The sequence below is a fragment of the Myzus persicae genome, unplaced genomic scaffold (assembly GCF_001856785.1).
Source record: "Myzus persicae strain clone G006 unplaced genomic scaffold, MPER_G0061.0, whole genome shotgun sequence".
Taxonomy (NCBI): domain Eukaryota; kingdom Metazoa; phylum Arthropoda; class Insecta; order Hemiptera; family Aphididae; genus Myzus; species Myzus persicae.
This window is the reverse complement of record NW_019102619.1, coordinates 848,178-992,356: the sequence shown is the minus strand read 5'-3', so window position 1 is coordinate 992,356 and position 144,179 is coordinate 848,178. Positions and strand designations below refer to the sequence as shown.

Below are 144,179 nucleotides of genomic sequence, written 5' to 3'. Positions count from 1 at the left end.
AGTTTTTTTTCTATAAATGTCAATAAAATGTTATTCGTTGGGTCAAAAAGCTTAACAATTTAATACCACACTTCTGATATATTGTTACAATAGCGTTTGAAAAATATTAAAAATACATATATACGATGATTTAATTTTATAATATAATATAACATAATAATGTCTATAAGGAAATATAACCGATAAAAAATTGACAACAACTCATAATCGATACACAAAAAATGTAAACAGCGGACGATAGTGGTAAATTGGTTGCCTATCCTCCTGGCCGTGAAGGCAACTTCCCTCACTACAAGAGAATACCGAAAGTGAGCCAATGGACTGATTATGTGAACAATTCAAACCGGAAGAGAGTTGAAAGAGAATTAAAATTCTTTCTGCTTGGGGAGGGGGGCTAAGAATGGGGTTCCCATTTTCAGCACTAGCGCTTGATTTATTCATATTTTTTTAGGTTAAAGTTTGGAGGTTTAATACAAAAATATATGTTGGTTTACCCGAAGTTAATAGACTCAAGAACTACTGCACTGTTTTCAATAAAAGTTACTTATACAAATAGATTAATTAAATAAATTAAGATTTATATCATAAAAATTAATATTAATCACTGAGATGTTGAAATCGCTATAGCTGGCATAATGGCCCTCACATCTCACAAAATCCAATATCATGGACCTATTATCCTTTTAATAAGGAATCCAAAGATTATCCGTACGAATTTTGATTCTGATGCATCAGCATTTTCTTTTATTCACTAAATAATTTGCTGTAGAAAAGGGGAGGGGGGTTCTCATTTCAAAACCAAATGATTGTATCTCTACAGTACATTCGATAAGTAGGTAGTACAAAAAAACTCAATAATTTGAAAATATGGCGTAAAGTATTTTTAAAAATTCCAAAAATCAGATTTTGAATAACTTCATAATTGAAGAAAAAAGGATGAGCATGGTCGGTGAATTAGTAAATTACCTTGTATATAGTGTAAGTAATAAGTATACTGTAAGGGGAATAATATAGTCATAACTAAGTCATATGTAAATATTATTGTTTTATTTTTTTTTAATAAATGTAAGGCTTCAACATCTATATCGGTTGAAGGTAAGGCAAGATTTACATTATTTACAGTTTTTTCTTAAGTTTAAATGATTTAAAAATCAATAAATAGCTTCAGGGTTTTCTTCGTCCAGAACTGTTGGATTGAGGTTGAGTTGTTGAAGATTCTTCATACTTAGGCGTGATAAGGGCATATTTTAGTTACAAAGTAAATATTATAATCATAATTAAATTTGGAATCATAATTCACGGTTGTATAAATATATATTAATTATTAGGTAAACATAAAATCATGGAAGTATATTAATTCCTCTTTGCATAAAAATGTATTAATTCAATCGAACAATCATATGTGCCATTAAATCATGTTTAAGGCCTAAGGCCTTAAGGGACATGGCATTAGTAACATTATTTGAATATGCGAAATATAATTATTGCACGGATATTTAAATATTTTCTAAATTCTCGTGAGCACTTGGCTATAAAATACGATTTTAAAATAAAAAAATAATGGACAATGGTTTACTATTTTCACAGTTAAAAGATAAAACTGATAGAAACTTCCAACTTACGAGTTTACGACTTCTGATATCATTTTTAACCGCCTAAAACTTATACGTATACCTACTTTCTTAGTATAAACAAAGAATAAATTAAAACTGTTAATATTTTTAATAATTATTATTTTTGTAGATTACACAATAAGAAGGCCTGGGATTTAAATTCTCTAAAAAAACCCCGAAAATACCCCAAGTAAAATGCCCTATAAATTCTGAATAATGCACTAAAAAAATTACTTTTTTAATTTTTAATAATTTCGTTTTGGCCTTCTTTAATCTGGAAAAACAATTATTTCTATAAGTAATTATTTTTTATATATATACACGTTTGGATCATATATTTATTTATTTGTACATAGTTATAGTTTGTTCAATTTATATAAAAATCTTAAAGTAGGTACAATTTCAAATTCAAATTTTGAATTCCAATTTTTTTTTAAATGCTCTCATAGATTAAAAAAATAACTTTAAAATCGAAAATTGTTAAAAAATGCAAATTAAAACTTCTTATTTTGATTCAAAAATACATGAAACGTTAATGTTATACAACGAATATCGCGTGGCTAGATTCGGAAAAAAAAATCAAAGTGTATTATACGAGGGTACTGATTTCAATACTGCAACAGATGCAGTAGATGCTATATGCACATCCAATCCCCCTCCCTCAAATCGATCCTTTATAATAATAGTACCTACCTATATTGGCTATATTCGTTTGTGTATACATATAGGTACCTAAATACTTAGTACCTATGTATAGTTAATAGTTTTTAGACTTAATTGGACAGGCACAATGTATTCGTACCTACACATCTATTAAACATATACAAATTTAAAATGGTTACGGTTTTTGTAGAATAAATTGTTTACTTGTATAACCTACTGATTTATAATTTATATTAAAATCTATAAATATTATTTAAATTTTGATTTTAAATTTTATTTAAAAAATTAAAATGTATAGAGAACTACAGAATATTATACCTATGTGTAGATGATATAGCCCCGTATAATAATTGTTAAATCTATTAAATTTTATGTTTGTGTATTATTCAATTATAAAATAAATACTTATTTCCACATTTCCAACACACATTATAATAATTTACATATATTTTTTAATATCAACCTAATAGGTAATCAATATAGTGGTATTCGAAAAAAAGTGAGGAAAAAGCCCCTGAAAAGATTATCTTTAATTAGATAAATTTGATTAGAATCATTATGTGCATAATATTATTAACCGCATGTAGGAAAAAAAGCTACTTAAAATAAATCTAAGAAAAAAAGGCAAATAACATTTAATAAATATTTAAAAAAATTAAATTGAAGTATTAAATTATTATTTTTAATTTTGAACACAGTTGGTCAAATATTATAGTTTAAGAAAAAAAATCACCATGTACTAAGTATAAACTATAAACATTATACATATTATCTAGATCTAAGACACAAATTAATTGATTTCAAGATAATATTATCATGTAAGTAGTTTATCCACAAAATACCATGTTATTTTTGTTCAATTATTTATATTATTTGTTTGCATTTTACTGAAGGAAATTCCCTTTCTTTAGTAAAGACAGAACTGTTTTATCAACTTTCAATCGCACACATTTATCTCCTGAGTTAAGTAAGATTTGTCTTCTTTTTCAAATTGTTTCATAGGTACTCATTTTAAGATTTGTTTTCTTTACCATAACGCAAAAACTTTTTTTCTTGGCTTTTATTTCCGTGGCGTTTTTCTGCATACCTATATAATAGTCCATACCTATACAGTCTGCCCCAAAACTCCAATATCACCTTTGTTATAACCATAGCAAACCATGCAGTTTTTTTCTACAGTAATTTGTAAGTCAATTCTAATTGAATGTATTTAATTATACTTTTTGACCACATTGCAGAGTGGATTATTTCCAATGCAACAATAGTAATTGACATTGTACTTTATCCTGAAAATGTTGGAGGTATTATATTTTATTGACGACTTCATCTGTAAAATTAGCTATCTATATTAAGTGGTTTTCATAGTATACACTATATAGGTCCCTACTTAACCTAACGTATAATATTATATTCTCTTGATTACGGTTTTTTCGTTCATGTTGTTTGATTTATGTTACCTATGTAGGTATCGAGTAATTATAGGAATGTAATTACACATTAAAAACAAGTTTTTAAGTAAGATGCGATTTTATTCAATACGTTAGCTATGTAAATATTAAAACATGTATGTGTTATTATTATTCTGATTCAAATAAATAAATATGAGTTAAAGTGCAACAGTCAAAAATATAATTGTATTTAACTTACTTAAAGCTGCCAATACATTATGTTAAAATAAATAATACCAATAATTAGAGCATAATATTATAATCATTGAATGTTTAGTGTTTCTTGGTTAGGGGCTTTTTTTCTAGATTCCAATATTGTATATAGTACGAGTATACAGTGTAGTATATACAATAAAGTATAATATACTACTATACTAGTACAATATAGTATATTGATTGTGCGGTGTGAGATGTTTAATATTCTGTACATTTTAAGGAGAAGTTCTTCCAAGATCAAAAATAGTTTATGAATGTACTAGACCGATAGTCCTTAAAATAGCCGGATAGTTTATAGATACTTATTGTAACTAAACTACTACAGTATAGTATAATATGTACAATGTGTCAATGTATATAACATAATCACTCGGTCATAAAATTGTCGAGAACGTCGGGCCATCTGGAAATATTCGGATATCCATAGGAGCCACTTCGCTCAATCGAGTATTCGAGTGTACTAAATTATTTCTATTTAAGGTTAGGTACATTGTACATACCTTAACTCTAACTACACTACTACAGTAACGACTAACGATTGACGAGTATAGTGTCTATATTATAGTTATTTTTCCATGTGCGTGTAGACTACATACGGATTGACTAGTTTTGAATTAAAAATAAATTTTATTAATTCTAGAGTAGGAACTTTAATTCTCTGTTATTATTTTTTTTTCGTTAGAAATATCCTTGGAAAGATAATGTATATTGAAGTTATATATCTACCGAGTGGGTACATTTCCCATTACATTTTTAAAGGGAGCTCAATCGCATATATAATTGAGAGAGGGGAGTCTGCTGTTGCTTGTTTCATTTAGTCATCTAGTATTACTTGAAGTTGCTACCCCTCACCTGCGCGCACGCTTGTGAAATAACGAAACGCTTGTAAAAATCGTCTTGTGATTTTTCGTTGTTCTGTTTTTTTAACCCTCGTTTTCCTTACAATTATTGTATACAACTCTCCGTCAACATTATTATTTGTTGTTATTATATTAGAGACCGACCTCTGTGCCAGTGGCGGTGACGGGGAAACGCCAAAGAATACGGGGAAGAAAGGAAAAAATTAATAAATAAATACCTCCTACTTCCGGTTGTATTCCCGAGCCCTCCGTAACGCACGGTGGTGTTTATATATATGCCATACCGGATGCTGGTCGTTGGCATTTTATCGTGACGTTCTTGTCGCCCATTCAACCGGTCTAAAAATACTATGCGTACACGTATATAGGTATATAACGAGTACAATAAACCTTTTTTTTTCTCTCAACTGCGCCGCAACCACCCACCACCACTAACATCACCACCACTACCACTGCCATCCGTGCGTGAGTGTACGGTCTATTTGACGCGCGAAGGGTCTCCGGGCTCCGACCCTCGACCGTTCCTTCTCCACGCTACAGCTTCGTCCGTCTCTCTTTCTTATTACCGCGCAGACCGCACACACACACACACACACACACACACACGCACGCACACACATCGGACCGTCGTAATATAATAGGTTAAGTATGACGACGACGACAATGCGGAGGTAGAAGAAGAAGAAGAGGACCTCCGCGCGATGCAGTAATAACTATTTCGTCTGTATTTTTATACATCTTTCGCACCGCACTCTGGCATGCACGACAATACCCGTACACACACACGCACACCCATTATATTATTATTATTATACTATATCACCCTGCTGCAGTGTTATCGTGCCGACAATTTACACTTTTTCCATTATGTTATATTATATTTGTCCTCGGACGACCCGCGCATTCCACCGTGTGTTTACCTTCTTTCTCACCTCCCCCAAAACCCTTACGATTTATGTGCACATTAAGCCACGAAATCCCTGCCACGGCGTACGCTTTTTTGTCGAAGACCGACGGCAATGACGACGCATTTTAGTCCCATTCACAAAAATTGTGTACGTCGACAACGTCCACCGCCGCCGCGGGGGCTGCAAATAGTTTTCGAGTCCGAGAGGGCGACGGAATACCATATTACATATTATATATTTATCGTTTCACCCTTACACTGATTTATATAAACGCGTTTTCGTGTTATATAATAATAATATATTCTCAGACACGAAATCGTATTATATATTATTATATTATATTGGTATTGTGCGTGTGTATGGAATCGTTAAACGTGATCTCCACACGTTTGACATACCTCGTTGTCCACGATCATTTCAACTCGAATAATCGAATATAACATGTATATAATGTTATTGTTGTATACCACGTAAATTATACACAATATGGTAAAATATTAAATACCTACCCACATAGGTACCTACCTAACATATAATTATTCTGTCGTTTATCCTACATACAAGACGGGCCCATCCGGTACAGACGTGCCGGCACGACGGTAAACCGTCTTATTAACGTCGTCGCCTCATCGATTGACATTTTTCTAAACGATTCTTGCGAATTATTATCGTTTTTCTTTAACCACACGCGTTCCTCTATATTATCGTCAACCGAATTACTTGCAGCCCTGTTCCGCCGTCAATAAATACAACCACAGATTCTTTACCTGCGTCGATTACGTTAGAGTCTATTGTACATAAGAAGCATTCTTTAATATTTATTTGTTTAGCCAACGGCTGCGTCGGGCACTTAGTAAACAGCCCTTTACCTTCGACGTTCGACAGTACGACAAAACTATATAGGCATTTATTTATATTTTATTAGCTGTCACGTAATCTAACGACAACGAGGGTTGTATATTTAATGTGGGTCGCGACTGTTTTATTTTAATTAAAACGAGAGTGTATTTGAATTGGAATTCACATATTGTGTTTTCAAATAAAATTACAGAACGAATGACTTGAGTGGTAAATATTGAAGGGTAAAAACACGATAATTAGATTAGATTTGGTAAATACTTGAAAATCCCATTTGCTGCGCTTTCGTTTTCTGTTTAAAAAAAAAATCCCTAATTTTTTAATAACACTTTTTACAGTGACGCACGACCACACTAAGTATCCTTATGTGGGGTGGATATTTTTAGGTATCTTGAGACTTGAATTTTGATCAACCGAATAATGCAAACTATACTGACTGCAGCCATAAAATATTTTAACATATTATATTATTATAATGCCATTATATTGTTTCTTTTTGTTTGGTATCCAGAAGAATAGCGAAAACATTTCATCGTTTCAGTTTGTCCATCAAATATTGGCTTCTTAACCGGCAGTATAATGTCCCAAGGCCAATTAATTGGAAGGGGCCTCCCTCGAGCTCGATAAAATGTATTAATAATATTGCTGGAGACAAAAAACCGAACACTTGCAAAATGCAAATTTTCAATATTGTTGCATATTATGATACCTCTGATTTGGTGGCTATATTCTGAACACGATAATGGACAAATTAGGACAATGTCGGTGAAGTTCTAAAACCGTGAAAATTATTGTAAGTGTGGTCGTGGGATGAACTCGGTAAATTTGATAACCACATTCGGGAACGGGTAACCACGATATTTTCCGTTGTATTTTATCTTATAGAAAAATAGTCACCTGGCAGGCAATATTTGAGAATAGAGATCTACTTCCACCGTGCTACTAAATATTTGCGATCAAACAATTTTCGTATGGTAATCCACTACCTCTAATAAATAATAAGTAGTATTATTATAATTTATAGCATGTTACGACGACATTCCGGCGAAACGATATAGTTAGTTTATACGTGTATTTATTTTTTATAAAGTCTCGTATGGAGTCTCGTCACCAGCTCCGGTTCCCGACAGTCTACGAAACATGACTATATTGTTTTCCAAGAATCATGCAACTGCTTATGGCACATCAAATGAAATCACTTTATGTCATATTATATGTGTGTACAATATATTATATATAAGTACATTACTCATATACACTTATACATATTATTAATATTATTCACTGATTCTTTGTGGTAATATACTGCAACTTAATACGCCACCTCAACAACTGTATTTGTATATTTTAATTATAACGTGTGTGGCGTACTGGTGGGTAATAGGTATGTTTGTGTTGTGGTCGTAAAATTCGAGTAATGTCATAGTATAGAATCGTATACGTATCGCGCGTGCTGCAGTATGATAATTGACGATGAAACGGTTCTAAATACGTATATTTGTAGCTATAACTACTGCATGCTATAGGGTGTAAAATTTGTGGAGAAAAAACAAAATCACCTTTGCTCCCCTTTTAAATTTACCCATGAATTCAATTAACGTCACAAAGTGAAATTAAATATGCTACAAACAATCAACATATAAAATACAGAGCGGGTCACAGGAGCGGAGATAAAAACAGATAGACATAGATCGGGATATTTTAAACGAACTCTTCATAGTTATCATTTTATTTATATTTTCGGGTGATGAAATAATACAATTTTAAGTTTTATGTATGACATCGAGCATTAATATGATATTCATGCTTAAACGTGAAGCTGGCACTATAAAGTTAAGGTCCAAAAAGTTTAAGTGAATGCGCTGAAGCAAGACACGAAATTAATGTAGTTTCTGCTCTAATTACATTTTGTATGCAAACACACTGTGTACGACATTCCACCGCTCTATATAGGCCATTGTGGTGATTAAACAGTAAACATCATTATTATTTATTTGACGAATCGACCTAGGTTCTTCCAGACCTCCCAACTCCCATCCTTCGAAAAACTCGTCTATTTTTGTCCCTATTTCTGTGACCCACCCAGTATTTCACAACATTCATATAAGTCTATGGGTGGGTCCATTTTCTTCCAAAAATAAGGTACAGTTTTAATAACATGGTAACTTGTTCATTTTCCTAAACAAAAAATAGTTAGTTTTCATTTACCTCAAACACATTTTTTTGGACTAAAGTTATGTTTATAGTATTCCAAATATTAAACTATCTATAGCTCTTTTAGCCATTTATTTTACTCGTATTAAATGTAATTTGACAAAAAGTTAATATAATTATAAAAAATATAATTGTTAATAATTAATAGGTCATTTTTTTTGTAAAGTCATAGCTTAGAAATATATTTGTTATACTCTTAATTCCTTATTGGAGGAAAATGGAGGGAAATATTCATGATTAATTAATTAATATTTTGGAGGAAATGTGGTATACGTTACAGCCTAGTATAGGTATACAGTATACTATGTACTTAAATGAATCATGATTGTAATATTATTAAGTTACATCTGTATTTTAGTAAAATTAACAATCAATTATAAATGAAGTATAAATAAAATAACTATATTATTACTAATTACTAATCATATTAAATTATAAGTAAAGAATGTTAGCATGTTAATTGTTAATACGTTATGCAAATAAGCATTTATTAACTGTTGCCTATTTTCCAGGAGGAGGGCGACCTCATTACAATATACATTATGTGTATACCTACTATAAGACAGTAAAAGTACCTATAAGAATAGGTTGAAAAATCGAGGAAGGGGTTCAATTGTCTTCCCCTTGAGGACACCCTTGGTTAACGCAATTCCATACATCTAAAATTATGCAAAGTTATAATTCACTATATATTTTATAAACATTCTATTTTGTATGGTTTCTTCATCTTTATACTACTATACAGTATACAGTATACCAACCTACCTGTATGACATAGGTATATAAATACCTAACTATCATATATATTTGGTATCCGAAGAACACGTCATATCCGTAACATATCATTTTCTTTATTTTATTAGTTCATTGTGTTCATATAGTTGATATAGTTATTATAATACGTAGTTCATATCTAAGTAATAATAATAATTACATGATTTAAATGTTTTCAAACTTTGTAGTCATTGCTCGTTATACTGTTATAGTATACAGTTTATATGTAATATTTTATATTTAATACTATCATTATTCAAAAACAATCATGTTTTCTTCCTATGTTGTAATGAATTGTTTTCCAGTTGGGATTTTGCCAGCATCTAGAATAATTCACCTAACTATTAGTTGTAAGTACACTTGTAACTATGTTTAATTTCTAGTTTGGTATTAACAATTAATCTATTGTTATATAATTTTAATTGTAAATATCAGTAATTAAATAAATGTTTTAATTCTCGCTTTTAGTCCTCTCAAATATCTGCGGCTTGGGTGGATGCAAAAGCTGAAAGTATCAAACAGAAGTGTTAATACACTTGAAACATTTGATGTGTTTTCTATATAATGATAACACTGATAAGGAAATAAGGGTTATTTCACAATGTGTGAAACTAATAATTAATTTATTAATGGCTATTCGATAGAAATTATTTGTTGTATTTATAATGTGATTTAGTGTAAATTTGTGCATGTGCTATCGTATGTCGTGTGTGATACGGCACATATTAATATATTATGAAAAGATTTTATTTCAATTATAAATCATTTAAATGTACAATTTTAATACTCCGTCATAGAAATATAGTTGCTAAACTGCACACAAATATTAAAATGCTTGTAGTACTGAAACTCGAGTTGGTAGTTTAATATAATAATGAAATGTTAAGCGTTGTTACAATAATATAAAGTTTTTTTTATTAAAGTATCTTTAAGCCAATAACAGTTTCATTGATATACTGCTTTCACAACAGATTATTATTTTACAAAAGAATGATTATTCGTCACTTATTATTAAACTCTTCACTATTTAATACGTTTTAGCCTGAAATACTATAACGATGTGTCATAACTTGTGACTATTATATGAGCCAATAGCATTATAATAACACTAGTATTTAGATGTTCATAAAAATGATGCAAAAATTTTATAAATTAAAAAAAAAATAAGATCATCTTAGAGATCCGTATTTTAGAAATAAATGAAAATATTCTTTTTTGGAAATTCCTTGCTATAAAATAAAACATTTAAAAATAATTTTGATTCATGAAAAAACATTCATCACTTTTGTAAAAAATGAATTAAATGATATAAAAGTAAGTAATAACTTGTGTTTATTTTGTTAGTATAATAAATATTTTAAATAATAGGTAGGTAATGATAAATTACCTACATGGAAAGTAAATTAAACGTAATAATAATATGATTGTTTATACTACCGACTTTTATAGTAGGTATAATTTATATCTTATAATATTATACTTCGTTATTCAGAATTTAAAACTAGTTTTTAAATACACGAAACATGTATAAAGAATACATATTATACGATAAAATACTATTTCTTGAAAAATAAATTATACAGCTCAGCATATATATATATTTATATATATCAGTACATTTGTCGGTGGATTAGAGTATAAAAAATACTTTATAACGTGTTATGGCCTTATGGGTGCGTACAAGATCGCTTGAATATTTCAAAGTTTGTAGTTTGAGTATTCATAGATATTAGGTACTTATTTTAAGTGTTGATTCTAGTGAGTACTATTGTCTATTGTATAATATATAATATATATTTTAAATAATATTCCTATTATGTTATATACATTGACACATTGTAATATTAAACACGTAGTAGCATAAATATTATAGACAAAAAAAAAAAATTATTTTCAAAATGTTTGATCTTTTACAAAATAAATGCTAACATAAAAAATTCCAATATATTTTTTAGATCTTATACACAACTGATACACGCATCAAAGTGAAATTATCATCGAAATTGTAGGTATTAGTATTCATACCTATTATAATTTATATTTATATGCACAATATGCACTAGATAAAATATAAATGGCAAAAACATATTATTACTAACCATTATTATACCTAGTTCGTGAATTAACGACTCTGTTCGTTTACCTACTGCTCATTTCTTTGAACCGAACTATCATTTAATACCTATACTAAATAGCATATAATATGTTATTATATAACAGACGCATGTTATTTTCAATTTTAATTATTTTCTGTGACAATACTGTAAGATGAAAAATGCATTTGTGTGATTTTTCATAAAGGTACATACTATTATAATAAAGCTTATAGTGGTTTTTTTCTTCATTTATTCTTATGTGTAAGTAATAACTTGGCAATTTAACGACTTATTGAATATGATTAATGTACGTATAATCGTATTTATGACGAGGCATAGTTTAATAGTAAGTAAAAGAAAAATAACCTCACATAATCATATCTTATACCCGTGACGCGTTTTTTGTAAATATTATTAGTCAGTTAGAAGTCACATAAAATATAAATATGTTTTACGACCAATTCTATTTTTCTCTCACTCTGCCATCCTCGGCATGTCTCTCAATTCTTTAAAGAATTACCGAATTCTTTATTAAAATATTATTAAATACAATATGCCCATAAATGGCACCTTTGCCATTAGCATAATAAATTCGTAAGCGTTCTTATATACATTTATTCGAACTGCTGCAGTTATTTATAATTACCTACCTATCCATCTATCTTGTAAGCCTTCATTGTATCTAAAAATGTGATGATGTTTAACCAGACTGCAGACATCATAATATTAGTTTAATGTAATTCAATTAACGTCAGTTCTAATTCATACATTATGATATATATATATATATATCTAGTAAAAAAGTCAATTACCCGTAATCATAAATCGTATTAAGGTTTGTGTTTGTTAATCTTTGCCCATTGGGTGTCATAATGTCATATATTATATAACATTCTTATGATGCATGTATATATCTTAACAAAAATAACAAGTGGGCAATATGATAATAAATTATGAATTGAAAAATTATAATAACAAAATTATGTTCTAATATTACTTCTATAATACTATATAAATTTTAATAATTTCAAAATCAAATAATTTTAAAAACATTTTAAAACTATTAATTTGAGAAAATATGTTTACATACTATTTAAACATAACAAATAAATATAATAAACCTTTTCATAAAAATAAATCAACAATTAATTTTGTTATATTGTATAGTCTATTAGTCTAATATGTATTATTTAATGTACATATTTTATTTATACAACCAAATGCATTATATAACTATTTCGTTTAAAAAAATATTAATTTGGTACCTTGGTAGTTTTATGTGGGTCTTACATTTTTTTGATAATTTTTAGGTCATATTTTCATATTTTTTTAGATGATTTCTTATTGTTTGCTCCGCTTTGATGCTCTACAGAATGCATAAAACGTTACAGTAAAGTCGGGAAAAATAATTATTTCTACATAGCTTTAATAGAGTATGATTACTGATTAGTAATTTGTAAATTCTCTCACACTTAGCATTAACTTGTAAAACCTAGACCTAACGGTAATATTATATCCTTAATCTATATTATTGCATAAAAGCAATGTATGTCCGTCAGAGTTTTAGTTTTATTCAACAACTTGTATTTGCCCATAGACCTTAGTCCACTATTTATTTTCATGCTTCGTGCTCTTTGACGAATATTTTTTCCATACTTGTATTTTGTAAATCACAAACATTTTAGTACCTACTTTACGTCCTTACATATTATATATATTAAAAGTAAGGGTCCTTTTACTGCCATATTTTGATTTCCGGTGTATACATAGTAAACTACCTATAGTAACTATATAATACAACTATACAAGTGTCAGGATACCTGCAGTGCAAAATACATAAGAGTTTTTTGTGGAACGAAAATCCCCGGCTTACAAGTCTAACGAAAAAATCATAAAGGTCACTTTTTTACTGTGAGGTATAAAAACAACATGTTGTAATGTTCATGCATTGTTCAGTGCGAGGAATGCCGATGAATGGGATTACAGGCCACAGGGATATGTGACTGTACATGATATATTACTAGTATACCTACTGTATACACTCAGAGTTGTTAAATTTGTGACTGTGTATAGCGAGTATAAAAAATTCTCTAGATTCCTTTTGTTATGCCTGCCTTGTCACCCAACATCTCATAATGCCGTTCGGACCTAGTTGATACATGTACTTCGTATTTTCGTAAGACTTATTGTCATCAATTTAATAACGAATTTCGAATTTAAATTAGAAATCCATATAAGTACTCATTAATCGTATTATATTATTACCTTTCTAAGTTTATTGTTTAACCTTTCATGGGCTATTATACTAATATTTAATACCTAATTAATAACTTATAAGCTATATGTAAAATGACTAGAACATTTCCAATATTCACTATAACATTTTTTTATATATTTATTGTTTTTTTCTGAAAGCATCTTTCCAGGAGTGGTTTTAATTCATAGTAAAAAATAAAACTCAAAATAATGCTCAAGTATTATCGTATCTTGAATGATCGAATGAGAAATTTTTTCAATGTGAAATAAGACATTTATATGATATATCTTAAGGAGTTACTTCGGACTGAAGATTAACTTCAATTTTGGGAGATATTATCAATTTGCCAAATTAGGGAAGCAAAGTCAAAATGAGATCGAACTAACAAGAAATATATAACTATAATACCTGATCCTTTGTTCAAATCCTTACACATTACCAGCATTTTTTCACCTATTTACTAGCATTTTAGTACTCATACTTGCTGAGTTAATTGGTACCAATTTTATTGTCTTAAAAAACAATTTTTTAGCGATAAGTTTCTTTCAACTACACCTATTACAACTATAGCTTAAGTACGTTAAATAAACATAAATGTAGTCTTAAATATGATTGATATGATTTACTATAGATAAAAGTAAAATATACTTATTGAAAAAAAATAGTTGCATACAAGATTTTAAACCAAGTACAAAGCGCTGGCGCACTAACCAGCCAACTAACATGCGCGCACACGCCTAAGATAATAAATAAAAATGATGATTTGCTCAAACACTGACCTTAAAATACCGTTCAGTTTCTATATGAACTGCAATACACGGTGGGTATAATATTGTATAGCCACTTAAACGTGTACATAGTATCGATTACAATAAAAATCGGTAATTGTGTGGGTTACGCATTGTTAAATAGAAATAATTGTAGGTATAAACATTACACACTACACGCACTGCTGCAGAGTATCTAATAATGAGTACAATAAACGTGTGTGTTTGTGTAATTATAGCCCACTAGGATATGGTTGCAAGATGTAACTCCTGCGAACATAATATAATATTCTAATGTATACTAAGGTTGTGTATAAGAAATCGAGTAGATTGTGCACCTAAAACCTATGTATATATGAGACATAATATTACTTATAAACTAGCAACAAGCCTGTATGTGCCATATGGCAGTAAGAGGATACCGTAATATTCCTACATATATATTTATATGTTTGAGCGGGCGTGCGTAAATATAAACAAGGGGTGACACCATACGTGTTTCGACAACACTATAATATATATTATAACCTTTAGACCACCAAAATAAATTAGCCGACCGACTGACGTGCGTGGTTTACTATGTCAAAGTTGAAACATATCGTGTACACTCACTGACGCACCGCACACGAACATCAGCTATTCTTTTAAATTAATAACAACCAAACCTATATAACTGGACTGCTGATACTGTAGATTTCTGTTGATTTCTTCCGAAGCATTCAAACATGCCTTTTTAAGTACTTTAACATTATTTTATAACTCGTACGTGTACGTGGTGCGTACCTACCTATGGCTACATGACATAAGCGCCAAAGATATAATAATGACCTATTGACCTATCATTTGCGCCAAAATTAATATTTTATTTCACATAATATATTACATTAAAAAAATTGTCAATAATAAATTGTTAAAATATAATATGAGTATAGGTATGTATACTTGCAATAAAAATAAATTTAATAAATTGGTTGAGTTTTTGTAAAATAATACATTTATCGATTAAGATTAAACTTTGGAGTTTTTGATCGATATAGTTCTAATTATAATATTATCTGTTATTTAATATCTATTAACCGTAGCACCAGTGGCGGCTCGTGGTGTTCAAAGTAGGTGGTGTGCAATCACTGCAAAAGTTTATTTTAAAAAAATTAGTCTGTTTTAAGTATAAATGTAATTAGTAAAATATTTATTAGCATTTTTAATTTTTAGATTATACAGTTTTAGAAAATAATATCAAGTACTTTAAAAAATATTAATTAGGAGTTTAATAATAATTGTCGTTTGTTTGTTTTTAAAATTTAATTTTTTTATATAATAAATACAGTTAAACAGATATTTGTTAAAATGAATTTATTAGTATACATAAATGCATTATTATTATACATTTTCACTATTATATCTAATTAATATATGTGGTGAGCTCACACTTGCACACCTAGGCACGAGCCGACACTGCGTAGCACACAGGTACCTAGAATTTTGGCGCTTATATACGATACGATTTTGGCGCTTTTGTAAGGTACGATTTTTTTTCTTATCACATTTTGGCGCTTATGTCTTTCACCGCTACCTATAAACTTAAAAACTTAGAGCGTCAATGATTTTTTGATATTGGCCAGTGTACACTAAAGGTGAATTAAATAGTATATCAATTGAAAATTGTTCATTTGTACTCGTTCTTGTTGGTCGAAATTAGTATATCCTGAACCAGATGAACTCAATCAGTAGTCTCAGTATCACGTTCTGTATACCTATCCAGCCATCCAGGCTACTACGTGTATTCCAATTGTCGAGTATTATTTGAATTAAATATTATAATCACTACTATTCATAATGTAAGGTTATAAAAGACTCCATTTTCATTCTTCTTTACAAATGTATTATATTATCATATATTAATAATTACCTACTTATTACGCATTTAATTTAATTTTAATTTTATCATATTTTAATATAAATAGAATACAGAAAAATTGGGGAAAAATACAATAAATATACCAATAATATTTATTGATATATAAAACTAGGTACCAATTTTGTAAGTTTTATAAAAAAAGAAATAAGTGAAAAAAATTTGAAGTGTTTTAAAGTTTTAACCAAACATATTTGGTACCAACGTTTATTTCTGCAGCCTAGTTGTAAATTACAAAATATACCTTAAACAGGTATTCGTTATACAGTGGCGACCCTAGAGCAAGACAACTGGGACATTTTTCCTACTTCTAGTCTTAAAAAATTAAGATTTAAAAATATTTCAGTGCAAGTGTCTATCATTAGATACGTTAAAATTCATAAAAGCGATACTTTTACACTTATTAATAACAAGTACTAATCGATAATCAGTTTTAAATTTTACAAGTACTTATATACGTTTTAAAATGTCAATATGTCTATATTTTGTTTTTATGAAAAATTGGTTAAAAGATATTAGGTATGACTAGACTACATATTAGAATAAATCAGTTATTATTAATAAATTAACATTATTATCATTAGCATAGTATATTAAATCTTATATGAATGTAATATAGCTTATATATAATCTATAAGTATATAGATACTAGTTAGTGGCAGATTAAGATTGTAATCATGACTAAATAATATTTATTTAGTCATGACTCGTGATTGTAATGATAGTTGGCTAAGACATAAGAGTAGCCAAGTGTAAAACTATATAATCAGTTTATTCCATCAGTCGTGACATTCCTATATTACCTACTTTTTACAAAACCTTTTTGAAGTAATTCAGCCAATTTAGGTGGGCTGCAGAACAAAATAAAGGTTCAGAAAATATGGCCCATCGGCATATTATGTAGAATTGTAGACTAAATGACAGTTAAACCCCCCGTAACCAATACTGTATAATATACAATAAAAAATAAAATTACTTATGCTGAGTTGCATAAATATTCACTAAACATTTAATAAATCCTTAGTGAACTATTGGTCCCTTAAATAAAATTTAGTTGCCCAGTTGTACATCGAATATTAGTGAATCATTAAATTTATTATTTTCCAATCAGCCCTGCATAAGTATCACTACTCACTGTATAATTAGTTTGGTTGACATAAACTGCATCATAATATAATGTATTTAAATATTATTTTAAAAAGAGAATCCAGGGAAATTATTATGTTCTGGAATATTCGAAAAACACGCCCCTGCTTACATACCAATATACCATCAGCTATTATCTAGCTTTTTTTTTGTTATTTTTTTACCGTCATCGTAAAAACGAGATCCTGTTTTGCGATGCGTGTCCGTGTGTACTCCGTAAGTACGTATTCCGTTTTCGTGTGATTTCGAATAATGCACGTTCTTGTCAAGTAATGAAAAACTATAAAGTAAGTATATATTAACTGTGGGCCATTATCGTAATTTTTTCTTTATAATTTCATTATACCTCACGCACTGCCACATTATGATACATTTATACCTAGGTAGTAAAAAGAGGTTTCGTTGTTCGTTTAATTCAGATTTTGCAATGTATATTTTTTCTAAATGTAAATGTATCATATACTATTACATTAAAACTTATTCCGGACGAAGTCGGGTTATCCAGCTATAAAGGTAAACATTTTTGATATTTTTGGTCTTGTATAATGTCATACCAATACGTATTATATATTTATATGCATAGCTATATATTTATAACATAGCCATATATATACCATGAGGGAATACATAACAATATATTTACCGCACAAGTGTATGTATTACAATTTGACAAGGATCAATAAACTAATACTATATTAATTATTTTGTCTTCGTATATTATGTGAGACATATTTATAAATATATAAATTATACATTTATACATATACAATATACATGACTCTGACCATCGCTCTTACCATGTCGCACTCAAGTACTCAACTCACAAGTGACCCCTTATAAAGAAGTTCGTGTCCGTTAATTATTGTAGTACCAAAACAAAAAAAAACAAAAACGAAAAATATATACCTATATGTAAATTGAAATATCAGCGGAAATAAAACATTTACAGGGAGCTCACAGAATTTTCAATCATACTGTGTGAACCAATTGGTTGGAATGGAATTACAATACAATATGTAATATGTACTGTAGATATATTTATCGGTTATTGGACGTGTCATGTGTATGATATATTTTCAGACCAAATGATAATTAAAAACGAATTCATAGTGGTTTCTAAAATCTAAATTATTTACTGATAGTTATACATGGATTATACCTTTTTACACACGATATAAGATATACAGGTTGATCAACTGAGTACCTATATAATATTTTGATGCCCTGTGTATATATTCGCGCCCAAGGGGGAGTTAATGTAGTGAAATAATGTATATTTTCATACTATTTTTATTTTTACATATATGATTATATACACTGAGAGCACCGAGAGCGCTAGTTGTGATTCTTCCTGTGTGATACTATATGAACAGCTGATTTTTGGCGATAAATTGTGCTCATCATTCTGAAGACCAAATTCTACACAGCATTGACTGTAAAGTAACCTGTTTATCTTGAATTATGGTTTTACAAAAGTCAGCAGACTATATATAATATACATAAATGTATTAACATAATATGAATCCAATAATAAGTTCACATTAGCATGTTCGTGCACGTCTGGGAGAGTTACGACGTAACATATCGCTATTTATTATTACCACAATACCACCCACCTAAATCTTTCGAGATTCTGACGTACTGGATCGGAACTCTGCAAATATTTAACTATATTAGTATTTAGTATTACATTTGGTTTTAATTGGTAATGAACATTTCATTTTTTTTCAGTAAAATGAAATTTACATTATTATAATGATTTTAGTCTAACATATTTAAAACAATTTATGTAACATAGTAAGAAATTACGAACCTGTATAATATATACACCATATTCCATCATCATGGCACCATAGCTATTATAGAATCCAGCTTTTTTATGTTATTTTTTAATTATCGTAAAAACGAAACTGTGTTTTGCGATGCGTGTCCATATGTATGTACCTACCTATGTGAATATAATATATTTGTGTGATTTCGAATAATACACGTTTTTGTCGCGTAATGAACAACTGCTATTAAGGGTCATTATCGTTATTCTTTCTTTATAATTTCATTATGCCGGGCTCGCTAGTCGCTACAATACTGCGACAGCAGTTGTGTACGTATTATCTATGTATATATTATATATATATACCTAACTTTATAGTAAAGAAAAGTACATATTATAATATATATTAATATATGACATAACGCCGTCACCGAAGCATTGTGTTCTTTTTTTCCGGACCTAGAGAGGGACGGAGACGAAGAGCGAGAGAGATCGAGGAGAACGCACTTTATGGATTGTCGAATTCAAACGCGCGGGACGGAATATTCTACTTGAGGTTTTTTCCTTCTCGTTTTTCCGTCGGTCGTTTTACGTTTTTTTCGTCCGTTTTACGTGGGCAGTGGGATTTTATAGTCGGGTTTAAGCTATGTGTACATATATATGCGTGTACAAAATATAAATGTATTATTATATATTATTTTTATTTCATTCACAACGTTACGATGGATAGCCGCCGACGATGCGACGAAAAGACTACAGGAGTGGAAACAAAAAAAAAACTTTATATATATATACATTATGTACCGCCTATAGTGCCTATATATAGTGCCTACCTATATATTATTAAATAGTAATAATGATAATAATAGATGTATACACGGTTCAGCGTCATCTCTCTTTGGTCCGTGGTATCCGGACCGTGAAGCATAACGGACTCCCCCAAACGCGAGTTGCACGTTGGTAATATAGGTAGGGTATTATAGCTATGTAACGCGCGGCGGCACGTCGACTATAGCTTCTCGCTCGTCACCGTTGCCACTAACTTGATGTTATATTGGTACATATTATTATAATATAAATATCGTATATATACAAATCTATATTTTTTAAATGGTCCTAACATTGCGTATACTTACTTATATAGCTATATATATTCTGATATGTTATATTATTATATAGCCATCGCACGACTCCTCGCGTCCATGATATACCTTGGTCGGCGGCAGCGAATACGAACATTTCGTTTACAGAATATTATAATATATTTAATATAATATATGTACAGGGTGTCTCGCCGTATTGTAATACCTTTTACTAATAAATAATTATATTTTAGAAAATTAAAGAGCATTTAAGAGATTATGGTGGTTTCAATTTATTTTTCGGTATATTTATACAAAACATAAAATACAATAGTTAGTATAATATTATAACTTATTTAATTGGTAATTTTTTTAAGAGTGAGCCGAAGGTGGGTGTGTAGTAACGAAGCTAGTGGGACAAGTACATGGTACTTACCAGAAACACACTGTATAGTATAGTGTAATATAGTTCTGCAATTTAGAGCTGGCTGATACAGAGATTCTGTATCGCTACTGCCGATGCATATACTTTATAGTTTATACGTATTATTATTTACTAATGTAAAACATAATAATATGAATGCACGGCGACGATGTCAATGCCTTTTATTTATTACAATATTATTGCATATTATATTTATAGGTTAAGTTAATATATATATATATATATAGACATTAGACATGTCACGTACATAGTACAACGGCAGGGTATTGTTTTTTACGTTCCCTAGCTACCTTCTGTTTATGTAATATATAGGTTCTTCACTTTACATTCAATATTATGACTTTATGGGTCCTAAATTATTACTGTTGTAGACTATAACCTTTATAGTTTTTAGTCTATTATAATTTATAGTCTATTACTCGCATAATATTATTTTCCTATTTTCACAACTTTTAATAATTTTCTTTTGTTGTATACAAGTGGCGATTTCCATGACCATTATATATTTTACTAATATTTATATACAAATGAAAAAAGTAATAATATTTGAAATAAAATTTGAAACTCCGACATAGTGACCTCTAATTTGATGTCCCGCGATGTATTGATATCATTATTGTTAAATGCCAAACCATTCAGACGCATTTAACTATACTCTTAAAACATTAAAGCTTATATTATTATGTAAAAGGTACAGAAACAAATTAAGCAAATACTTACTTAATTTATAAAAAATACTGAACTGTATTTTAATCTTTTCAAGCTTAAAAAACTATTTCCTGGTGTGGCTGTTGTGACGGGTAAAATAATAAAAATTTACTAAAAATTTGGGACAATTTCTTTAATATTTTTAATAATAATATCTACATTGCTTAGATAAGTTTTTGACATTTGAAATTAACATAACCAATGTGACTCTGTACTACAGTTAACTGAGAAGACATGAAATATGTCCACGGCGACCGTCCATTTTACACTATCATAGATTATAATAATAATAAAATAATAGTCAAAAATTATCAATTGATACGTGCGTTTTAATGTTACATTATAATTTAATAATATTATTTTTTTATATATGAACAAAAGTCATAGGGAACAGTTATAGTTATCGTAATATCTATAGGTACCATAGCCTATAAGGCATAGGCCATAAAATATACCTACGCCACTGCATAGAATCTATAGAACTATATCCTGCATATTATTATGTGTCATTCTACATTTAGTTATCGCAAGGTATTTCGAAATCGATGTAATGTAGATGTTTCCGGAATCGTGTATATGATTCAAATATATGCAGTACATTTACATTACTCATCGCCGAGGCATAACATAATATAATTAATACTATTTATACTTTCGCTGTACCAATGCGTTCGAATATATGCGATATTCTACAACGCGTTTTATGAATGAAACGAAACGTGTGTATCTCACGATGTACCTACTACGATAATATAATAACTGCTTATATAATAATATTATGCGTGTGCACACATTCTACAAATATGGGAACTCTGAAACGACCATGTAATATAGTATACTCGTATATCTATAGGTACACTACTCAAAATCAATGGGTGTCCGTTTTTATGTGTTGCGTCGTTTTGACGATAATATAATAATATTATTATGCGTATAAGGTACGTGAGCGTGTACCTATAATATGTTCGTGTATGAATGGAAAACCTGCAGGCGGACACGCATGTGGATTATTGAATGTGTAATAATATGTAGGTTAGAATGTACAATATTACAATGTATAATATATATATTATATATAATATGTAGTAAGTATGTACAATGTACATATATATGAGCATATATATTAATATTTTATCTTAAGTATGTATTGTAATCTATATGAAATCTAGAGCTTGTCTAGATAATTGAATTAATTGAAAATAAAAATTATGATTTTGAGGATGTAAATACTTACTGAAATTTAACTGATACCTAACTAATAGTTGTTTTTACTATAATAAGACAAATATTTTATAATTTATAATTGATTAACTTTTAGTCAAATATAAGTTAAAACAGCCACATTAAGTAAAGTGAGAAAAAATATTTTACCTGTATTTTTATTGATTACATTAACATTTTATAAAAATGTCGAACTATATTATTATGTCAGAATAATATTTGTGCTGAATATTGAAAACACTAATCTTGTGCACGATTTCAAAACATGTATTTCATAAAATCTTGTATTAAACATTATTTTTTTATAATATTTTTCGTTTGGAAAAACTAGAATGATTTATAATAATGTATACTGAAGTAGTGGAGTTCAATACCACTTTTCACTTATTTAATAATACAGTTGAGTCATTCTATTACTCATTCTGCGTTATTTCACTTATACTCTGTCATGCACACAGAAAACATAATAAAAGAATTGATATTTTTTAACATGCGTTTTGACTTTAAGACGTTTAAGCAAAATAATCTAGATTTTAGAGGACTTAATCTGCGTTGTTCCCTAAATACACTTTGGGGACTGCGATTTGGTGAATTCAATCTATATCTATTATCTAAGCATATACCTGAATTTATTCAATCCTACTCATCTCCAAAAATACTTAATTATATAATATTGTGGCCTGTAGGTACCCTGGTACCTATATATATGTATCATACATGTGTATGATATCGACAATAACGTCTTATTTACTTACGCCACGGGGCACTATATATAGTCTTTGAAAGTAAATCTAATTTCATCACGGGAGCATGTTATATATAATATGACAAATTATCATATAGGTGGCAGACGTGACGTCAGACATACCTATGGCAAGCACTTTGAAGGAGGTATTCAAAACTTCCGCTACATGTGTTTAAGTATACAAATCACATTAAAATAATATTCGCACGTTGTTATCGCACGATGTGATTCGTTTTATTGTCACACGGACAGTAGACGAAGACGATGTTGAAATGTTAATCTACGAGACTGCAGTGTACAATATAAATATATGTGCATCGTACGTATACGTGCATACCATGTGTGAGCTAAATTTTTTTCCTCCGTCTAATATTAATACGTAAACGCCAACAGCCAAACAGAGGATCGTTGACTGCACTATATGCCGCACACGATAAAATAAATATAATAATACGAGTATATGCGACACACGACCTACAATATAATATAATACAAACATGTGTACCTACAATGCACACGATGACGTGGAAAACCGTTGTTGTCGTTATAATTTTTTTTTGTTAGTACATAGAAAAATTATCGCGAGTACGTGCAGTTTTTTTTATTGCCGTCCGGTCCCCTCGCTTTATTATTATACTCGCCGTATAGTCGTATAGAATATACATCTTACCTATAATGTATACCTGTGTCTTGTATATAGTATAATATTGTAATCGGTCGGCGCGCGGCGTCACACAGGAAAAACGAAAAAAAAGGAAATTTCGAGGACGGTGAAAGGAACGGAAAAAAAGGTAAAACGTAGTACACACGCGATTTATTACTCTGTCGTCTCCGAATCACTGCAGGTAAATAATATGCGCATGCGCACGCTCACAGAACGCCCAAATACATACACAGTCCACACACATACATGTATATATATATCATGTATGGTATAATAAACCTACCTGGTTACCTATATGACACACACGAATAGAAGTATTATTATTTATTATTTTTTATCAGTGCGTTATATTATATTATTGTTTACCGCCCTCGTTTCTAATAAACATTACATACAGGATGTCTCATATCTGAAGTCGCCTGCAGGTAACGTATAGTACTATAGTACACATATTTCAGCGTTCAGCCTCCTGCAGTGCGAACCAAATAAAACGAAGACCACTCAATTCGAATTTAATATTATTATTTATTTCGTGTAGTGAGTACTCGCGTATGTTGTCTCATTGAATTTATATAAATATATAATAATCTTATATCGATAAATACATTAGAACAGAATACCGCAGACTGCAGTCGGAAAACAATTAAATACGATTATCGTTTTTGTCAAGAGTAGCGGATTTGTGTGGTCAAAAAATCAAGCCAAGAGTTTATAGCGATGATGTAATATTGTAATATTGATACTATGTAATATTTTTTGCAATGTGAAGACTGCAGAATATATAATCCCTTAAACGGCTTAAAACATTTACCTCGCATCAGCGAAACCGTCGTGTATGCAGATGAGATGTTTTCGGTTCTTTCGATCGCACATAAGGCACAACATACCGGTTTTATATTATAATAATTAATAATAGATATCCGGAAATATATGTATAGCAGCGTTACTAAACACCCTGTATAAGTGCCTAGCTCACGTCTAGACGATCGGTAATGGGGGGTGGGTTAGGGACATCGAAGCGAAAATCCCTACGGATTGTCGTACCTGCATTATATATATATTATAGGCGGATATCATACCTGTACACAATCTTGAACCTATACATAGTATTTTATATGTACCATCACCTATGTCTGCTTAATCAGCTTATTTGGATTCGATGCCGCGCGCGAGTTTAGCACCGGTACGTACCCCCCTCCCCCACCATTCACGTCCACGTGGAGGGTCACGATCCGCCGGAGCCTAATGATCGGTTTCGGATTCTCTGCGCACCGATGAAATCGGATAGGACCGCCGCCACCGACACAGTCATTGAGTCATCCGCACGTAATTTCTTTTCTTCTTTTTTTTTAATAAGTTTTTTTTTCTTCTCTTTCGCCGTACACAAAACCGTAGTGAGCCTATACATAAATAGGTGGTGGCAGAGTGACGAGGGGGGATGAGGCTGCTGCTGCTGCTGCTGCTGCTGATGCCGCCGCCGCGTGTTGCCAGGACACAAAAGAACATCCGGTGGACACCACAGGAAATCGGGTAGCGTGTTATGACTACTATATGTGCCGAGGGCGGCGTTCGCACAGAGTCGCCACCGTTGCTGGTGGTATACGGAACGGCGCGGCGGCGTTTATTTCGTTTGTTTTGTTTGTCGAGCCATTTAACGCACACACGGACGATTTCGTGTTGAAGTTTTTTCCCCTGGTAAAGTTGCATGGTTTAATTTTAATGTATTACGCATAATATAGTATATCACGCTCGAGTACATTTTCCATTTTTTTTGCACGTGCAATGGGTAGAGGTGTAATATGGGATGACTTAAACACCAAATTTATAATAAATCGATAATTACGGTAATATTATTTAAATATATATTTTCAATCGTTGACGCAACCCAACTATTCCAACTTCAAAGTGTGAACGCGTTTTAGTGGTTCTAAAGTGTTTTATAAAGCACGAGTTTCCATGTACTGAAATACAATGAAATATTATTATATACGTGCCGACCGGTGGATTCGGCGAGATCCGCCGTGCAGGCTCTGTTCGGGAGGAAGACCTCCCTGTTCCGCTCATAACTCCTCCCTAATCGCGTGTGCCCGGTAATTGAACTGCCGTCGTGGGGTAACAGCTGATGGCGCAGGGCGTAGGTATAATAGGCAAACAAATTCTTCATAAACCCCATTAAACCGTATGTTATAGATGTAATAAATACCGTCTATACCAATAAAAAATAATTACGTCAGCTACGTTCGTTCGATTAAAGGGCACTATAAATATTAAAGAGCGATATTTTTCAAAATCTTTACCAGTTTGTTCAAAAACATTGTTTTTGGAACATCGTTGTTTCTGTATGAATGTACACTGATAACTGATTTAATAAAAAAAAAAAAAAAACCATTACCTGAAGGCTAAAGTTTTGTTTGTACTCTAGCATAGCTGAAAAAAGTACCTGGTGTGTTACATAACAGAACGCCCACGCACAATATATGTATACCTGCGTGGCTAGATACGACCAGTTTGTTTTTGTTCGTTCATCTGCTGGTCTACCGTGCGCGTGCGAACGGTGCCTAAGTCCGAACGAAAAGGTATATTGTCATCGTCGGTGACGAATGAGGGGGAAGATGTGTGTGGCCGTGGAATGATGGGGGGTTGGTAGGGGGGTACCAGGTGGTGTGCTGTATATACACAGGTGTTTTGTCGTATTTAGGAACGCATTAATAACATTCTACGAAGGAGCCAACCGCTGTGTCGTGGCAGGGGCGTGAGTGGCGGTGCGGTGGCGGCGGCGGTAGTTCCATCCGGTGCATGGCCGGTTCGGTTCAGTTGGTTATTTCACTCACGACCCACAACATCGCAACACGTCGTCGTCGACATACCTATATTATAATATACACTGTATACGCACGCCGCGCGCCGCGCGCCGACCGACCTATTGTGATTATCAATTTTTTTTTTAAATTAAAGTTTTTCCCTAAAACGAATTGCGGGAGTTTAGCTTGATATCAACTGTTCTAACGTCAGTCGTCATATTCGATCCGCACAGTGATTTTTTCTCAGTTTATAATCCATCAGTAACCATGGGAGAGGATCCACAAGCGATAATTTCGTAGTCGCAAACGCCAACTTTGGCCACACTCGCACCCAGTTGCCACCACTACGTGGGGTAAGTTATAATATATAATTTAATGTATAAATTCATAAACCATAATAGTATTATGCAATTTTACTTTGATTCGTTAGTCCGCAAAAAAAAAATTCGCAATCAGTAACAACATAAAATGGTTATAACTTATAATATTCCGATGTATTTTTTTTTTGTAAGTATATTTTTAAACATCCAGTTATCGAGTGTAATAAATTTAACTGCTTGTTAAATTACCTAAAAAATAGACTGGGTAAATTGTGTTTAGATTTATATATAACCACTAAAACGAAAATCATAAATAAAACATAGGTTATAGGTATTATTTGCATTAGGTTTAATACCAAAAATCCTATACATCTCATGAGAATATTTTTTTTGCGGGTCTAGAGTCAGATGTATAGACAGTTGGACGTATAAAAATATTATGTAAATATTTAAACACAAGCAGGTTCCGACATGTACGGTTCGCGGAATGTCTGAAACATTTTTGATTGTCCACGCTGCATTTCGAATCTATTTTTTTCCTTACCATTTTGTAATTTGAGTGTATTAATTTATTGATGCATTATATATTATACATATCGTTTGTTTAATACAATAATGTACATGAACTAAATGTTATTAAGTATTAAATTCGACATTTGACTTACTTTATCTCGCTTATAGTATAATATACTATATTCCTATATAATAATTGTTTAATTTGATAAAGTTAAATTAAAATGTGATAACTATTATCAAAATTATAGTAGGATTTTAGAAAGAAAAAGAGTTATATCTCGAATTTTATGAGAAATTAAAAGGGATAGAGGCTTGCACTGTTTATTTTTGAAATAAGCCATCAAAAAGTTAGTCTCTTAAAATTCTGGTTCCAAGTTGTCTGTACGATGTAGTGTATACCTATAAATATTTAAATGTATATTACTTAATATTGATGTATAATTATTATAATATGTTGTGCACATGACATAACATACTATTTTAAAATCCAAACTAAACCTTACCTACCTTCCTATGTAGGTATTGCTATGATTTTTCACATTAAAACTAATACTATAGGTACGTCTATAGATATCTATAAATCAGTTTGTATGAGATAAAAAATAATTAGTTGCAATCGTAATTAAGAATATAAAAATAATATCTGTAAATATGATACATAATAATATTTTAATGTTCAAAGATTACAAGGAAAGTCAACTCCTAGTTATTACTTATTTAGCCATTAGTCACAATCAAGGTACAATATACATTATACATATACGCAGAAACTAACGAATATGATACATTTACAATATACATTTTCGTATTGATTTCATAGAGTATAATATAATAACAAAAATCCATTGACTAAAATATTTTATGCGTAGGAATATATTAAAAATGTTAAGTGAAGGTGGTTTAATAATAAATATAGCAAATAGCAATACTACATCACTTTATACATAACATGGCACTTATATTATGTAAGACTTAAGGTACAATTGTTACTAACACATATGTATTTAATATAAAATTATATTAATTTTATAATATCTGCAATTATAATTTGTTAAAATTACTCATAAACCTTCATTAAAAACCCGAGTTATGTATTTCAATTGTTTCCTATAACAATTAATAAGTGGTTAACTTAATAAAAATAAATTTGGATAATTAACTACATATTTTTCCTCAGTAAATATGCATATACATAATGATATCAATCATTGTGACTAAAGTCTATGAAGTCATAATTGCTGTAGTTAAAATGTTTACTTCGTTCGTATCTAATATATACCATTTCAAAACCAATAACTTTAATTCTAATTAGTTCTAATTAATTTTTTTTTATAACTTTCATAAATAATGTTAATGATTTTGATAGGCCATCCTATCAATTATACTTATCACTAATTTCTAAGTAGGTCTTAACGTGAGTTCTGTTTTATTTATTTCTGATTTTTAAATCAAGAAAATGATTATATTATTATATAGTTTTTGTTATCCTTTTTTCGTTGCTAATGGTTACATAGTTGAATTAATGACGTCATATCTATGTTGGTAAATTTATAATTGTGATTAATATATAGGTACTAGGTAGTATTGATTATAATTTATAACTTATAACAGGTTACAACCATTGTGTATAAGCTAGCAAAAATAAAAATAAAAAAGTTATTATTTTTTAAATTATGTAGGATTGATGCCTTATTATATCATAACCATAATGATAAAAGATTTAAAAGGAGCAAATCGATTTGCCACATCAACTCCCACTGCAGATTAGAAACAATTATTTAAAAACCTAACTTGTTAAGAATTGTTATTTTTAATTACATACTATAATACTGAAATAATAATAGAGCCACTTCAAAATTTACTTAGAACGCCTTAAATGAAAACAATTTTTTTAAATAAATACGTAGTAAATGTAGGTATATAGGACATGAGTAATTAATAATATAATTATTAGTATAAACTACTGATACATCTCCGAACTTTAATATCAATTATTTAACTAGTAACTACATTATCTAACATGCCTAAACAGCGTAAACAGTTTTATTGAATTATCTTATTTTATAAAAATTTCATTATTTTTTTTTTTTTAATAAATATTCAATATTCATAATTTATGTGAGGTGACATATACTTAACTTCATTAGTGTCAAAAATTGTACAGCATATTTCTGCATACAATAGAAAAAATGAATACGTGTACATTTTTAAATCTATTAATACTTAATATTACTAACATTATTTTATTTTTGTACATTGGATTATGCATGTAGTTAATTTATTTCTATATTGTTTAAAGTATACGTAGGCAAACCTACTTATTTTTTTTAAACGAATCATATTTTTAAAAACATTATTGATACGTTTCACGGAGTCAATTGAAAATGTTCTCACTGCTCTATTGTTAGTTATACAATGATTAGTAGATAATTACATCTTCTATGTTTCATTGTCTTAAAAATAATAACATTCTAACTGTAACCGACAAACCCTAATTGTTAAGTATTTAATTATCGATTACTGTATGTAATACAATGCAATTTTATACTCATTCTTAAAAAAAAAATATGTTGGAAGTTAACATGCAAATACATTGTCTAAAAATATAAGATATAGGTATATTACATGTAACATGTATGATGTATATTAAAGTATACTATGTGAAAATGTATTAGGAAGATGAACTAAAGGAATGAACTACTAATTTTAGATATTAAAAAGTGATTAATTATTCTCAAATAGTTATACAGCTTGTTTGTACGTATAATTTGACATGTTCGTGATTAAAACAAAACTATGGACAGTAGTTTATAGCTTGCTATGGACATTTATTCATTATTAATTTTCTTTTTTTTTATTAATCTTATTAATCTAAATAATTTAAATACATTTAAGTACTGAATTTTATATTATTTAAACATAAATAGACACTTTGTATATTAATATTTGAACAGCTGTAATATTATAATTTAATAATATAATCTTATTAATTGGATACCTGATACATTTTTAAAAGTATTTACCTACCTACTTTTTTGTTTATTCCATGCTGTTTAAAATTTAGTTTCTGAGCATAAAAATACCATGACTAATAAAAAAACTAGCAATCAGACTTTATATTTATTTATATTCAACTAATATTAACTACATTTATTGACAATAGTATCATGTTAATATTTTTAATTTTATTGCCTGGTGTACTTATGCTTTTATTGTGTTATAAATTATGTAGATTCAATTAAAATATAATTTGTATTGAGATTGTTTAACAAATCCGCTTGGTACTTATTAGAAGTTTGAAATAATTTGTAATCTGCTGATTTTCAAGAAATATTATGCATAAACTATTAATATAATACAATACCTATTCTATACTTGTATCATTGGATCCCGGCTCTCAGATATTAAATTATTTGAACTCTATTGAATTTATTCACATAATTGGAGAGACCAATAAGTTTGTCATAATATAATGTTCATTTTATACAATTTTATGTAAATAGTATGTTCATACAATTATAGTAATTAAACTCAACAAACAGATTTCCATATAATAAAATGGCTAGAATTGATTACGATGATGTACAGAGTAAATATGAAGTTTGGTCCCAAGGAAAAATATTACAAACAATTATTAATAATAATGATAATAATAGTAATAATATGTATTGCGATGATATTAAATTCGTTTCTACAATTGAGTGCATGTGGTGCCTCAAACGTATACTTAAATGACATTACCGACAAAGTAGGAAGTTAACAGTTATTATTGTCAGTCTCTAACGATTCATGACTTATGATCCCAGGTATGGCGTGTGAAATCTAAAGAACAATGGTTGAAGGATCTTGACCTACCTGGAAGTTAGAGACCATCTTTACAATTTTTTTTGCACTGATTTATTTTGTAAAAGGAACAAAAAAATTGCTACCTTTTTTCACATTTCAAAATACAATTCCGGAAATTCTTAAAAAGAATTGATGCAATATTATTTTATTTTGCAAGGAGCCATTATATTATATTATATTTGTATTGTATAATATAGATACGTGTTTATTTTTACTTCAAATGTGACAATAAGCTATTCAATTTAAAATAAATGTTTATTTTTTTAGAATCAAACCAAATACTTATAAAAGATTTAAAGAAATACAAAAGCATTTTGAGTTTGTCGTTTAAAAAGAATGATTTTTATTTTTCTCGTGGTATTGAACATCTTGAAAGAGAATCATTTATTGGGTCCTTGTAACCTTTTTTTGCCAAAATGATCCAAAGTATTTCCGCAATTTCTTCACGGGAAGTTCTTTTAAATAACAATTTATTTACATTGTACATTATTATGATAAATACTGATTATTTTTAAGTGTTATAAATCCCTATTATATTCTAATTGTTAGGTTTTTAAATTCTACAGCATCAAATTCAATTAAATATTTATGTAAAAAAATAATAATTCAATAAATAGAAATAACTTGGTGTACAAAGTATATGTATATTATGTATTATAATGTAATCAAAACTCCTATGATAAAAATGATCCTGTTTTTTGTACGATTAAATGGTCAATTTTTACATGCATCGTATTAATTTTATCGCATTCAAACATAATACGTATTATATAGGTATGCATAATATATGCTGGTCGCTAATTTCATAGTTATTTTCAAAGTAGTTATAATGACTAGATTAATTTTTGGGCTGTATAATTATGTGGTGCCGTTAATTAATTTTCTAGGATTGAAATCACAAAATAAGTAATAGTTTCATTATTTCGATTCGTTGAAACTGGTGTAATTTATCCAAGATATATAGCTGGATAAGTATAATGGGATATATTATGTGATGTTTAAAATTGTTATTAAAAAAATCTAGGTATATTTTTCTATAATTTATATACGTATGAATGAAACCACATACTTTGAACTCAACATATTAGTACTTAATATTATATAACTGCATAATATACTCAATATTAAATTTGAAATTAATAACGTTATTACAGTATTAATAAACTATTGGTCATCTTTAAGAACGTTCGAATATTATGTGTAATTATATTATCTCCAGATTTTCTATTTTTATAATAAATTAATGAATAGTAAATACATTTATTCTGTTTAATTGTAATTTATTATATTTGTTATACTTCTTAAAGGTCCCGCGATTTTACTCAAAAATAATAATTAATTGGTATCCTGCATAATATAATAATGAATGGTAATAAAACAACGACAATAAATCAATGAACTTTTACTGTTTTAATGCTTATGAAATAGACTTTCTCACGAACGTCATCATTAGTCATTCGTTATTTTATTTCCCGCAGACGCCTGAAGATGTTTTTTCGGTCCGTGGCGAAGACGTTCGAGGTACATTGGTCACTACCTACCTATAAACCTATACGTCTGCCGAGAAATTTTATTCGTACAATTTTTTATATGTCATTAAAAATACAAGGGATAGTCAGTTGTCCACGTTAAATAACCGGCCGATTAAACGTTTAAACGGCCCCGGCACTTAATAAAACATCTCTGTTTTTTCTTCAGATTCTTTTTATTTAATTTGCGGACTCACTCACGGTTAAGAGTTAAAACGTGTTCGGCGCTTAATGAATATCCTAAACAACAATTTAAATAAATAAATAAAAAAAATAATAAAAAACAACAACAGCTATGAACCGTACAATATATATATTCCATATATACGTATTATTGTACATGGGTATATATATTGACTCGTAAATGTGTTATTTATGCAAATCGAGCGACGTCTCTTGGACATTGCCCATGAACACGCCATAAGACCGGCATTATGATGGTGCGGTCGTGGGCATATAATATATATATATATTTATATAGAAGGTATATTATAATGTATATATTATTGTGATGTTTTCGTTCAGACGATCACACACCCACGTGAAAAATTCCATATTTACTCGCAGTCATTATTCTGGTCGACACATGTACTTTACGACTATATGGCTGGGCAACGATTTAATGACCCATTGAAATGAAAAATAATAAACTCGACAATAGGATTTTTGACGTTTCATTCATGTACCTACAATATAGTCGATCACAATGCGAGTGTGATGTCCGCGGTTATCGGAACGAAAATTTCCACCGGAGGCGCCGCGTTACCGTTTTAATGCACGCGAGACGATGGTTTTCCATTTTCCCCTTGGTAGTGTTCTATATTATATATATGTATATTGTATATATATATAAATAGGGGAATATATATTATAACTATTATTATTTGTGTTATTATGTCGTCTATAGGCGCGTGTGCGTATAAAATGAGAGTCGCTGAACCCGATAGAACCGAACGCGTATAAAAATATAGTGAATAACATATTAAGAGTTGTAAACGTCACGTGTGACTATATTATAATAGATTGATTGTGATATTATTATGTTGTACACCTACAAGCACTGTTGAACAAAAAAAGGTAGTGGGGCTATGTTTGAAATCTGAAATCTCCTCCCCATAGATAGATACTGTTTTAAAAGATGCATTTCTCGTTTATTAGTTAATTTACAAAAAGGTGTAATACTTCATATTTTGGTCTCATAATTGTACTTATAATGTCCAATGCGATCTCAACCCTCCACCCCAGCCCATAATTTATTTTCTATGTTTGACCATCTGTACATAGGTACAGAGTTCGTCCTATCTTTATACCAATATATAAATGTTACGGTTAACAATAATCTAAAATCTGTGCTCGTCACTGTTTCAGGCGATCGCGGTCCGGTACGCAGGTGTGTCCTTCGAGTGGACTACTACGCGAGGCGCGACGGCGGGACGTGATCACCACCGTCGAAAAAACAACGTAATGGAAAACCCGGCTTACAACCCGGAGGAGGGCCAGCGGATGGCCAACGAGTGTTTGGCCGCGAGGTTATTGTCCGGTAAGGACAACACGGGCGGCCGTGGCGGGCCCGGCACCGCGGTGTCCACGATCTACGACCCACGCGCTTACGGAACGACCGCCGCCGCCGCAGCCACCAACGCCGCCGCGGTAGTGACGATGCCCACGCCAGCCGCATTCCAACCGACGACCCGGCAACAGCCCGGCAAGCGGTGTACCTGCTGGCAGCCGCCCTCGGACATACCGCATTTGCATAAGTGCAATTCGCCGCCCAGGACCATGTGCCACACCAACATGTTCGTCCTTTACACGTTTCTGTTCTTCACGGCGCTCATATGCCTGACCACCAGCGTGCTGTTGTACATCACTAGAATACAAGGTACCTATAAATAGAAAATAATGAACGCCAACGAGCTAGTGTACGCATATGTTATTATTATGTGATGATGATATTGTATCATAAAAGAGTCCGTTAAATGAATTATTAAGTATAGTAACTTTGATCGTAGGCACATACGTTTTCGAAAATCCTTTTGAAGTCCATGTTTGGGTCATCAGCGATCATCTGGACATTCGTTCATAGTTAAGTAATCAAATTGTTGTGATTCGCGAGCTGCAGATCATTTTAAAGCACTGCAGTTAAATAACTGTACAAGTCCTAAATTATATTATAATAATAACAGTCATTATATCGATAATACTTTTAAAGGCAAGTCTCATAATAAAAGATGTGAACGCCCATGCGGTGGTTACGCACAAAAAAGGTAGAACTCTTGGCTCTTAGGTTGTACAATGAATATGTAAACATAAAAGCAATTATTATTTAAAGTCCATCATAATATTACAAAAGTAAACTATCAAACATTTTAAACACATTTATGATTTATAGACATAGTAAATGTATTAATCCATAAGCTACATATTTTATAATATTATAATATAACAATGATGGTGATAATGAAAATAGGAATTTATGTATTTTATACGTGAGGTATAAATGTATAATACTTTACCATTGAAAAATTTAAAACGACTCTCTTGTAAAATTCTGACGTGTACCGCGTACAATACAATAAGGACGTGTGCGTGACGTACAAACGTGGGGCGTGCTATTTATAAAATATAGTAAATTACGAGTTCCATGTGTGTAGGGTGGAGCAGCTGAGTCTGGAGCTGCAGCGTTCATGGGTTATAAAATTGTGTGTAATTGCCGGGGTTCAGATTTCAAACCAAATCCAAAGCATTATTACTAAAAAAAGTAGATACCGTTCTGATATACAGTAGGTTACAAGAAAGTCACTGCAGGATGGTGTTAACTTTGAATTCAATGATGTCATCTATATTTAAACGTCAATAATCGCATTGTATGTTATTCATACCTATTTATATTTTATAAACAGTTTCAGACGCTATTAGCTATTGATTCTACATACTCGCAGACCTTAGCTATCAGTTAATTTTCCTTATTTCTCTTTCAGAATCAAACGATATTTTTGCCCCTATTTTTCAACCATGAAAAGTGAACTCAATTTTAAAATTTGAGTGACAAAGCATTTATTCATAAAGTACAAAACAAATAAAAACGAACTAGGATTGTGATTAGGACCTGATAGATTCCCTAGAAAATTAAAATGATTATACAGATAATCCAATATAATGAATATACGATATCATATTATAGTAATGCCTACCACGTTTAATTTCAAAAGGCTTAATCAACACAAATATGCATATTTTGATTCTGTGAAATCCCCGAATTATGGAGAGGGGAAGTGATGTTGTCCACTCCCTCCCATGACCACCCGTATGGCGCCCCATATTTAGGAACATAATATAAATTATATAATATATACGTTTGCCCACAACGCAGTATACCTACCTATATATTATGCGAGTATTACTATATTATTATTATTGTGTACATCAAACGAAGACATGAACGCGCGATCCGCTACAATATGCCATATAATAATAAATACGTATATAATTCGATTTAGACAACACAATGGGTAGAACTCACATAATGCACCACGCATCGTACTATAGACGTACCTACAACCTACCTATAGATCAATCAGATTACGTACCGAGATCGATTGATACCGAAATATCGATAGTGCGCATATAATACATTTTGTGTAGGATGCGCGTGTGTTGTGTATTATATTCATTATTTCATTATATACATACGTATAAATAAGTATTGACTGAATAGTGAATAGGAACTGATGAATAATATAATGCGCAATGCCGATTTAGACCGCCGTGTTTCAATTGAAAAATAACGCTATTGATGAAAACAAATTACCCGTAAAAACTAGGTTCTCCGGACACCGGGTGTTTTTATATTTTTTAAACCACTCACGAAATATACGATATTGCAGGTTCTGTATATAGAGGTATACTATACATTATTCTTAATATAATACAAGCATCTTTTAATTCATCGCCCGAGGGCGATCGTATAAAGATATTAATTTTCAACAAGCACGTACGCGCGCCTGACCAAAAACCAATAGTAATATAATCGTATGTTTTATGTGTATAGGCATACTATGTATATACTTCGTCGTCCATCGATATTAATAATTAATAGGGAGATCATCATCGTACCATGAGTTTTTCTAAACCTATTTATTTGTCTCATCGTAAACCGTCCGTCGCTGTTGATTACAATTTAAAAAAAATAATTATCATATTTTATAACTCACCCGGGTTAGTATAGAAATAAATAATTTATTATGAAGTAGCATTTTTCCTCTGTATAAATAAACAAGAAAATCTTGTGTTCAAAGAAAGCTAATAGTACTTTATGAAATATTTTTATTTTTTTTGCAGTTCCACACAAAGAGAAATATCCATTAGTGGTAGAAGGAGAATTTCAAATCACAAATATTCCTTACACGATAGGCTTTGTGGATAGAAACTCTACCGAATTTTTAGCTCTGAGTGCCAATATTACGACGCAGGTAACTATAAAATATTACCTCCATATTATAGTAGTAATAACTAGTATACATAGTACCTACACATAGGTACCATTGTATTTCATCCTATTATTGTTCGTATATGTAAGTAGATTGGAAAATGTAACCAACTGTTTTTATTATAGTTGGATGACACGTTCAGAAATAGTGAACTATCGCCGTGGTATGATGGCTGTGAGGTGATCGATCTAAGTCCCGGTCAAGCAAAAGGCGTTCAAATACAGTGCGAAATCAAGTTTTCTCAAGAACCCGAGTCTGCGATCGGCATTGGGCAGATTGGCATTGCTTTCCTCAAAACTCTTCGCATACAGCACGGACATACTTGGTTAGGCAACTACAGCGTGAACGTTCAATCCATTGGATTCCAAAGTAAATAAATACTTTCTTATAAATTGACAAATTGCACAATATGAAATTGCTAAAAAAAATTTAAGTAAAATGGTTGGAAGTTGCTACAAAATAAAAAAATAACGCTATGGGTACCCACCTGCTCTTATGTAAATTTAGGATGCTAGGTAATATTTAATTAATTTTTTCGGTTAGCCAAATAAAATCAGTTGGTGGTCCCTGTTAAAAAGTTAGTATAGCTGTTAAATCTGCTTATGTCCACAAAAATGTGGATACCAATTTTTAGAAACATGTATAGGTCACAGTTTTATTACAACACGAGAAGTGACACGCTGTTCGGTGAATTGATTTTATCTTTTATAGATAATAATACCTGACTATTGATATCGATACCTATTGATAATGTGATAACACATGAATCGTGCATGTGGAAATTACGTCATATCAGTATTATGTTAGAATATATTTACATTTTGCAGTTTAACATTTGGTATGAAACTTATTTATTTTATTTGTCAGAAGCTGTAAATACTTGGAAAAATTATAGCAAAATGTACTCTATTTACAAAGAACAATATAATAGTATCACTCTTAAACGCTGGATTTTTACCTTGGGAAAAAAATCAATACAACATACCTACATGGTTATATATAGCTCCAAAAAAATATATAGTGCACTATACCTACTGTACTAACCGTTCTTCAATAAATAGCGTGGCACTTCCAACTATACTTAATACAATCAATAACCATCTACAATATTATTATAAAACTATAACTTTGTACTCTACGAAATAGTGAGTGGCGAGTTGGGCGTGTGGACTGATTGGTCAGAATGGAGCGGTTGTGAAGATCCCGGAGACTATGTTGCGACCAGAACTAGGAAATGTTTGACTCGGGACACGCGAGAACCGACAAGCGTGGACCGGTGTCTGCTCATACCAGGCAACAAGAGTGATCTGGACCTGATGCCCTGTCGGATATATCTGTCACAAAACTCGGACCTCGATGAATATTTCACAGTCCCTCCACCGATTTCGACATCAACCAGCAAGGAAGTAATCGAACAGGCGCCGACAAATAAAGTCACCGAGAATGGTAACTATAAAAATATCAAGTCACTTTCCAAGCAGAGAACGACACTACGCGTATTTAGATATATTAGAAATTGGAATTGATTTAAATTATATAATATAGATAGGTTCAACGGCTTTATATTACCTATACTCATTTGCGTGCCGTAGATACCTATATATCGATTAATATATTTGTATTTCATCGAATTCATCACTAGATAACATATTATAAAACTGGGTAATAACGTAATAATAGGGCGGGTCTCGTCTGCTTCGACATTTTTAAATTTCAAGTATTATAAAAAATACTATTATATTTTATTCACCCATCATAATCAAAAAAGTTTTAAAAAACGTTGAATATCAACAATAATAATAATTTATACAACCACAATAATTGTATTTATTTAAATTTAAAATCTCATCTGTTCAGGCTTTAGGCTATTTCTCGTATAATATCTATTTTGATTAAATTTTAAAAAGAATGTAAATATATTTTGATTCGGCATTGGCCATACTATAACATTAATGAAAATGTATATAGTAAATTACAATAATAATTTTATATGAATAAAATTATTTGGTACTTACAATTTCATTCTGAAAAACATTGGTGCTATACTATAAGGCTATAACTGATTAAATTTATCAACTATTTCAGTTGAAGATAATTGGATTTGTGACGAATGCAAAGAAGACGAAGTCTGTTTGGCCGATCGTGATGAAGGGATTCTGCAATGTTTACCAAGTTTGGATATAAAGGATTTAACTGGATGTGGTGGACGATGTGGTATAAACACCCAGTACTGTCAAAATATTCATAGAAATGCGTATACGTAAGTCATCATTATTTTACAATTATAATTATATATGTTGAGACCATCGAGTAGTACCTACACAATATACATGATGAGACTAAAAGACGAAATATTTTTTAAATTTCGACATTCCTTTGAAATTCCACTAAAATTGGCCATTCAGTAGTTACTACTTAATTACTGTTATTAAGTTAAATTAATTGGAATATAAAATACCATATTAAACTGGTTTGGAGTACGCTGTACGAGACTGAATTCGTTCAAATTCATATAGTAATCGTTTTTTCAAACAGGTTTTTCAAATTTAAAAGAATATAAAAGTTCTTATTTTGATATTTTTACGAAATATCAAACAATAGTTTGTACGTTTTCTTAAAATTAATTTTTAAATTATTCTTAAAACAATCATAAATAATTATTTTTATTATTAGCTTTCACCTTAATAAGTATGTATTATTAAAGTCTATAACTCAACATTTAAAATTGTTCATATAGACATTAAATAAAGCATCATTTAATAAGGCGATCAAATAACAATGTGATATTTGCATATAATAACAATTATTATAATTAATATAACTATATAGACAATTATAATATTGTATCTATTATAGAAATGGAAATAATTCGTTCTTTAGTTAATGGTAGAAACAATTAAAACTGATGTAAAGAGAAAGATACGAAGATTAATAGTAACTAAAACGTCGACAAGGAAATGTTTATAAGATTTTGTTATTTTTTCGAAAAACTTTACTAACGGCAGAGAAAGGAGTGATGCTTCTAATATTTAGTTGCAATCTTTTAATGCATACACAATATGCGTGTACTTATAGATATTAGATTCTATGTTCCTTTATGTTTCCCAAGTCATATATGAAACCAATTTTCTTCTTATTTTACTTGTACACTTCATTAATTTGTGTCTACAATTCTAAAAATGTCTTACCGCTTTTCTATAATTTTCGCTGGTTCGGTGTTAAAATTATTTAAATATATTATTTGTCATCTTATCATCAACCGAAGGAGCAGAGATCATATCTAAACTACCTTTTGTATGATAATGTAGGTTTTAAATGCAATCTAATCTTGTGATACAATATTCTGAACATATCAACATATTATTAAATATGATTATATTACATTGTGAAAAACATATTCAAAGCTTTATAGCTATCTTCGTCATGTCTGGTTTCATATAATACGTCTACTTCAATTTGAATACGTATTTGATTTAAGATTCTATTTTCAAACAATGTCCGCTTGATCTTTCCCTACAACCCACCCATACATTATTTATTTCTGTACACAATATCCGTTTTAAACCCACATATCTCGTTTCACTACAGATCCCGTAATTACCTTAACATATATTATATTATACACCCACATTGCCATTTACTGATAAAAAACAACATTTTATCGTAAATAAATAATTGTTTTGATTTATGAAATTAAGATTTTGACACATTAACGTATTAACGTAATTGGTTAATAAATGAGAGTGACATCAAATTTCTTATAATTTGGTACGTTGTACTTACCTAAAAATAATGACAATTTTTAATTATGATTCAAATTCATATCTCTTTTTTTATGTTGTATTTATCATGGCTATATAGTAACTATTATATACTTGGTATTTATAAAATTGATAATTCGATTTAAAGCACTATGTATATTTGCATGGTTAATCTGACCAGGCTCAACTATATGGTACGGGTAATAAGCCAGGAAAACTAAATTATTAATGTGTAAATATAATTATATATAGCTCGCCTCTCAATGAATTTGAAATAATTATCAAATAACAGTAAATTAATAAAATAAATAAAATATAAAGTATAATTTGATTACTGTTTTTATTTTAGTTGTGTGGATACTTCGCCCTGCTCTAAAAACGAGTTTGAGTGTGGAAACCGCATGTGCGTATCGGATAAGGGGAAGTGTAATGGTATTTACGATTGTTTAGACCAGACAGACGAAAAAGATTGTCGTAAGTATTGCTCCCCACATGAATATTTATTAAAATATTATATCATAAGATTAATGTACACAAAAAGAAACGTAATACATTTACACGTTTTCGATTTTAGCATGTGATCTCGAGACACACTTCCGATGTGGCATTCAATGTTTGTTAAAGACGAAAATGTGCGACGGAGTGTCGGACTGTTGGAATGGCCACGACGAGCTTAATTGTACCCGTAAGTATATACTTTCGCAACTTTTGTTTGTGACAAACTAATTTAGTGATAATAATAAATAATATTATTCAGATAAATAATACATTATAATATTATAATACTCGCACAAAAAAAATTTAGATTGCGAAGATGGTAAATTTGCTTGTAATTCAAACGATGAGTGTGTGAGCTACGATCATTTTTGCGATGCATACGCAGACTGTACAGACAAGTCTGACGAACCGTTAGGATGTGAAGGGCCCTGCAGGAGTAATGAGAAAGTTTGCAGGTAGATATTGCATCGAACGAATATGCTCCTTCACACGAATGTCATCGATTGTCTTGAGCACCATATATCTTTTAGAATTTTCGGGCGAACTCAGCTGTTTTATACTTAGCATTATAATGAAACATAACACTTGTTGCGAATGAAAATCAAGTTCTTCAACCCGCTATTGATTTATATTATCAAAATGTTTGGCTTTTAATGGTAGTTTTGAAATGCGAGATCACAATAAAACCTAAATGCAGAGATTATTTCTTAAAAGATTCACGAAATAGTCATAATAATTCGATATATTTTGTACTACAATAATAATTGCATTAGGTATTTATTTAGGTACAAATTATTATTATAATTATCGAATCCCACTATAACACCTTGCACAATTCACACGCATGTCTGTAGAGCGTGGCTTATCCATTAATACCTATTACTGTACTATTATGTAGAAAATAGAATGTGACTTATATTTTAACATAATATATATATTTTTAATATAACGTGTGTTTGAACTTACAAAATAATTATGAATGTTTTTTACATGAGTTATTAACAATTTTAAAAATCATAATTCATATTAATTTTAGAAATGAAGTGTTTTGAATATTACATTGTACAAAATGAATATAATATTATATCATAAACAAATTATGTATTTACATATACATTTTTTTTCAGAAATGGCCGGTGTGTAAAAAACCTTATGCTTTGTGATGAAATAGAAGACTGTGGAAATGAATTTAACAATAAAACTAATTGTTAATTTGTAAAATTTTAAAAAAATATGTAAATTGAAACATTTATTTAAGTACCTATATATTTTGTATTTGTTGTATGTTGTAAATTGCTTAGTATTTATTAATAAAATATAATATTTAAACATAAAATCGGTGCAATTTTATAATTAATAGAAGTATTTTGTGTGAAAAGTAGAATTTATAGAATGTAATGTGTAACACGTCCAATAGGTTAAAATAACAAAAATATCATAATTATTAGGTAATTCATAATCAATTGGATACCTAGGTACATAACAATGTATCCTAATTATATATGTTATTAATCAATACATAATACAAAATTATAATACCATTTACACTTTCTTAAAATGTCCAAAACTTAATTTAGTGTTGTATGGTATGCACTTATGATGTCTGATAAAATAATATGAATTCAATAATAATGTATATAAATTAAAAAACACAGTATACTGAAGAGTACAGTATACTGATGTGTAACATAAGTACATATTATGATATATCCATAGGTAAACCGTGCATTTACACCCCCTGTGTAAAGTATAAGCCCTTGTTCACCAAATAAACCTAATCATACCTAATTACTAAATACTAATTATTTATTATAATATATTGTAAATGTCTTGAGCCAGTATAATATGTCGGGATGGCTAAATGTATTGAATTTTAAAGAAATAGCTACTATTCAAATAATAATAATAATAATAATAAGAAAGAGAAGGATGGTTTCAGTTTAGCTTTTCTATACTTTATCATACAATTTTATAGAATCCATCTGAAAACAATATTTTTTAGGGGTTTGATATCGTCAATTTTAATAACAATTTAGGAATATTAAAATATTTTAGTGTATGTATATTGTATCTAAATCCTATTTCAATTTACAATACATCACATGTCTGAACTATTATTCGTTGTTACTAATTATAAAATAATATCAAAAAAAAATAACGGTTAACTTCTCATTCTCTAGGATTTAATACATATTACTATATTAGTATTTTATAGTATTGAAAATATTTTGGATCTTTTTGTGGTATTTTTAAACTTTTAAAATTGTTTTTTTTTCGTTATTTTTACAATTTATGTACGATACATTTTTGTTTTTAATTAAAAAAACTAGACAATTTAATACAAAATCCTCATTATGCACATTTTCATCCACATGTTTTTTTTTTTATAAGCGTTTCAAGTTAACATTTTTTAAAATCATGAAAATAGATTAGGTACCAGTATCGTTTTTAAATTCAAACAGATAATTTTTCGAATACCTATCACACTACCATCAACATTAATTTTTGAAGACACGATTTTTCGAAGTCATGTGTGTACTTTTTAACAGAATAATATGTATTTCGAACACATGGCCATCGAATACCAACTTGATACTGGACACCTAATTATGGTTACTATAAAGCACGTAACTATTAAAATAATTAAAATAACTAAAAAAAAAATCGGGGAAGTCGCTCAACTGTGTAGTAGGTTTTGGATAATATACCTTTTCATTGGGTAGGTCAGTAGGCCACTGTAATAGATGTGTCAAATTTAAATTCAATGATAAATACGTATCATTACATACTAAATCTCTTACTTATATCTACAAAAACGGTAGGAACCTTTTAAGTTTTTTTGTTACGGACAATTATAAATCTATATCAGTACGTGGCAACTGCGTGACTGTAAGGGATTCAGTCATGGACAATTAGACAAATAATATAATAGTCTAAGAATAATACAAAATATGTGAGGCTGGACATTTCCGGCAAATTTATTAAAGAAATTATAACTTAGCATTGTCATGCAATAGCCTTATATTGTTTATCTCTCTCGCACACACGTTGGCTTCAATAAATTACACGTAAGACACCAGCCATTCGTGGTCTATTCTGTTATATCTATGGGTTTATATCCATCCTTAGAAATCGGTAGAATTGTTGACGTTAATCTCATATAAATATATTATATACAAATAAAGAATAAAAATGCTGTATTAAATATGCCGATACAATGTATGCTTAATACTGGGCGCAATAGATTTCGTTAATTGACTGATATATAGTCTTATAGTAATTGTTTGACTATTGCATGTATAAATAAAAACAATAATAGAAGTTTTGTAACTTGAAATATTTTTATTCTAAGAAAAAAATTAGCATTCAATATTATACATTACAAGTATTTCATTTTTTTTTTTTTTGTTGCCAGTATTATATTATAATGTATAATATTAAATGTGTTCAAAATAATACAAGCTACTAAGCTAGATTCAACTTGTTATCGGAAATCACCCTCAAAGTTGATGATTGAATCATTTTTACTACTCCAAAAAGTGGTGAGTAGTGACGAATACGATAAAAAAAACATAATTATATTAACCCAATCATTCACTTCGAATTTAAAATAATCGTACTTACTTTTTGATTTGAACATTCAGTCTTTTGGCTGCAATCTATATGAAATTGACGACTTTTTCACTCCTGAGTAGATTATATGTTACTAGTTCATATGGTGACATGATTCGTTATTTATAACGATAAATATATCGTTAATTATTATAGTTTATTATAACGATTATATATTTACAATTTATAATGTTGAATTAAACACTTTTGATTAATAATATTTGGTTATTATTAGTAATAATAATACAATTGATTTAAAATAAAGAAAACTAAGTTAATAATTACATTTAATTTTTAGTAAGAACTAACTCAATAATAATTCACAATATTACACAAAGACGGTGTAATGAATAGGCAATTTCAATACATCAGTTAAAGAATATTCCTATATAATTGCCGTCGAGTGCATGCCGGCGCTACAACTATAGTTTTTGGTATATTTTGTACATTGTACTGATTGCTAGTATTATAATTGAATTAATTTTTATGAATAGTAGAATAATAATATTCAGATATTTATTTATTTTATATCTTTTAATATTATGATAATATGATATAAATCAGTGGTGTGGGATGCCCATGCGCATAAACAGTAAAACTCTGTAAGAGTAAGTTATATTAAGTGTTGTACAAACATAACCAAACTTTAAACAAATATTAAACACTCTATTTATTTAGATATTAGTTTTTTTTATAAATTCATAACCTTTTCAACAGTTTATTTCTTTAACTAGGGGTTTGCAGTTTTAGGTGTTAGAATAGACTAAATCTGTACACGAAAATCTAAAATATGCAAAAATATTTATTAAATAATATGCAACCTTTTTCTCTCAAATTCCCTGAAAAATATATAAATGTATAAATAATTATTATTTTTAACATTATCATATTATTAGTACCTATATTTTGAATAGATTAGAACTTACTTTATAAATACAAATGTCTAGCTTGGTCTGCTCGAGATATATTTAATCATAAAAATTGATTATATAAATCGACTGCATATATAACAAATTATTTTTATATGCTACCTGGCTGCAGCTTCTGAGTCAACAAGTTCTAGTACCTACTTAATAACTACATACACATAAAAGTATAAAACCCCATATAATATTATTCACATATTATATAATTATTAAAATAATTTTTATTAGAATAGTATTATTGATAATAACAAAAAGAACAATGTTGGATTCAACAGGATCTTTTTTTATATACATTTTACTTTTTTTTATTGTGTACTACAAATTATTCGTATTTATACAAATTAAAGTATACTAATTAGTAATTTACAGTAAAAAAACTGTACAAAACCACAAGAAAGCCAAAATTACTGCTGAAAAAAGTAGGCTTGGTGAATTATCCATTATTGGTACCTATCCGTCACATCAAAACGCCTTGTACAGATTTTCATAAAAGAAAGTAAGCTCGGTAAATAGGTATTAATGTATTATAATAATATAATATAATATTATATTTTATTTACTATAGTAAAATTTTAAGAAGATATTATTTGGTGTTTCAGTAACACTATAAATTACAATATTTTGTATACTAGTACATAATTATTACTGTAAATTATAATATAGGATTAAAAATCCTTTGAAGAGGGGATCAAATATAATGACATGCGTTATATACTAGTATACTCGTATGTAACGAATTAGAAATTAATAACCTATTTATAAAATTATCTAATGATAATTTTAATGTTTATAATTGTTTGTTTGATAGGAGGCTAAACATTAATTTTTTTTATATGCCTATCGTATGAAAAAAATATTAAGAACCTTTTTTGTTTCAATAATTGATACAATTTTGTGATTTGGAATATTAAAAAATAATTAACCAATTGCAGCCTAATTTAAAACTGGAAACATAACAGATATAAATATTATTATACTTGTATTTTACTCGTCGATTTCTATCATATTTGTATTCATTTAATGAAACCCTCAGCATCAAGAGTGTGATATTATGATTTACAAAATGTAGTGACATTTATATAAGTTACGTGTTAAATTATAAGCAACACAATCAATGATATAGTTAGTTTATAGTTTATATACACAACTCAGCTTTTTAATATTTTCATTACAATAAAGTATAAAATGAAATGCATGTATTTTGAAAAATCCTGATTGCAGTGAGCATAATTTGTGTAATCTGAGGGGGATGGGATTAGGATGGCAAGAGGGTAGTTGCTTCTTGCCATTTTTATTATGAGAGCAAACAATTTTTTTTTGATTTTTAAATCATCGAATTTTACAACAATATTATTTTATAGCATCCATTATTTTAAGCTTGAATATTATGTATGTTGTATTATTATGTTGTCGTTAAAATATTTACATTAATAAGTATAGGCACAAAAGTATTGCTCATTATACATTATGGATAGTAGGTTATAAATAATATATTAACTTGGTATATTTTCACTACCTAATTTTCCAATCCCACAAAACTTCAAGGTCTTCTATTACATATATTTTGTACATGCATAGATTTATTATTGGTCAATTATTTGACGGGTATAGAATGGTGTTATCTCCTTCCCCACCATATTTTCTATTTAGTACTACATATTTAATAGTTAACAATCTGCAGTTAGTATAGACTATAGTGGCGTTGGAGACAACTACGCCATTAAAATACTATTAAGATAATACTTTACTACCTACTATACAATATAGATTTTATTATACACGTACACTGTATAGAAGTCCAATTATTCCGATAACAACTGATTTATGACGCATTGGAGACGTTTTTTTAAATTGTACGAAATTTCATCAGAAATCTATTTATTTTTTTACAGCCATAATACATATTATGTCTTAAAAGAATAAACCTAATTTTAATGCGTGTGTTCCAATTAATAGCCAATAGGTATAATAATATTGTTCTTTTATTAGGTAGTTCTATTGCATTCCGTAAACATTATTTTCCTTTTTTTGATTACAAATCGTAATAACGAAGTCATTTTGTAACTAAGTTATTAAATTATGATAACTTCATGTTGTGTAGAAACATACAAAATCAATCAAATTCAAGTTTTACAGAGAATTTGAGTACTTAAAACATTTCCACTTCATAGTCAGATATGAAACTAGGCACTATAGGTACCTACGATGATGATAAGTAATACCATGTCAATTGTCAATATATAGATCCAATAATATAGCTATAATATAATAGCTATATTACATAATATACATTTTAAATTTTGATACACATATCTATAATATGTAATATGTATGTATTTTGATATTTATTAAAGCATCAAATATTTCGGCGGAGACTTGTTTGCGCACATATTAAAATATTTTTAAAATTTACGACAACTCGTTTATAAGAAAAAAGGTTTCTATTGTTCGTAAATTGTGCGCAAATGAGTTGTAAAAAAGATAAATGTACGCAAATAAGTTGTGTCCAACATTTCCATATCCCCCCCCCCTCATTGCCCTTACCCTAAATACAAAAAAAAGGAATTCCGTGTTCTCCGCAACTACTTGGTGCTTCCAAATTATAACCTACAGTATACATTGAGGTGTTAATACGCCAATACACACAATGCCAATAATAACTAATAAGCAACTAATACAAAATAATAAATCACTTTATCTATTCAAGATTGAGTTGATGGTAAGGAAAATACATTTTATAAATGTACCGATATGACAATATTGTCTACAATACAGAAGCGGCTCCAAGGGGTCACGTTCCCAAGCCTGTATTTCTAAAAAAAATTGTATATTGTTGATAACAAAATTGCAAAAAAAACATGTTATAATATCGACATATTTCTGAAAATTATTACTCCCCCCAACCATGTCAATGAAGCCTCCCCTGATATATTGATCGATTGTAGGTAAGGGGTAATAATTAATATAGATAATTAGGTATTTTATTTCATTCACGGAGATAAAATGAAACACTCTGGATAGTAAGTCGCAAGTGTACCTACATATTATACTCATCAAAAAACCCATTTTTGACAAATTTGTGCCGATAGATTGGATTTTTAACACACGATAAGCCATAAGTTCCGCTCCCATAACCTAAGAAAGAATCAGTTAAGTCTTATAATTTGGTTTTTGGTTGGTGTGTACGGTGTACCTATAATTAATTAAGTACTTTATTAATTTAACTGTTATCTCTATCATATTGTAATAATATGTAATAAATAATAATAATACATTAGCAACTTTGTCTTAGATCCATCTACGAAACATTAATTATTTTCTCCAGCTTTACTATATAACTTACTTATTACTCAGTTATTAATAATATTTAAAGCTTATTTTAGATTCTGAGAGAAGCGATAATAATGTATTGATTTTACAATAATGTGTATTTTTATATATATTTTTTTTTGTGTCTATCATCAAGGTTTCTTGCAGTAAAAGTGCTTCGATTTTTTTCAACAACAACTTTTTTGGTAGGAAAGTAAATCTAATTACAGCATTTGGGAGATCAAAATTAAAAATTCTCAATAGTTTTCAAAGGCAATAGGAAAAACAAACGAACAATTATGGAAAACGGGAATTATTAGGCAAAACCATTTTTCGAAAAAATCGATTTTGTTTTTTAGTGTAACTGTAACAAAAATAACCATAGATACATGAAATTTTTATTGAAGATTTGTGTAAGCATTTTTTATACACCATACAATTTTCAAAATATTTTGATTTGCGTTGAACTATTTATAGGCAAATGAAATTTTTGATTATTCTTTATTTTTTTTTTAAGCCAAAGTCAATAAAAAAAATTTCCCTCTGTCAAAAAACTTGAAAATGTAATACAAGACTCCTTTTAAGCTGTTATTGTTAATGGAAATTAAAAAAAAATGTTAGCGTAAATCTACAATAATTTTTTATGAGCGTTTAAACTTAAACTTTTGACAAAATTCGTAAAAACCGTGAAAATTATCAAATTATATTTAGTTAGAAATTCATAAAAAATTTTCTATTTATATCTAAGATTAACTTAAGATACCTTTATCAAAAAATAAATAAATTTCTACCTGAAAGTCAAATTAAATTTTTATGAGCGTTTGAAGTTGAAATTTTTTATAACATTGGATACTCACTCGATATCTCTTGTAGTGATTTTCTTATTTTGTTGTAATTCAAAAACGAATTACTGTAGACATTTGAAAACCAAATGTTTATTTCATCAATTTATATACTTGATATAATTTTCAAAAAAGTCTGACTCGGATTAGGCTGTTGATGGAAATTTCCATTTTTTTTTTCTATAAATGTCAATACAATTTTAATAGTTGGTCAAAAGCATGAAAATGTAATACAAGACTTTAGATAACTTGTTAAAATATCAGTTAAAAAATATTAAAAATAAATAAGCACAATTTTTTTTTATAAGTATTTAAAGTTCAAATTTTAACAATATTTATCAAATTGAAAATGATTTTGTAGTTAAAAATTTATAAAATGTTCAATTTTTATAGCTAAGGATTGAAAATTTAAAACAAGGTTACACTTAAGCAGTTTTTTCCATAACTAAGAAATTTAAAAAATATATGAATACTGTATTTTTTACAGACATTTTAAGTTCAAATTTGGACAAAATTGCATAATAACACAAATAATAACGGTTATCATATTGTTGTAATTCGGTCCCAAAACAATCCAATTTTACATAATTTTATTTAATATTTTTCCAGCATCACTGATAATTTAAGATTTTAATTCAACTTGTCGGCTACAATATTAATAATAATAGTAATAACAATATAAAATATCCTAAACTGACATACCGTACTCTAATCGTTTTTCGTATCCAATGATTTGATATCATTGATTTCAAATTTAATACCATTCATTACAGCCACCACTTATACACCAATATACAGCAGTGTAACATCCACTTACCCGCTTTTTTTTTATGTGTGAATGGCATCTTGCATATTTACAGTCTACAGAGGAGGATTGGAGGTGATATGGAGGATGGATCCTCCATGAATTTTTTTTATATATAATATTATTGCGGGGGCGCTACCTCATGATTTATCTAAAAAAATTATGATTATATCGCCTTCTCTCCGAATGAAAAGTTTTGTCTACTCCACTGTGGTACTGAGTATAATATTATATACATTTATACTTAATAACTGTACATATTATATAGAAGCCTACTTTTATACGAAACATTTTCTAAGACATTGTTCCAAAAACTAATCGCTATTTTACTGAAAACACCAATAACAATAGGACTTAATACACGGATAATTTACGTCACGGTTTCGCGAACCGCTTGTTTATGGCAATATATTATACTCTCTCTTCACAGTTCCCTTTCTACCAACATTTTCGACATTCATATTTGAGTATGGGTATACACACCAATTTTAACACCTGGCTACATGGTATCCATTATAATAGTGTCTACTTTCTAGAAATACAAATTAATTATTTTATTTTAATGTAAAAAATCATAGAATATAATTTTAATTTACAATATTAACAAAATTTTAATTTATTTTCATAATAAGCTTCAGAGGCCATAAATTGATAATCTAACATACATCTTATGGCCCTAGGTACTACATCACAAATAAACCAAGTACTTAATGGAGGCTGTTTAAAATCATAAAAATTGAGGTAGGTGCATTATATATAAATATTAAATTTATTAGAGCAATTAACTAATGCTAAAAATGTATTGTTTTGGGTGAAGTTTAAGGTAAGGCTTGAAATCGAAAAATGTTTTTTGAATTTTAATTTTGATATCGGTATTTATTTTTTCGGATTTCGTTTTTGGTTTTGAATATCAGTATTTATTTCGGGCTTTAACGGTTTTAACCAGTATCCAAAATCGGTATTTAAAATCGGTTTCAAGCCCTGGTTCCTGGTACCTAGTAATTAGTTGGGGCTTGGAAATATATCGTTGGTCGGTCACATATTATGCATTCTGTACGTTCTTAAATATAATATACCATTAGGCATTGAACACACTAGATACTTTTTTTTACATAATATGTATAGGGACAAGTCAAAACATTATTTCAATAAAAAATCTTTAAAATGTAAATTATATGTTCAGATATAATACTGTAACACGTACTAAAAAATAATTAAAAATTAATATTATTATATACAATGTGTATAGGTATATGATAGGTATGTTAATTTAAAATTAAAACTAAACACTAGACCTATAAGTAGTTACTACCTATATAATTTTTTAATTTGAAACGATTTACATTTAATTATTTTATACCATGAATTATGTTAGAATCCTGTTGATCGAAAATTTATCAAGCCCAATTTTGGGTTGCAAATATAAACATGAAAACTAAGAAAATCTTAAATTAGGGCCCTTTCATTAAAACTGAGATTGAAGCCCCCAGTTCGACTAGAATTACGCCACTAGTTTACCCACGTGCTAACAAGGGATGTCAGAGCCAAGTGCTAGATGTGAATTTTAGGTATCAAGTATATATTATTAACACACAAATGAATAAATTAAAATTAACATATCAAGTTTAATATTATATTAACAACGAGTGAATAAATTCAATAAAAATTGAAAATACGTACCTACAAAATATTCGCGAAGAGGATGTTATTTTCGATGTAAAGAGGTATTCACTAGCCGAACCGATGTCAAACAAATTCTGAGTAGGGGATCTCCAGGACAGGGGCTATCAAATTAAAAAAAAATAGGTACTAAATATTTGCAACAAAAAATTTGCTCGAATAATTGTTGGTGGGGCTGAGAGTAATATGTACTCGCTTTTCGGTACATGTCAAGTCAACAGGTAATCACGGACGTGTTATGCGTTATGACGGACTAGGTCGAACAGTTATTTTATGTTTTTATTGACAAAATACAGAATACTGTAGTTAGACTAGGTTGGGTGTATGTATAATCAATATGGATTTGAACTACATCACAGTCCCACATTCTAATTATACATTAAAAATATTAATAACATGAAACATGTACAAGGACTAAACTGTCACCAAAGGAGATTTCTATAATTTTAATTTAATTGACAAAGTAAATTGAACATTGAAAACAAACACATTTTATTCATCTTAATATAACTCAATAAATGAAAATATTTTTCATTCATAACACTGTTTTTTTGTCGTTTAGAAGTATGTTTAATCTTCTGGTATCTTATCGTTCGTGGTTACTTATCATATTAATCACCTTATACTCAACTATTGTCTATTAAACATATAAGTATATAATTATTACATATTCATTATCATGCATCAGCATTCAGCTATCAATACATTGAGTAAAAATCTACTGTAATTTTGAAAAACAAATCCTAAATACTACAATCCTAATATATTATGTCCAAATTCGAAAAAAGTATTGGTATACTAAAATATTTAAACATTTTGTTGGAGAACTCAATACTGCATCCATTCCTGAGTCATGAACTGTATTGGATGCTTTATAGTGCTAATTATAATGTGCATTAACTTATAGCCTTATAAGTTATAACTTATAGTTCTATGATGGATACTGTGTTGTACTTTAGTTGGATGCTGTGGGTCCCACCAGCAATTGACTTACAAAGGGCCTCAGTGAAAGCCATAATTAACAAATAATAACTATTCACTTTAATTCGGTTATTTATTAGTTTTCACCAAAAATGGGCTTAACTAAATACACTTAACTATAATACTCAAGGTAATAAATTATGTGGATTACAGAAAAAAAAGGTAGACATGTGGGAGTGGTATCCTTAACCTGGAATAATAAGATATAATTTTAATTATTTTAATATTATTAACCAACAACTATTATGAATTCGTAATAATGACGATTTATATTTTCAATTATGAAGGGAAATACGTATTCATTGTGTGCAGATTGCAAGTTTTTAGTAGATTATGGTGAATTGGTTGTAGAGTTCTAAAAATGAATGCTCCTAAAAACCAACTGATAAATAATAAAATTATGATTTTTCTATTTATAAAATGAGGGACATTAATATGCACATAAGCAAAGGGGCTTCAGTGGTAATTGTTTGCAGTAGTATATAATACGTATAGGCCAGTAGACAGTCCGCGACTCGACATTTCACACAGATTGTGATACTTTTTTTTTATGTAATTTTCTCAATTGCCGTTTGTCATTCAATATTTAAATAAATAAATATAATTTATATACGGGATCGATTCGATGATTGAGAACAAAAATCGAGTAGTGATAAATTATAACTGAATAGTAGACAAGCCGCGGTATTGTATGGCAATTATTATCAGAGTACACGCATTAAATAATAATATGCACATGTAAATACTAATAGTACCGGTCGTAGAGGCCAACGCGATAAGTGGCAAACTGGCGAGTGGCGACGACAACGTCAATACCTACCTAATTATTATTTTATTATACTACATTATCGATTAAGTGTAAATATAAGACCATTACGTAGGCAGGTACGTATATAAATATTATCGATGTTATTGGTATCCAGTAACAATAAGTGGAGTGAGAAAAAGAAACGAATGTTTAGCAACCATGTATAATCGTGTACAGCAGAAAATACAACTCTTTTTCAAAGGCTCCGTTCATAGTTTAATGTAGGTGCAAGATGCATACACCGTGTTCGCCTTATCTTGCCTTTCCTTAGCTTCGACCGTTTGGCGGGATGACGTCAGACCTGCAACAGAGACGTGTCTCCCGCACCGCGACGGCAATAACAACGTCGTCGGTGGAGTATTTGAGGGGGAAGAGGCGTTTGCACCCCCCAACCGACACCGATCAAGTCCCTATAACACACGAGTTTTAATTTAGCACTTTCGTGCACTGCATATAAATACACAGCATAACTCCTTTAAATTTATTACAAGTGAAACATTTAAATTTGTCCTTACAATGGGACCTGGAGTGTTGCTGTTATACTATAAATCAATAATTGGTATTAAAAATGTAAATTAAATAAGTAACATTTTAAAATAAGCATTGTCCTCTTTGAAAATTGTATTAAAATAGTTAATAAGCCACTTGAAGACTGCAGGCGAGCGTGCTTGTGTGAACGCGTCGTTTAGGAGGCCTGTACGGTTCGACGTGCGCCTACTGCCTACCACACGCATTCTCGACGCCGCCGCCACAGCTGCAGATGCCGGCAGGTATCCGAGCAATTCGCAGACAATTTGGCTTCCCAAAAGACAAAAAAAATTACCCGAAACCCGATACTGTTTTGCGCGATAGAATTCGATTAACGTTTTTTAAACCAATCCAACCGAAGGATTTTTTCCTCAGTAAATCTATATCATATCATTATACATTTCATTTCAGCCGCCGCCAGCCAACCCTCTGCGCGTCATAACACGTCGTCCCCTCGAGGCTTCGGCGGCCGACCCTGACAAAGACCGTCAGAGTGGTACGCGCGGTCGCTTATCGATTATCATCCCCACCCGACGGCCTCGCCGCCGTTCTTTTGACGGTCATTCCAAGGGATGGTTGCGCGAAAAGCGGTGGCGGCGTCGCCGTTAGCGCGGCAGCGGTGACTGCGGAGGACTGGAGGAGCGATGCTGCTGCTGGCGGCGGTGGAGACGGTGGCGGTGCAACTACGTCGGCCTGACGCGGTGGCGGTGGATACATGCACAGACAGTGCTGCGCGGGCGCGCGCGTGTTGTTGTTGTTGTTATTATTATTATTATTATTATTATTGTCGTCGTCGTCGTCGTCGTCGAAGCCTCCGCGCCGTTGCCCGTTGTACTCGTTGCAGTAGCCGTCGAACAGTACCAGCGGGTTGTTTGTGTTCGTGGTCCGTTCGATCGTGTTCGCGTCGAGTGAATCCGTTTCGACGGTCCGATCATCGCGTTCTTTTTTTGTTCAGTTGTAGGTGTACATTAATAAGCGTTCTGTGCGCCGTGTATCAAACTAGGTATACCTTTATACGTAACGATAATAATAATAATGATAAAATACAACGTCCACTGTCACTTGTCAAATGTAACGCCACAATGGGACCGACTGGACGGATGAAAAAAATCATAACAATAACAATATTATATCGTACGCCGCCGACGAAAACGTTGCGCACGCGAGACCTTGACCTTGAGACTTCGGTTCAGTAGACCAGTGTCGCCGCCGTCCGGTGTGCGTGCGTAGAGGTAGTTGCGCCTCTACGTTCTTGTTCAGCTGCACGGCGCCCGGTGTACCATCGAAAGAGGAGAAAAAGGTAGGTAGGAGGGAATAATAAGAGAGTGAGAGAGAGAGTGAGTCAGAGACAGAGTACCTAACCCCGTTGAAAACAACACCCCCGGTTGAAGGATCAGATGTTGATAGACGACTGAAGGCACTTAGGCAGTCTTGACTGTGTCTTTGTCACGAACGTAACGCGGCGTAGGCGAGTGGATTTTTGAGCATTATTATTATCATGATAATTTTCTAGTCGCGTTTCGTCCGAGAATCGTATTTTCAATGATCGCAATGTAAACACAACGATTAAGTTCAATGGTATTTGTAGACTGTTAGTGTCTCATTGTGAGTAAAACTGGAAAGAAAGCAGCATTGAACGGTCCGTCGCTGTCTAATTTGATGGGTAATACGGGTTTGTTTTCGCATCCCGTCTTCAGTGTCTGCTTTTTTAACACAACCTTAGACGTCGGAACAGCCATCCGGCTGAAATACCATGTAACATATTATTATTATTAGTAGTAGTAGTATTATGCCATGCGTTGAAGCTGCTCGTCATCGACGATGGTATAAAAAAAAAATATCGTCCTACGATAATAATTTCGGTGTTGGCAATGATGCGGCCAGTTCCTCCGGTTCCTCGCTCACTGTTCAGTAGTCAGTGTGCAACGCGCCGCCGTTCCGATGTGGCGATGTAATTTCCGACAAGTGTTACATAAACTATTTATCGTCATTCGTCGACGTCGTCGTTCTTGTTATTTGTTCACCTGAGTTATACGAATATCATAGAACAGTTGTTACTTGTTGTGTATTATACGTACTTATTGAATACCCCAGTCCAAAACTCCAAAGTGAAAATAATCATGAAAACGTCTAATATTGGCCATTTTTAGAGCGACAAACCGCTCTGCGTATAAAATTGTGAGCGTAATTTACCGAAAACAGAAGGTATTTCTATTTTTTACAGTGCAATTCGATGATCTAATTCCAATAGCCCACGTACGACAAATGATTTTATTTTTTATTATGATCGATTTATCAATTAAAGTATAGGTACTTATACAATTTTTTTTCATGGTGAACATTAATTTCCTCAATTATCCACTTAAAGCTAGTGAAAATATTTGAATCCGATTGGCCAATCATCATTAACACAATAATACCAACCAACATGGTCATAATATTATCATACAAGGAGTGCACGGTGATAATTAAAATATGTAGGTACCTCGAAAAGAATATTCCATAATACGGCACTTTACCTAGAGACTCTGGAGGCTTACAGTATTCATTTTAAAATCATCTAGTTCCTCGATCACCCAATAAATGACCTAGTACTATTGAGTCTTGCATTTTACATGAAATTTGTATAGATTCAAAATGTATGTACCCATCATTTTAGTGTTTATTTTTTAAGTTCTAGGTCAGTTTTACTACCAGCACTCTAATTAATGAATTTTTCATCCCACTAATTAAAATATCTTTTTCATTTGGCATTGAACCTTTTTTCAAACATGTTCGTTGATAAAGTAAATCAAATTGACTTATAGTTAATACAATATTGTAAACCAACATATTTTTTGAAGAAACATTTTGAATGTACAAATTGAATAACATACTACGGTGCTAGTTATTTTGATTTGTATTCAATTTATATTAATTTCACAAATATTCTGTAATCTTTAGTCATGATCATACGAGGTATTATCTATTTTTATTTAAATTCTCACTTTGGCTCAAGATATAAAAGCATTATATTTTAAATACTAAGGCAAAAACTATACAATAATAAACAGTGGTTAAAGATAGAAAAATGTTGAAGGGAGACTATACTCACCAAAAATGTAAGAGTGTTCCTGAGTTTTTACCAAAGTTTATACTTAACTAAACTGTTTTAAAAGGCCCATGAGGTCTAAAATTTATCATTTTTTTTTCACACACCAATTAATTCATAAGAAGTTAATGTTAATAGGATGTAAAACAAATTTACTTCTGTAATAGGTATTTGAATAACATTGTTAAGAAGTTGTCAGAAAACTACAATTTTGTTTGTTGCAATTTTCTAACCAACTGGAATACTATAAACACAACTATTTTAACAAATTCATTCGCAAGTCAAAACAAATGTTCTAAAAAGTAATAACTTGACGACTTTTGCTCAAATGCTAATGCTTGAAATTGTGATTTAAATCTTAAATATTAATTTACATACTCTTACAATTATGTTGATACAAGTATTTAATTTTATTTCAATAAACTTTAAGTTAAGGGTCCATATAGTATGATATACTACAAATGTTATTGTAATAAACAAATAATATAATATTAGAAAATAAATTTTTTTCACAAGATTACAAAGTGTCAATTAAGAACGTAATGATTGCTATCCTAATTTATAAAATAATATAGCAAACTTCAGCTATGCATATAAAAATAATTAAATGTTAAAAAATTACGTAATGAGAATTTATATTTTATTAATTTATAAATATTGAAATCAATAGTAAAATATATGAGTATTAAATTATGAAATTGTTTGTTGTATATAGTAGTCTTGTAAGATTTTCATAAAGTATCAAATTTCACTAATATAAGTTGTTTAAAGTATTGTAAATACATTTTACATAATTTGTAAATGCTAGTAACAATTTTTGAGATTTTGAAATTTACAAATAAGATTGCACAAATGTATACAAAAATTGTTAATAATTTAAGGTTTTTGATTAGTAAATAAGCATTTTGGTCAGGGTTCAAGTTTATAAATTTAAATGAATACATTTAAAAAGCAATTCTATATTAAGTTGAACAAAAAAATTACTTATAATATTTAGTTTTAAAATTCATTCATTCTTTATTTAAAAATATTATAAATTACAAGATTTTTACATAATGAAATAATTTGATTTAAATAACTAATTCTAAGAATATTATTTATCACCAATCTACAGGTTGTAATTTTATGAACTTTGATAAAATATAAACAACTATTAATGTGAATGCCACAAAACATATAACAAATAAATACCACGATTCTTCATCAAAAACATCTGAAAAAGCTGGCAATTGATTATAGAATCCATTGATAATTGTTGTTGTATAATGTTCTTTTTTGGCCATTTTTACCGTTTTCCTCCTTTTTTCTTATCAGTCTTTGTCACAAGAACTTCAGTCACTTCTTCTTTAGGTGCTAAGGGAGTTATATGTTTGTTGAACTGCTGAAATATTTCCAAGACAGTCAAATTTTGGCATTTAAATAACACTGATTCACCATTCACTAAAATTAAAAAATTGAATCAACATACTTCAATTATGTACATTGTATTATATCAAATAAAATATTTTACCTAAAGAAACATCAACTGTTGATTCACTTCTATCGTTGACAACTTCGTTTCTTACCAAACAGAGAGGATTTGTTTTGATTACTTTGGGTGATAATAAATAGTACATGAAATTTCTGAAAAATAAAAATAAATTTTATCATTATGTACACAGAAATGTAATATTTTATAAATTGAATTTATATTATTATTTTTGTTTTGTTTTAGGAATAACTTTTAATTAAATCATGGAGGTAAACGCTAATTTTGTTGTACCTCAGGAACAGATTAACTTCAAACCAGCTTATGAAAACATTAACGGGCATTTCAATGGATGTAAGTACTAGCAACTTTAGTAGAATTCTTTTAATAACTACTGATTTTTCTTTTCTATATACATTGCCTATTTCTTAAAGTACCACCCTTAAAATACAACTAAATTGCAAAATTGTGTTATCTATAATGTTTGAAATCATGAAGGTTATTCTGTTGGTATATAACACAATTAACTATTAACTTTTATGAACATAATAGGTAATATACTGGTATACTGATTTTTTAAAATTTAACTAGGTATATTATAAGACTGGTTTATGTATTGCACAATATGAAAATTGAATAAAATACTGTTAGAATTTTAGTAATTATTTGGATCACAGCTAATTTATAACAAATTGAAGATTTTTAAAATTGAATTTAGATTAACTTATGTCTTAAACTAAGTCTCGTCATATTATAATAATATAACAAACAAATTTTTTATCGTACTGCCGAATCGAGACATAACCCGAACGTACACGTACAGCCAATATTAGTTTAATACATTATAATATTCGCCGAGACGGAAAACGTCATTCAAACATGGCGATTCAGTGTTATGACGTTTTGTACATTACAACAGCAGAGCGTTGAAAACGATTTACCTGGCCGTGGCAGCATTTTGGCTAAAAGGATCGAACTTGACCGACACTTTTTTCACGGGCTTGAGGTTCAACAATAACGTCTGTTTCCTTATCGCACTCACCAAGCCCGCCGACTTTGATTTCGAGCCGGAAAATGGCAAAGACATAGTTGCTATGGCCTACGATGAGTATAGCAGCCGTACGTGTTCTTTTTTTGGGAACGATAATCGATAAAATCCCTGCGGGAGCGGCTGCACAGCCCGCACTCTACGTCTCTAGAGTCTATACTTTAATCTCTTCTCTCTACCGCAGCGCTTTCAGCGGTAGCACTGACACTCATCGTCTGCGTGACGTCACGTATCACGATTATGAGAATACGGACCGCCTAGGGATTGAGGTTATGGTTTCTGTCGCGCCCACATACCGCGGTAGTGGTGACCACCCGAGCGTCGGCCATTATATTTCAATTCTTCCGAGTTGATGACGATCGAGCCGTAGCAGCGAACTGCTCAACTGCGAAACGATATCCAGTTGGGCAACACTGGTCGTCGGGCTTGGGTCGTCTACGTGCATTTCGTAGCGCGGTCCGTCGCGGTTTTTTTAATTTATTTTTTTTCTCCCGCTTTCGTAATCATTCTTTCAGCGTCAGCTTTTTAATAGCCTAGTGTATTATCAACTCTTTACGATTTTCTGTTTTTCAAAATTTATTTTGTATAATAATGCCCTCGTTCAGTTGATCCTCGCCGCCAACGATGTCTGTTACGAACGCTTAAGCGTGTAAGCTCGCCGCCGCTGTCATAACCGGAACAAGCTATGTATCCCGTCGGCCAACGTGAGTACAAGGCACAACGCGCGGCGCGCGCGCACACACAAACGCACGCACACACACACACACACACACACACGCACACGCACGATCACACTTCATATAGCTTTGTGTGCAGATTGATCAACAGAGCTATAGAGGCAATGACCTCCATTCCCAGAATAATATCGCTTTAACGAGACTACTGTGGTGTCGGGGGTGTTTTGCCGTCTCCGATTTCGAATACCCGTTCCGATGTCCAATGTTCCCGCCCCTAAATTGTAAGGAATTTTTGGAATTAAAAAAAAAAATTGTTTGCGGTCATAAATTAATCATTTTGAAGATCCACTATCTTTCCGGCTGCCATCGATGCTCACTATCCTTAGCCCCTCGACGTAGTTTCGTTTCCCTCAATTCTGCGTAAAACATTAGAAGCTCTGTTCCCCACCCTCTCCAGCCACACCAGCCTTGTATGATGATGGAATGTTAAGACTTAACTAACCACTGATAATAATCGATGAAAAACAAAAATTGAACTACATTTTCTGTTTAGGGGGCAGATACTCTTGTCAGACTGGTGACACTTTTTCAACTTGAAATTTTATTGAAATTATTCTTTTAGAATGGATATTAATACCCCGAGCTTTAAGAAAAATTATTAGTCACTTTACCACATTTTTAATTGTAATACAATTATATATATTTACCCTTATTACCTACATATACTATGGTTAAGGGGATTATAAGTGGTGATTTTCTGTCTGTCTTACACATGTATGCATTTGTTTTAACACGTTCCATTATCAATTGATCAAGTAAAGTATAAGAATACTGAAAAAAATTCTAATTTTTTCTCAAGTACCTACTTGAGAATGACTTTTTTTTAAAATTTTATTTCCCTAATTCCTAAAAAAGTTGTACCTATTAGAAAATTAAAAATTAAAAAATTGTCATACCAACATATTTTAAAAGAAATTGAAATCAAAAATTTGAGAAAAAATTTCATCAATGACAAATTCAAATCTGTTTTCCAAATTCTTTTCGTTTCACTAGATCAATCACTATATTAGAAATAAAATGCGTCTAAATTCCTATGTTGCATGATTATTCGGAAGACAACCACTTCTAATCTTCCCAACAAAATGTTTGATGATAATATTCTAGTTTTATTTTATAAGCTAGATTATTATTATTATGATTCTATTTTTCATAGATCTACTTTATATGTAGATTCTAATTGTTGAATAAATGTGTTCTTGTTATGTAATATCTATTCACGCAATTTTCCATGATTTTTGAAATTTAAAGATGGCCTTATAATAGGCCTTAGGATTTTTCTTTATCTCGAAGTAGGATGTTGATGTCAGATATTTCCTCATAGACAAGGATCAGGGTAGGGCAGCGGTTCCCAACCTTTTTAGAAATGTGGACCACCAATTATGTGAAAAGAACTTGGAGGCCACTTAGGTACCTAACAATTAATCTACAAATATACTATATAAACACACCTACCTAAATAAGACTAAAGGAAATATGGACGTGTATAAAATCCGAAATAAAATCATTAAAAAATCTCTATGTTGGTGCCATTAAAATTTACTGACCTTTGCAGACTTCGACTTTTGACCGGCATCTGCAGCCCATGTGTTGGGAACTCGCGTATAGGGGATGAATAGAAGTGATTTTAAGACATATATAATTGCGGATAGGGAGTTAATATTTTGATATTTTAAGATGTTAAAAGTTTGATGTGCCTAGGTACACATTATAATTTCAATAAGTCAACTTGCTATTTTTTACTATCCAGTTTAGATTAATTTTTTTTTCATTAAATACAAGATAATAAGTATTGAAATACACAATTTAAAGAAAAATATTTGTATGAGATTAGACAGAAAAATAAAAACTATCTATTCTTAAAATTCACTGGCAAATATTAGTACTGACGATTTAGACTCTCAAAATGTTAATATAATGATGCTTGTTTATTTATTTATTGTATTCAAAGTCGGCATTTAGTATTGCAAGTTTGTACCAGTGGTGGATCCAGGATTTAATTTTTTTTTTGGGGGGGGGGGGGGGGCACAGTCCTAAACGCAAATCTGAAATCTTAAATTCTTTTTTTTTATTTAAGATTATATTTAAATTATTATAATATTGTAATTTTAGACCAAATATTTACTAAGAAGTACCTAGTAAAATAATTATCACATATTTAATTTTGTAATAGGTAGGTATATTAATTGTTGAAACCGGTCCTCATATCAAATATAACAATAATTTCCAGGCACAAACAAAAACTGGCTACATTGGCACCTATTTTAAAAATAAAGATAAACTTTTGTACAGTTGGATTACGAGTTGGATTACAAATTATTTTTTTTTGAAGTACTATGCCTTCACCACTTCCCCTTAATTAACATCTATATAAATTACTGGTATAGGCATGATTTATATCGACACTTGTTTTTAAAAATTTAATCTGGGATCTCTAAAAATGTATTATGTAAAAACCTAATTGAAAAAAAATAATATGGCTATTAAATAGTCTACAAATATGTACTTATTACCTATACTTTATCTCAAAACAGAATAATCACTTTCCCTCATAATATGACTGATGGCTGAGTCCGTATAAACTCCACATTTCAGGCCTCTCATTATTACGAATTGTTAGTGGGGAATGTGCAGCACCTACATAACTGGCCTTTGTCATAGGCAAAGCTTAATAAATGTATTTGAGGGGGTTATTGCCTTTTTTCCCTTGTGGTATCGACGGCTGTGCCATAACTTCTTCTTCAAATTCTGAGAGGGCTATAGCCCGCTTGCCCCCCCCCCCCCTATTCTACGTTTATGGCATCGATATTGTTAATATGAAAACCTTTGGATGTATTAAAATATAGAAGTTGTACTTACCTATTGGTGGTATTGACTGAAAATCATAATTTAATTATCAATTTTTTTCAATACTTGAGGTATTTAAAAAAAATGATATACACAATATAGAATTAATTTAGGTCGTTATTTAGTTCCTCGATTAAATACAAATGCATTGCTGAAATTAGATTGTTATGAAAAAACTTGTAATTACCTATACAAAATTTTTATATTAAGAGGTACCTATCCAGTTAGAAAACTGTTAAATTTCTATAATATCAGCGTAAGGATGTGCTAACATCAGAATAAGTATTTGATATTGGTGTTAGCATCTTGGTATCAATATAGATTAAATTTATTTATTTTTATAAATTATAATATAAAGTACACAAAAACTAGTATAATTTTATATTTTAAGTATCTATTAAATGATAATTTTCTGAACAAATGTTTTAGCCCCTGCGCCACCTGTTGTGGCCCCAGTGCCAGTTGGTGTACCTGGAGCAATGGGTGTTCTTCAACCTCAGGCTCCTGCATTGCAACCACAACTAGTTGATGTACCAGGTAAAATTTAATTTTCAATAATAATTAAATTTTTTTCTTGTTAGTTTTTAATATTCTATATGATTTTGTTATTGATGATCCGTTTGTCATTAAAATCTCTTTGTTTTCAATTAATAGTATTCAATTGTCCCCGCCGTCCAAATTTGGGACGAGAAGGCCGACCAATTGTGCTTCGGGCTAATCATTTTCAAATATCTATGCCTCGTGGTTATGTACATCATTATGATATCAATATTCAACCAGATAAATGTCCTCGAAAAGTCAATCGTGAAATTATTGAAACTATGGTTCATGCATACAGTAAACTTTTTGGTAATCTTCGACCTGTGTTTGATGGTCGCAACAACTTATATACAAGAGATCCATTGCCTATTGGAAATGATCGAATGGAATTAGAAGTATGTTTTTTCTTTTAAATTATATTATAATAATATTAAAATGTTGTTATTTTTATTTCAGGTTACATTGCCTGGTGAAGGTAAAGATAGAGTATTCCGTGTTAATATTAAATGGTTAGCTCAAGTATCATTATTTGCTTTGGAAGAAGCATTAGAAGGCCGCACAAGACAAATACCATACGATGCTATTTTGGTTAGTTCATCTAATTCTACTTACAATGATCTATTGTTTTTTTATTTGTGTTAATTTATATTTTTTTATGTAGGCTTTAGATGTAGTCATGCGACATCTTCCATCAATGACTTACACACCAGTAGGTCGGTCATTTTTTTCTTCACCTGAAGGATATTACCACCCATTAGGTGGTGGTAGAGAAGTTTGGTTTGGTTTTCACCAGTCAGTTCGTCCATCTCAATGGAAAATGATGCTTAATATTGATGGTAATTTATTAAAATAAAATTTGTTTATCTTCATTGACATATTTCTTCTTTTAGTGTCAGCAACAGCCTTTTACAAAGCACAACCCGTGATAGAATTCATGTGTGAAGTGTTAGATATTAGAGATATCGGTGAACAACGAAAACCATTAACAGATTCACAAAGAGTTAAATTTACAAAAGAAATTAAGGGTCTTAAAATAGAAATTACACATTGTGGAGCAATGCGAAGGAAGTATAGAGTTTGTAATGTTACTAGAAGACCAGCTCAAATGCAATCGTAAGCAATTAATTTTAAAATTTATTTATGTTGTCATACATTCTTTGAAACAATTTTTAGTTTTCCGTTGCAATTGGAAAATGGTCAGACAGTAGAATGCACAGTAGCTAAATATTTCTTAGACAAATACAAGATGAAACTGCGTTATCCACATTTACCATGTCTTCAAGTTGGACAGGAACATAAACATACATATCTTCCTTTGGAGGTTTGTTTATTTGGATGATTAATATATTTTGAATACATTGTAACAGTATTTGATGACCTTTAACTTATTATTCAGCTACCAATTTAAATGTACTGATCTGTTTTCCATTTTTTAACTTAATGTAGTATAATGTTTAACATGTACGTACATAGAGTTAATTGCTATAAATATCAATTATCTAGCAATAACTATACAATTAAGATCATTATTGAATTCTACATACAATGATACAACTAATTTATTTAATTTAAATCTTGTTTAATTTGTTCTATATGTGTCTGATAAAACGATTGTTATATCTTAAATGACTTCTGTATTATAACAGGTACATTTACAATCACAGTAAATTACATGTGTAGTATGACATGAATTTTAATTTTTTTTTTTTGAATTAAGCCTCTAATTAACTATGGCCATTGGCAACAAAGAGTTAAACTCTAAATTATTTACATGATATATAGGTTACATATTAAATATTATTGATAAGATTGGACTTAGTTATAAAAGTTATCATGTGATTTATGTTGTCCGGGTGGAGGGCTTCTGACAGAATGTTTGAAATGCCTAGGATTTTAATGTAGATCTGTTTTTCACTGTATTTGTCAATAGCAAGTAGTAACTATTGTAAACTTCTTTTATTAGGTCTGTAATATAGTTGCTGGTCAACGGTGTATTAAAAAATTAACAGACATGCAAACATCAACCATGATTAAAGCAACTGCTAGAAGTGCTCCTGATCGTGAACGAGAAATTAATTCCTTAGTTCGGCGAGCTGATTTTAATAATGATTCATATGTACAAGAATTTGGTCTTACCATATCAAACAGCATGATGGAAGTGCGTGGTCGTGTTTTACCACCACCAAAATTACAATATGGTGGACGAACTCTACCTAATCAGGTATTAAAATATATCCAGATTTTTGTCTACTGTATATATTTTGTACAATTCTGATAAAATCCACCCTTAAAAATTTTTTGTTAAACAGTGCTTATAAATAATATTAATTATAGGGAGGATTAAATGTCCAACAAACCAAACAACAAGCATTGCCAAATCAAGGAGTTTGGGATATGAGAGGCAAACAGTTCTTTACAGGTGTTGAAATTCGTAATTGGGCAATAGCTTGTTTTGCACCACAAAGAACTGTGCGCGAGGATGCTTTAAGGTAACTATAAGTAACTTAATAATATTTTTAGAATTATTATTTTGAGTCTCAAAAATGCATTATAATTTTGCTTGTACTGTATAATATTTATTTTATAGAAATTTTACAACACAACTCCAAAAGATAAGCAGTGATGCTGGCATGCCAATAGTTGGTCAACCATGTTTTTGTAAGTACAAAATATACAACAAATATACATTTATTTGACTGAGCTTTTTTTTTAACAGGTAAATATGCCACAGGGCCTGACCAAGTAGAACCTATGTTCCGCTATTTAAAATCAACATTTACTGGATTACAACTGGTAGTTGTTGTCTTACCAGGGAAAACACCAGTATATGGTATTATTTTTATTTTGTTAAGAATTTTTAATGTTACTAAATGAATCAAATTCAAAAATAAAACATTTTTAATTGTTATTATTAGCTGAAGTCAAAAGAGTTGGAGACACAGTTCTAGGAATGGCTACACAATGTGTTCAAGCAAAAAATGTTAATAAAACATCACCTCAAACATTGTCCAATTTATGTTTAAAAATCAATGTGAAATTGGGTGGTATCAATAGCATTCTTGTACCAAGCATCAGACCTAAAGTACATAAACTTATATAAAACCACTGGCTTCTTATTAATAATGAATTGATATCCTCTAGGTATTCAATGAACCTGTGATATTTTTGGGTGCAGATGTAACTCACCCACCTGCTGGTGACAATAAAAAACCATCCATTGCAGCTGTTGTAGGATCTATGGATGCACATCCTAGCCGTTATGCGGCTACTGTACGTGTCCAACAACACAGACAAGAAATCATTCAAGAACTTAGTTCTATGGTCAGGTATGTAGGACATTAACTTTCTGTTGTATAATCATATTATTAACTTTCATATTTAATTTTAGGGAACTCTTAATTATGTTTTACAAGAGTACTGGAGGTTATAAACCTCATAGAATCATATTATACCGTGATGGAGTCTCCGAAGGACAGTTTCCTCATGTACGTTTAGTTTTATATATATAAAAGATACTAGATTTGCATTTTTTTTTTTTTAAATAAGGAGTTAGCTCTAGTATTATATTTTATTTGCATGTTTGAAAACTACTAGTATCTTGAATAATTAATTAGTAAATACTCAAAAAATATGTTGGAAATTTCAATGCAAAATAACATACTTTTGTTCTTCAAAATAATTGTAATTTTTGTATGTTTATTTAAGTATAAGCAACCTTAATACTAAACCATGCAGGTAAATAAAAATTAAGAGGATGTCAATGCAATATTTGTTATCTCTCAGACAAACGCGCTTCATGATTAAATGCATTCACATAAAATGAAATTTTTTAAGTAATTTTACAGTAAAATCACTCGTTACAAAAATGATAGATAATAATATTTTTGTGGGTTTGACATATTATATATATATATTATTATTTTACTTTATATACAACTTAAAAATCAAAGTTATGATGTTACAGTATCTTATTTTTGGAGGAAAGTGTCTATGGCCAGATGGGTGGGTCGGTTTATAGCCTAGAACTAACTTACCTACTACTTTTTTCTCTGGAACTCATTCACCCAGTCCCAAAACAAACAGTGCACTGACATCCTCTTAACAGATGTTAAATAATCATTAATCACATTGTTTAAAATGTATTATTATTTGTTTTTAATATTGCATAGCTTATTATTTATTTTTTTATGTGTGTTGTTTTTATTTACTATTTTCTATTGACATAGGTTTTACAACATGAACTTACAGCTATTCGAGAGGCATGTATAAAGTTGGAAGGTGATTACAAACCAGGAATCACTTTTATTATCGTTCAAAAACGTCATCACACGAGGTTAGCTTTGCTTTAGTATTTCAAGTCTTATATTTTTAATAAAAAAAATTTTGTTTTAGATTGTTCTGTGCTGATAAAAAGGAACAATCAGGAAAATCTGGAAATATTCCAGCTGGTACAACTGTTGATGTTGGAATAACACATCCTACAGAATTTGATTTCTACTTATGTAGTCATCAAGGAATTCAGGTAATTATTTTTAATAGTAGTTTTTTACTTGTGTGTGTGTGTGTATTATGTATGTATGTATATATATATATATATATATATATTGTATTTTATAATGAAAAAAATTTTAACAGGGAACAAGTCGGCCAAGTCATTATCATGTTCTATGGGATGACAACCATTTTGAGTCCGATGAATTGCAATGCTTAACATACCAATTGTGTCACACTTATGTCAGATGTACACGTTCTGTGTCTATACCGGCACCAGCCTATTATGCTCACTTAGTTGCATTTAGGGCTAGATATCACTTGGTCGAAAAAGAACACGACAGGTAACATTATTGAATTTACTTTTTTATAATATGTTAGTAGAGTTGTTTGGGATTCATTTTTTTGAGAGTGTACTTGGTCCAAAATTATTTCAATCCAAATTGAACTGGGATTCAGAATGTTTTTGTGAAATTGTTACATAATAGTTTTAGATTCTAAGTGAAGCAATGAATGTACCTATTAGTTGTACAATTATTTATTTATTTTTGCTATAATTCTTAATTAAATGACTTTAAATACTTAAATTTCTCACCAAATATTTATCCTCTAACAAAATTTAATATCAGTGTAGTTTTTCAGTTAAAATCTAAAAATACTCAAAACTTCAACTCTGGATATCAAATAAAATGATTTATTATGTTTTCCCATTCATGTTCCCATTTCTAAATAAAATACGGTTAGCTTGGGTTGATGGTATACATTGATGTGTAACCTGTAGTTGTATTCAGTATATTCCAAAGAAAAAAAGAAATTTGTCCGTTTACCATTGTAATTGATCTTCTAAATTTGACATCAACAATAAATCATTTTATGGTCGACTTGTGCTCATGGGCGAGGCTCTGTTCCTCATGCTCCAGCATTATTGGGAGAAGCATCTGACCACTGCTGACAAAAACCGGTCGCCTCTTGTTACCATACTTATTCTAAATAGAGTGTAGCACAAACAGTGTCGACCATCTGACCTGTCAGCCACTTTTATAATATTATGGATATTTTGTAATACATTATGCTTGTGTTACTATTGGATATTTATTTTTTATTTGTAATCAGTAAACGCGTGGTTTTCTTCAAAAACATTGCATATATTTTATTATTCATTTTATAGTTATAGATTATTATAATACTACAGTGTATTCCACCAGAGAATTATCCGTTTTCCACATCATGCTTGGTGGGTCAAGAACCATTTGAATTACACTTGGACTTTGGTGGGAGATGCCTAGCACTGACAAAAATTGATCAGCAGAATGATAATTTTCTTATAGGACTGTATATAGTATAATATAATATAATTAATGTTATTAACTTATAACTTATAAGTTAATACTGATGTATCATAGAATTGTGTAAATAGGGTCATGGTATAAATATTAATTAGTTGACAATTATCTAAATACAAAAATTTAAAAAATTTCATTGTGTGTAGAAAATACTAATAAATAATTAACTTTATGACTAAAGGTTTCCAATTATGAAATTTTTATTTAATTTGTGTTGGTTTTTTTTTTAAAGTATTAAAAGTTTAATCCAAATAATTATGCTTTACTTATAGTACTTAAAGTATAATTTAGTGAAAAAAGCATACTGACATAGTGTATAATGACATTTATTTAGACATTCATTTGTCCTTGAATTAAAATACTTTTTTGTGCATTGTATAAGAATCATATATAATACATGTTTTTTGAATTGTTTGTAGTAAGAAAAAACTTTTTTTTTCAGTGGTGAAGGATCACATCAATCTGGCTGTAGTGAAGATCGAACACCAGGTGCTATGGCCCGAGCTATCACAGTACATGCTGATACGAAGAAAGTTATGTACTTTGCTTAAAATACCAAAATTGAAAAAAAAAAGATTACGCGCAACATAAATTTAATATTAGGCATAAATTATAATACGACCTACCTTGCCAATCATTGCCTTTAAATGTAACTTTAGACCAAAATAATTATTATTTTTTCGACCTCTGACAATTAATTTTAAGTATTCATTGTCTTATTATTATTTTTTTTTACATTTTGAATTCCCATCTAGTTTTTAGACATTTTCCAAAGTTCAATTTTGTTGTTGCTAGTATTTGTTTTGTTACCTATTTTTCTTTCTTTTTATTTCTAATCAAAATTAGACATCACTTGAATGCTTCCAGTATCTTAGTTATGCGAAAATTCTAGTCTAACCGATGTATCGAAGGAAATGTTTTTGAATAGCAACAGCAGTAATGAAAAATGCATTCCTCTTTTAAAATAAATAATTATTGTATAATAAATATATCATATTATTGTTAAGTGTGTATTATAGTCATAATTAGTAATTGTTTGTATTCCAATCTTCCTGCCAACTTAATCTCTACTTATCTGATTTTATTTCTTCTATTCTCGAGCTTAAATAATTTTAATTGTGATTAACTTTAATTGTATTTAGTTTTTCCGGTTGGTTAATTCCCATTTCTTGTTGACGTAGACTTTTATTAAATGTGGTCCTCAATTAAACCGGAAGTGTGGTACCAATCATTGCTTAATATCTCAATAGTCTTAATTTATACATTTCAATAAGTTTTATTGTTGGCTGTTTAATAACCCCCAACATTTCACAAAATACTTCTATTGTGATTAATGATAAAAATTATATTTTATTTTTATATTATGCATATTGGTATTATACCTGAAGTATATTATTTTATCTTATTAAAATACAAAAACTTTTTCTTTTGGGGTTAAGTTGTAACAAACACTAATTGTACCTGATATTTAAGAATATTGTAAATCTTAATGTTAGCAGATAAGATTTCAATTCAAATTGTTTTTACGTTAACTAGATCAAATTTTAAGGGAACAAAATGATTTTCCCTCAAAATGATTTTTTAATACTTAGGTAAAATAAACAAAATTATACACTTAATATTTAATACCTTAAACTGTAATATATATTTTTTTTTGATTACCATAGTATTATATTAATCAAACAATGCATATTATTCTAAAATGTGCATTTGATTGGTACCACAATATTGCTAACCCTCCGATTATACAATTTGAGTATTAAATCAATTAAATTTAAAAATATTTATATATATACATTTACCAAATAAGAATAATAATAATAATGATAATAATAATAATTATTATTATCATTATTACTATTTTATACAGTATATTATTTAAATTTAATCTTAGTTAGAAATTACAATTTCGTTAATATTTAGTTGTCCGGTATTCAAAACGCGTATAAGTATACTCTTGTTTTAAGTATACTTTGTATGCCTTTTAAACTACTGGTGTAAGTATATTTAATATTTATAAGATAAATAAAATGGGATATCTTTTATCATACCCATTTATTATATATTACGCTTATATTCTGTTAGTTTTTTTTTTCAATTAAATGATGGATCTATAACTTTTTTGCAAATCATAATTATACGAGGTATTTGTATTATAAATTATAATAATATATATATTTTAAAATTGTAGTGTAAATTTTGTTTTAAGTAATTTGATTTAAAGAAATATTGTTTTTAAGATTATAATATATGCATCAAAAACATATAATTTAATTTGCGCTTAATTAATTTCCGTGTATTTATCTGATACTTCTTTATTTACAATGTGGTTTAAGGGGTTCAACAATATGCATAATATTTTAATTATTCTGTATGAAAATAGGTGTTATAAATGGTAATATTTGTATATACATATATATTATATATATAATATATTCAAACTTTGTAAAAGTATTTGTTCAATTTTATAAACATTTTGGTAAAGCATTGTGTAACATCAGTTCAAATGTATCTTAAATTAAATGTTCGCTTTTCTGATTTTATTTTATTTTTATGTTGATATTAATACAGATGGACAATATTTGAATAGGTTAATTTAATGTTTATTTTTTTTTTTCAATATGATCTACCAGATTAATTTATAAAGATTGTTTATAGACAGTGTGTATGAAATATTGAATTCAATAAGAATAAATGAAGTTATCTACTAAAAAGATAGTTAAGTAATTATTAATTTCTAAAAATACTTATCTTATAACTTGTAGTAAAATAAAACTGAACACAAAATATCATTTGAATAATTCATTTTGCTTTTCTAGTTTTCTCAATTTTAGGATTTAATTTGATATTTTTTTTGTATGTTACAACAAAGTTGGATGTTTCTTCAAAAGTTTAATCTTCATATGCTGCCAAAATAAGTACTGTTTTACTGGTTTCTGAAGAGCTGAAGTTTTATTTTAACTTGCTGGCAAAGCATAAATGCATGAAAAAGTCACTAGGTACATTCTCATGACCGCTCTGTTATTTTTAGAAAGTGGAAAACTATTGTATTGGTTTCATTTTTAACGTCATTTAAACGAAACTACTTAGTGTTTATTTTTATTGATAAAATTATTTGTATATTTTTAGAACTAATATACACAGGCGAATGCACTAAGTAATAGAGTAGCCGAAAAGGGTTGTGTTAAGATACTTCTATAGTTCTCCACATATTTTATTATAATTTATCATCTGGATAAAAAATGTAATATTTACAATAGCAAAAAACTGGTTTTGAACAAAAATGGTACCGACCACGGCCTTAAGGGACCCTTCCTTATTGGACAACCAAAATTAATGAATCCGCGCGAGGGGTTCACAACTCGGCGTGACGAGTAGAATATTGAATATAATATTTATTTACAAGTCGTAGGTAACATGTGACCAATATTTTGTTACCTATGTATTAAAAATAGTATATACAGAACACTACTCGACATGACGAAGTGTGAATTCCTTGAGAGAGGACATTTTAGATGGGGTTTTCGCCGCTATTTGATTAAGCTTGAACAGAATTTTATTAAGGTTACGTAAAAAATTTAAAATTTCTTAGCGGCAAACAAAAATTAAAAGTCAAAACAGATTATTATTGTTAATATTTTAATTTATTATTTTAGTTCTCGAAGAGCTGAACAAAGTTTAAAATATATATGTATGTAAAAATCAATTTAAGTTAAATTCAGATAAAATTATAGAGTTGGTACAAATGAAAATTTGAAAACGATTAATCAGAGGTCTCTTCGAATATTTAATGAAGTAAATTATAATTGTTACTCCTTCATAGCGGGTCAATGTTAAGAAAACATTTCTACAAACAAGTTAATTAGAAGAAATAAATGAAAAAAATTGGAAGGGAAACGTAGACATCCCGAGCAAACGTATTTTTGAAAAAAAACATTTTTCATAAAATATATATCGTATGTATGTGGTACTTACCACTAATATTCAGAGGCCACCAGGACACCAGGTGGTCAATGTTTGAACAATTTTTAACAAAATTCAAATAGAGTTAAATAAATAATAAGGATAACGCATTTTAAGCAGCGAAAAAGAAATCTAGAGTCAACTACTAAGTGTAGGGACATTCACTGAAGACTACAAATCTTTAATCTCCGGTAATTAACCTGATAATCTATTCACAGTTAGTTTATGAGGTAAAAACTGAGAAGGTGGCTCCAGGAGGGAACTAGGGGCCACGGCCACCTTCCAAGCTGTATTTCTAAACAATTGTATACTAGCTATTAAAAAAAAAATTATGTTATGATATCGAAATTTTTTGAAAATTATGAATTGGCTCCCCCACCCCTAAGAATGTCTCTTGGACCACACGTGATTAGGTAGCGAATTATTAATTTAATATCCCCTTGAAGTAGCTGGTTTAAAATTTAAAAATGTTGATAAATATGCCAACTTAAGCTATAGGTATCAATGAAAATAAATTTTAAAAAGATGATCAGAGGTCTACATTGCTTTTATGTATTAAAAAAATGTAACTAAAAAAACATAACCATATCTCTACAAACTTTGTAAATATGCAGGGAAAATGGATGTGGTACAATGTGAAAAGAAGCGAGAAGGATGCCTATTGAGACAATAGAATTTTAAATTGAAACTAATGATTTTATATATTTGATATTTACAATGACTTATAAATATTGAAAACCTTAAAAAAAACCTATACACTATCAATCCTTAATTAGGATTTTTTTTGAGAGAAATTCAAAACTAGACTTTGAAATGTGCAAAAGTAAAAAAAAAAATTGGATACTTTAATCGTGCCTATAATATTCAGTCTGGGCTCGGCATTAATGTGTTATTCAACTATATATTAGTCTATAATAGCGTACAATCATTAGTGTATTTGCTAAAAATATTTTTGATCATATAATATTATCATAGACCAATAAAGATTCTTTGTAGGTCTATGAGCTACCCTAATCCCTATAGCGATCGCAACGCAGCCTGTGGCCGTTTAATCGAGGGACTCATTTCGGGTCGTTATCAGAAGCATATAATTGTTCTGTGATATTTGTGATAATAATATTATCAATGGTCCATGTGACCGTATCTCATAGATAATAAAGATATGGATAGGCCACGCCTATGTTAAATACATTTGAGGCCGCGTTCCCGGAGGGGAAGGCAATTGAGGCTCCTTTATATTGATAGTCGATACTCAATATAGGTATACTTTATTTGGCCTCAATTGTTCCCCTCGAAGACCGCTGATAAGACCAATATGTCCTATCCATATCTTTATTATCTATGCCGTATCTACGGTCCGGCAATTCCGTGATACCTATTAATATAATAAATAATAGCATGACAAATTGAAATATTAGTCAATTACCATTTATTTATTGATGAAGAATGAATGTATGATTTTCGTTCGTGTATAGTTGTGACATTGTGAGTTATGTTGAATGTGAGTGTTGTAACTTGTAGAGTCTAGACTTCTGATCTTTAATGAGGGTTTATAATATTTTTAATTTTCCACTACCAAAAACGGTTGATAAAAATCTTTTAACGAATCAATTCAAAATTATTTTTGGAGGTAAGATCTCAATTATTGTAATTTGTTATTATGTTAATACCATCTGCATATTAATTATAGTTCAATTTATTGATATAATAATTTTTAATTGTTACACGAAACATCAAACAATTTAGATTTAAATTATTTTGGAACACTGCAAATATATATTAAGACAATATTATAAAATACCTATTATGATTTTTTAATTCTAAAAATGTATGGGATGATGCTGCAGTCACTCCAACAACTTTTCTCTTACCTCAAATTGTTTGTTACATTTCTGCTGTGGGCCTGTAATTCCTCATGACTTTATGAGGTTTGAGCTATATCTAAACACCTCTGTTGTATAGAATTGAGACTATCTTGATAATCTTGTGAATTATCTTTGGGTATTACTTGTGTAACTGTCTGAATGTCAGATTCATTTATGCTCCCTTTTCCTTTTGTACTCCAAAGTTTACCATTAACTGTGTATGCATATTCGTCTGGCTGATTGATGAATGATTTATGACTAAACCTACTTGCAGACGAGGATCCATCCTTCCTTCCTATATTATTAGTAATTAATATTTAGTCTTTGCTTCTATTGCTGGAATGTGTGTTACATTAAACAGTTATCTATTATTAGCCTATTTATTACTATTATTATTTTTAAGCCATTTTTGTTTCTATTTTACTATACTATGTTGGCTGCCAGATCATCATAAACCTATACCAAATTAAATAAATTAACTATATAATTTATCATAAGCAAAAATACTTTGATGATTGAACTAGTAGGTATTTAGTTGGTAAATACAGTAAAACCTCTCTATAACGGAATCGCTTGGGACCAACAATTTTTCCGTTATAAAGAGTTTTCCGCCTTAGAGAGGTAAAAAAAAATGTTTCAAGAATTTATGTATGTGTACGTATGTATTAAAAAAATTATATTTTAGGTAAATACAATTTATACAATTTTGTACACATTCAGCTTTTACATTATCGCAAGCCAACGCTATCCAATTGACTGCATCCAAAACACTTATTGATTTAGCGAGCTGATGAGCTGAAGAACAATTATCCATCTTGCATAATAACGATTGTAGCAAAAACTTACGATAGTAAGACTTGAACGTGTAAATCACTCCTTGATCCATTGGTTGGGTGATCGATGTAGTATTTGGGGGCAACATAAGTATTTTCGTATTAGATAGTTCGGTCTTTGGGTGACATGCAGCATTATCTAAGAATATTAGGACGTTTCTATTCTGAGATCGCATATCTGCGTTAAAATAACGCAACCACTGCTCCATTATCTCTGTTGTCATCCAGGCTTTTTTATTAAATTTCCATATGACAGGTAACGAAGAAATGTCCATGTTCTTACAACACCGTGGTTTTTTAGACTTGCCAATTACCAATGGCTATGTTTATACTTATGTAAGTGTATGTAATTTATCTTTAAATAATTCTATTTTCCGTTTAACAGAGGGTATTTTTACTAATTGGATTACGAACATTTTCCGTTTCCATTTTGTAGAGGTTCCGTCTTAAAGAGTTCAATTTTATATATTATTTGAACTGGGACTATTGACATTTTCCGTTATAAGGAGGATTCCGTCTAACAGAGGGTCCGTTATAAAGAGGTTTTACTGTAGTATTAAATATTTAATTTACTTTTCGTGATGAAGTACATAATATGAAATACATTTTTTTAATTCTGGCATACGAATATTTGAATTTTGTTCCAGGTATTTTCATTGCTGCCAAATAGTTTTCAAAAATTAGTTTGTTGAATATAACAGATTACACGTAAAATTAAAATGCAAGAAAGTGACGATGAAGTACAAAACAATATGAATCATGGCATAACGGATAACAGATATGAGTTTGATTTTGAACAAGTCAATTGGAACAATAATCAAGCAATCCATAAAGGTAGTATGACACAAAATGCATTAAAACGAATCGAAAATGAACGAGAAAGTATAGAAAAAGATTTAAAGTTATTACAAGCTATTGAAGATGAGAGATCAAGGCTGGAAAATTTAATGTTTTCATTTCTACATATGAAAAATGAACTTGAAGAAAAACTTGAGGGGTCTTCAAGTCTTTAAAAATATTGTCCATTTGACTTAATATACAATTTAGTAAATCATAAATATGAAAGTTGTGCTTTTTAATCTGATGTGTAAATGTTTACATCCTTCTTTCGACTCGTGCTTCTATTTTTCCCATTTCCTCATGTCTTATTTTAATGAGGTTCTTTCATGGGCCTTTGGGTCCTACGAGATTGTCTCTGTTTTAAATACTGGTCCACTATAGTTCTAGGTTTGAAAATCATTAAGAGGACGTTATACCCACATGTGTTGTCCCCATCTTACAAGTGCGTAACATACCAAATTTTAAGCTCAGCAGATCATGTATAGCTCAGTTAGCTTAAAAATTAAAGTGAATTGACCTCTTATTAAAATTAAAGGTAAGATTATTACGGAGGGCCTCTCATGGGCTTTTTATATTTTAATTTTAAAGAGAGTTACGATTATTAAAAATAAATTAATATAATAAAAAGCCCATGAGAAGCCCGTTGTTTATGTTCAATGAATAATGAATGAAAGTGCTTTCAAATTTTCAATTAATTATGCCAAAAATATGAAATAGCATATACACATATTGTTTCTGATGTCGACATCACTTTTTCTCTACCAAAACTGCACCATGTTCGATAATCCACACACCAAATCGTGTGTTATTACTTCCGCTTCTGACATCGCTCAATTGCTGTGCGTTAGAATGCCCTGTTTTGTTATAAGTTACGTTTAAATGAAACAAAAATTCACCACTGGTCTGCAATGTTTCTAATGAATACGCAGCTCACAAACACCATAAGCAACCGTTCGTGATGAATACATACTTAAGTTCTAACAAACACATTTTTGCTAATAAAACTACCAGAATTGACTACAGGACGTAGAAAATAATCTCTGCTTCAAATGAATGTTCATAATATTGTATATTATACTCAGAACTGCGCACGGGCTATTAAAAAGGCATCTGCAGACTAGACAAGCTGATTGGGGGGAGGGGAGTAAATGATAGTGAGTTAGCTCACATACAGATCATTGTAGACTGTAAATGGTGGCTCTATATAACTAGGCAATTGAGCAGCTGAGATGGCCAGTTCTTCACATATTCATCATATTATCAGAGTCAAAAGACCTACAGATCAGGTCATTGAATTTCCCAAATAATGACTTGTGTTAATAAACAATTTTTTTCTAATACATTAACAAAAAGTGTATTACTTTTAAACTATATAATGTATATTTAGGTCTTACAATATAATTGCCTAATGAAGTAATTACATATTTACAAACAATGATACAATTTTTGGATGACCAAAATTTATTTAGATTTAATATAGCTATTTACAAAAATGTATTAATAGTGTTTGTAAAGAATTGGACATCAATTTTGTAATATAGTTCATACAAAACAGACTTTGTATACATAATACATTCATATCAATGACTCTTATCAGGCCATTTAACTTCTATTATGCCTATTACCCCATCCTCGGCGATGGTCATCTTTGTACTCGTCGCGAGCATTTAATCGTTGTCTTTCATTTTCTTCTTCTTCCTCATTGATTTTGTCCTCCTTATCTTCTTGTTCTGGTTCTGGGGCTTCAGACAGTTGTTGTAAACACTTGGTATTATCAGCAGTAGGTAAATGCCATCTAACATAAAAAAAAATAATATAATAAGAATCTTAAAACTTCAACTATATTTTTTTATACTTACATTCCATCATTGATACGTTTTTGACAGAATTCTTCAACTGTCATTGTTGGCAAACTCGGATAGCCAGCACCAAATACTTGTTTTTGTAACTCATTTTTTGTGATAATAATAGGCATTAACGGTTTAGGTTTGAGCTTTTGAGATTTTGCATTTTCAGGGTTGTCTTTATCCTCATGTTTCAATTTATAGTGTAAAATTCTCATTTCTGCCTGAAGCGAATCTAATTCTTCCAAAGCCTTGCCAATATTTTATTTTAGTAAAGAGATTATGTATTTTCTTTTCATTTCGTCATCAACAGACTCGCGTTCATTCTGCTCCTTCAACAACTGTAACTGAGACTCCATTAACTTTTGTTCCTTGTAACTCTTAATTTTTTCTGCACGCCTACGAGCCATGAGAGAAAAGTCCATAGTGGCCTGAGTAGTGGTTTCTTCAGAGTCTGTGTACACAGGTGGTATTGTATGGTCGGTCAGTCCATAATCTTTACACCTACAACACACCAAAATTAATGTAGTCACGTGAAAACTCATAAACATCAAAATGATCAAACGCACTTTTGATACATACCTCTGAAGATAATCTCTGAAATATACTTCCGCTGTTTTGACGACATCCAATCTGTTGCCATTGTTTGTGAGTTTCAGAGCCAGAGACCCCAACATGAATGGCAGTAACATGTATTTGACATCGGCCGTCGGTACCTCTTCAATGGTCTCGTTGTCGCTGAACATGCCCGCCGCGGATACGAGTTGTGTTGTGTGCTCCAATATTTTCATGCATTTTATTATCCTGTACTGAAAACAGAGAGTAAAGTCATCATAAAAACAGTAATGGGATCACACAAACCTGCGTTCCAGATTCCTTGGCCGGCTCTGTAGAATCACAAATACTCTCGTAAGACGACAGTCCTTGGTCGAAGCATTCAGACAATGTGAGGTTTTGAAATTCTACGGAGACCGACGCCGTCGCCATTTTTTAATGATTTAAAAAAAATGGTAAAATTTACAAAAAAAACGTTTTAGATTCGTACAGCGGTTTTACCACAGAAATACGGAATACCAATTTTTATTAGCTTTCCTATTCGTCAAACTGTTTACTGTTCAGCTAAATTTATGTTTCCATCTATAATGAACGATGATGAATTATAACCACAGAACAATAATATAACTGATATCTGTGGGATGCACAACAATATTGTTTATATATAATCATTATCTGTGATATCGTTTTTTATCAGTCTAATATTTTACACAGATAACATATTATCAGAACAAAAATTAGCATAGAGTAAATATGCCAAATGCCAATATTGAATAAATATGAATATAGTAATTATTTCTAATTATTAGGTACAAAAAGTAGAAATCGTAGATTAAATAATACTGGTAGAAATAGTATTTATAATAATAAATAATAGTTACAATTCAAGTTAATACTCTATATATTAAATTCCTAATTAGTACTTACTACTTAATACTTTCCTAGAGAGTGAGATGTTCGTGCAGATGTTAGATGACATTTATTAATTTTCTAGCTTAAAAAAAATTGAAATTGAATACAAGTAAGAAATGTCGAATAACACCATGTCCAACAATCCTTTAATTTATGGAGTTGAATTTCAGGTACTTACTACTTAGATAATAATACAAGCATAGTTATATCTTATACATTGGTGGGATATGTGCAATGTTTTTATTAAATCTGTTCACGTTTTAGGCCAGATCATTGTGTTCTCTGCACGCTGATAACGATCAAGACTGTTTCTTAATCGGAACTCAGTCATTAATCACGTCTAACAATCAAGTCCACCTCGTTAAACTACAGGAAGAAACCAATACACTTTGTCCTCAAGTATGTATTGACAAAATATTGTTACCATTTTTTGTTTTCCCATATATAGTGTAAAAATTCAAAATTAAATTGATCAACAATAACTGTGTATGAGTTGCATTATTTTGTATGTAGTTAGAAATTAAATAAATATATTTTAATTTCATAATAATTACCTTTAATAAATTTCCAAACTATAATTTTAATTGAGTTTTGTCTTTTCATTACCTATTCCAAATTTGTATAAAGTATGGTTAACTATTTTATCTAGACAGTATGTGACTCATGATTTAAGTTATTATTACATCAAATAATTATATTTTAGATATATGAGCATAGCAGTGGTGAAATATGGTCATTATCGTCTTCTCCTACAGACAAATGTTTGATATCTACTTGTTATGCTAGTATAGAACGAGATTGTGAGAAGTGTACAGCTTTATGGCGACTGCCAGAAGAAGACGGTCATTTAGAAAATGTCATCACTTTTCCTTCAGAAAAGTATGGTACTGATGTTAAGGTATTTATAATAGTTTAATTTTTTGATTTTAGAATCTTAAATTTTATTTAATTTAGGTGACCACATTTCATCCTACAAATGATGCATACATGTGTTCTGTTATCGATAATAATATAGTGATGTGGGATGTAGGTGAAAGTGGGGTAAAAATTGTATGTACTGCAGTATTGGATGGTAAAGGTATGACATTTTGTATTTTACTTGGAGGCAAAAATATTGTTAAAATTAAAGTTTAAATTTGTATTCAACTAACATATTTTTATCTGGTTATGTGCTAGGTACATCAAGACTTACAATTTAAGTTTGATTAACTATTAATTTAGTTACATTTAGTTAATTAATACATTGATTGTATTCTATTTGTTAGGTCAACCAAGATTTACTACTGGAAAATGGAATCCACAAAGTGCTAATTTACAGTTTGTAACTGCTGATGATTGTAATATAAAAGCGTGGGATTTAAGAACCCAGACAAAAATTGCATGGAGTCTAGATGGCGTTCATTCTCAAATTATTAGGTATAATATTGGTTTGATCAACTAACTTAAGAATTATGATATTTTTAAATAATACATTTTTAGTTCAGATTAAGAAAACTAAAACATAATGTACAAGACTCATTATTTATGTTTGTATTTTTTTAATAGTTTAATAGTATACAAAATAAAGATTATTTTTTAGTAATATTAAAAAAAAAATTGTACATTTTATAAATATTTAGTTGTCTTATGATCTCAAATGTTAAAAAAGTAATGTGTTCTTACAATAACAATATTAAAATAATTTCAGAGATTTTGATTTTAATCCAAATCGTCAATATTATATGGCAACATGCGGTGATGATGGATATTCTAAGTTCTGGGATATACGTAATCCCAAACAACCACTAGTATCCCGTGCTGATCATTCTCATTGGATTTGGTCTATTAGGTAATAAAACATAATTATAGTATTGTAGTAAAATTCACCAAATTAATTACTATTTAGTAGAAACATACTTTTCTCAAAATGTATACTATTTTTTACACTACGACTACTTTGTAATTGGATAGTATTTCTGATTTCTGATTTTATATTTTATCATACCAATGGCCCTTAAAAAGTATTTTAGTAGGGTTTTTTTCTTTATCAGAATATTTTAATTTTATGAAGTACTAAATAAATGTTGTAATGATAATTTATTTACAGTGCATATCAAACTATATATTAAAGGTTGTACAAAACCTTACCTAGATAATTTCATGTAATATAAATGGTAAAAATTAAAGTTCATTCCACCAAAAAATCTTTTTTTTTTATTAATATTTCACAAAATTCTGAGAATATTGATCAATTAGTAAAAATAAAAAATATATTTCAAATTTAACTTTAATTTAAAAACCTAAATGCATGTTTATTAGATTTTTGATCCAGAATTATTCTTTATTAAATTAAATGAAAAATTACCTTATTTTTGTGTTTAACTTAAACAACCACCTTATTTTTTTTAGATATAATCCAGTACATGATGAATTAGTTGGAACAGCTTCAAGTGATGGTCAAGTCCTTATTACATGTTTACCAGGAATTTCGTCATCAGCTGTTGAAAACGAAGATATAAAAACTAAAAATTTCATAGAAGATAAAATAGTAGCAACGTGTGATCAACACGAAGATTCTGTGTATTGTGTTGAATGGTCCTCAGCAGATTCATGGATATTAGCTTCTTTAAGTTATGATGGTCGCTTATTGCTTAATAAAGTACCAAAAGATGAACAGCTTAGAATTCTATTGTGAAGGAAACATTTTGCATTACTGTTTTGTTTAATCATAAATTGTATAGAAGGATAATTTATTGTAAATAAACATTCTATTGTTTTTCACAAAAATAATAAATACCATCAGAGTTAAATGGTGTCTATGCATTTTAATTACAATTATATTTAGATGTACATAGTACACATGTTATAAATATTGCCATATAATGTGCATTTTATATTATACATTTATATTTTATCAGCTTCAAAAAGCTAAGCATGTTTTTACTTAAGTTTGTTTGAGAAGTTCCTCTCGTTACTCAATGTTTTAGTGTAGTTATTTACTATGGGTAATTTAAAAACAGTATTCGGACAGTTCACTTGAAAATTTTAATTTGTTTGACATTCACATTCACTTTTTTTTAAAAGAAATGTATTATATTATTCACGTTCTTAAAAACATGAACATGTTTGTCTGGTCATTCACTTAAATTATTATTTTATAAATCTGTAAATCAAATGTTAGTGAGTTATCATTTTTAAACAGTTTTTTTTGTGTATGTAATAATTAAATCTTATATAACTATTTAATAAAAAATCAGTTTATCAGCTGTAAAAATATTATGATTTTAAATTATAAATTATATAACAAGTCTTAACATCCATAAAATGTATAGTGGCTAGTAGCTTTAAAAGTTGTTTAAGCCCATACTTTTAAAGATATATAAACATAAAAAAGAATCCATATCTTAAATATCATAATAATATAAATACTTCAATATGTGCATTGTGCATACACCATACAATAACATGATAAATGAAACTATTAAAAAAGAATTACATTTGAACAATCAAATATTGCTTATGATTCTTAAAAATATGAATTTTGTTTATCTTCTATTTGATATTGGTAAGCTAGTGAGGTTCATATATTGTTAGTAAATTTTGAACGTAAACGGTTTTTCCAAATGTTGCTTATAAGTTATAACTAGAGCTAGGATTTTAATGACCTAAATCTAAAAAATACACAAAAATGCTAAAATGACCTTAAAACTCTAAAAAACTGACCAAAAATGTACTTGGATGAGCAAAAAAAATTTAATTTTAAAATAAATATTATTAATTCTTAATATTTATATATTAATTTTTTATATATTATACAAAAAAGGTGAAAATTTGTTTTAAGAAGTTAATTAAACAAATATATTCAAATTTGAGTTGACTTGTGAGTTTAATTAATTATATTACTTTTTTCGATTCATATCCACTTTGCCAAACCCCAATTCACTGCCAACTCAGTTCGCCGAAATATATATCACTTTTAAATTATTTTCCCTATTCGCTGACAGGTGACTTTAAAAAACGGGTATAACAGCAATAATATTATGGTATGTTGTTGATGTAAGTTCAAAAGTACTAATTGAGATTACCTATATAACACATATTAAAAAAACTTAAACAAAAATTAGTTTAATTACACAAATTGTAAAATTGGGCTTAAAAAGGCAATAAAATGCGTTTAACATAAAAACGCAAAATAAAAATTACACATTCTAAATTGCTGAAACAAATTTAGTTTTTGGTTAGAACTGTATAGCACTTAAAGAAAAAAATGCAATCGTTACCAAAATCCTTGCTTTAGTTATAACTTATAACTAAATACTAAGTAGTAAGTACTATTAAGTAGATACAACAATCTATTGTTAGTAAAAACAGTTGTGGCTATTCTCAAATAAATATATGTTTCTGAGGACCCACTTACAAACATTTATCAGAAAAATAATACAAATCACCATTATTCAATCAGTGGGCTATAATAAATTCTTGTTAATTTTTGTTACAATAACTTGTGTTATCAAAGAATAATTTTTTTTTTAAGCTCCTTTATTTTTATAAATTAGTTACAAAATAAATAATATTTTTTATTAAAACAACCATTTTTAAAAGAAAAAAATTATTATAGAATGTTATCAAATATTGTATTACACACATAAAATAATCCTTTAGAATTGCCATTGGGGAAACAGAACACAGGTCACAGAGCTCAAATATATGCAAAAAAAAAAATGATAAAAATATGTTGTCAGCAGTCACACAATGCCATAATAGCATAATACATCAGTTTGAAATAAAAATATGAATGAATGATACATTTCAAAGAAGAATTTACCTAACTATAGATAATAATAAATACTGAGTCTGTTTTTATAATTATTTTTTTTAAATCTGTTTAATTTTACAATATTTGACGTATTAATTTTAGATTCTTATAGGAGTGATGAATGTATTGATATTAAAATTATGTTTTTTTTGTCATCTATCTCCCTTCAGGGCAGAAAAAATGCTTTGATTTTTAACTTCTAGGTTGGTTTCTGGTAGAAAATTTGATCTAGTTGGTACTAAGGGAATGTCAAAAATAAAATATATCTAGAAGGTTAGACAGTAATAGGTAATTTTAGAAAAAAATAAAAACAATTTAGATAAAACTGAAATTTTTACTTAATACCAGTATAAGACAAATTTCATTTTATTTTTTTATTTAAATCAAAGCAAATATTTACAATAAGGTTTTCTATAAATTATAAATATTTTGATTCTTTTTATGCTATTTATAGACATCCCCAATTTTCGACTAAATAAGAATCCTCATTAGTTTTTCCACCTGAAAGAAAAAGAAAAAGTTTTACAGAAAGTTGAATACATTGTTCATGTTTTAAAGTTCAATTTTTTTCGAAATTAGATATTTTAAATTCACTATTTCAACTATTATGGATCAACTGTTTCTCCTTGGTCGATTTTTAGTATTTTAATCTAGAGGGTACCATCGCTGGATGATTTCCCTCATCATGTGCCACATGTGTATTTTAATTATGTAAATAGGATATATCAATTATTCATTTTACTTATTGTATCATGTAAATACAGATTGTAAATTTTCTTATAATAAAAAAAAAAAAACGAAAAGTATTTTAATATCTTAGACATTTTACATTTTTTTTTTTAGTTTTATTTTAAATGCCAGTGAAGAGTTTGCGCTGGGTTAAAAGGCTTGAAATTATAATTTAAGGCCATAAGTTGTTATTATATCAAGTTAAAAATGTTAAAAGTTTATTTTTATAAGCAATTAATTCAAGTTCAAATTTTGAAAAAACCTCATCGAAATCACGAAATTTTGCAAATTATTTTGTACTTGGGTAAATATTCATAGCTAATGGTTGAAAATGTAAAACAAGATTCCTCATAAGTAGACAAGTAGTTCATACTGCAACCCTGTATATTTCAACCATGTATAAGACTGTTAGAGTTTATTTAAATGTTGCTAATTAGGTAAAACATTTAGAATAACATTTTTAGTAGTTGAGGATTTGCAATCATTTTCAAAGGGGCAGGCCGCAGGCTTAGGTCACGCCGTACGAGTGTTTACCGACTGTTGCAGGACGTTACGGTGTTACTGATCAGTGAACAATTGAGTGGACAGCGTAATAAACGGCGATTTTTGACGTTTAACTAGTAAGCAATAAATACTAATAATCATCTATTAACATTTGACTAAAATATGGGGCTATGAGCAATTGAGCGGTCATGTAACTGCGACCGTTATTTTAATTTGACAGTACACAGTCCATTGTCCATACCGCATACATATTATTAAGTATATGTCTAGCCGGGACTCTCGGTACTTTGGTAGCCGATAGGTGACCTGGATTCTGGTGACGGCTGAATAATTGTTCGTGTTGGCGGTGGGGGCGGTGGGAGGGGGTGGTATTGGCTCCATCTCGTTTTTTGATTTCGAAACGCCCGGCTTGACAATATTACTGTCGCAGCGCTTTTACGTTGGCAGCACTTACGGATCCGCGTCCGTGCCCTGTGGTAATTTTTGTTTTTTCATTTTGGCAATCGACCAACCGCGCGCCAGCGTCGTTTCTCCAAGCGAGGGACACGACACCACCGCCGCCGCCGTCGCATCGCTATGTCACGGTGATGGTTAGGTGGTGACTGGTGAGTAGTGACTAGTGATTAGTTACCTACAACTGTATACCGAGTACCGAGTGGTGACTGGCGGTGCTGCCGTACTGGTGTTTAATGTAATTGTGTCTCTCTCAAACTCAGTGTCTCGAGTAGTGCACTACATAGTGTTGTACACACTTGACGTCTGAACTCGTGAGACCGCGGCCGCCGATTCGAATTCGCGGTGGTGCCTCCGTCGACCGTTGTTGCCATAAATCGCTTGTCTTGTACTCCCGTCCCAGTTTCAATATCGCGTTGGCTGTGAGTCAGAGAGGTCGTCGTACGCTGTCGTGCGTCGTCGTACAAAAATATATCATAGTAATAATAGACTAACACATAATAATAGAATTAATAATTGAAAATTAATGGATAGTACTTAATTCTATTATTACTTGTTATTATTTCATATTATTTAGTAGTGGTAGACGGTAGTAGTAGTAATCGTAGGCGACGAGGAGGGAAAGTCGGCAATTCAATGATCTGCATAATATTTGCCGTTTCAATAGTAATTAATAATCACGCATAGAAATTAATCGCGAATTGCGACGCTTCATTGTCGTTATTAAAATCATGTTTTTGTCGAATTGTCGACGGACGACGGTTCCATCAGCTGCACGTAGCACGTACCCGTGTTTTCATTTTTTTACTCGACGTCCGACAGAATTTTTTTTTAATTTCCTTACCCCCTCCCGTTTTTGAGACCGTGCCTACCGAGAACTGACACAGTGACACCGCCGCTTGGAACATAGTAACATACCTACTAAATTGTTTCCGCACACCGCAGTTGTGGTGCAATGCAAGTGCAGCACACTGTACGCGACATTTGATGCACATTTTACGGTAAACGTTGTCGGCCGTTCGATCATTGTTTTCGTATTACTTTGTATCGTCTATTGTTTAAAGGTAGTTTGTTATTAGGTCCATATATCGCCAATTTCCTTCCTCTGGGAAATAATCTATTTTTTTTTTTTTTTTGTTTTAAAATTTACTGCCCAATATAACGTCTATTATTATCATTCCGTTTTGTTGACAATCAGATTGTACGCTGTTGAACGAACGACACTTACCTACATCACGATGTTGTCGAACGCCAATCGTTTCTCATCTGCCACTCTCAAAGGATTTCAAAGGTAAAAAATCTTTCAAATATAATACTTACACGCATTTTTTTTTTTTTTTTGGGGGGGGGGAGGGAGAGTATTCCTATGACTGAATTGGGTATTTAAGCTGGGTTTTTGAGTTACCGATGGTCTAAGGTTTGATTAGAAACCGAGATATACTCCTATGTTTCACACAAATCCATTATTCTATTGCATGGTATGAGGAGATGTATTTTGTACCTATACCTATTTAAAACAATTACTTTCAAAAACGACTTATTGATTTAAAAACGAATGTATTCAGGGCTGTTTTCAATATTTATTACATTGTTGTGTCAAATTGTTTTACCTATTGTGTAACATTTTAAGTACAAAAAACATTCAAATTTAAAGGAAATTTATAAAAAAAAATATTTTTCCAACTACAAGTGATTACTATTGTTTATTTAAAGAGTTAAAGTGTGAGAGTTGAGAGTGCTTGAGAATCAATGTTGCCTAGGGTCATGGCTTTAAAATTTATTTTGCAATAAGCTACATAACCACTACCTACTGTTATGTAAATAAATAATTAAGATAATAAAACATGATTTTTTTAACTGGTTGATACACAATTAAATTTGTTATTATGCTTCTTAAATGTGTATTCAATTATTAAACTTGTTTTAGTATCTGAGTTGAAAACAATTCATAAATTAATAAATAAATTTAATGCCACATTTAGGAAGGAATCAATTCAAATAAAAAAATTGTTTTATGCATTAAAAAATGAAAACAAGCACATATATAAATGCATATACCTAAAAAGTATAACTTTTATTATATTACCTAAGATTTGTTTAGATTTGAGGTATAATTAGTATGTAAAATAGAATGTTTGAATACTGGCAAACTTTCCAATTCTAAAACTGTAAATAAAAATCAAGACTTCTATGGATCCCATATTCTACAATTATACTTAACCTCGACTGTTTCATTTTGATAAATGTGTTAAATATAATTAATACGATAGGATTGTTTTATAAATAGTTAAAATAAAACAATATTATGTATTAAAATTATTTTAGTGGGTGTTCACTCATTTTAAATATATATTTAAGACATGTATGAATACATACTAGTTGACACATTATTAACCTTGACCAGTATTTTTAACTGAAGACATTATTAACGTTGACCAAAATAGACTAAAATATGAATAGATTTAAAATTCTATACCAAATCAAATATCTATGAAATTTTAACTACCACGTCTTGTATATCAAGTTGTAAGATATAGTTGAACAAATGGGACAATCAAATATCTTATCTACCTACATTTTTATATAAATGTTTATAATATTTATACTTTGGATGTAATAATTCATTATTTAATTTTTAGCTTATGTTGTCGAAGCATTGGATCCCTTTCACTGCCTAAAATTAAAGACTTCACTGTAGAAAATGAACCACTTTTAGGTAAGCAAATGTGAGTTATATTAGGTAATAACTTTCTTCTTGATAATAAATATTATCTATGCAATTAACACAAATATTTATGTGTTGTGTAAAGTAAAATAATATGTATATTAAAGTATAATACACTGGACTAACTTTTGGATTTATTAGAAAAACATATTTATCAGTCAATTACAATTATATTGTTAAGCGGTTTTTTATTTAAGGTCAAAGTACTATAAAATTAAGAAGTTTATCTAAGAAATATATAGTAATAATTAATCAGCTTTTTGAAGTTCTCATAATTATCAGTTATATACAACTGGTAAAGTAATTAATTATTCAATTATTTTATAATAATATAGGTAACATTAAACTCTAAATTTATTGAATAAAATAAGGTAATGTCTACAAATATATTTTTAATATTGTAGCTCATATAATTTTTTAATTTTTGCCTTTAAAATAAAAAGTTATTTTTAGTAATTCAAAGTTTCAAATTTTAAAAAGATATTTGTTTTTAGTTAAGTAATACTAATAACTTCTTTGTAACACCATATTAATATTTATCCAGAATACTTGCCTGGCAGCAAAGAACGCAAAGAAATCGAAGCTGAATTAAAACGTTTGTCTAATAATGTGGAAGATGTACCTATTATCATTGGTAATGAAAAATTCAAGACAAAAGATGTTAGATATCAAGTTATGGTAAGACATTTTGATGTGATTGTATAGTTATATAAACTTATATTTATTTATTGGATACCCATGTATTTAATTATTTTAATAATAGATACGATTAAAATATACTGTATAACAAATAAATATATTTATTTATATTTGAAAACTCTTAAACAAATACTTGATTCATTTTAAAAACTATAAAATAAATATGTTAACATTTGACTTTTTAAGTATTATTTTTAACCACATAATTTTTTTATCTGAAATGTTTTTATTTAATCATTTGTATCTGTTATTTATTCTGGTATATATTTGGATTTAGCACTCATAAGTAGTTAATATCTCCTCTTCTTTAACTTAGCTTCACAAAGATGTATAGTTGATGGGGTGGATTAAAAAAATATTATATTTTTGATATGCATATTCTAATGACATTACATTTTGTTTTAGCCACACAATCACAGCAAGAAAATCGCAAAATTTTACTATGCATCATCAGTTAGTATTTTTATTTACTATTAAAATATCAATAACCAGTTTTATTAAGTTTTTTATATGCTCAAAAGGACTTAGTAGCAAAGGCAATTAAAGTTGCTACTGAAGCTCAAATAAAATGGGATAATGTGCCTTTGGAAGAAAAAATAAGCATTTGGCTTAAGGCTGCTGACTTGATGGCAACAAAATATAGAATGAAATTGAATGCAGCTACTATGCTTGGTCAGTCAAAAACAGTTATACAAGCTGAAATTGATGCATCTGCTGAATTAATAGATTTTATCAAGTTTGTTAACAGTGTGAATATAATTGTTTGAAACTATTGAACTAATATTAATTTAAATTATAGATTAAATGCATTTTTTGCTAAGGAATTGACAAAATATCAACCAATTAGTGAAAATAAAAATGTCACATTAAATAGTTTGCGCTATAGAGGCCTCGATGGTTTTGTTGCTGCTGTGTCTCCTTTTAATTTTACTGCAATTGGTGGAAATTTAGCATACACTCCTGCTTTAATGGTAATAATAATTGATTTCCAAATAATTTTTCTCATTGTACCTATTTTATTTGTAATTTAATTTTTTAGGGTTGTTCTGTTTTATGGAAACCTTCAGATACAGCTTTATTATCAAACTGGGTGATTTATGAAATAATGACTGAAGCTGGAGTTCCACCGGGTGTAGTTAATTTTATCCCAGCTGATGGTCCTGTATTTGGTGACACCATTACTGCATCCCCACATTTATCGGGTATCAACTTTACTGGATCTGTTCCGTAAGAAATGTTATATATACAGTTTATGTTATAGGGTTTAATTCAACCATTATATTAATTGTTAAGGCATACAGTATGGCCTACATATGAGTTAAATAAAAATTTATAATTCAATTTATTATAAACACGTTTATTTGTTTCTTAACTAACTCAATAAAAATAATTATCTCATCCCTTAGCCTAGTTTCAATTATTGGGTATTAAGATATCTCATTAAATTATATACTTTGAAAAAAAAAAATCATAAATGGACAGAAAATGGTTGCTAAGTTTCTGTTTACTTGTAGAAACAACCATCTCAACATTTATAATCGTTTGATTCAATAACAGACTATCTCATGTTTGTTATTTTGTATAATACTTAGGTAATGACTAATTAATGAATAACGCCTATACTCTGTCTACCAAGAGAACACAATACTCATGCACATCCAAATTAACTCAACCTGCTGTCTCGAGGTCTAAAGTCTCCCATGTTACGGCTGTATTTGATAGGCACCTTTCACGCTAGTTAAGTGATTGGAATATGTAGCAATAGACGAGTTTTGGTCACCTCTGGGTTGTACTCTCTTATTGGACAAAGTATAATAGTTTTGAGATCTTATAAAGTTCCTCACACATTCGCACGCACACAAAATATTTAAGTATTTAAAAGTATATTAAAATTATTCTACTCTAATTTATAAAATTTCAAATCATAGGTTACCATTAAAAAAAAACCTAAAATACTTCTATGATAATAATAATAATATGTTTAAATAAGATGATTTTTGTATAAATATTCATGGTCTAAATTTTTTAAACTTAAAGCTTTTTATTTCATATAGGTAGTTGACAGATTATTAGTGACCGATATAATTTGGATTATGAAATTTGTTTGTTTCATTTATTTATGATGTTAATTTCATATGTATTTAATTTTTTTTTTTTTTTTCTTAGGACATTTAATCGACTATGGACCCAAGTTGGAAAAAATATTAATGGCTATGTTAACTTTCCAAGATTAATCGGAGAGTGTGGAGGAAAGAATTATCATTTTGTACATCCGACAGCTGATGTGACATCTGTTGTTACCGGAACTATTCGATCTTCATTCGAATATTGTGGTCAGAAGTGTTCTGCCTGTTCCAGAATATATGTTCCTCAATCTTTATGGCCTAAAGTAATATTGTTGTTTATGGTAACTCTTGTATTTTTAAATTTTAATTGTGTTTTTCATAAATAGATTAAAGAAGGACTTCTGGAACTCCGTAATAAGTTGAAAATTGGGGATGTTAATGAATTTGATTCATTTGCTTCAGCAGTTATTGATGATAAAGCATTTAATCGTATTGCTGGATATATTGAACATGCCAAGAAGTCTCCCAATTTAGAAATAATTGGTGGAGGACAGTATGACAACAGGTAATTAAATATAATATTTTTAAACTTCAATATTTTATCTTTGTATGTAATAATATGAAATGTTTTCGATTTAGTAAAGGATATTTTGTGCAGCCAACTATAGTTGAGACTAAAGATCCATTAGATAAAATTATGACTGAAGAAATCTTTGGGCCCCTCTTGACTGTTTATGTTTACAAAGATTCAGAAGTTGATAAAACAGTTGATCTCGTCCTTAGTTCTACACCTTATGCATTGACTGGAGCTGTTTTTGCTCAGGACAAGTAAGGAATTCAAATAAAAAAATATTGTGTAGTTATTTATTGGTTTTTTATCATTACAGAAACTTTTTAAAAAAATCTCTTGAAACATTAAAGTACTCAGCTGGTAATTTTTACCTTAATGATAAGTCTACAGGTTCCGTAGTGGGACAACAACCATTTGGTGGAAGCAGAATGTCAGGTAATTTGAATTAATATTTGAATTTAACAATGGATTATTAACTTGTTAGTAATAAGTCATTATAAATATGTGTGGTTATAAGTGGATAGTTACATTTTTATTTAGAGCTGCTATTTTGATGCACTGCATTGTTTTTCAAAACTCATCGGGCGATGCTCGTTTTACAAGATAAATGTTTTCATGTATTTTGGAATCAGAAAAGTAGGTTTTCTTACATTTTTTGCAATTTTAATGTGATTTTCATTTTTTGTACAGAATTTTACAAAATGTACACTAAAATCTGTGTTTTTAAATTAAATTTGAAGACTTTCTTAAAAAGCAACTTTCTAACATACTACCAAAGTTTTTTTAAATCTAATATCAAATCTACACAATGTGAAATCTAGATAACAAGTGGCAATAGAAAATTAAATGAGAATAATTCTTGTCATCATTATCAACACTTGTTACAAAAATTAATTATATTATTATAATTGTTTAGTTGTATCATTCAAAATTTTAAGTTTTATTTCTATTTTTCAAGTATGGATCTAATGTATAATGGTACAATATTAATTGTTCACTAACTATACACTAGCATAGCATTTATACTGATTGAATAATATAAATTAATTTTAAACTTATGATTACAACTATATAAAATAATATTGATTTCTAATTTATAGTTTTATTTTCAAACATTTTATAATTTCTTATTACAAAAAAAAAAATTTTTTCTAGGTACAAATGACAAAGCTGGTGGTCCTCATTATGTTCTGCGATGGACATCACCTCAATCTGTTAAAGAAACATTTGTACCACTGACTGAATGGAAATATCCTTACATGGGTTAATAATGTATTGGTTGGAACAAGATCTAATGTTTTGCTATAGGTTTACTATTTAACTAGCAAAACTGTGATATCAATTGAATCCCATACTACTGAAGTACTAATTGTTTAATTATGATAGAAAAAAAGAAGCAATTCCTTTATATTTTATAGAATAAATACTATTTAGTTTTTAAAACAATCTGAAAGAATCTTTGAAGTTTCACATAAAAAGTACAAGAGATTCAATTAAAAATAATTATTTTTTAATTTATTTTTTTTCCATCTTATTGATATTAATATTTTTCCTACTGTAACCTTGGTACACCCAATTTTGAATCCACTGGCTATGTCTGTAGCTCTAGTATTATTACAGTTTTGATAGTATACTGAACTAAATTGTTAAGTGTAAATAGTGATGTTCATCACTATATGATGCTGATCAATATTGGTCCGACAAATTTATATTTAACAATAATGTTTGTTTATATTAAATTTTATAATTTATATCTGGTTGTTAATTTAATGTTTAATGGCATAATAATGTGTTAATTGTATTACAAACCAGATAATACTTGTAATTAGAGAATAAATGTATGTATATCATTGAAATAGTTTTTTAGTACTATACTTCAGCCATAATCAAATGAATAATTACTCGACTTTCAAAATTTTATTTTTATCTAATTAAAAATGTTATTGTATGATGTAAATATGAGAGTTTTTTTACAGTGTATACGCACTCATATAATATGTTTATATATGTAATAATATTGAGCAAATTAAATTGAAATTAGAAAAATTTGTTGTGAATAGAGTGATGGTAATTGGTTACAAATTACGCATTGGTTATAAAAATATTTGAAATTTTTAATTATTTTGAAATATAACATCATTTTTTTTATATGGGTGACTGCACTCGAAATAATTATATTTTATTTTATTTCACCTGTTAGCTGTCGCATTTCATTTTAGATTATTACAAAATATTTGTCTTTTATTATTATGATTTTTTTTATTTTAACTTTTATGGTTAAATTATAGACACACTATTTTATTACGCTCTGGTTGGTTATTATAGGAATACAGTTGTCTCGTTGATTTTTTTTTATTATTAAAGTCTGATGAATTCTACAAATGAATTAATTATGTTTTTATATATAGTTTTTAAAAATCCAATATTTTTCAAATAAAATGTATGTATGTTATTAAACTTATGTTTTTGTGACTGCTGTGATCAATGATAAATAGGATTTGGAAGTATAAAAATTAAAATGATGAAATATACAAGAAAAATTATTCAAAATTAAAAAAAAAAATATCAGTACATTCATTAAATATTATTTGCTATTAGTAGCATTATGGTACTATAGGTATTAAATATCATGTATATTAGAAACAGTTGATATTAATGAAATGTGTTGGACAAAAAAAATATGTTGTGGTAGGTTTATAACGCTGGGCCTTGGACTGTCAAACATTTTTTTTTACTGTGGAAAACTTGAATTTAAATATTTTGTAAAAATTCGCAAAATTCTACAACATTCGATATTCACTCGATTTCTTTTGTAGTGATTTTCTTATTTAATTGCAATTCAAAAACGAATTACTGCAGACACTTAAAATTTACACCAAATGTCTCATTTCATCAATTCATATACTGATAACATTTTTGAATTATTCTGACTCGTATTAGGCTGTTGGCGGACATTTCCATTTGCCTTTCCCCCCCATTTTTTTCTATAAATGTCAATACAATTGTATTGGTTGGGCCAAAAAGCATGAAAATGTAATGCAAAACTTTTGATAACTTGTGTTCCAATAGTAGGAAGTTGAAAAATACATTGACTTGATTTTTTTTTATAAGCGTTTAAAGTTCAAATGTTGACGATACTTATGAAGTTGAAAATTGAAAATGATTTTGTAGTTAAAAATATATAAAATGTTCAATTTTTATAGCTAAGGATTGAGAATTTAAAACAAGGTGCCCCTTAAGCAGTTTTTTTCATAAATAATAAATCTAAAAAATATATGAATACAGTTATTTTTTACAGACATTTTAAGTTCAAATTTGGACAAAATTGCATATCAACACAAAGAATAATGGTTATCATTTTGTTGTAATTCGATTCCAAAACAGCCCAATTTTACAGAGGTATATTTAATATTTTTCCAGTATCACAGATAATTTTCAATGATTAGTTACTTTACATTTTAAAATGTCCGGGTGAAGTGCTTTTGACAGAATGTTGAATATTCCAGCTTCTCGTCTCTGTTTCGAATGTAAGGTATTCAGATAGGCAGTGGCGTAATGTTTTTAACACTTTGTTTAATACAAAGAGTATTACTTTCTCTGAAAAATCCTGACCATTTGTAAAAGATTACATTATTTAAGACACGAAAATCGTTACCCATATATTAATACAGAGGACTAGAGAAGCTAGAAGTGTCATCAAAAATGTAATTTGGCATGAGTCAAAAAATTCTATTAATATCAAATATATTGAAAAAAGTATTATTAGTATATTTCTACTATAGAAAATAGAAAGTAGACATTTTGGACGTAAAATGCAATAACCATGAATAGTTTATAATATTTTGAAGGTATCAGTTGTAATGTTGTAGGATGTAGGTAATAAACTCCGAATAATAATATTTTATTAATACCATTTTTCTGAGATCATAAATACTTACAATATTTTTATAAATGCAATTATTTAACTTCTACATTTATGATTAAACGGCGTATAAGATAGGCTATTTCGCTACGCCACTGTCGTAAGTTAAATATTTTCCGGTATCTCACAAATCACAATATTTCTGTTTTCTGCAGCAGTGCAGAGTAAATCAATGTGTGGCCACTAGATTTCGGTCTTCCATAGTTCGTGATAATAATACATTATTTGTACTAACCGTAATATTAATAAAAACGATTTCTATACTTATAAAGTCAATAATTCTATAGTGTAACGGCTAACCAGTAACCACTAACCAGTTGATCTGTTCACAAAACATAATACACATAACACTATGTTATTATATTAAATCTAACCATCATAGTTCTTCATATTTATAGGTAGGTAATAATTAATAATTTTTTTGGACAAAATTTGTCAAAATGATGAACATTTATAAATTAGTGCCTGCATAAAGTTTAAAAATGTATTAAATGTTAAAATACATTTTAACATTTTTTTAATCCTAAGCAGAGTGATAAATGTATTGATGTTACAATGATGTGTGAGTGTGTTTTTTTAAATTTATGTTTTGAATGTATGCACGATAAGTTGTTGAAATAATGCTTTGATTTTCTGCTTCAATATCTCTTCCGGTAAGAAAGTAAATTTAGTTGGAGCTTTGGGTAATCAAAATTGAACTTCTAAAAATGCCAAGAAAAAAAATGAAGGAAAAACGAGATTTTTTACTCAAAATTGATTTTGGTTTTTGATTTGACACTAAAAAAATGACCGCAGAATGTTTATATGAGCATTTACATATTCACAACGTTTAACAGGAGGTAAGTTGGTAGGTATTGATTTAAAAGTTAATATCTATGATATAATTTTATAATTTTATAATAATAAATATATTATAGTAGGTATAAATGTATAATAAATAACTTTAAGATCTACACAAGTAAATAATAGAATATATTTAGTAGGTAATAATGGCTGACAGACCCCGCATACACTAGAATCGCATTTCGTATGCAACGATGTAACATTGAATTCAAATTTAACACATCCATTACGGTATACCCACTCAATGACCAGGTACATTCGAGTATTCGAAACCTACTGTACAGCAGAGTATGTACCTGATTGCCTGCTATTTTCCGTTTGATCAAATAACGAGTATAAATACATGTCTGTTGTCAAATATTTATATTTAATAGACTACCTACACCTAGTACATTTTTTACCTATATTAATAGGCTTGACATAGCCTTAAGTAGGGTAGGTACCTATATTCCACCTCAGCTAGGGCCCTCAAAACATATAATCTAGGTACCTATTGCATTTGCTGTTGCGCTTGAGTGTTTTTTCGTACAATATTATTTAATTACCCAAGGCAGGTGTACTATACATATTACACATGGACCTGCAGAGACACTGATTCTACTGATACAATATTGACGTGTGCCAAATTACACGTTAGCGTATATTTTCCATTGGCTTATCTCGTTAAACTTTAGCTGCTGTAGAATTAAAATAATAGTTGGCTGCAAGCTTCTATAAATATTACTTAATTAGGTATTAATTATTACCACTAAGGTCAGAAAGTATATATGTCCTCGTGAGCTCCAAGAGCTCTTATGTTTTTATCAAATTTATCGCCGTGATCGTTTTTATAAATATTTCCTATAAATTAATTTTAAATTAAACTAAATGCTTTGTATAATCAACTACTAACCAATAGTAACTGTTTAACTGTGAATAAGATAAGATACCTACTTATTTTGCGTCTACGTTCCAGTTCATGTAATCCTCGGGAAACTGGCACGGATCCGCGAAGTGATGACTATTGGTTTTATAGGTACCTATAGTTCGTAGACCGCACTTGGCCGACCAATCGAAGTATAACAGTGGCAAAAAAGTTATCATTGAGTTGAAATATCTTCTTTAATCCCAACTGGCAACATGAATAATTGTACTGTTCAATGTTCTTACTATTTTCTGTTGACCGAACGACAACGATTTCTACATTACTCGTATAATATAAGAAATATCAATAAAATGACTGAAAGTTTAAACAGTTAACGTCGATACTAGATAACGATCACTAACTGGCAATACACACACTAAGAACAAAATATATTTTAATATCTATTATTTACATATCTGCATAATTGGAAACTTGAAAGGAACGGACAATTTCATTATTTTATCTTGAAAAAAGGAGCTCATTTTGTTCCCTGTTCTTTTGTTGTTCTTTTGTATAAAAAGGAATTCGTTCCAAGAATTTCTTCCTCTCGGAACTCGTTTCTCCCAAACATTTAATATACTATGATAAAATGTAATCATATACCCCATGAAATTTATTTTAAAAATGGGTAAAGCAAGTATCTAACTAAAACCGTATAAACATTATATTACAAATTAGAGGGTACATACATGAAGGATCTGGATTAACATATTTGACCCAAGCACTAATTGCTCAGTTATTTGCCATTGATCTACTCAACCCAGTTTCAAATTTTGCAGCAGTTAATAATCGATAAACATCGTACAGCTCTATTAGTAGTCATTTGTATAATATGCAGTCTGCTGTATAGGTAAAGTCATAATGGTGTTCATGGTTATATTATATTATCAACTATTTTATATATATTTTATACATGTAACAGGTAAACTATGAACATTAAAACATATTAACATTTTATTCAAATATTTCATATAGTATTCTTCTTTAATACGATGTATTACTAATTTAATATAAGTCTATGGTACTGTATAAATCATATAATTTTCGAAATATACAAATCAACATATTGATTTTCATCGTTTGGTTTGCTACCTAGACGATTTTTCAATGTACAATATTACAATAAAATATATAATATAATAACGAAGGCGTATACACAGTACATACACATATCACAAGTACATACAATATATTATATAACTGATCTATAATTATTGACATATTTTTAGATATCTAATAAATAGGCCTATATTTACAACTGTTTAATAATACGACTAATACGAGCGTTTAAAATTGTTCTGTAAACTCATGTTGAGTAAACGTTAAAAAACGTTCAGTTTATAAGTTTATAGAATATATTTTCTTCTTTAGAGACTAATACGTCATGACTCGTTTGGGGAGGGTCCGAGGGTTTCAAACATTATGGAATAAAAGGTCCGTCAAAGACTCTTGTGGGGAAATTAAGTCCCTCTACATAATCTCGATTGCTACCTTGTACTTTGCTAATATATTATTATTTATAATTATATCATTTTGTCTATTATATTAAATATTATGATTACGAACAAAAGAAAATTAATACAAAATATATATCTACATTATATGTGTAGGTAATACATAACATAACTGATTGTCTCATCGTCTTTATCTATGCAATTAATTTCATTTATTTTTAAGAAATTTAAAAATTTGAATAAGTAAATAAAATTGTTCAAGATTTAAAATCTTTAACCATAGGTATTTGTAGTTATAAATGTTGAATATGAATTTAACCATAAGTTGTTTAAGATTTGGAAATCCATAAAAATCCATACATATATCGTATGTATTATAACATATTATTAATATAATAATATATAGGTATCTTAATGACAATTAAAAATGAAACTAAATTATTATGTTTAACTATCTGGGTATTATATAATCATTAAACGACATACAAAAATTATAGAATTAAATAACTATGTAATTAATTATACAGTTATAAAAACAAAAACACCAATGTGAGGAGAAATAAAGTCCTTATAGGTACCTTACGGCTAGACATACTTTCTCGAAGACTTTACTGTTAATTGGTAAATGGAAGATAAGTGTATAAGGGATATTAAAGGGGGGGAGGGCGGAAAAATACATTTAATGCAACATTACGATACATTTAAATTAAATAATAATTGTACACAATTACAACTGACGAGGTGATTACGTTGAAGATTAGATCACGGACAATAAATTCAAAAACATAGCTAATACGTCTTAGCTAGTTTCTCCTAAAATAAATGTCCACAGTCAAATATTTTGGTATTTTAATGAAATTTAAGGTTTAAAATAAATGAGTTCTATTTAACGATTTGTCTAAAAAGGTTTATTTCCTAGAGTTTTAATTTAAGACAGTTTCATGAGAATAAAAATGTACACTTTTTAACATTTCTATATATAGGAATTTATTTCGTTTTATTAAACATCTGAATTTAAAATTTAAAAAAAGTCGTTAAAAACATACTATTAGTGTCAGTGACGTACTTAGGATTTTTTAGTGCGGTAAGACAATACTGAATTTTTTTTTAACTTCAAATAGTCGGTGTACCAATAAAGGTTTTTGTAAAAATTGATCAGGTCATAAAAATTGTTTATAAATTAAAATCATATTATCTTATAAAAAAAAATATTATATAACCAGGTAAACACATGGACACTCGTGTTCCAATTCCAAAACTCGTTTGGTTTTAAAAATGGTTGGTAAAATACTCGTTGTATGATGACGCGGTTATTATTTATATGCGACCACTATAGAACAACAACTGTTATATTAATTTAAGGTGTAGGCGGCATTGGAATAATTACTTAAATGGCGGGGAGTGGTTTCAATTTCGGTCCGCAGAGATTTAGACGGATTCGTGGATCGGGGATCAAACAACCCGACGCACCCTCTCAAATACGCCGGCGCGGTAATGAGCGTCACACGTCGTGTTGCTGTTTGTCCGGCACGAACGCCGCGTTGACGTGTCCTTCCGGGACCACCGTCGCCGTTTCCGGTCGGTCCGCTTTCTGCAGGTCCACGTCCGTCTGCTGATGCTGTTCCGGGCGCCCGCCGCCGATGGAAGCGCGCCGCTGTTCGCCGCAGTCGGACGATTTCCACTTGAACGGCTTCCACTGTCCCGAATTGTAGCTCGGCCGCCGGGTCATTGACACCAGCACCACCGGTTGCGCGGCGTCTGACTTGCGCTGAGCCAACTGTCTGAAACCGCCGCCGCCGCCGCCGCCGCCGCCGCGTTTGGCTGGCGCGTTCGAGTTTTGTCCTCCGACTTCGCCGCAGCCGTTTGATGTTGATCGCTGCTGTACCACCCTGCACACAATACCGATATCAATACCAATCATTTGTTATTACTTATTGCATACGCGCCGAATAAGCCTCGTCTGCCAATGATAAGTACGTATACGAGTACAGAGGAGGAAGTGGTGACTTGGGTTAGTTGGGCTGAGACAGATCCCAGAACGTTAAGTTATAAGCAGGGCTTGCATTTGAAAAATACATTTTGTCTTACGTTACCTATTTACAATCAAAACGTTATACAAATTTTGAGTTTATCGTTATTCAAAATTTAAACGTTATTCAACTTTTGTATTTATCGTTATTCAGCATTAAAACGTTATACAATTTTTGCGTTTATCGTTATTCATAATTAAAACGTTATACAATTTTTGCGTTTATCGTTATTTAAAATTTAAAAGTATTTAGATAGGTACCTGTTTTAAAAGTACACAGGCCGCAATTTAAAAGTATACGACTATGACCTTTTTTTGGGGACATAATTTCCCTATTCTGAGTTTTAAGTAGGTATTGTTTAATTTAATTTATTTAATTAAATGGGTTAAACTAATATAAAGAAAACGTATGCACGTTAAAACTATAAGTATATTAGTATAAAATATAAATATTAAACATTTGACAACAATTAGACAAACACTGACGAGTGAATAAATCTGAGCAAACTGAACACCGAACACAATAGTTGAATAACTTGAGTGGTATAAATTTCGACCGTAGTACAGATAGTACAGTACGATATTATCAGAGCATCACTATTATTAGCTATTGGTAATTAAATTATTCTATTAATAACTTCTTATTAAGTTTTAAAATAATATCTAATACGGGATCTCCNGTAGTACAGATAGTACAGTACAATATTATCAGAGCATCACTATTATTAGCTATTGGTAATTAAATTATTCTATTAATAACTTCTTATTAAGTTTTAAAATAATATCTAATACGGGATCTCCCGGATAGGCCGGATACGGAATAAAATTAATTCTTGGATTGAATAAATAATTGAATACTACTAAGTATTATTAAATAATTGGGAATTAATTATTTCGTTTAATGGAATACAATACATACCGTTTTGCGTTATGTTTTGTTTTGTGTTATTTATTTATTTACGTTTATCGTTTTCCGTTATAATTACGTTTACAAATTTCAATTGTTTTTTATCAAATATAACGTTATAATCATAACGTTATTATAACGTTTGCAAGCATTGGTTATAAGCCAACATTAACCTATAATAGTGTATTGGCTAAATTTTAAAATTGCAATTTTTTTAATACTATTATGGAGACAAATATTAAACTCAGTTAAAAAAGCGTAACTCATTTTTCAATTACCACCTATCTGGTCACATAATGCAATATTGATGATTGAACAACTATTCAATTGTTCAAAAAATTTGACATTTTGTTAAAACTGTATCCTATTATTCCTTCTTACTGCATACTGTAGTGATTTAGACAAATTATATGTTTGCATCTACTCAATAACTAAATCAAATAATATTTATTTAACATCAATAATGTCTAGATTCTAGACTCTATATAGAACAGAAATATTCAAACATTTTCATCCCATGATGACACTGTTCCTTTCAGTCTTCACAATATTTTGATGGTTCTCAAATGATTGACCATTTTTTAATCAACTGTGGCGGTCGACGGATACAATATATTGTATAGTAATAGTTATAACATAAAATAAATTATAACATCTCTATGATTATGTATTTAAATCTAATAAATAAATCGATAAAGTACTTGATTGTCATTGGTACTATATTTTATCCATATTATTAATTATTATTAAATGTTAAAAATATAACACATACGCTGTACGGACGTTATTATAATAATGACTTTAGTACTATGGAAATAAATTTCAAATTTCCATTATTATTGCTTTAATGATTTAAAATACGTAATATTTATATTTATTATTATATTAGTTCCTTAAACGGTTCCCTTCGCCAACTATCACGACTTTTTAAATACTTAAAAACAGTCACAGGAGCATTGTATTCAATAATTATTTTAGTAAGTAATTAATATACTATTTTTATCATACATTTTTTGAATAATAATAATAATAATTGTTATTACATCCGGTCATCCAGGGTTATCGATTATTTTTATTTCAACACTAGGCAGTGAAAAACAAAAATGCAACAATAAACTCAAAACTTAGGTACCTATATAAATGTATTATGGTAGGTATAACAAACGTATGGGACACCAGGTAATAGGTATAACTGTATTTGAACAGACCAACCACAAATTCACATGCACATTATATTATAATAATATATATACCTATAGATATTTCCATAACACGCAAGCTCAGGTAAAATTCACGATCGATATTTTACACGCAGATAAAACGATTGGATGGGTTTACTATTTTGCTATAATTATGTAACAGTATAACACAATAAGGTAAGTGACAAAAAATAAAGACAATAATAATAATCTATTTATACTGAACAACATGTTGACGTACACGTACACACTACACCCTTCGAAAGTTCTATCGTGCACCAAAAACCATCGGCTTCCCACTTCGACCGCGGTTTAGAACTCAACGGTTCGATCACAGCGCAGTTGGAGTCATGACATCGTGCAAGACTAGAATTTTTCTCAAAATTCGTTTGTAATTATACCCACGTCAATCTAGAATTCGAGAAAGTAAAAAAAAAGTCGCTCGTATACGAAAATACAATAGGTATTGAATACGCGTAGACGGCGGCGGGGCAAGTTTAACCGCTTTCTAACGGTTAAAAATTAATTGCGAGCTCGATGCATGCAACTAAATTAAATGCGCTCTTTATATTCTCAAAAATATTATTATAAATTATAATAGCTGTACCGCGTACGTATATAATAAATAAGCTGGTACTGTTGACGTTTCGCCAGTTATATTATTTTGTAGTATTTATTATGAAAAAATACGGAGTTCTTTATTTTTTTTTCTTCATTCGCTGCGGGCAAACACGATCGTACCCAATACATACATACTTAATAGTTCAGGCCTGTTGATATATATATATATATATATAATACTCACACACACACACACACACATACGCACACATACGCACACACACGCCGTATTCGTGTGAGTCTAAGGGGCCTGTATATGTACGAACTGCACCATAATATAATCTTTCTAAAACATTTCCCATCACCCACGCCGTGACTTTTGACCGAAAAGTAGGCATATACAATAATGCACAAACACACACAAAACAGAGTATAATATAGTATCTCCCCCTCTCTCTATACGTGTATATAAATATATATTATATGTCGTATCGTGTATACAGTCTCGGAAATGCCGTAACGTCACAGTCTCAATAATCCAATGCGAGAATCTGTTTTTGTTTCGTCGTATACCCTCCGGATAACTTGATCCGGTGTGTTTTTATGTGTGTGCGTGTACAATCGTGTATACAGACGTATACATAGACATTTCTCTCTCTCCACTACTCTGTGTATAGCTATCGCCGTCGTCTTCTTCGTACCAATAACGATGTAAAGCCATCGGCATAGCCTACGGCCGTTAATGCGAACTACAATATACATTATACACATATAATATATATATATATATATATATACCCTCGTCGGTAATACTGACACACGCGAAAGTCATCTGCAGGGATTATATACACTGCCTATCCATTAACAATAATTATAGTAATAATAATAATAATAATAATAATAATAATAATAATTTTAATAATAATAATAATTTTAATAATAATCACGCTCTCGTGAAACAGTACGGAAAAAAAAAAAAACGTGTTATAGATTTTATACTCGATATATTATGGTTATTATAATCACGAATTAAGATATATATATCTTAATTCGTGATTATAATATAGTGGTGTTATAGAATACATTTCACCAGTCTCGGGTCTCGATTAGTAGTGGGAGATCACACGCGATATCAACTATTTCGACGGCCATTAGAGCCTTAGAGGGCTCAATGTAAAAGAAATCTGGTAGATTTATTAAACCATATCGGTGCGTTTCCAATAGAAGTTAGTAATTTAGTACCCATATACCTATATCTGGTATCTTTATTCGATTTAATGTTATTATGTCTGCAAAGAAGTACTAAATAGATAATAAATCGGTCACATCGTCTTAAATAATCTCTATAGTGCTCCTTACTCATTAGATTACTAGAATACAAAAGTATAACGGTATCAAACGATAGTCAAGATTCTACAACTTGGTATTCAAGTTTTACCATACGGGTTTTTTTGTTTCTATTGAATCTACTCGGAAACGATTTTCAGTTTTTTTCAAACGAATATACACACGAGAAATGCGTTAAAAAAATTATATTTGCTCAAGTAACACTTACCTAATGTAAAGTCTTTTGATTTGGATTCCCAAGTTGGGACGACTTCATAATTGATCAAAGTAGATCTTAAAATCAATGTCGAATTGAGAACGAAATCAGTGATCTCTCAAATATATAGACACAAAGTAAAATATTTTAGCGTAGGTATATTACAATAAATTATGATTAATTTTATAAAATCGTTTCTTCAATGTAACAAAAATTATTATTTTAATACAATTTTTAAAAGATGAGAAGTAATAGTATAATACCTACGTGGATATTTAATTTGTATTAATAAAATGTTATATTTTATAGTGGGGTATACATAAAATAGAACCGCTCGCCAAAAAGAAAAAAATATTAAAAAAATCATAAACATCCGAGCCTCGTGCGATAAAATATCACTATGACTATATTATTTTATACTACATGTTATAACTTTTTAAGTTTCTACCTTCGTATATTTTATATACAAATAAACTATAAGTGTATTATCTTGTCTATATATTATGTGCGTTTATTGTAATATAAAATTGAGCTTAGTTTTTTAAAAACTCTTGGACACCCAAAACATAGCAACGGAGTGAGTTAAATTTACCTGTGTTTTGGAGTGCGTCCATATCATATATTTTAATTAACATACGTGTGTTCAAAAAAACATTAGTAGTTATACACTAGAACACTACACCGAATATAGCGAAAGCTAATGTGAAAATGTAATACGCGTATATAATGTATGCGCCCACCAACCCGGCGTCGCGGCTGTGTCCGAGTGCACGAGGTAGGCACCTAAATTTTAATTTTAATACGTAAAATAAAAGCTCAATGACGACATGAACAAACGCGTAAAGCCGAAATAATCGCCACAGCTTCACGAAAATTCGGAGGAAACAAAAAGCCTGAACTATCTAAGCGTACACAAACGTACGTTTTGATAGTTTGTTGCAGTGCACGTCAATGTGATTTTTAATTTTACCTTAAAAACAAATCCTGCAGCGATCGTTTAGATACTACCGTGATATTATGATGCAATTATTTGTGTACATCCCGTGGCCTCGAAGGAAAACTACGTTCTAATAAAAATAGTTGAAGCGTAGTTGTGAAAAACCAAACCAATGGCGATAGACACATTTATTTGAATGTAAAAGCGTCTCAAAGTACTAAGTACTTGATCCTAGATTAACCTAGTTTCAGATTGGAGTGTTTTCATCTCTCAAAAAGAGTCCAAGGGACAATGAAAATTATGAGTTCTAGTACTTATGAATCTATTAGCATTGTATGGGTACATTATGCCTAACCAAAATCCAACAATACCAATTGTAAAACACCCCAAAACTCTTAGTAAATAATGTCAAACTAAGTATGTGTTATAAGTTATAACCTATGACCAGTAGTTTTATGCATGCAGTAGTGTAATAAACAAGAAATCAAATATCGGATTATTGAAATTATGTTAGATACCTACATATTAATAATTGAGTGTAAAGCTTCTCAGTATAGGAGAGTGGTAATTTGATGAGTCGGGTAAGATATCAAATTGATTTTATTTCTTAACAAATATTATGATACCAATCTATAATAGTGATTGATTACATGTATGGGCAAGACATTAATTTTAAATTGATATATATCATTATTATTTAATTGATAATTATAGTTTTTATAGTGGTTAAAAAAACGAGTTTTCATATGGAAAGGTAATAAAACGCATACAACTTAAAATAATTAACTTATAATTTATAAAACATTTTTTTCAGTTTAGAAATATATCAAATTAGTTTTTGAATATCTAATTAGTTAAATTATTTTTTCTTGACTTGAAACTTTTGTGTCGAGTCACATAATTCTGAACAAACCAACAAAACAGTTATAATTAAAAATTAAATGTGCTCTGACGACTAAAAATTGTAAGAATGCATAATGTACCTACTAATTAATTTTAATAAATAAATAAAATTACACGAATTAGCTAACACCAAACACTTGCAATGTTTTATATTTTTATATATATAATATAATAGATTACCCACATGATATTATATAACTAGATAAAAACCATTCTATTAAAAATGTATACAATATAATGAGAGAACTTAATTAGAAAATATAAGGGAAGTTGTTTATTATTTAAATCAACTTACTGCATTATGCCAAAGGAATCATTGCATTTGTCCCTGCTGTTTGAGTTGATTTTTCCTTCACTCTTGTTTGAAATCATCGACGTCCTTCTGCTTCTCGAACGGTCGGGGTCTACCTCTTCTATTATTTCGGGTAAGAACATCATATGTTGATCTTCAGGAACACTAAAAAAAAAAAAAAATCATAGATGAAATAATCGCCCTGCTAACACACACTGTTTTATAAAATGACTGTTGTAATATAATTATTACGGCATGTGGTGAACTGATCCTCTGTGCGATTTTTTTTTGAACGGTGCAGATGCGCTTGTGTAGGGAATCGAAACTTCCAACTCATTGAAGTAAATGTCTTTGACCAAAGGAAGTTTAATTTTAGCAAGGTAATCTACCGCCAAATAGGATGCCTACGGAACATAATTCGTTATGATTATGATTTATCCCTTCTGTTATGCCTAATAATAAATATCACTGAGATGTCGAGATATTGTTATTGTTTTTGTGTTAAAATTACCTTTGTGTGTCTATCGATTAAGTAATTTAATTCAAAATCTTCTTCATCGTCACCAAAAGGATTTATTAATTGTTCAGCTACCTGCAGGAAGAAATATTATTCAATACATTATTTATACATATTGAATAATTTATTATACGTTTTAATTTCAAATACCTAATATAATAGGAACTACACCTTAATGTTAGGTGTCTTTAAAAATAAAATAATATATTTTTCATAAGTACTTATATAGTTCAAATTATGAATGGACAATAATTGCATAGAAATTACCGTATTAAATTGAGAAAAAGTTAAAATTAAGAGTTCAAACAACAAATAGCAATGAAACTTTTTTTTGATTTATCAGTGAACTATATTATATAAATCCTATGATCAGCATTATATTTATGATCGATCATGCATGAGTAATGTGAAGATGAGTATACTCATTATTAACGGCTTCTTTCAAAACGGATACAATCAGCCTACATAATATATTTTATGTTATAATAATACTCTATGTCTGTATTAGTATAATATTCGTTATATTTATATTTGTTTAATATTGTATTCTTTATTGTGGTTTGATTAAAAAAAACAAAAAACGACCAACTATTATGTAATATAGTTCACTTAAATATTTACTTTATTCAGTTGAAAGGGAAGAAAGTTAGATATGTATTAGTACAATACTTCTACAGTCAAATAAGAGCATTCATTCAAATTTCAAAGTTTAATTTTGTATATTGTTTATCCCATCAAATATTTGCTATATTATAAATAATATTCTTAAAGATAAATACTGAAACTTAGTTATTTACAATATGTGTAGATCATATAAAGTAAAACAGTATATCAGTTGCAACATTATATTAATGAGTAGGGACGAATGTACATTATATGCATAATACATAATTATTAAAGTTTGATAAATACATTTGAGATGCTTATAGGTAACACAATTTACCTTAAGATACACGTATATAGTCATACACTCATATAAAAATAATTAGTCAAGATATTCTTGTAAAAAAATTAACAATATTAGTATAAAACCTAAAAAATTATATTAAAATAGTACAAATCAAGGAAATATAATATTGAGTACTTTTTTAAGTACTATAACTAAATTAAAAAAAAAAAAATAATAATAATAAAATAACTCGAATTCTGAACAAGTTTTTTCATACGGAAATGTTTATATTGTCAGAGTTTACAGCAGACTGAATTTGAGTAGACCTGTTGACGTCTACATTTCTTTATTAACAATTTTATCTAAAGGTGTTATGACATAATTTAAAAAAATATTTCTGATAGCATTATAAAATAACATCGTTATACTCATAATCATAAATTATATTTTCATTCATTGTGTGTCTGCGTCGAATAGTTATATATTTTAATAGAATATTCAATATACATCTTATAATATTGAACTAATTAATTTATGTATATAAAAAAAAACATTTTTCATATATTATAAGCTATTGCTATTAACCGAACGTTTATTGAAATCAGATAAAATCTCTTAATAATGACACACCTGTATGGCGTATTTGTAAATTATTTGTTTGATACAATTTAAATTTATAATAATAACCATATAATATAGACACATAGTACATTAATTATTATTCAAATGATTACACGAATAACACTATTGTGTTAACTACTACGGAAAATTGTGTGTGTTAAGTTTTAAACTAGTTTTATAAGTATCACTTTACTGTATGGAAATTTGTAGGTATTTTTCAAATCTCGTCCTATGTATAAATTGTATTTTATTTATCATTCAAAATAAGTGCTCAATAAGTATTCAGTAATTACAAATTAGCTTTTGACATAAAACCTTAATTATTGAGCTAATTGATCTACTTCAATACTACTATATTCAATATTTTACTGTATTCAGTTTTATTAATATTCGAGACTATCTATATAGAATAAATTATACTTTTATGATTGAAATTTGTAATTACCGAAAATGTAGTAAAATACAAAATTATTCTTGAAATATTATAGTTCATTTGCTCAGTTTGAATTTATTGTTATTTCCTTTACAATCTTAATATTCTATTGCATTCAGACAATATCAGCGTTAAAGTTGTTATTATCATATTTTCAAATTATTAACCAATCTTCCCAAGAAATAATAACTATAGATCTGTAAAATGTCAAAATCCATCTATATAATGATAGCTACGCAGTACGTCTCCTCGTTATAATATTATTCAATTACGCGTGTGCTTAATTTTGTTAACGACGGTAAAACAACACGCAAAAACTTAACCTTTCCTGTGAAGGGGTTTGTTTTTTATTACAATATTATGTTATTTTAGTATTTATACACAAGGTCCATAAATTATTATTTTTAAATTGTTAGACATACACTTAAAATACTGAACTTCAAGTTAAAATCATAATTAACTACGTACCTTTAAAAGTCCCATGAAGAACAAAAACTGTACGATTGTAAACACCGGTATATATACGTCAAGTTCTGTTTGCAGCATTTTGTTTGATCCTTCCACGTATTGCCTTCCGACAACAGCAGTGATGAAAAATGAATACGTTGCAATTGTAACGACCTTAAAAAAATTAAAATATTTTTTGTTATTTATTGACAAAAATAATAAAATAATAATATTATTATCATCGTTACTTGTGTATACGCCAACGGTATACTGATCCAATCATAACTCCACAAATAACCACATTTTGATCTGAAGTCGATAAATTCCTAAACAGAACAATTATCGAAGTACAATACAATTTGCCATTTAATTTTATTAAATACTTAATCTTTTCATAGCACATTGTCGATTAAATTCTGTATTGTTTGATTGTTTGTAGTTAACAATTAGCTAATTAAACTTAAACATTTTAATTATTTAAGGTAGGTAAGTATGAGTCTGAAAAAAAATATTGTCATTTAAATTTCAGACCATAACTTTTTTTTTTCATACAACTGTTTTAAACCTATATTTTCTAAAAGTTGCAGCATATATGGGAACGAATTAAATAATTTAAATGATGCTTTATTAATAGCAGAAAGATTACTCATACTAAATTAGATTATTTTTGAGAAATAACAAAACCGTAAATACGTGGTATTATAATATGTACTTAAAGTAGTTAAGAATATTAGAATTAACAAATTTACACTTGCAATAAAATTGTGTTCTATTTAAAACCACAAACCGACCGCGTTAGACCCTTAACGTTGTTTACTTTATATTATTTTCTTTATAGTGGTTAGAGTAAAAGTTAACTGTAAAAAAACTGTCACTACTAATACATCCCACAACATTTTTCGTCAGTAACTATACATTATCGATTTCTATCAATTATTGCATTTTGACTTCATTGTCAACACTACCCCATCTACTAGTTAATATAAAACGCAATTTATACTAGGTAAAAACTCAGGTTACCTTTAGTTCATTAAATAATTCAATTAAGATAAATTGAGTTATAGATAATTTTAAATTACAAAGGTAGTCTACTGTAAACATGTTAACATAATACGATGTTACCGTGTACGTTCTAGTAACATTTAACATTACAGGTGCATGAAATAAATTATAAACAATATTATAAATTATGGGCCATAATATCACAGACATAAACATGAATTCAAAATTCAAATCATTTTTTTTTTATATTTTAAATGTGAAAGACGAAACTATAGCTAACATATAAACCGAGTCAATATACTAACAATGCTTAAAGATTTTCAAAACCCTAAAATATTCACTGATGGGGCAAAAAATGAAGACAGAGTCGTACTCATAAGCCTCGGTGATCTACATTGATGATAAAGAGATCATTCTTAAGATAACAATTTTCTCCTCAATGTATACAAGTAAATTCACTAAAATATCACGCGCTAACGATCCCATGAAGAATAATATTAAAAAAACATTGTTTTTAGTAACTCCTCCAGAGCCTTAACAATCGTCGAAAGTATTATGCCGACCAAATTATGGTATATTTTTCTTGAAAGTATAGAACTAAATATTTCAATATTCCCAACAGAGGAGTAGAGGAAAGTTGAATCCATGTCAGCAGAATAAACAGAAAACGTAATCAAGACTTAATCTAATCATAATAGTTTGATAGGTGCATATAATTTCAAATTACAATAGCAGGTTAAAACCTAGGGTTAAAGAATTGTTAAACATCGGGCAAATAAAACAGTACATACAAAATTTGAGTCTTTACATAAAAAAAATGATTTCTTTTGAACATTTTGGCACGAAGTATGAACATTTTGATTTTGGTTGTACAAAGTTGCAAAAAAGTTCTGTAAGTGAAATTTAAAATTCAATATGGTTATCTCGGTTCCAGATGCTAGGAAAGTATTTGACTAGTAATTTCATTTAAAAAACTATTTTTCAGCTTTTGGGTTCGAGTACGAAATCTGATTTTCGTTGTATGAAATAAAGTACAGAAAACGCAGTATTAAGTGCATTTACTGTGCAAAATGCGAAGTGAGTTTAAATAACGTTAAACTTGATTTAACCACGTGGTCTAACTCTTGTATGCTATTCGTTTAGTCAGATTTAGTACATATTATAAATTGAGTTGTTTAAGGTCCAACTCATGAGTCGGAAAGTAATTTTTATTGAAGTCCGAAAAATTAAAATAATAAATAAATGAGGTCCAAAGAAAAAAATCGTTGATAAATCTTCATATTTTTATAATAGAATATGAAAAAAAAATTATAAGTTATGTAGAAGGTCTTATTCTCTGACTTACGTAATCTGGATCCGGTCGACGGTCCTCCAGTTGCCTACCGTTGGTCTAACTCTTAAGTTCATAAGCTACTGTAATGCATTCTCAAATCTCTATACTAGTCTGCAGCTAGAATATATTTAAAATGAAAACCAAATTGTAGGTTTGAGACTTAAAAATATAAAATCAAAATTAATTGTACTACCTATACATAATATAATAACCGATTAACCGAAATGAAATAATATAAAAGTAATTTGTAACCGTAAATATGGCTCCAATATTGTTTATTGAAAATGATTATTTTTTCCTTAATATTAAAAACTATTTCCGCAGGACAGATTTCATATTTTATAACATTTAGCTTGATAATTCTGTTGGCAATTTTTATTAAGTACTCTGTGATGTAGTGGCAATTCGAACATATTTTTATCGAAAAAACTGTAATAACCGATGATTGTCGGTCACGATAATTAAGTATACCAATAGCCAATAGGTACACGTATACGTGGAAACAACCATTACTAATTATTTGTTACACGGTTTGAACTCTTAGATGATTGATAACATTGGCATGTCATATGACAATAACTAACTATACCTACATTATATTGGTTGCTTAATTTAAAAAAAAAAAATAAGATATACGTGCTTGAAAATAGTAAAAATTACTTTTAACATTGTAAACTCGAATTCATCAAATACTTAATAGTAAGTGAGCTTAAACCATAACCGTATATCTCCGTATACACACCAAAACAGCACTAGAAATAATACTTTCTACCTATATTTGAATTAGACTGCAACACCCGGAAACGAAAAATCTCACGGTTGGGGGGGGGGGGGATTCGTCACTCATATTTCCTCCCACGATCCTGACCAAAAATTGACGGGAACTCGTATCATATAAATGTTATAAAAATGAATATGCAAAATGGATTAAAATATACTATAGCCACCTTATGACCCAAGTTGTTCTGAAACTTCAAAACAGATATCAAACAAAAGCTTATTATTAGCGAGTATTTGCAATTCCAGTTGTAGAATTTGCAGTAACCAAGACGGCCAGTAACTGCTTTAAATATTCTAAAGTTAGCCCACCTAAGTTGTCCTATCACATTTAAATGGTACCAAACGATAGATTTTAATTTGCAAGTCCCTTCTGAAAATGTGCAAGTCATTCAGGTGGCCGTTATGAAGTGGATGCTAATTTTTAAGGTTGCGTAGTTGGATAGTTGGAGTAATGTTTTGACCTCAAACTCCGAAATGTTTATCAAGCCAATGCTTATGATAATAGCAAAAAATATTATTTGCGAGTCACTATGGTGGCATATCATTAGCTAATGGTAGAGGTAAGGTGACAGTAAGACCAACGGGTTACATTAAGACCAACAAAGTGACAATTAGATCACATGTAAATTTATTATTGACATTATAAATCAGAAAATGTTGACACTTATTCATAATATACAATATGCCTACATAATATTATATACTGTGTTTGTAAGCATTGCCTGCATTGTACATGGCAGTCAACTTCAATGATATGAAGAAGATGGTTATTTAGTTGTTGAATACATCTACATGGTAGGGATGTAAGGTAATTGGTAGGTAGTACGTAATTAGTTGATATACTATAAAGTGCAGAAACTTAAAACAATAAGAACTAACGTGTTTTTAATTTTTACGCATGTGCCTTTTCGTTAGGTTAGATCTAATCAAACTATCAATTAACATCTGTCCATATAACACTGTGATATAACATAACTTATTACCTGCATTATGAGTTTGACTCCTTCAGAATCTTCTATTCGCTTAGACTTTCTGGCCTCTTTCAGCAGAGTTATGAACCAAGTGCAAGGCACCCAATAAGTATTAAATTCCACCTTGGGGAGTGAATAAAATACTTCCATCTCGTCGGCAGTCATGTAGCCTGTGTAAATTTATTAAAATTAATAACGATTGTGTACATTGGCATGCCCAGGATTTTTCGAGGGGGAGGGGGCTAAACAAAGTAAATCAGAATTTAATATCCGTTACCTTATACCAGGTCGTCATTACTATATCCCGTAACCGTAATAATCTCTACAAATAATTGATAATGCTTAAAATGTTTCTTCAATTAATCAAAAATATAATGGTTTGTACTTTGCTTTTATCATATAAGATTTATACCAAAATAGGGCAAATGGGGGGAGGGGGGCTGGAGTTCACTAGCCCCTCCCCTGGATACGCCGCGGCTGATTGTGTATACTATGATTTACTTAAATTATTACAATAGGTAATAAACTTATATGTTATTAATTATTTTAATATAATATTATGTTTAATGTTTGTCTTTGTAGTATGGATCAATGCACAATGAACTAATAACTTGCCTGACTCAGCGACGTGCTCTAATGTTGGAAAACGCTTTTTCACCGATGAACTGATAGAACGCAATACCAAAATCATTGTCAAAATCAAATATCTCATTAGCGATCTTCGAATCATACAGCCGTAATCGTCATTGCCCTCTACATACATCGATATCACATGCATTGCTCTTATGATGAATAAAAAAAAACATATTTTAATTTACAACTCGGTGGTGAGGATAATTCTACATACCTGTCGGGCCATGGAATCGCCAAGTATTGGTTCCACCATCTTTTGGCCACATAAGTCACATAAAATCCTAAGATGAAGGATAATGGTAATTGACTAATAAAGGCATCACAGTATCGAACTATTTTTTCAAATATTCTGAAACATAAAGTGTCATCAGTATAAATTATCATATTAATAACAATGGAATTATATTATTTATTCAGTTATATTATTCAAATATATTATTGTGATATTTACTTAAAGCTAGTTTTCTTTAATAAAATATTGAAATAGTTTATTTTGCCTCTGTCTACAATATTTCCAATTTTAAAGTTATAATTAATAGTAGTTAGTAAAAATAAGTATATTAATAATTCTAAATATATTTCACAGAATGTAACGTATTACAAAAATTAATAATTATAAATTATTATCATTGACGGTACAACTAGGTACTAACATATAGTATTGACATTTAATTAACTATATAATATACGAATACCTTTCACAGGTCTAAATATTCAAAATTTTAGTTGACAATTGACATTTTAGGTCATCGATAATTACATGACGTTTTCATGATTTATTTGTATTTACCAATACGTTTGTTGATTTCAGTTAGAAACTGATTTAACAGAATTTCAATTTTCCATTAAAATTGAATATACTTTTCAAATACAATTTAGCCTTTATTTGACAAAACAATAATTATTAATATTTACTGAAAGTATTCATAAACATAGTTATAGACGATTAAGACGAATTATAGTGGACATTTTACTTAGATAAACCTATTTGAGGGGTTTGCAAGGATAGAGAGGGCACAGAAAAACAATTTAAAGAGCACGAAGTGGAGACATAATGCACTTATGCTCAAATTAGTTAAATATGGTCTTTGTGGTTGTTGGAAAAAAGGAATTTAAGTGCGCCGACGATGGCTTAACATTCGACGGCGAAAGATAAAAATGCAGGGTGGATATAAATAAAATAGTATAAATATGACGACGAGAATAAAGTAAAGTAGCTTTAAATTTACCTACTTTTCGAAAGCATTCATCTATAAACTCTATATGTATTATGTAGATAGTAAAAAAAAAAGAATATATGAAAAATGTTTGAATAGAGAAAATTACATTGCATTATAAACATTAAATTTGCATGAATATCAAAATGAATCAATTGAAATATAGATAAAATTCCAACAAATTTAAACATCAGAATTCTGTGATTTCAATGATTGGTTTAAATACAATGTAATATTGTAAAATATCATGTGGAAACGTTACTTGAAATAGTCACATACAATTACATCATACGAATCACTTCAAGTCTAAAGTTGTAAACTCTCTCATAATACAATATTGTCCTTTTACCAATTATATGTATGTACACGCGTCCTATTATTATATAATAGTATATAATTTGTACGCGCACGTGTATTCTATTATCAGAGTCACGCGGACACGTTAATTGAATAGTCAGAAAATACAATGTATAATTATTATTATATTTATATATAATGTACACAATACGAAATGGAAAACGAGAATTACGACGTGCCGTGCCGAGACGATTCGATTAATTATTTTTGTTAATTATTGTTAATATTTCTATGTGTGGTCATTCATTCTTAAAGGTAGTATAATAACAATAATATTTATCACTCCCTGTCGCGGCTTGTGTGCGCGTTCTGTCAAGGGTTCTGTTATGCCATTAACTACTGATTCAACATTTTCAATTTTCATTACCTATGTTTATTTTTTACTCCACTTTTTTCTTCTAAGGACGCTCTTCGTTTTGTTCTAATATGTTTATTTTTAATTCTAGATTTTTATATTATATTCCGTCTTTTTCTTTTAAATTTTTTTCCAATTTTCCTATTGCTGAAAGTTAAGAGAGTGTCAAAAGTAGTTGTCATATTTTTAATAAGTTCATCTAACTTGTGGTTATAGCTCTGATGTCTTAATCACTGTTCATATAATTATTTGCGAGCCAATGTTACTATTTGTTTATGATTTATTTTTGATGGGTGTACCTTTTCTTTTGTTTTGTTTAAGTTTGTTTGTACAGTCTTCACAGTCAAAATAAACTAAGCGAATTTCATAAATTCTAGGGATTCCACGTTCATGTTGGAGTATTTCATAATTTTTTTTTTTATAAAATAAAGTTTTACTGGCGTACATCATCTCAACTTATTGTTGAATCATATTTAATATGATACGCTTATACGTATTACATTGAATACTGACCTTTGCAAAACTGCTACCTAGCATTTCGAACATAACGACTTACTTGGACAGATAATCAACATTGTGATTTGCGAATACACTAAAAATAATAATTGTACCGAGAAATAATAACAACTGTACGAATGAATGGTTTTTTTGGTCGCTTAAACTAGGTACTGAAATCTTCTTTGAACACAACTACGAGTTATGAAAGATAAGATTATAAAATAGTTATTGTAAGTTTCAACTGAATGAGATGAAGCTAAAAATTTAATCCGTCAAGGAGCATCATTCATTTAGAAGAAGTTGTGTGGATGCATTTACTAAAATGAAAAACCAACATTCTTCGCTTATTTAAAATTTAATATAATTTTTTATTTCGATACCTACCTTTTTAAATGTACTTAACTTTTTGGTAAATGCTCATGGTAAATGAGTAAATAAGAATTTATAAAAGTTATAAATATATATGTTATAGCCTTACTTTTATATTTTAACACCTTTAACTTTTTTTTTTTGTAAAGGTGTGTATTTGTTCTTACGGGTATAGAGGTAGTAACCAATTACTATTTATATGCTTTTCGCTTTTTAATTTCTATTTGCAATCTTTGGGTCTTGATGCATTTAATAGTTTGTACAAGAAATTAAAAACAGGAACATGATATTGCAGTATCCACGAAGCGTAAAATAATAACACTCTATCTCTACCACAGCAATTCTATTCTACCACCTTATAGATAAATAAATAAAATAATTATATTACTGGTTATACTTTATGTAGTATTTATAGTAAGTTACAAATTGAAACTAGTAACATAGGTGATAACTATATTCACTGTAACTGTATTAAGTTGAATAAATAAATTAATGTATCGTTTTAAAAATAGTAATTTTAGTGATGGAGGTGAGAGTAGACCTCCATCACTCCATCAAATACGCACTTGCTGCTTGTGTATTATCTTAAGTAGGTACTCAAATTCAAAATATAAAAACTAAATACTTCCTCTCTCCATATTTCTTTACATTGTTTATATTTTTGGTGCCCAAATCAATGAAAATACAAAATCTGGACCTACTAAAATTTAGATTTTGGTATTCGATGTAGCATACTAGTATATAAGACGTGATTTATCCATTCAGTATTGAAGTGATGTTGAAAGCTTTTTGGTGCATTGAAATCTTCTTTTTCGAAATCCACTTAAGGTTAATGCGGTTCAATGCAAGTAAGTGGAACAGCCAGTACCCACCTACCCGTGTGTAATATTGAAAATAAAGCGATGATGAAAATCAATTTCTTCCTCTAAAGTACTTGTAAGTGTGTCGCATTTTTTGTGTCGTAAACAGTTTGTCAAACGAAATAAACGAAATAAAAATAGTATTTTAAATCTCGAAATTTTCAAACGTTTAGCCGGTTAGGTTTTATTTGTAATTTATAATGCTATACCTATATACTATATACATAGATAACTATAATACTATATAGTACTCCATAATAGGCAGTTGCAGCCTGTGCACGTGTACTTTTAAAAATAAATAACGACTCGAAAATTAGAAGGTTTTATAATGAAACGTTTAGGATTAAGTAAACCATTCATTCGGGTTGTAATAAAATATTTTTTTTTAAAAAAGGTTTAAAAAAATAATAATAAACTGAACATGATGTAAATGTTTTATAAATAGAGGTAGATCTCAATGTCGGAAATAAGTTATTATTACCTACTCAATACTCATATAATTATAACAATACTATAATATTGACAGTAATATCTATAGGTAGGTAAGTGTATACAATACATTTCAAAACTTGTCATTCTAAAATGCATTTTATGTCGTTCTGCGCCCATTTTCGGTATAATTTAGTGATTACTGATTAGGGAAACATAATACACAATAGAGTACTACTACACAAGTCTAAAATGGTATTCGATTTGTGTATTATGATGATAGATTGATAATTGAACTAAAATACTCATTTGTAGGTATCTACTACCTATATAGGAAAAAATATTAGTTCCTGATTTATAGTCTTATCATTACTGTGTTTTTATAATTTAATAGATAAGTACTGAATTATAGATTAGGGCGACTTTTCACGACTGTTTACTTTTCAGTTTTCACACCGACATAATACTTCTAAATAGTATCTACCTACAATTATTTTTATCCATTTGTATCACAAAATTTGAAATTTTAATTATACTATCAATACTGTTATGATTATACCGTGGTAAAACTTGTAACGCATGATAGAAATTAGGTTGATACAAATATAAATGTATTAATATAATACTAGGAAGTACGTATTACCAAAATATGTACATTAAAAATTCCTATAAAAACATGTCCACAGTTTCCGAAAATATAAATTACTAAGTGGTATTATTGTTAAAACACTTTTGTAAAATAAAATTGTAGATTAGATTCAAATCTGGTTCTATTAGAAGCTGATTTCGTAATTTTAATTTTAAGGTCTTCCAGTCTTTTATTTTCATTAACTATCAAAAAAAGTATAAAACTGTCATTATTCAACATGAAATATTATGTTAAATTTCATGATAAGAATTGGTACAAGATATGATACAATTAATTAAGATGGAAAAAATCGAATCAATGCAATAGCAAATGTCTACTTAATAGTTAATATACAGTAGAATTTTTCGTTTATTTTTATTATAGTTGTGCATTTTAGAATTTAACGATTCAAAAAAACTGAAATGTAGGTGTTCAGTAAGGTTCAGTTAGTAAGGTTCATAAGGTTAAAGTATAATAGGGTGTATCGGGAAAATATGAATCTTTTCATTGAAATTAAATTTGAAAATGTATCAGAACTTCGTGATACATACCTTAAAATTAAAATTAGGAAACGCTACAGAAACCACTAAAACTATATTATTATCCTTTTATTAGTTGATTGGAAATGAAAATGAAAAAAAATTATGAGGACATAAATTCATGTTAAATATGTTTATAAGATTGCAAAATATATAATTTACCTATTAATCATAATTAGTGCTTTTGAATATTTCTAAATTATTTTAATATATTTTCCCAACGAATAAGCGGACATAACGAAGCTGATATTCTTCATTTTTTTAAAGTTACATTAAAATATTAGAATAGGTACATGATTAGTGACATTTTTAATTTGGTGTATGAATATTGAAAATCAGTCATGGCTTAAGAATTCAAAATAATTCTTTGAAAAGTGGGCCACTAAACACATTAATAACAATAATACTGTTTTGTTTAGAAATAATATATAGAAACTAGTTAATATATATCTATGGATACATTATTTTAAACAACCAAGTTTTAAACTCTTTGTATATTAGATCAACTAATAAGTGTATTTTTTAATTTTTATTATTGATACATCTAAATATCATAATATCCCTAGATAACCGTAGGGTTTTTTTAAAATGAAATATTAAAATATTTTCTAATGATAAATATGATAAATATTAAATAATATTTATAGTATATTTATTATTTACCAAGATTGAACGAGAGGTTAAGTGATTTTCAAAAATAAATTTTACAAGTTGGCCAACTTTGTACACTTTTATAATTTACGCAAGGTGATATTTGTTTTCTACAGTCTAAGTATGCTCTATACGCCATACTTTTTATGTTTTTGTTAATCGCAGAGATAAAAACCAGCAGTTATTTAAATGTCGTCTTAAAATTACTTTCTTTTTAAGTACCTGGACAATAAAACACATTTTCGGGTGAATAAATTACTACGTTTTTTTTTCTTAACTTGAGTGATATCAGGTATGAGGTCATATTATTATGCTAGCTTATTTTAGTGGTGGTCGCATTGGGAATATTATTGAAAGATTCATGGAAGAAAATCGCTATGTTGATGTAGTTTATAAATTAGTGAAAATATAAAATATGTATAGCAAATATATAATTTGTGAACACTAGATTTTCTTTTAATTAAATGTAGGTAATAGAAATGATATAAAAGCGCTTGTTTATAGAACATTCTGGTTATTTTTTTAATTATAATATACTGGTAAGCGGTATCCGATACTAGATTTTTACTAAGAAAACTCTGTATCTACACTTATTAGATATAACTTAGGTACCTATGTTTTTATTTGAAAATTATATTTTTTTTAAAAAGAATTTCATCAATCAAAGATCCCGGAAATCACAATCATATTATTATATAGTTTTACTAGCAGGTAGGCCTCTACTTAAACCGCACAACCTATTCAAATTATTGACCAACTAGACCAACTTCTTGTACGTTTTTAAATATTCTAACAAAATTGCATTAATATTATCCAATCTTTGTTGATTGCATTTGACTGACCGAGTATTATAGTATTATTAATTATTGGTTTCTGGTAACCGATACTGTACAGATAAAACCCCTTGTAAGATTCCATATCGTGGTTTAATATATTATGCTATATAAGATACATTAACTATAAGACATTCGGCTGTTGAATCTTAGACGACTAAAAATCATACCAGTTCTAAGTTTAAAAAAGTTGCTAGAATTTAAAATTTAACTAAACATACGATTTTAACCAACAATTTAAAATCTCTGCTATGAAATAATATAGTTGTTATTTAGTCGATGATTTTGAATAGAAATGGAAATAAGAATAATAATAAAGACGGATCGATGTTTTTAAAACTTGTATTTTGAAACAGATATTGGAAATTCTTACACAGCTGTAGTCAGCTATAATAAATACCATTATATAGAATATGGTTAGCATGTTTATTCGGTCATCAATCAATAGTTTAGATTTTTCATGTTAAAAAAGTTCTGTTTCACGTTTCAAAGTTGATATTTCTCCATAACGATATAAACTTTTGATATAGCTTCGAAAATGCACGTGCATTATTATAACCAGTTGGAGGAGTTAAGACAGCTGCCGACGTTGGCAACTTCGATACATTACTCATGTCATGATTGATTAAAATTCGTGTGAGAAAAACAAACGATAAATATAGAGTAAAAACAAATAAGATAATACTATAATTAGTGCCTACCTTAGGGAATAGAGTAATTAAAAAACAATATAAAAGTAAAGGGGGAAAGTAGATAATCGCTCTGCTGTACTGTTTTAGGCATCGAGTGTACTTCGTCATTGAGTAGGTATGTTAAATTTGAATTCAATAATAAATCATTGCATACAAAAAACGATTCTAAGCAAAGACCGTCTATAAGACTAAATTAAAATATTAAGTATATTTTATGATATAATATTGGTATTAAAGTAATTGAGTTAATTTTTCCTAAAAAACATCGCATTTTAAAATATTATTGTGTGTTTAAAATATAATAATATACTTTAAAAGTTTCAAATACCCTCTAAAAATCTTTTTAAATTACAACCAAACAACTGAAATAGTTATTCTTCGTATAAATATCTTATTTTGTCTACATTTGATTTTAAAATGTCAATAAAAAAAAAACCCCCGAAAAAGCTGTTTAAATATTTTTTTACAAAGATTTTGTGGTACGAGATGAACTACTTATGAGGAACATTGTAATATAACATGTTAAATTCTTAACTATAAAATTGAACATTTAATAAATTACAAATACTAATATTAGTTATTAGTTAATACTTATTACATTATCTTTATATTTGCTTGGAATAGATTATTTCATTATTTTATTTGTTGTACTTACATATACATTTATATTTTATAACAAAGCTTTGATTTGTATGTACATTAAAATATGATCTAGGGACACGTAGGAGGTTTATGGGGTACAACCGCCCCTCCTTACAACATGGAATAGGTATATATAATATTATAGTATACGTTACAGTTATTATATTATAGTATAATAGTATATATTATTATATTAATTAAGTAGACAATATGTAATTATTATGATATCCCTCTCCCTTCCCATATTGAATTCCTGTCTACGGCATTGATACAATCTTATACTCTTATGAAAGTAAGCAACATACTTGTAATTTCAAATAACTACAAGTTTATACAAACAGTTGAATTCAAATAATGGCTATTAACCATGAGTCATCAATTCATCATTGATTGCCATATGCCATGATTATTGTTTATTTTGTTTTTTCGACGATATGTATCTATAGTTCACCTAAAATTATTTAATTAACTCAATTTTTAGATAGCAAGTATACTCTCCATTTATATATATTCAGAAAAGTGTTTGTTTTTATTTATATAAAATACTAAAAATACGTATTTATATAATCTTCCACGGCGTGTTTTGATTAAACTTGTATTTTATACTACCTATTATTCTTTAATTGAATTATTGTTGATAAATACATTTCATAAAAAAATATTTTAAGGACTGGAAAAACTCGCACCTATTAATGAAATAATAAATCTATGGCATCATCTATAAGTATTATCTTATGCTATATTGCTATGTAAGTAGGTACCGGGTATAAAATAATCTACAATAAATAAAAAAACCATAGCTTTTAAAACCACTAGATCTTATAATATATTTGCATTATAAAAATAAAGTTTAATTTAAATGCGTTTGGCCTTATATTATTGTGTATAATATAATATTATAACCAGTTACGTATTTGATATTGTTATACGGACGAAAAGAGAGAATAGGAATTAAGAAAAAAAAACCATAACACATGTTGTAGGAATATATTATAATAATACTATACTGCAGAAGTCCAAATACTAGTTTTTTTTCGATCGTGATCAAGACTAGCCGGTATAAAACTATAACATTACGTAGGTGTGCTGTTTTATGACTGCAGATCCGAACTCTAACGACCCGTACGATATATATGCGAGGATAATATGCGTTCACCAATACCTCAGCAAGTATATAATATGTAAATAGATATAACCAATATGGGATACTTATAAGTCATATTAGATATTGATATCGGTTTAGGTTTTTTTTTGATTCGTATAGTTACCGCATGATCGAAACAAACGAAAATAATATCGAAAATGTGCATAATGTACGTTACGTGTGTTGTGATAGTGTAAAATACAATAAATATTTAGTATGCCTGTGACGAGTTGATACGCGATTCACAAACGCTTTGATTTTTTAGTGCCAGTAGCTGTATGCGTGTTTGTGTATAACACGATTGATTTGACGACGCGTGTTCTAACTACGAGAACATGAAAATAAAATGTCTTAAATCGTTTATTCGTGTTTCAAAATATGCAATCCACAAAAAGTTAAAATGGAGAGATTATAAACATTTTAACTTTTAAGTCAGAATATGAGTTTTAAAATATTGTTTGTGAAGTGTAACAATAAAAGATTTAAGTCTTTGTGAAAGCTAGAATAATTTTACCTTTTAAAACCACATCAAGAAAAAAAACATCGTTACCGTTAAAACTGGATTTTCAAACAATTTGCATAGACTCAGTAGGAGTGTATGATATATCCTGTATAATGTAGTATATGTATAGGTGTAGGTTACGCGTACTTTGTCGGATAGGCAGATTTTTAACAACATCCAGTTATGTGAATAATAATATACTAATTAGACGTCGTCCGAATGAAATGTTTTTATTCTAATCATTTTTGAGCTGTAGATACACTAGTAAGTAGTAGTTACTTCTATGCATAATATAAATATATCTTATCAAAAAAGTGGAACTGTATTCGTAAATGGACCCGTTTGATGTATGACCAACTAAAAATTTTTCGAATAAATATTAATGTATTATATACGTTGCATAATATTATGTATTTTACAAGTGTTTTTGAATTTAGGTATAAAAATCGTTAATTGTTAAGTAAACCACACCGCGCATTAAGAGTTATTAATTATTCAAAAGTTAAAAGTACCGTGAAAACGAAAAATACTTAAGAGTTAAGCGTATAAATTAGACCTCATTATGTCACAGTAATATATTAACATAAGCCAATCAATGAAAACTAAAAGAATTAGGAATACACGTACCAACAATTACACATTAATAAGGAATTTTAATAGTAGTTTTAAATTTTAAATAACTAGTTCGGTAAGGACCATTAATTAAATAAAAAATAGGAAGCAAAACAAAAAAACCAATGCCTAAAAATGATTACAAAATAAAACTAAAAAAAAGTAGTTCAAGTATATTAGCATTGTATATTACAGATTAGATGATAATTATTGTTATTATTAAATGATTAGGAATTTAAACTTTGTGGTTTCTAGTTGAATTTATGTACTTTACTTCGGTAGTGGTTTTTTATAATACAGAGCCTTTTAAAATAACAGTAAGATACAGGTCCTATAATTTTCTAAAAATCTATACTGAAGAAGATAATTGTGTTCCTACTGACAATAAATACAATTCAAACATGTTATATTGTCAATAATATAAAATAAATAAAACAATAAATCATGGAATGATTTTGTGTTAAAAAACATATTTTGATTTGCTTGAGTTCAGTCTGGTTTGATAAAAAATAAAAAGTATATTACTATATTTTCATATTAAAAGTTAAAATAAAAATGGCACGAGTATTCAATTTATAAAATCGTATTTTAAAAGAAAAACTCTTGAAAGATTTTGACGTAAATATTTTTCAATTAATTATTGAGAATTCAGGTTCCCGACTAATTTACTATAGTGCAACGAGAATAAAAACATTAAAAAACATAGAAATATTATTATTATTTTAATGTTTGACTGTAATTAAGATTATTATTACTAAACTTCACTTTTAATGCACAACGATAGGTATAGTATCAATATGAATAAATATAATTTATATGCCTATAGTTTAATATAAAAAAATGTATAGTTTTAATTTTATGACTTTCTAATTAAATATACATAAAAAGAACAAAATAATTTATTTTCTACATCATAAATAAATTAATAGAACATAATATTTTTAATCATACTAACATTTAACATATCTATCTTAATTTAACTTAAATACTATATATTTTCATTTTTTATATTTACTGAAGAAAATATGTAATGTTCATATGAAAGCGATCTAAGATCTTTCACTGCATATAATAACTAAGACTTAGTTTTAACTTTTTAGTATCAAATTAACCGAACTACAGCTATACCGTACTAATAAGTCATTTTTATTATTAGAATTATGTTGGCTTTTTACAATACAGCACAATAACAATAATACGACTTAATAATTTGACATTATTGGTATAGATATTATATAAATAATATTTTGTAATATTTTAAAACTTATATTCCAAGGATCGTAAATTATTTTAAATTTAAAATGTAGGTTCTAATAATGCACTAGGCTTATCTGTCCATGTCGATATTTATTTATGTGTTAAGATAATTTTTAGTTTTCTCAACGACTAGATTTGAAAAATAAAACGGCACGTAGGTAAATCTTGGGATATTCAGAAGACCAATAAACCATATAACATTTTTATACTTGAAAAGTGTTTGAGGTTTGATTTGCATTTTTAATGAAGATTTTAACAATTATTTCCAAAGAATTTCCGTAAGCTTACATACTGAATATAGTCTGTGAAAACAAGGAGTTAATCACATATGTAAATAACAAATTTTCGATTGAACAAATAAACATAAATAGACCATGTGACAATGCATAATTTATTATATATCTGAAGTAGCCTCAATTATTCATAAAAGAATTTAAAAAAAAATATTTATTTTTCACAATACATTGAGAAAGTTATTCTTCTACCTAACAATACCCATATACTTACCAATAAATCATATTTAATTTATGGTTTTTAAGTATAATATATCAAAATTTAAATTCATGTTATAGCTATAAATACTAGAAATCTACTGGTTGAGATTGTATTTCAGTTAAATTTGATAAGATTTAATAATTACAGGATATTGGCATATTGCAATATTAACAGTACAGTATTGTAGTGTGTACTCTGCGGACATTTTAAGGAATACTTCCCCAATATTTTAACTGCCACTTTTTAACATATGCATATAGGAAAATATTCAAATGTTTTTTTGAAAGGATAAAAAGGATAGAACCTTAGTCAATAACTAAAATGAGTAAATAATTTTCAAACTGTCCGAACAATAATCTTTCTTTAAAATATATTTAATCTTAAGTAATTTTTTAAAGCATAAAAATCGCACCAATCTTTATCTTCTAGTGTATTTCTAGTAGCAACACGGATGGCTCTTTTTAAATTATTTATAGATATTTTAAATTTTAGACTTTATTAAGGTTTTTTCTATAATCAAATTAGATAAAAAAGTTTGAAAATTTAGTACAAGGTTTCTCATAAGTTATATCTACTTAAAATATACAAAAACACATGTGCACAATTTTGTTAGAAATGTTTGAAGTTAATTTCGATGAAATTAATGGAAATCACAAGAAATTCGAATCATTATACATATGTATAATTAAAGAATGTAAAGAATATTCATTTTTTTTTCTAAGGTCAGAAAAATTAATACAAAGTTCTTCATAAGTCATTTTTACAGCAACTTAAAATCATCGTAAATATAATATATACACAATTTTGTTATATAGACATTTTAAGTATTAGTTTATTTTTCACAAATTAAATTCTGTATTTAAATTTTAAACTAAAAGTAACGTTTAGTTTTTTGTTGTAATTCGAAAAATATTATTCGTAGGGACTTGAAATATTTTTCCATTACGTATATTGTTATAATAAACACAATAACGTTTTAAAAACATTTGGATTCCTTTTATGATATTTAAAATTTATTTATATCACAATCTTTCTTAGGCCGTTCTACAGAACATTAAAATCATATGAAATAATGAAATAATATATATTATAATATCATAGGTATGTGATTTGTTTTTGGAAAAATTAGTTCAATCCACCTTATTAATTAGGTACCTGGTACCTATAAGTTACAATTGAGTCATTACTAATAGAAAAATAAATGAATATATAAATATAAATAAACATATAATAAGATATTTTTTTGAAAAACGGACTGTTTCTGAACAGCACTGTGTTATGTATACAATGATTTATCAACGAATTCATATTTAATTATCGATTTCAGTGGCCAAATTAATGACGAGGTACACTTGACACTTTTTATATGGCAGAGTGTCTTAATGTTTTTTTTATAGTTGTATTAAAATAAAAAAGTACAACTGTTATTAATTTACAACTTAATATAATTTTATTCTATATACTTAAACATAGTATCATAGCATATTAATAGTACCTATTTTCATTACTTCAATAATAATTTTAAAATCGCAATTTTGTATGCGTTACACATAATACGACGAACATATTCAAAGTAGTAAAAAAATTCATAAATAAGCAATGTAATTTTGATTTTAATTTAAATTTGATTTAGATTAGTATCTATTAAATAAAGGCATTAAAAAAATTAAAAAAAAAAAAATAATAAAAATTTGAAATTTGTAAATACTTTTTACAACCCTAAGTTTGTAATTAAGCAATGGTTAACTTTTTGGGTGCGTTTTAATGTCGCTATTAATTCAAGAGGGTGAGTCTAGCTATGTAAACTTGTATAATGATCAATATTTACAGAACTTACACCGACAGTCAACACGTTTTATCATTATAGTTTTAGGTAAATAATAATGATTTAGATAAAAAACATTACATTTAAAAATCAAAGAAAATCTAATAATAATTTACAAGTACTTAATGACATAATTATTTTTCATTAAATTCTTTTATACTTTACAAACACGTTCAATGTTTATAGTTGAATATGGTATGATACTAAATTAATAAATATCTTGTGGATAATATTATAAATTATAATGGCAAAAAGAATATTGTTTCCAAAGTAGCACGTCATGTAAAAAATGTATATTATCCATTATTACGGAGTATCAAACAATTTATGTAGATATTATTCCTAAAACACTGTAGGTATATAAACGTTATTGGTTCCATTATATTTGTTTTGGATTTTAATATTGTATTTCTTATTATATGTAGTATGTACTATGTGTTTTTATGCCATGTTATTCAGACGAATTTTTGTGACGAATCGTAAAAAGTTGGAAAACTGTAATTTTGTTTTGTCATTTTAAAAGACCGCGAATTCTATAAAGGTTGTCACAGTTGCCGCGTATATTTTGACAGTGAAAAGACATTGCTTGCTATTGTGCCCGAATAGATTATTTAGTATTTTATGCTCGGGCACATAAAAATCGTTCATTATGAATTTTTACTGACCAATAGATAAATTAAGTCGAACAAAGTAATCCAAACAGCTTTCTTGGTTTATGTGGCAGTATGTATTTTTTGAACAGACGTCTTTGAAATATAATATATAACAGAGATCTCTCTCTATATTTTTGAAAGAGAGAGATAGTTTTGAATTGAAAGTTGAAAGTTTAAACATACATATAAAATACATATGAAATATATTATTACGTCGGTATAGTTATGGATGAGTAGGGTCGGAATTCGGGTCTGGATCTCTTATTGAAACTTCAACATTATAAAGTTTAAAAGTACCTACTTGCTTGTATTCAAATTTAGTTTAATACAATAATTATATATTACATTAAATGATATGTTAGAAATTTACAATCTTAAAATGCTCAAAACTTTTAAATTAATGTATTAAAAATCTTACTTGAGCCACTGATCCCTTAGATAATATTCTTACCTTTAAGTGTGGTAATACGTAAATTAATTTTAATATTAAAACAAAAAAGTAATAGGGATTTGTCTGATAGTAAAATTTGTCATGTTGTACTTTAGCAAGACAGGGACGTCAGTACGTCATATCTATTTATCGATTTTATCGTAATCATATCTATTTACAACTTAGCCTATGTTATCTGACATACATTTTGTAATCGATACTTTTTACAATTATTATTTTTTAGTAAGTACGTAAGTACTTAAATTATTATTTAACAAAACGTTATTTTAATTCAGTTCAAATATTACCTACAAAGTAAGTTGACATTTATTACAAACATGTTTCTTTTATTGAAAATACGTTTATAAATAATTGGTTAGTTATGGATTTGTGAAGCTTGTACGCAGAGAACAAATAAAAATAAGTAACTTTCAAGGGTTAAAGGGGGCACACAATGGAAAGGGGTACTGTGATTCATTTTTTATTTTTAGAGTTCCTTGTAATATTTTCCTACTACAACAATTCATTGAATTGTTAACTGACAATTTTTTTTTTCGGAATATTAATGGCTTTTGTTAATAAGTAGCAATAATATACATATATGACATAGCATTTTAATGTCACCATCTAATATTAAATATAATTAAATAGGTACAAATAATATAGTTATAAGCACATCAATCATATATTTTTTTCTTCTAAGGACTTAATGACATAAAAACGCTTTTTAACATTTATGTACTATAAATTAACAAAGATAAATATAACAAAACAATATCAAAAGGAACATGAATTATATTTCCCTTGAGGCTTAAGTACATTGCACAAAATGTTAAATTTTTACCTAATAAAAAATAAGTTGCGAGGCTCATCAGGTCAATAATTTGTATCAATATGGTTTTATTTAATTAAAAACAATAAAATATACTAATAAATATAAAATGATAATTGTTCGAAATTAAATAATTAATAGATAATTAGAAGAAGTTATTTTGATTAGCCTTCAAACTCAACGTACGCACGTACCATTTGAAGAATTAGTTTATGCTGAAGCCTTTTAAGCGCAATCGGGGGTAGGGGATCGAGTACCTCCACGTATCCTCCTTTAACCCCTGGACTAACTATTTAGTACTGCAATTAAGAATTCACCTCATACATCGAGGCTTAGGGATGACCCTGACTTGAGTGTAAAGTAATATTATTTTAGGAGTATCTATACTGTTACTTCCAATCGTGTAGAAAAATTTGTACTAGAGACACGTCTATTATAATTTAGTCTATTGAGAGCTCGTGCAATGTATTTGGTATTGATCGTACCTCATTAAATTTGACTAGTATTACTGTATTACTTACACGAAACATATTTTTGTTTATATCTGTTTATATTAAAACACAGCGCAAGTAATAAGGTTAAAGAAGACTATAAGTGTATATTATATTAAGAGTGATATAATAAAATCGCTGTTAAACGATTCTGATTTATGTGTTGCTGCAACATTAAGAACGCGATGACAACACTTGTGCGCCGATATATATTTTATTTGACATAAATATTGCGTATGTTAAGGGCCCACTAGGTAAGGCACATAATAATATAATATATTATTATTTTAAACACATAAAATATACTTATAATTGCTTAGATAAAAACATTCAACGGGTATACCATGTCGTCGTATAACTCACCTATAAATTATAATATACGATATAACTATATTATGGTACATTGGCGCTTAAATGTAAGGATAGAACGGTCGAATTAGACAACTATTTATAATTTATAAGGAAGTATGTTCCCCCCTATACAGACGACTTTTAATAACATTTTTACAGATTATTAAATCTAGAGATTTTGAGTAGATGTCAGATTATTTAAGGATGGATAGAAATTAAGAAGTTATATTACTTAATGGAGCATGAATTTATTTTACATACCTACCTAATGTATAGTAATTATAATTATAATAATAGTGACGATGCCAGGATGATAACGCTGATGAATTGTGAACTGGATATTTGCAAAAAGTATATTGAGCCCCCCCCCCTCCGGTGATTATCGTTAACTTCCTGACAGTGATGTTTTGCTATTACATCCAATTCCACTGGACATGATCGTCCTAGTATTCGACAAACATACGTTATATCGACTAAGCAGTAAGCGATGGCCTTATCGTTGCGCTTTTCCGGTAACGTAAGCATTTCCTTTGTTGGTTTCTGTTCGATTGACGCTGTCAGCGTGTCAGACTCTTTTGACATTTCCACCTTCATTTTTGGTGGTTCTGCTGTGCTTGTTCTTCAGGGTGCAGAAGTCGTCCCAACGCCATGAGGATCTATTGTGTTCTATTTACCGAACGGTTGTAGTCTAAATCAGCTGTAGCATAGCCGCATAGCTTCTAAAGTGGGAAGTGACGGAAGGAGATAGTAGATCCAGGTGCAGTTCTTTACAATCTTATGTAAAACTTTGTTGTTTTTTTTTTAACGATAAATTATCCAGAAATATACTAAATTTCGAAAATTCATTTCACCTACCATATTCTAGTCAAAAAATTATTAAAATGTGAAGCACTAGAGTCCACCGATATGCTACACTTTTCCTAGCACTTTAGTCATTACGTATGCACTATTCAAGATCATGTATTACAAACAATAACGTAGTTGCTATTATTTTGAAGCATTGGACTCTTATTCTTCGTTGACCATACGCCCTCCATATTTTGTTGTTGTTACAATTATACATTTTATTTTCGATTATAACATTCATGTTGATGTTTTTGTCTTATTCACTATAATTATTTTCGTTTTGATCCCATCTCATATAAATGCCAAGAACTTTCAGTTAATCGGAATATGAAACAAGTCAATTTCTGTTCAATAATCGTTTGTCATTAACTAGGAACTGGAAAGTCTTAGAGAGTTAGAGGTATTCAAAATCGTTGGTAAGTACCTTAGAGGGAATACAAGTAAATTATGTTAGTATAAACCACATGAAAAATTACTGTAACACCATATTTCATTTGGTAGCTCAAAAAGTAAAAGGACTAATGTATCTACATTTTGTTTTTCATAAATTAAATAATTATAATGCTTACTACTTATCTAGATTAAGTCATAAATCATAATAGTTTATTGTTTGGTTTCCACTCGAACTCCTAAGCAAGGGATTGCACTTGAATAACCGGAACCTTTAAGGCCGGTAGTAACACTAGTATAAAATCCCTAGAAAAACCCATCACCACCTGAAACTCAATAATAACACTGAAGGATTTTTTAATATCGTAATTATCTGAAATCCCAAAAAATTAAGGCGAATCAAAAACCTGGATATTTTTAACATACAAATTTCCTGAGATCCTCATTTTGTAATTATTTTTAGTGTTTAGATTCGTTTGACACATTTGGTAACCATGGCCATAGGAGATAAACGCTTTTCGTAGTGAACAGAGATATCTCAAAGCCAGTTTAATATTCATAGTTATTACCACACGTGGGCCAGAGTGGACCGATTTATGGAAATTTAAAAATAACAGCAGTACCGAATAACAATTACCTAAGTAGTAAATTTTCATTTTATTACAGTACTCGTAGACCATAGTTATTGTTATATTACCATACCATCGTCTATGATATATCAGTAATTTTGTATGAGTTGAATTGATATTCTAACGATCATCTAATATCCCAATAATTTTAAATGCCCGGTGTTTAAAAACCTGACACGGGTTGAATATATCCAAATCGGAAGCCCGAGTATATGATTTGGGTGTAGCCCTGCTCCCAAGCATGTGCAAATACGAGTGAAAATGTGTGTGCACTCGATCGCCTCGTTTGGGAATCAACTCAAGCTTGGTGGGTTAAAATTTGAAATTTAAACTGGAACGGAACCAATTTGGTTTACCTTTTAAATGCCTAATTCCAATTGGGAACCAATCCTGAAAATCCCATTTATTTATTTAGGTGTATAGGACGAAACAAGACTGTTAATATTACTGTCGAGATTATGTTCAACATGGCACCGAACACGACCCAGTTTGTATGGCTAGATCACATGACACGGACTTACTCCTTTTGAGCGTTGGTGAACGCGTTCCTGTACAGGGCGCTGATGATGACGAACGCCACCATGAACAACAAAAGTTCCCTGTACAGTACCTGGTACAGGCTGCCCCGCCACAGGAACAATAGTTTGGTGAATCCTGCGCTGCTCGACGACGACACCTTGGACTGGTAGCTGACGGTCATCGTGGTCGACGGCGGCGATGTAGGACTTGGGTCCCGCGCTGCAGATGATCGACGGCGTCTCGGGCCGCATCCGCTCGCTCGGCAATGTCAGCACGCGGGATCGATGCCGACAATGACGACGACTGGTTAGGTCGGGTAACGCGGTATCACATAATAACACTACTATGGTAAGATGGCGTATAATATATATATTGCATTTTACTACCGTCTCCGGGTCCGTGGTCGAAGCGCCGTTTTCATTTCGGGCCGCCGTCGGCGGAAACGCTCGACGTTCGCTATATTTTATGTTATATAAAGTAGCTACGACGACGGACGTGCACGCCGAGATTTTCCCGCGATCTATCGATCGGCGCGAAATTCTATCGATCGTCTCCGAATATATCGCGTGCGGTTTGCGGTTCGACGGCGACGACGTGTTAACAATAAGCGCTCTATACGACGACGATTCGACGCGGCGCGCGCGCGCTTTTGACTGACGCCGGCGGCCTGTGCGCGGTTAGGTACAGCTGCAGGTACGCGCGTTACGCGGTCTAGGCGTATTTTTTTTATTTAAATTTTATTTTTTTAGTTTTAGGTTTATATACATTGTTTTAGCAGCCGCCGCGTGCACTGCAATATACGCATAGGTCCCTCCCCCTCCTCGGCGTTTTCCCGGCGGAACGCTGCAAGTGCGCGCGCGCGTGCGGCGGGCAAAAAAATATTAAAGGCGAGAGACCTTCCGAACGCAAAAAATTTTTCTAGATAAACAACGCAATCCGCGCCTCGCATTGTTTACACGCGCCTCGTGTATGGCTATATGTATATATTCACGCCCGTAATCGGTAAACAGGGGGGGGTACCCCATTGTTCCGACCCGTGCGTGAATAACACATCACGTATGTACCTACTGTATATGAGGTGTATAAAAAAAATAATATTTATATAATATTATTATTGCCGAGGTTAGGTCGCCGTGTTTTGCGCGTGTCGCGTAATGATTATATCATAATGATATCGACGCGGGTTTGATTTTTTAGGCCCGCTCAATCGTTTCATAGATCTATAGGTACGCTGCATTATGTTGTACTGCTATTATTATTGTCTTCCAGATTTGTTACCGTCATGTCGATTACTATCCATTTTTCCTCGCGGCCCCCGGCGAAAGCGCGTCGTACTTACATAATGTTAAACACAGTATTTGTGTATGATGTACCGTGGATACGACACGCAAATAAAAGCGACACGCGACTCTGATAATGTGTACGATAATAAAGTTATTTATTAATTGTTTTATAATTATTTCAAATATAACATGTGAGATATTACGTTCTCGGTAGTTTTAAGACCACGCGACCTTATATTGTGAGCGGTTAGATTTTTGAGGTGTATTATAGTACAATAATATATGATGCAAGAGTTCGAGGCCGTCGTAAGAATATCATGCGGGGCGACCTGCGACCTAGCGTCAGACCCTTTTCCCCCTCGGAAACACGTGTGGCGTTATCGCGAATAACTATGGATATGCAGCAGTGTTGTGGTGTTAGTGTCTCGAGAATGTGATCAGTATAGGTTGTAAAACAATGTCGGAAAGCGAAAGGACTTATCGAAGGGAGAATAAAAACACTCACTTATTTACTTTGCTGAGTTGCAAAAATGTTCGATAAAGCGAAATTTCCAGACACTTGTAGACATCGTACGAGTAATTAATAGCTAGAGTCTAGTAGACTATAGATAAATGTTTTGAAAATTGATTATAATCTTTCAAAACCTGTTTCATTAGCGTTTTTTCTGATAAAGAAACAGCTGATTTAGTGACTTAATATACCTATTTACAAACGAATAATCAAAAAGAAAATAATAAAGACGATTAGTGTTCATGCGTTTTGGAGGCCGCGGAGATGAAACATCTGCCAATACTTAGTAAATAATAATAAATAAACTAATGTATTGTCTTATGAAACTAAAAAGGAATATTCAGAGGATGGAGGTGGTTTTAATCAACTGTTCCAAAAATTATAGGTAATATTGTTTAATTGCATCGTAAAATAAAAATTACAACTGCATATCAATATATTATAATATTGTACTTCAATTTTAGACTAATATAGTCAAATACTATACTGAGTGTTCCGTGAGGATATACCCATTAGTAGACTGGAATTCGCCACTCGGACAAAAATCGGGTTTTTACCGTTTTACTTATAAGCTAAAAAAATGATTAAAAATCATGAAATTAATGAAAATGAAATGTTGAAAGGTTAAAATTTTCAGAAAAATAAACTCTTTAAAATAGATATTTTCAACGGTTTCAAAATTTAAAAAAATTTAAAATAAATTATGTGTAATAAACAGATTTATGATATATTTATTATCTCAGGAGATATCGGAATGGGTAAATACTCGAGGGTCACTCTGTATACTACTAATAATTTCTTTTCATTTTTTTAAATGGTTTTTTTCCAATTAAATTTTATTATGCTTTCTCAAATTGTTAAGAATATTAACACTAGCATAAACGGTAATAAGCGTAACTCGCCGTTTTAAATTACCTATTTTTAAGTGTAAATAACAACAGCGTAAAAAAATTGTGGTTTTTATACGAAAAACGTTTCTCGACTACATATTTATATAGACATTGCACAATATCATAATGCCAGCGACCACAACTCAGTGACGGAGTGTGTAAATTATAAAGGTGAGGATCACGATTGTCTACTTAGTTAACCATGGTGAGGATTTTATAGGATGAGATCCATATGGATTTTGAAATAATATAATTTTCTATTAGTTCCAGTATAAATTATGAAATAATATCTTTGTTGAACAGTAAGTCGATAATTGAACTTATATTTGATAATAATAGTTACCTACATATAGCTTTTGTAGTTTTGTTAAAAGAAGAAAATGTAATTTTATATAAAACATTGAAATTTTTCTGTGAAATTATGTTGATTTTTCCAGTTGCCATAATGAAACCAAAGATACCGTGCAGACATGATAATACCAAAAGGTAGATACACCGTAATTCCTGCAGTGTATATCTTTTAGTACTTTCAATATGAAAATTGACACCGGTCTTTTGGTATCCATTTCAAATACCACCGCCATCAGATATGTACTACGACCACGGCACCACACATATTGTTATTTTTGACTTTAGTTTTATTTATTTCATTTAATTTAATTGCATGACGTAAATAACAAATTTACATTCTACCGAATACTACGTTTAAATTGTTTAAAATGGAGTGGGTACATGTATTTTAATTTATATTATTTCGTGTTATTGGACACTTGTAATGTAGTTGTTTTGTGCTGCAAAAATGAATGATAAGTTTACCCCAAGACGGATGGTGAAACGAGATAAAATCGTAAAACTGTTTTTCCATTGGAATATTTTTCTAAAAAAGGTTGATGTACAATATGAATACGTTGAATATTTAACCGATCATCAATAATTTATTGTCGTTTAAAATTTGGATTAGCGAAATTTTTAGTCTATAATCGATAGGGTAAATTATCAAAAAAATATCACAATAACTGCATATTACTATGTTTTGGCTTAAAATAATTAGTTCACGATTATTTTTTATGTGCCTTCGTTTTCAAGACAAAATTATTATTAAAACTCAGACAACACCTCGCCAATACTCCGTTGTCGCTTGCATGTTGAGTGGTTTGAAAACTTATACCTGCAGCAAAAGGTCAATGGCCCAGCCACCCAGCTATTGTAGGTGACTTGTACCAGATAGGGGGGAAAAAAAGTCGACATTTATAGTCATAAATATGACTATCCGACAAAGAATATAAACAATCTCAATCACTCTTTATGTATGTATACTGTATAGATAGGCTGTATAACGATAAGATATATTGTATTATTTATAAACAGACACTTGTTATAATAATAACGCTAATAAATTGTGATTTGTGAATACATTAAACCTGCTTAAGTTAATTATACAACGTGGTCATTTTAAGTCTCCGTTACGTGGAACAATTATATTCTTTTTTTTTAGAACGACAAGTAGTTATTATTTATACGGATAAACGTGAAAGACTGAAGTATACACTTTACTGGTGATAAATTTAATCTTCGTAAACCGGTAGTGTATTGCTCATGACGACGGACGTGCACTTCTTTTTCGTCATTAAAACAACGTAAAAAGTCATCGTTATCGTAATTATATTTTGTAATTATTAACTTAGATATCAAACAGAATACGGTTTTATGTTTTCAATTGTTCGGAAACGTATAACTTGACACAATGTAAATTTTGTAGTTACGCTTGTACCTACCCAGTAATATAAATACAATTTTTTCTTCTTACCTCATCTTTGAAAAACATCATCACTGATTTTTTATTTATTGTGATAGTTTTTGATAATCTATAACGTCGTAGTATATTTTATACTCATTGATCACAAATGATCTGGAATAGCCACATTCTATGGTAACTCGAAATTTCGACTTGGTTCCGGAGTCATGGAAAAATTACAATCAAGTGGAAGTACCCAACATTTTAAACATCGTACGAATAATTTTTTTTCTAGACTGCAAATATTAAAATGCTATTTATTTGATACGGATGAGCCGTGTCCACGTGTAAGTTATTTGTAAATAGTCTTGAATCATATAAACGAATTGAGGCATCATATTGTGTTTTTCAAAAGAGTGTATACTACTGTATACTACTGTATAATATATTAATATTATATGGTACAGGCGTATTATATACGTTTAGTGCAATAATATACTGTCAAATGATAAAAAAATACCTCTCATATTATTGCTCCCCTCCATCCACGGTACCAAAGTGATTATTAATTTATGTTGCTGGAACAATATATTTATTTATTTATTTCAAACAACCAACACCCATTTATAGCTGAAATATTTTCTGTTACAAAAACCGGTACAACACTTTTCTAATGGGGCAGAAGGGTGAATTTAAGATGAAAAAAAAATGTTATATTTAAGTATTATGCACTATAATAACATACACCAATTTTTACCCAGCATAAATTTCTCGTTATTATTTCTAAGGTATACATAGGTATTTGGAATTTTGTCTGCTATGAGTAATATATCAATGGATATACACTCAAATCGTGTCACTTCATATTATGAAATTACTATTCTTTAATAAAATTTGCATATTGTTTTATACAGATAGAAAATATTTTTAATAATAAAAAAATAAAAATCGGGTTCACAATATTTTTATTTTTTAAATTATAATTGATGTCTCAAACGACAATTGAATAGGCGTGGCGCATCCGTATCTTTAATACCTATTATAAATTATGATAAATATGTATAAATGGAATTTTCATGAACAACGATGGCGCGTATAACAACTAATCATATTACGTACTTATGAATAAAAATATATTTTAGCTTATTATTATAAACACAGGGTTTTTCTAATTTACTTAATTGAAATAATAATGAAAGTACCTCGTAGGTGATAAATAGGATGTTCAACATAAATTTTAAAATCTTTTTTACAAACAACAAAATGTACTCAAAATAATACAAGTGGGGTAGGTACTTAAAAGTTTTCAAAAAACGTATTTTTCGGAATCGATATGACGGTGATAAGCCTTTTTGTATACTTTTCTATAAAAATAAAAACTTCATATGAGGTTAATCTCTCCCATGGTTCCTCTACAGCGCATTACCTAATAAAAATAAAACAAAATGGCTTTAATAAATTGAATTTATATTATAATAAATATCATAGTAACATCTGCTGTAAAATATAAGCATTTTTTAAAAAGACGAAGACTTATTGATAACATCAGACTTAATGTTTGCAAAATAACTATTTTTACTACTTGTTATATATTCTATAATTTTAAGTCAATATATTTTTTTATGCTATCGATTATTTTTTTTAGTTAATAGATAAACCTGATAAACGAATTCCATTTTCTTTAGGTACGGAAACATAAAAACGAACGACAAAAAGTTGACATTGAAATGGTTATAATTTCCGTAAGTAAATACCAAGCTATCGACGGGAATAAAACGGAAAACTTCTAAACTTTTTTTTTATAGCTAAAATAAGGGTATCACGTACAGGAGCATGTATTTTCGTGAGAATATTATATTTGGCGTACGATCGATAGACGCCGCTTACATTATTTAAAACGAAGATAAATATTTGTTTGTTATTATTATTAAAAATATATTTAATATTATTGTTATTATGGTCATAATAATATCATATAATAGCGTAAAAGAATGAAAGAAAATATTTGATGGTGTACTTACTTTATTTTTCTGCTGTTCGAATGACTGCACATCCGTTAAGTATTCATACTTTGTTTTTAAATTGCTACAAATCAAACGATTATAATTTTTACACTATGCATACCAACACACACACACATATATATATAGTGCATAATATTATGCATAATACCTAAGTACACTTATACGCGCATTTCCCTTGTTCGTAATCGCCCTCGGTCTCAAGTATTATTGTTATTTTTCTACAATTGACTCCGGGATAAGCTCAACCGACTTTCTTAACTGTTCGGTAACAAAAGAACATACAGGTAATAATATGTTCTCTATACATTCAAAGGCCGTTTCAATAGAATTATAATTATAATACTAGTATTGAATCTCACCGCCGCTGAATTTTGACATTCGTATTGATATTGTGACGTTTATTGAAAGACAAATCAATAAGATTTCTACACGTTTTCTCTGGGTGACGGCTGTAATGTGCGTGTTATAATTAAAAGTAAATAATTACGATGAACTACATATACGCGAATTTACATATACAGGGTGATTCAATAAAATAATTACTATTACACTAGTTTAATAAGAAGATTTTCGTGTTGTAGAAAATATAAACTTAATTTTGGGTTCACTGATAAGTAGACCATACCTTTTGATTGTTATCAATCCCTTGCTATTTATTCAGTTAATATAAACTTAAAAGGTTCTATTAATATTCGATATTTTTAAACATTATTGTTTATATAAAATATGTATTCTACTTTTATAGATGGTTATTGAAAAATTAAAAAACACCACGATAGAAAACTGTTATTATTTGTTTTTTTTTGGAAAATTATTGAGCTAACTTAGATAGATAAAATTTTTAGAGATATAATATTATAAACACTTTTCTTTAAAACCCAAATATTGACTTTAGAAAATAATTATTGTAGTCATTTAAATGGATCACCCGGTATGTGTAATTTTTTTTGTTATCCTATGAAACCGGTTGAAGGTTGGTATATAGAAAGCGCGAGCTAATGAATTGATTTGGTTTAATTTTAATATATTCGTAT

The 144,179-nt window shown here is 29.4% G+C and overlaps 7 protein-coding genes across 12 annotated transcripts; 4 read left to right on the top strand and 3 right to left on the bottom strand.

The window, feature by feature from the left end:
- Window positions 1–27,165: 27,165 nt before the first annotated feature.
- On the top strand, window positions 27,166–43,415 carry LOC111032685 (low-density lipoprotein receptor-related protein 1-like). 3 transcript variants are annotated; one of them, XM_022313111.1, is made up of 10 exons: window positions 27,166–27,525; window positions 34,752–35,262; window positions 37,722–37,852; window positions 37,996–38,239; window positions 39,017–39,316; window positions 39,956–40,130; window positions 41,981–42,105; window positions 42,206–42,316; window positions 42,437–42,584; window positions 43,257–43,341. In XM_022313111.1, exons 2-10 carry the CDS (start codon window positions 34,848–34,850, stop codon window positions 43,339–43,341), a joined length of 1,734 nt encoding a protein of 577 aa, XP_022168803.1. In that variant the 5' UTR covers window positions 27,166–27,525; window positions 34,752–34,847. The 3 variants fall into 3 exon arrangements, with proteins under 3 accessions (XP_022168803.1, XP_022168805.1, XP_022168804.1); XM_022313113.1 differs by lacking the exon at window positions 42,437–42,584 and having other exon boundaries at window positions 27,168–27,525; window positions 43,257–43,389; XM_022313112.1 differs by lacking the exon at window positions 27,166–27,525 and having other exon boundaries at window positions 34,848–35,262; window positions 43,257–43,415.
- Window positions 43,416–56,396: 12,981 nt separating this feature from the next.
- Window positions 56,397–71,733, top strand: LOC111032713 (protein argonaute-2). Its single transcript, XM_022313155.1, has 19 exons — window positions 56,397–56,920; window positions 60,426–60,533; window positions 65,238–65,345; window positions 65,463–65,743; window positions 65,805–65,936; window positions 66,010–66,184; window positions 66,239–66,461; window positions 66,522–66,669; window positions 67,312–67,569; window positions 67,683–67,837; window positions 67,936–68,006; window positions 68,065–68,178; window positions 68,264–68,430; window positions 68,490–68,674; window positions 68,737–68,833; window positions 69,575–69,681; window positions 69,741–69,870; window positions 69,984–70,183; window positions 71,625–71,733. Exons 2-19 carry the CDS (start codon window positions 60,446–60,448, stop codon window positions 71,731–71,733), a joined length of 2,748 nt encoding a protein of 915 aa, XP_022168847.1. The 5' UTR covers window positions 56,397–56,920; window positions 60,426–60,445.
- Window positions 59,821–61,392, bottom strand: LOC111032715 (39S ribosomal protein L53, mitochondrial). Its single transcript, XM_022313156.1, has 3 exons — window positions 61,121–61,392; window positions 60,222–60,334; window positions 59,821–60,151 (listed from the first exon to the last, which is right to left on the bottom strand). The coding sequence occupies exons 1-3, from the start codon at window positions 61,264–61,266 to the stop codon at window positions 59,997–59,999; spliced, it is 414 nt and encodes a 137-aa protein (XP_022168848.1). The 5' UTR covers window positions 61,267–61,392; the 3' UTR covers window positions 59,821–59,996.
- Window positions 71,734–80,116: 8,383 nt separating the features above from the next.
- Window positions 80,117–81,726, bottom strand: LOC111032695 (immunoglobulin-binding protein 1b). The gene is given in 4 exon segments (XM_022313129.1): window positions 80,117–80,478; window positions 80,543–81,031; window positions 81,110–81,336; window positions 81,389–81,726. Coding segments are annotated over 4 exon segments (1,035 nt in total). The 5' UTR covers window positions 81,515–81,726; the 3' UTR covers window positions 80,117–80,285.
- A 384-nt stretch (window positions 81,727–82,110) lies between these two features.
- On the top strand, window positions 82,111–84,830 carry LOC111032694 (protein TSSC1). Its single transcript, XM_022313128.1, has 7 exons — window positions 82,111–82,164; window positions 82,259–82,393; window positions 82,698–82,892; window positions 82,949–83,072; window positions 83,260–83,410; window positions 83,682–83,822; window positions 84,383–84,830. Exons 1-7 carry the CDS (start codon window positions 82,111–82,113, stop codon window positions 84,666–84,668), a joined length of 1,086 nt encoding a protein of 361 aa, XP_022168820.1. The 3' UTR covers window positions 84,669–84,830.
- Window positions 84,831–88,634: 3,804 nt separating this feature from the next.
- Window positions 88,635–96,772, top strand: LOC111032678 (delta-1-pyrroline-5-carboxylate dehydrogenase, mitochondrial). Of its 4 annotated transcripts, none has more exons than XM_022313100.1 (13): window positions 88,635–88,897; window positions 89,674–89,766; window positions 91,115–91,191; window positions 91,745–91,878; window positions 92,305–92,352; window positions 92,421–92,635; window positions 92,699–92,870; window positions 92,939–93,126; window positions 94,066–94,288; window positions 94,352–94,530; window positions 94,605–94,793; window positions 94,853–94,971; window positions 95,692–95,804. In XM_022313100.1, exons 2-13 carry the CDS (start codon window positions 89,714–89,716, stop codon window positions 95,802–95,804), a joined length of 1,710 nt encoding a protein of 569 aa, XP_022168792.1. In that variant the 5' UTR covers window positions 88,635–88,897; window positions 89,674–89,713. The 4 variants fall into 4 exon arrangements, with proteins under 4 accessions (XP_022168792.1, XP_022168790.1, XP_022168789.1 ...); XM_022313098.1 differs by having other exon boundaries at window positions 88,635–88,954; XM_022313097.1 differs by lacking the exon at window positions 88,635–88,897 and adding an exon at window positions 88,991–89,476 and having other exon boundaries at window positions 95,692–96,772.
- Window positions 96,773–102,113: 5,341 nt separating this feature from the next.
- LOC111032707 (bestrophin-4-like) lies at window positions 102,114–136,883 on the bottom strand. The gene is made up of 10 exons (XM_022313144.1): window positions 136,705–136,883; window positions 117,871–118,005; window positions 117,639–117,805; window positions 117,036–117,193; window positions 113,186–113,263; window positions 112,959–113,111; window positions 110,542–110,622; window positions 110,283–110,434; window positions 110,034–110,195; window positions 102,114–103,548 (listed from the first exon to the last, which is right to left on the bottom strand). Exons 1-10 carry the CDS (start codon window positions 136,881–136,883, stop codon window positions 103,161–103,163), a joined length of 1,653 nt encoding a protein of 550 aa, XP_022168836.1. The 3' UTR covers window positions 102,114–103,160.
- Between the last annotated feature and the right edge of the window lie 7,296 nt (window positions 136,884–144,179).

Excerpts from the sequence above, each read along its gene's own strand:
- LOC111032715 (XM_022313156.1), bottom strand. The coding sequence starts at position 61,266 with ATGTCTTTGCCATTTTCCGGCTCGAAATCAAAGTCGGCGGGCTTGGTG. Across the intron at positions 60,335-61,120 it reads CAAAATGCTGCCACGGCCAG|AAATTTCATGTACTATTTAT; the intron begins GTAAATCGTTTT and ends TTTATTTTTCAG. Across the intron at positions 60,152-60,221 it reads AACAGTTGATGTTTCTTTAG|TGAATGGTGAATCAGTGTTA; the intron begins GTAAAATATTTT and ends TTTTAATTTTAG.
- LOC111032713 (XM_022313155.1), top strand. The coding sequence starts at position 60,446 with ATGGAGGTAAACGCTAATTTTGTTGTACCTCAGGAACAGATTAACTTC. Across the intron at positions 66,185-66,238 it reads AATGATGCTTAATATTGATG|TGTCAGCAACAGCCTTTTAC; the intron begins GTAATTTATTAA and ends TTCTTCTTTTAG. Across the intron at positions 69,871-69,983 it reads GTAGTCATCAAGGAATTCAG|GGAACAAGTCGGCCAAGTCA; the intron begins GTAATTATTTTT and ends AAATTTTAACAG.
- LOC111032694 (XM_022313128.1), top strand. The coding sequence starts at position 82,111 with ATGTCGAATAACACCATGTCCAACAATCCTTTAATTTATGGAGTTGAA. Across the intron at positions 82,893-82,948 it reads AGTATGGTACTGATGTTAAG|GTGACCACATTTCATCCTAC; the intron begins GTATTTATAATA and ends TATTTAATTTAG. Across the intron at positions 83,411-83,681 it reads GTTCATTCTCAAATTATTAG|AGATTTTGATTTTAATCCAA; the intron begins GTATAATATTGG and ends AAATAATTTCAG.
- LOC111032707 (XM_022313144.1), bottom strand. The coding sequence starts at position 136,883 with ATGACCGTCAGCTACCAGTCCAAGGTGTCGTCGTCGAGCAGCGCAGGA. Across the intron at positions 118,006-136,704 it reads TTCACCAACGCTCAAAAGGA|AATATTTGAAAAAATAGTTC; the intron begins GTAAGTCCGTGT and ends TTTATGTTTCAG. Across the intron at positions 103,549-110,033 it reads GATTCCTTTGGCATAATGCA|GGTGGTACAGCAGCGATCAA; the intron begins GTAAGTTGATTT and ends TATTGTGTGCAG.
- LOC111032678 (XM_022313097.1), top strand. Across the intron at positions 89,767-91,114 it reads ACTCTCAAAGGATTTCAAAG|CTTATGTTGTCGAAGCATTG; the intron begins GTAAAAAATCTT and ends TTTAATTTTTAG. Across the intron at positions 92,353-92,420 it reads AATTTTACTATGCATCATCA|GACTTAGTAGCAAAGGCAAT; the intron begins GTTAGTATTTTT and ends TATGCTCAAAAG.
- LOC111032685 (XM_022313112.1), top strand. The coding sequence starts at position 34,848 with ATGGAAAACCCGGCTTACAACCCGGAGGAGGGCCAGCGGATGGCCAAC. Across the intron at positions 40,131-41,980 it reads ATTCATAGAAATGCGTATAC|TTGTGTGGATACTTCGCCCT; the intron begins GTAAGTCATCAT and ends TTTTTATTTTAG. Across the intron at positions 42,585-43,256 it reads AGTAATGAGAAAGTTTGCAG|AAATGGCCGGTGTGTAAAAA; the intron begins GTAGATATTGCA and ends ATTTTTTTTCAG.